The following is a 121,896-nucleotide window of genomic DNA, read 5'->3' as shown; positions in this document are numbered from 1 at the left end:
TATCATATTGTTCCTATTTATTTATATTCATATATATATAATATTGTGTAGATGTTTGTTATATATATGTTATTAATGTTTATAAATATATTTATCTCGTCTTGAGCAGTGTTTTACGCCATCGGTTGCCTGGAAGAGATCGCTAAGTAGCGATGAAGCCGCCTAATTGTATACAGCGTGTAAACTTGTTTTTTTATAATTTTTCATGTATTTTTATGTGGTGTACAATAAAAGTGTATTCATTCGTTAATTCGTCTTTCAATTTCATAGCTGTTTGCATCAAAAGTGGCCAGACCTAAGAATACTGTATAAGAACGTATAATTTCCCATCAACAGATGCGTGCGCCTTATCACAGTTGCAATGCTGTGGGTCTGATCTCGGTGCAACGCCAGTCGCGTATCAACCCTATGTCGCGAGAGACGCGCCGCGTAACCGTTTCGCGCGCTTTCGTGTTTTGTTCGATTGTTGTTTTACGATATTGACATAATATTTTGGAATTGTTGTGCCTGTGTGTAGAACTTTATTGTTGTGTTTGGATTGCGATTTCAATTCAGGTATGTTTGCTGTGTTCTTATTTCAAATGATGGTTTTTGTTACTTTGTGTTCTGTTTGTTGTTTTTATGTAAAAAGTTTGACAGTTTCCGTTGAGTATTTTTTGATAAACAAAACTATTTATTGTATAATTCAAAATAATCCATTAACAATTTATTGTTACTTTTTGGTTTGTTTATTTAAAAAGCTATGTTGCGTTTTTTGTATTCCTACTTTTCTCTCAATTTTGTCTTATTATGTAAATACTATTAACTTGAGATTAAACGAAAAGTTTGTGTTAGAAATTTTAAAAAATATGGTGTTTAAATAACAAATACAAATAAAATATAAAGAGATTTTATCTCAATGAATACGTTTTTTTGTAATTTTGTAATAACACGGTTTACATTAAAATGTAATAAAGAGGTTGTTTAAGGGTGTTACAATTAAAAAAAAAATCTTTTTATTAAGTTTAAGGTTTTTTTATACCCCGTGTCTAAGCTACACTTCTTTATAGATGTAGTGATTTTAATTGTTTATTTACTTAACTTCTATTTATATTTTTAGAAGTTTGACTTTGAAGTTTTTTTTTTTAAATTAGGTCTAACCTTGATCTGCAGGCTATTAATATCCCACAGTTGGGCATAGGCCTCCATTTTCGGAAGGAAAGGAATTTTAAGCTGTGAAACTCCACGCTGATGTAATTCCGTGGTGGGCTTTTGCTTTAATTGCGGATTGTCTCCCCTCTTTAAGACTGTAAGGCCCCTAAAATATAGGGGCCTTAAAGTAGGTACTAAGCAGCAGTAAGCGCTACATAAATTAATTTACCTACTAGGTAGCTTAGGTACGTCGCAAAACTCTTTCAATAGATCGGTATTCTTTTGTAATTATTAAAATGAAATCTTTATTGTACTCAAAAAAGTTAAACAAAATTAAGAAAATAAAAAAACATAGCTTAACAATTGAAGTCATAGTTAGCGGCCTTTTTTACTCATATATGTGTATATAACTCACACTCCTAAATAGTATATTTACACCAACATTAACATTTTATTACATATATAAAATGCTTAAAATTGATTAGAAGACACAAAATTACGAACTTAAAATAAATTTCATACCGTTGAATCCCTCCTGTAATAAAGTGTATTGTCGGTTTGAAAACCCCTTTTTTAATTAAGCAGCGGTACCTACACAAAAAAAAAACCTTCTTTAACCCTTCCAACTTAACGCTAACTTGGAAGAAGATTGGTGGTGGATGGTACCTAACTACCTAACTGGGTGTGTTACCAACCAGTATCGCAGTATAGGCAGTCATGCGCTAAATATATATCAAATAAAAAATCGTTGAACAATAATGAACCCGAAATACATCTCATATTAAATGTAAGTACAACTTTATCGTACTTGTCTTATTATAAAAAGAACTTAAACAAATATACATATAAACATACATCCAAAAAGAAAATCTCTTTTCATTTATCAATATATGTTTCAATTTGTTTTAACTTATTTTTTTTTATTTTAAAACATAAAAACGTATTGAATAGATTGTTATAACAAAAAGTTAGAAAAATTTAGTTTACGAGAAAAGGTTAACGGTTCTGCTTTTTACAATGTGTATTTGAAAATTAAGATATTAAAATGCGTACGTCTTTACTTAAAATTTGATATACCGCGTTACATATTTGCTTATTCACTAGCAAACGAACTAAAATAGACTCCCAATTCGGGAAGGAACACTTTTTAAAATTTAGCCCTTAACTGAAATCTTACCTGCTCGGCTAGCATGGGCAGGTGTCAATTATGTCCCCGGATGGCTGGAAAGGATAAAAATTTACCTTCTCCCACAGTTTTATCAACTCTCAAAGCACTGGCGCACAGTGAAAATAATATTCAAATAATGTAAGAGTCATAATAAATGGGAGTAAACTTCTCCTACTCCAGCTTCCCGTGCTTAAAGTGGACACGTTTATTACATCCCCGCACGGCCAGCATGGACAGGAGATAATTACATCCCGGGGGAAAGGTTTAAAAATTATCTTCTCCCACAGCCAACTCTCAGTGCACTGGCGCACAAGTGAAAATAATATCCAAATAATGTTTATTATTTAGTTTCCATGGTAACAAGGACAGGAAAAAAAATGTATAATGTTTTCTATCTCACTCTGTCCCATATATTTATGTGTTTCTTTACCTAGATAATATTCGGTTTCCTTGGTAACTTAAATAGGAAAAATAAGTTAATTAAACGAAAGCGACGTTGCATGTTTGCGCATCTCAGTTGCCGGGCATGCAACGTCGCAAAGCGAAAACGTAACGAGTTCATTCATCAGTAGATTTTACTCCTCACATTATTCTCATACCGGGCGCCTTATATATGAAAATCGATTCTTAAGGAGAACTCCAATAATTAATATGTAATAATAAACGGGGTTAAACTTCTTCTACTCCATATTTCCTTGCTTTAGCAGGTGGTCACGTTAATTATATCCCTTGTCAGGGGATACAATCGGGGGATATAATTTTTGTCTCCTGCCCATGCTAGCCCTGCTGGTGGTACGTGATGGTGTATTCTAAGATGGTAACGGTAACTTATTCTTCAAGGACACTTTTTGAAAACATGTTATTGATCGAAGCAAAAAACCGAGTTAAGATCATGTTTGCATACGCATAAGAAGCCACTAAGGTTTTCAAAAAAGCCATGCTTAATTTTATTATTAAACTAAAACCACAAAAAAGCCGCAGCCACATATTAAGTGACAACCAAGGTTGACGCTGGACTTGAAATTTAAAAAAAAAAACGGTCAAGTGTGTCTCAAGTCATGCGTAAGGTAGGGTTCTGTAGAAATAACACAGAAAAACTAATAGATTTAGTTACCTACTCAAAAGTTGGTTTTAAAATAATAAACTATACATTTTTATTTAATTACACATTAATTAAATTTGATATATCAATAAGACCACTTATGGTTATGGTGGTAAAACCACTTATTGGTTTTAATGTTTGGGTATCGACTCTTGTAATATTATAAAACTCCAATTATGCATTCAAAGACGAATGAATAATAAGTAGAATAGTAACAGAATAGATCTGTATTGCATATACAGAAAGAAAACAACGCTAACCAAACAAAAGGAAAGATATATATATTCGCAAAGGTGGCCTTATCGCTTACTTAATAGCATAAAGAGTAATGACTTATTGTTTTAAAAAGTGCATCTGTTATGTAACAAAAACTTAAATGCATGGATTTCTTAAAAACATTTTGCGTTTATTATATTGTTCCATGGAAATACATTTTGCTCAGACCAGGGATTTGATTATTTTGTTTGTGGTTTTAATATAAAGCACTGCTAGGCTCAAAAGAGCTACAACAATCGAGAGCAGAGCCTTTAAGCGATGGGCTGCTTAAGTTGGATTTACATATGAAATTAGTGGATTATAATCAGTTTAATGACATTAATTACACGTCTAAACCTCTGATTTCACATAACAGTTTCATGACATTCATTGCGTTAACAATTCCATCATCTTAATATATATAAATCTCCTGTCACGATGTTTGTCCGCGATGGACTCCTAAACTACTGAACCGATTTTAAATTAAATTGGCACACCATGAGCAGTCTGGTCCAACTTAAGAGATAGGATAGCTTAGATCTTTAATTATAGTCGCAATTTAATTTTATTGCAAATTATTTGTCTATAATTAATTGACAGTCACATGTTATATATATATATATATACTACTATACTCATTTAAGGCTTAGCGATACTGAATACTTTAAAAACAAAATCTAACGCAGACGAAGTCGCGGGCAACAGCTAGTAATATATATAAATCTCCTGTCACGATGTTGGTCCGCGATGGACTCCTAAACTACTTAACCGATTTTAAATTAAATTGGCACACCGTGAGCAGTCTGCTCCAACTTAAGAGATAGGATAGCTTAGATCTTTAATTATAGTCGCAATTTTATTTTTATGCAAATTATTTGTCTTTAATTAATTGACAGTCACATGTTATACATATATATACTACTATACTCATTTAAGGCTTAACGATACTGAATACTTTAAAAACGAAATCAAACGCAGACGAAGTCGCGGGCAACAGCTAGTGTACTATGAAATTAAAGTTGTAAATGTGAAAGTATTTATGAAACTAGCTTTTGCCTGCCGTTCTTCGCCCGGTTTTTATCGATTTTTTACAAATTCCGTGGAAACCGAAGGTAACAATTGGTATTTCGGAAAAAAAAAAAAAAAAAGCAAGGAAAAATTAACCAACAAAGAATATATACTATGAATAGATTTCATGAAGCTAATAATGTTATGCAACTAATTTCAAAATGTTAACTAACGTGAAGCTCACTTTACTGGAAAAGAATCGATGTTTGCTGGCCAATAGTTTTATTTCGAGCAAAACTATTTGATAATTGATTTTTGTGATAATAAATTCATGTAATTTATTATCTCGAAGTTTAGTCGAGCTATTCTTATCATTAATTTGTCCAAAATATACGCACTTTGAATTTTAGCTTAAATATAAAATTCAAATTGAAGTTCAAATAAAAATATGTCTCAATGAATGAAACAAAATAATGTATGTATTATTTATTATGTCTTTCAATTAACAAACAAAGGAGCCGGTAGTTATATGGAACTTAAAAATTAATCAATTTAAAATACAGAATTTAACAAAAGTAGACCTTAACTATGCAATGCCAGTTTATTATTTCAATCTGAGTGAAATTAAGAATTTTAAGTTATTTATGGTGTATACAAAGTCGTTTTTATGAATTTTCTTTATAGAGTCTATAATAAGAAATAATATAAATAATTAAGTGACAGCAGACTAAATACAATGGTAGAAGTAGCACACAAATCTTAAAACCAAACCAAAAAAGACAAAAAGTTAGTTAAAGTAGTAATAAACGACTTTTTTTTAACATAGCGTTTGCACTATGTTCTTTGTAGCAATATTTTTAGCAATATTTTTAGACCTGTCAATTAAAGATTTGTATTAATATCTTTCTAAACAGAGTGGTATTTACAACATTTATCATTTGGAGTTCAAAATAGACAAGAATTTTTAATTCGGGTCATCTAACTAACGTGGGTAAAACTCATTTGACTACGGAACCCTAAAAAAGACACTATCAAGTGAGTAGTTGCAACAAAAAGTAGATTTACTCTGAGATGAGAGCACGACAAAATATATTGCCGCCGCGTAACTAATCCTACATTAGAATTTCGACCTTATTTTAATAGTCATAAGGACTGATGAATATTGTTTGCATCCGCACAATAAAGTGGTTACGGTTTTTGTATAACAGGTTCGATACGTTTTCCTACGTAATTAGGGCAGGTGTTGGGTGTTTGAAGTTGATTTTTTCATTTCATCTCGGTTTTAGTCTCTCTGGAGTTTAGTTTAGTTCGTGGAAGACTGATAGTTTTTTTACGACCTATATGGTAGCCATTGCATAAGCTAGATGTTTCAGGCTCCATTCTTGATTGGGGTAGGTAATTTAAGGCTGCGCTTTTCGCGCAGTAAACAAACGAAACCTATTTTCACAGATTCTTAACAAAGCAAGCAAATAAAAAATAGAGTGCGAATATATATCTTAACTAACATAATCATTTCCGTTCCAAACTTCCGGTGCATACTTAGGAGATTAGAGAGTGAGTGAGTGCATTGCAAGCGTACTCTTTATGTAAAAATATATTTATAAAGGAAACAAAAATTGTATAATAGTATTGCTTTAATATATACCATAGTACCAATGGTTTATTCATTTAACAGTTTTTGGTCAAAACAACACGTGTTTCACTCTCGTTAGTAATAATGAAATAGCATGCATTCTCGCCACGCTTTCTCATGACAAAGAGCAACTGGCCATTGTGTTCATTATCTCCAAAAGTACATATAAGGTTGCCAAAATAACTAAATACTGAATCAAATTGTGTTTTGTAACAATTTTTGGTGCAAAACGACATGTGTCTCGATTTCAAAAACCAACTGGCCAGCGTAGCCTTAATAGATTTACTAAGCATAAGCAACTGAGTTCAAAAGTGTACGGGTTCGTTATGCGCTTGGATTACTCGGGGAATTTTACGAAAACCCCAACATTGAGCCAATTCAGAAAATATGTTTTCTAAATTGACTACCTCTGGATATTCCTGTGGGGAAGGTCAGTTGCGGCTAGCTAGTTATAGTTACGGAAAATTTAAAATACCTACCCCGAAGGACGGCAGAATTTTTACCCGGCCTCAGGTGAATAGTTCTACTTCTGTTTGCCAGACCGATTTAGGCTACGGTGGTCAGTCTCAAGAGAGAGTAATATATAAATATAAATATATATAATTTAGATATAATATATAGTAGTAGGGTGGCGCAAAAAAACAAACTATTTTTTTAGACTCACGTGAAAACTCTCCTTACGGTATATTTTTATAGACCAAAAAAATATAAGTTCCTGAAAGTTTCAATTAAAAATTCAAATTTTAAAAGGTAGCTCAGAATTTTGAAAAATTTGCAAGTGCGTTACTTCGGATTTTGTCGAGCGACCTTTTATTTAATATTCAAATAAAATTTTTTGAAGTTATCGACAAAAAAAAAATTGTTTAAATATACAGAACGCGGTACGATACATTTATGTTGCGGGCGATATTATAGTACACAAGTGTGTGAGCAAACACAGGTGCACTCTTTGTACCGTCACCGAAAGAATCTGCACCGTTACATGGTTGAAATACCATCAACACGTCCGTAGCGTTTTGCTTTGTCCTGTCTGATCCGCACCGCAAAGGCCTGGAATGCCCTCCCATCTTCCGTCTTCCCCGATACCTATAATCTGGGTACCTTCAAATCAAGAGTGAATAGGCATCTTCTAGGCAAGCGCGCTTCATCTTAGGCTGCATTATCACTTACCATCAGGTGTGATTGCAGTCAAGCACTTGTCTATATATTAAAAAAAAAAAAAAAGTCATAATCCGATGGTAGATCCGGCTTCACCTGCAAGAGATCAGGCGCAGGACTGACAGCTTAACGTGCTCTCTGAGGCACGGGGGGAATCACCACCAATTTCCAAAGTCCAGAGAGACACTAAAACTAGGTAGGCGTTTCAATCGAAATCAAAGAAATTTTTTTCCATTGCAGTGAGATAGTTAAAACTACATTTCGTAACTTAAAACTAAAGCTGTGCCGTCTATGGGTTTTAAAAACTATTATTATTATTATTATAGAGAATATTTAAGAGAATTTAGAGAATATTTAAGGTATGTAATGTACATAAATACAAATAATAATAATAATAATTTATTTGAAGCTTCACCCATAATCATTAGACATGAATAAATTTCTAATTATAAATATAACCTAAAATAAACTATTTAAAACTAAATAAAATCTAAAATGTCCTCGAAACCACCGCAGCGAGGCACAGTTCCTAAGATGCTGGCAGCATTGCCCCTTTGGATGGCCAAACTAATTCGTTGGCCAAGGTAACTGCCCGTTCTAGGATCACCGGTAGACTCGATAACCCTTTTCGATAATTCTTTGAAAAGGGCTCTTGCCTCCGGACCCCACGGTCCCAAAGTCTCTACTCCAAAAGGCACAAAAATGAAGCTGCTATCCAGGTTTTCATATTTACGCCTCTTCTCAATTTTTCCTAATTTGATTAAATAATTACGTCCAAAAAGTAAAAATGAAAATTTATCAAAATTAAAATTGGAATTAAAACAAAAGTAAGAGTAATAAAAATCGAAACATTTCTCAAAACTGTCCCTGCGGTATTGGGATTGCGACGTGTCTGTTGCAGAAACGAATGCAAAAAAAGAAATAAGATCCTAAGTGCTGCTAAAAACACGCATGCTGATAAAAGCACGTAAACTATTAATATAATTTACAGCGAAAAAGATATGTTATTTTTAACCAAATGTCTGACTATGGTTGTCCGCTCTGCAAGTTTCGCTTAAATTTTTTTCGACGAAGAAATTTCAAAGTTTAGAGGTCTAACTATAATTGGAAGTACCTACGTTTTTCTTGGTATTATATTTAAATTTTAGGATATAATGTATAATGTATACTACGACAATACACACATCGCCATCCAGCCCCAAAGTAAGCGTAGCTTGTGTTATGGGTACCAAGATAGCTGTTGAATATTTTTATGAATATAATACATAAATACTTTTAATATTCTCGTATATATAATTATGATATAAACACCCAGACACTGAAAAATATTCATGCTCATCACACAAACATTTTTCAGTTGTGGGAATCGAACCCACGGCCTTGGACTCAGAAAGCAGGGTCGCTGCAAACTGCGCCAATCGGCCGTCAAATTAATATTCTATAATAATTTATCTGCAAATTACCCGGTATCGTTCGTATTACTAATTTATACTGATATTTCTACTGAATATATGTGATAATCTCGATTACTCTTATTAAAAAGCAAGTGGCAACTTACTAATCATGTAAAAATCCTTAGCCCAAGCGTATCAGTTAAAAAAAAAGCTTATTTAAGCTATTATAAGCTATTTCACTCTTCTAGTACAGAGGAGGCCTTTGTGTTATCAAAACGTAAAGGAATTCCTTTGTACCAATAGGTAATTAGCGAATTATCCATAAAAATAACATCGTGACTATTTATAACAATCGTAAAATAACATTTTCAACGCTTATATAAAAATAAATAAATAAAAATAAACTCTATCTACTAATAGATAACATCTATTGTTCAATGATTTATTAAATAGCAATTTATTGCCTGTCGCCCAAAAAGCAAAGTGGGCTATACTTCAACGCTCCCTTCTACCAAAGTATCAGACCACTGGGTCAAAAACGAATATAGTGTGCGTCCATTATTGATTTATTCAGCTTCTGCCAGTCTAGGTATATCTGACAATACGACCACGTACGACTGCGCTGATAGTAACAGTGAAGTGAAGGTAGTGAAGGCATTTTAAACAATACAAATTAATCGACATCGATATGTAAGATAAGATGACACTTCCTATATAATAGTATATATAATAAGATAGTAAAACGTTTTGTATATAAAAAATATTTTTTGCTCGAATGCGACTCGTACTTTATACTGTTACATAATATGTCCTAGACCTATCGATACATTATTTAATAGTATGTATTAAATAATGTATCGACACATTTTTTAATAACCAAATAAGCTATAATTGACAAATAGTTTATAATGTAATATAGTTTTTTATACCTCCGTTTCTAGTAAGAGGCAATTTTAAACTGGTCCGGAAATGAAATAAATATACAGCACGTCTCCTAGACGTGTGCCTTGACGTCTTTTGCCTATCGATTTACCAATCGCCTACGCAAATCTGCAGAATGTATGCGTGGCCATATTAAGCAAAAAAATATGAGTATATTTGACGTAACCAATTCAGTTTGGACTACGGTGTATTGTCTGTTAAGGTGAGCGCACACTTCAAGTTTATTTTTCTCTAACGAGTGTGTCGTGAAGTTTCTATAAAATATACTACTTCCAGCAGTGTATGATGTGGTTGAGATCAGTGGCGTGCATAGAGGGTATGCAGATGATATAAAATGAAGAAATCTCCAGAACGAGTTAAAAAAAAATTGGTTGTCTGTAAAGTCGGCTTACTGACACTGCTGATGGAATGGTTGCATTTTTCAAAAGAAAATTTTAATTTTATTTGTTTGATAGATATTATCGTTGCTATAAACAATTGACATCATATTCACTTTTCACTGCACTTCATCCTTGCCGAAAACATGTAAATTTATTATTGTATAGAAGCTGTCCACGCGGACGCATCGCGCACTCAAGTAGGAGAGTGACAGATGTCGAACGCGGAGGCCGACTGTGCCTCTTTGTCGCTCGTTCCGCGCTCTCGCTTGCACTTTAAGCCTTGAATGGAACGCCTCAGAGCGAGGTAACGCCGCATACGTCATGTTTTTCGTGCGTGCAGCCGGCTCCATCGAATTATAAGACGTTGTCACGTCAAAACCTAAGGATAGGTTACATATATAACACGTACCGGACATTTTCTTCACTTTATATCATCTGCATACCCTGTGCATACCTTCTATGCACGCCACTGGTTTAGATGATGATGATGACGAACCAGGTTAAAAGTAAATGAAACAATCGGAAGTTTTACTCGCAGAAACATTTCATACGATGGAAAAACTAGGTGCGTCCGATGAGGCTTATAAAATTGCGTTCAGCGTACGAAGAATCGTTTATAAGGTGCGCTGTTTAAAGCGAAAGATAGCTGTTGGATGACGGCCGAGTGGCGCAGTGGGCAGCGACCCTGCTTTCTGAGTCCAAGGTCGTGGGTTCGATTCCCACAACTGGAAAATGTTTGTGTGATGAACATGAATGTTTTTCAGTGTCTGGGTGTTTATCTGTATATTATAAGTATTTATGTGTATTATATTCATTAAAAAATATTCATCAGCTATCTCAGTACTCATAACACAAGCTACGCTTACTTTGGGGCTAGATGGCGACGTGTGTATTGTCGTAGTATATTTATTTATTTATTTTATTTATGGAGGCAGTAGAACTATTACGATAGTCTCAAATAACTTCGAGAAGTTGGAACACAGAAGAACACAGCGTAAGTAGATCCTCCAGTAGGCAGATAAACGATATCAAACGTATCAGTCACTGGTGAATCCGAATATAAAACCAGGGATTTTGGAAAACCCTAAAAACACTTATGTCCAGTATCGGGTTTCTATTGGTTGTTGTAATGTTATTAAGTGAGTTTCTTTTAGGCTTCTTCTTGGTAGAAATTGTGTTTTAATGGATTAAAAGACAATTTCTAGAGTAGTTGGGATTTAATAATTCTGGCTTTTCCCCGGTCTAGCCTGGTGGGAGGTTTTGGCCGTGGCTTGTTGTTGTGTCTACCCTACCGCTAAGCGATTTAGTGTTCCGGTACGATGTCGGGTAGAAACCTATTAGGGGTATGACTACCACACTCCCTAACAGGTTAGCCCGCTACCATCTTAGAATGCATCATCACTTAGTACTAAGTGAGATTGCCGTCAAGGACTAATCTGTAGAGGAATAAAAAAAACAATAAAGCGTCACTACAACCACACTTGACATGTCAAAAATGCTTATAGAGGAGACCTACTTAAAAAAATAAAAATAGATTTTTTAATACAAAATTTATTTCTGACCTCCCTAGATGTACGCTCACGTTTACAAAGCAAAGAATATTCCAACAGACCTACCTCTGTTGGTAATTGGGTACATTATTGTTGTTGCAAAAGGTGTATCGAAAATTTATTGACATAACGAGGTCGCTAGTCGAGTACAGATGTATGAATAAAGTTTTATTTACTTATCCATATAATATCAAGGGTACATGGTACCCTAGTATCCCTACTACATAGCATTTGTAAACTTATTTATATGCTTTGTTAAAGTCTTCTTAAAGTACGTAGTGAATAAATATATTATAGTATCTTCCGGTAATCGTTAAAATAATATATAAAAGAAAAAATTAAAAGAACCGCTGAATTTCAATTTTTATTTTAGGCAGATTTAAAAAAAGGATACAGTTCGCCATTTTGTGGTGTCGGCCATCTTGGATTTTAAATTTGTCATCATATCATAGTCAAGGCCTTTTGTTGGATACCCATATAGAGGGAGGGAAAATATATGTCATACGCCAATTTGAGGTGACCTTGGACTGATTTTCATCAAACATAGTAAAGAAACCTCCCGATTTATACATGTTTAAAATTAAAAAAAAATCGGTTTATTCGTTCGGGAGCCACAGAACCTCAGTCGCACGCACGCAAGTACGTACGCACGCACGCACAGACGCACGTCTTCGTTTTGCGTCGGGGGTTAAAAAGAGCAGTTGCCAGCGTTTGTTAAGGTTTTTAAAAAATACCGTGGGAACCGTTGTTTTCCAGGGACAAAAGGTATCCCAAGTTGATTCGTCCGTCTTTCGAACTAACTCTATGCTAAAAATTAAGTTGAATGGTATGCAACCAATCAACTTTATTGACCCCTATAGACAGTGCGAGCGATGCGATGCGGTGACGATATCAATCAAAGTACCGGTCTTTCACACCAGCCAATAATTATGGAATATGTGTCTAATTTAACGAGCTGTTTCAAAACCGCCTTATTTACCGATATGTTTTCAGTTTTTGTCACTATTGTATAGAGTTAAAAACGTTTAGAATATTATCTAGACTGTAGATCGAATAGAATAAAACAGCGCGTTTAAAATACTGTAGAAAAGTTATTTTTTCACTACAAGTTAGCCCTTGACTGCTAAGTTTGTAAGTAAGTGGTAAGTAATGATGCAGACTAAGATATTACCGGGCTAACCTGTTAGGCAGTATGGCAGTCGTACCTTTTATCGGTTTCTACACGACATCGCACCGGAATACTAAATCTCTTAGCGGCACGTCTTTGTCGGTAGGGTGGTAACTAGCCCCACCCACCAGACCAGACCAGAGAAAATTCAGGAATTACCCACCTTGCCTCTGCCAGGAATCGACCCTGAAACCTACTTAAATTCACAGCGCTGACCGTTGCGCCAGGGAGGTCGTCAAAAGTTCTTGTGTATATTGCACAATATTTCACAAAAACAGCAGAGTCAATAATTAACATATTCGTCCCATATCCAGTTTCTATATCATATTATTATGCGATATTCTATTCTGTTCTATTAAAAACTTAAAACAAAAATTTTGACAAAACAACCGACTTTGTAATATGACTGCAAAGCAAGGAATAAATATTTTCTACAACATTTTCAAGGATGTGAAATGTAAAAATTACTAAATATAGATATGCTTTGCACACGATTCCCTTTTATAAAGTACCTAGTAAATTTCTACATTTTACTTGGCACATGAGAGTATGACATACCAAACAAAGCCAAATATGCTTTATTCAGGCGTAAAAAGAAACCCAGTCACTAAATCTCCATAAATAATCTGTTAAAAAAAATCACGTGATTATATTGCTCCGTTGCTGCGTGATCGAAGGACAACCCAACAAACACACTTGCATTTATAATATTAACAGTAATAATATTGTTTTTGAGTCGCACGGGTTTAATGTCTGCGAGTCAATGCACTTTACGACATTAGCATAAACAACATTTGCCAGAATGTAATAGGAATTCCTGTTTCGGCCTTAAAAATCTGTCACAGCTTCAAACTTGATTATTAACAAACCAACGAGGCGTTTTACTAAAATTGACTCATTGACTTCATTGTAAAGTCTTCTGAGGATGCTCGGGTTTCGGAGCGAAATGTGCGTAGAGGGTACATTGCCGAGGGTCTGTTTGGTGTGGAGTATACGGATTGAAGTAATTATAAATTACACCATACAGATTCTCCTGCTGTTCGCGGAGTATAACAAATTAAGCTTAATTTTCATAATATATCACCTTTTTTCTCTTTTACTTACATCATCATCATATCAATCCATTATCGGCCCACTACAGGGCACGGGTCTCCTCCCACAACGAGAAGGGGTCAAGGCCACCACGCTAGCCTAGTGCGGATTGGTGGACTCCACATACCTTTGTGAAAATTATGTAGAACTCTCAGGCATGCTGGTTTCCTCACGTTTCCCTTCACCGTTAAAGCAAGTGATATTTTAATTACTTAAAACGCACATAACTTAGAAAAGTTAGCGGTGCTGGGATTCGAACCCGGCCCCGACTATCACCATTTCACTTACATACTTATTGATAAGTTAGTCATTCACTATATCTAGAACTCCTAATTTGTAACTTCACCATAGAAATACTGTTATATATATATAATGTGTGCATGCGTTCTGTGTAGATTTTAAGAATTGATTGTAAACCTTTTATCACTTTTAAGTGAACAGTATGTTCTTTTCGAGAAATAACTTATATCTTTCAACCGAAAAAACGTCAATAACTAAGGGTGCGTTACACTTGAACTATACCCGTGATTCCGAGTGCTGAATATCAAATAGCTGACTCAGCGGCGGCAGTGTGAAACTGCTTAATTGCGCGGCGTCCAATTATACATTGCTCGCATGGAAACATTTTAATAACTGTTAATTTACAATTCCTGTATGACACTACGGAGTGGTAATTGAAAGAGATATGTGTGTTTGACGACCTCTGGCGCAGCGGTGTGCTGTGGTTTTACGTGGGATGTCCAGGGTACAAAGCCCGGCAGAGGCATCTTCTAATTTTTAATTTTTTAATATTCGTATTTATAAATAACTAGTTGCTAAGTTTTCTTACTCTCCGTCCTTTCAAATAACTCTATACGAAGAATCAAGTTAATGGTTGCTTAATTAGAGGGTGAAGGAAGGACAAACAAACATACAAACAGAAACACATTCGCATTTATAATCATCATCATCATCATTACATCAACCCATTACAGGCCCACTACAGAGCACGGGTCTCCTCCGACAATGACAGATAAGGCCGTAGTCCACCACGCTGGCCCACTGCGGATTGGTGGACTCCTCACACATTTGAGAATATTATGTAGAACTTTGCAGTATGCAGGTTTTCTTACGATGTTTTCCTTCACCTTTGAAGCAAGTGATATTTTAATTACTTAAAACGCACAAAACTCCCGAAAGTGAAGTCGAGCTCCTACCCAATGCGCTCTCACCGCATCGCATTTATAATATTAGTAAGTAAATAAGAATTTATGCTATAATTTGTATATGTGTTTTACCTACATATCAAATGAATGCACTTTTTAAATGCAGATTTCAATTTTTTTCTTCTATCTGCGTGGTGGTGCTAGTTTTGGTGAGGATGGTGAGTTCGCAATAAAATATATAATTATATATTAATCTTCTTGAACGAAATCTACAGAAAAATGAAGATATTATTTAATTTATCTGGATTTTTTTCTAAAGAGTAGCTAAGTATAAAAATAATTTAAAAAAAAAAGCAATAGGAAACAGCACAGCAGGTACTTACCCTAAATGTAACCGTTTAGTTATTTTTATCAAAAAGTGGTTGTTTTTACGTCATTTATATCTAAACCTTAATATTATGAAAAAAAAAATATATCGAAACGCATATTGAAAACCAAATCAATGTCAGTCGCGTGGTTTAGAAGTTAGCGGATAAACAGAAAGACGGAATGTGACATATTAATTTTTTTTTACTTGCAACTTTGTTGCACAATAAAAAATATAATGTACAAAACTGAATGCTAAGCTTTCTCGGCCAGTCAACCTTGGTTCATTCCAAGCACATTTCTAATAGTCGCGAAAATGAATTAAAATAAAGCATGAGAAATTTATATATTACAATATAATATTAATCGGTAATAGTAATATATAATACAAAAAATTGTTAATTACATAACCCCATACCTGGTAAGAAAAATTAAAAGAAATTAGTCGCCCTACTTATTCAATGAAAATATAATACTTTCAATTTAAAATTTAACAGGTGTTTTTTCTAAACATCTATTACTTACACCACCACTGTAACAAATTGCAGTGTTAACGGTCAAAAATTAGAAGTGGTGGGCAAAAATAAGGAATTTTCCCACTACATTGCTTAAGATGCTGAGTATAATAAATTAAATATACACTACGACTGTAAACACATCGCCATATATCACCAAAGTAAGCATAGCTTGTGATATGGGTACTAAGATTGCTCATGAGTATTTTTGAGGTGACAAAGTCTTATAATTCGATGGAGCCTCTCCTACTTGAGTGAGCGATGCGTCCGCGTGGACAGCTTCTATACAATAATACATTTACATGTTTTCGGCAAGGATGAAGTGCAGTGAAAAGTAAATATGGTGTTAATTGTTTATAGCAACGATAATATCTATCAAACAAATAAAATTAAAATTTTCTTTTGAAAAATGCAACCATTCCATCAGTATTTTCTTACGACGTTGTCACGTGCAAATATCGTCAGGAAGCCGACTTTACAGACAACCAATTTTTTATGAATATAATATACATAAATAATTATAATATACAGATAAACACCCAGACACTGAAAAACATTCATGTTACTAACACGAACATTCTCCAGTTGTGGGAATCTAACCCACGGCTTGGACTCAGAAAGCGGGGTAGCTGCCCACTGCGCTATTTGGCTGTCCAAATATCAGTATTCTTAAATACATGAAATTCTTCGCAATGATAAAAAGTTATTGTCTTCTTGACCATGCTTCTGACAAAATTTTTATCCAAACGATTTCTTTTATCCATGCGAAGCCTTCGCAAATAAAAAAGTTCGTTAGTCAATGATAAAAGATGTCGAATCTGAATCTGATATCGATAATAGATCGGTTAGTGAAAATCAGTCGTAATTAACTACAAAACATCCGAAAATTGTCGAAAAGCATCCGGTGCCGAGGCGTTTATGTGTAAAGTAGATTACTTTACATATGTACTATAAAAAAAATATTACATGCGATGTCGAATCCGCATCTGATACCGATAATGAATCGAATCGGTTAGTGTAAATCCGTAAATCAATCGTAAACCGGTGCGAATTAGCTACAAACATCCGAAATTTGCCGATAAGCATCCGTTACAAATAAATTGCCCATGCGTTTAAGTGTGAACTAGATTACTTTACTTCATTTCCAAAAAAAAAAAAATTACATGCGCTGCGAATCGCAATCTGATGCCGATAATGAATCGAATCGGTTAGTGTAAATCGATCGTAAACCGGTTCGAATTAGCTACAAAACATCCGAAATTCGCCGATAAGCATCCGTTACAAATAAATTGCCCATGCGTTTAAGTGTGAACTAGATTACTTACTTCATTTCCAAAAAAAAAAAAAATTACATGCGCTGCGAATCGCAATCTGATGCCGATAATGAATCGAATCGGTTTGTGTAAATCGATCGTAAACCGGTTCGAATTAGCTACAAAACATCCTAAATTTTCCGATAAGCATCCGTTACAAATAAATTGCCCATGCGTTTAAGTGTGAACTAGATTACTTTACTTCATTTCCAAAAAAAAAAAAAATTACATGCGCTGCGAATCGCAATCTGATGCCGATAATGAATCGAATCGGTTAGTGTAAATCGATCGTAAACCGGTTCGAATTAGCTACAAAACATCCGAAATTCGCCGATAAGCATCCGTTACAATTAATCGGCCGAGGTGCCAGAGTGTAAACTTTGTTAATAGATTTGTATATTGTGCCCAATGGGGCGACGCGATTTTATGAAGCTTCACGGTTTGGTGATTCTGTTCTCAAAATATTTATAAGAGGACGTAATTTTCTATGGTTACAACTCGTCGACTTTCTAATCAATCATAATAATATAACGGACCTACCATTATTAACCTACCGAATATTCCTACAGATGCAATATATTCCTAAGTTTTTACAAATCTTACCAATAATAATATTTTATTGTAACTACTATCTCACAATTATTCTATCTATATATAACAATGTTATGTAGGTTTGTGTACGCTTCATATACTAAAAAATTTCTGCACCGATCGAGCTGAAATTTTAGCATGATATATAATACGCATCAAGGATTGTTTTTATCTGTTTTTCTCAACCATTCAATCACAATTTTTTTTTATTTTTATAAAAGTGTATACGTTCATTCACTCAATATACCTAAATGCGAAAGTGTGTTTGATTTTTTCTCTGTCCTTTCTTTACGCACTAACCAAGCTTGCAATCAAATTGATTGGTGGTATAGAATAAGTGGAAAGGACAGAAAGTAACATAGGCTACTATTTATCCCAGGAAAACAGACGGTTTTCACGGGATTTGTAATTAAAAACGTAATTAACGCGAACGTAGAACCGCACCGCCACTAAAAATTCGCAAGTTTAAGTGGTACTTATAAGTGATACTTATACGTTCTATTAAAAATTTATGATAAATAATATGGCGATTACGTTTATAATACTAAACCAAGCAGCATCAAATAATGTTTGAGAATAACAAAGCGAGTGAATATAAATATCAAGTGTGCGAATGACGGTATTTTGTATATACACTCATGTTATCTTATACTACCCCATATTTTATACTTAGTATGTAGTCACGTAACCAGCGTGTTATAGAATATATATTGATCTTCTTAGGAAGTAGGAAGGTAATCAAACCCTGGAGTGTTTGTTGCAGCGCACCAATACACTGGAGAGGTCATATGTACGGATATACTAAAGAGTAAAAGATTCCAGTCAACAGGTAAGATTATAAACATAAGAAAACCTATTTACTGTCGGTTATACAGGTTTCCTCGTGATAATTTCCTTCACTGCTTAAGCAAGTGATATTTAATAAACCCGAAATGTTAGAGGCGCTTACATTATGAAAATTAAGCTTAATTTGCTATACTCCACGAAAAGCGGTAAAATCTGTGTGGTCTAATTTATAATTTCTTCAATCCTTATACTCCAAACCAAGCAGATCTTCGGCAATGTACCCTCTATGCACGTTTCACTCCGAAACCGGAACATCCTCAGAGGATGTTGACTTAACAATGAATAAGTTTTAAAATTCTTAATTTTCATAATATATGATCTATTTTGTGAAAGAGAAAGTGTGTGGGTATGTTCCGTGATAGGCTCCGAAACGGCTGGACCGATTTAAATGAAACTTTCAGGGAATCTTCGGATTGACCTGGCGAGTAAGTTTGGTGACGAACGGAGCACTCCTATTTTTGAACTGTCAAATACAGCTTTTATTCACTATGATGAATATTCTATTGTTGGGTGTACATGGGTGTAGATAATGATCTTTACCCGCTCGAGAAGAGAATAGAAGAGAATGAATACGGAGAGAAATAAATGATTTAATTTATGAGACTTAAATTAAAAATGTAATTATGTAAGTTTATTGTTTAAATAAAATAAAGCAAAATCTAGCCCGGCGAAGCGGGCTGGGTACACTAGTAGTGGTTATGAAAATTAAGAATTGTAACATTTATTTCCGCAAAGTACCGCCTGCTTCTATTCAATATTTAGAGGCGCTTGCCGGGGGCCGGAATGTCTTAGCCACTAGGCTATCACTACGTTTATTAATAAGGTACTAAAGATTTTTATAGCTCGTATTGGAGCACCTTATATGAATCCGATAAATAGATAGATAAATCCTCAATGAAGTGTTCTCAAAATTAGAGTGTTCTAGAGTGTTATAGAGTGAATAGCAAGTCAGAATACAGTTGTCACCACTGGATAGCTACTTGGCGGCAGAAATAAACATGGCGGTACTATACGAAAGAGTTCTGTCACTAATAACTCTATTGCTATTTGCTACTCGTGCAAGACTTCGCGAGGAACGCTCCAGATTTCATGCGTTCTCTGAGATTGTACACACACACATACAATCTTTCAAAATTCAAGTAGGCTTGCACTTTTGAAACGCCAAGTCTGTTTGTTTGTAGTGTACCGCCGAGAGAAGAAGCCGGCAAGAAATTCGCTCGCGAAATCCTTAACGACAGATTGCAAAACGATAGATAGACCCGCATATCGACCTTAAGCAATCCATAGCTATCGGGCACCTGTCACAAATTGCTCTCGCGATGAAATGTGTCGGTGTCTTTACCTACGGTTGTTTCCCACGGGGCGGGCAAATCGATTACCCGTTTAACTGTTGTCTCACTCGCTTCACGCTTAGCAGATCTCATTGTTAATTGTTGCTGAAGAATTTACTTACCTAAATGTTGTTAATCCTTTTATGGAGCTCGTGCTAAATCGTGGGACTTTATAGCAGGTGCAAGACAGCTTTTAGCTGGTTATGGCCGCTCGCTATAATATTATAAACAGGAAAGATTTTTTTTGTTTGTTCATTTATTTGAAACCAATAGGCTCCGAAAATATTGGGCCGATTTTAACCATTTCTTCGCCAAAAGAAAGCTAAACTATCACGAAGTAATATACGCTATAATTTGCTTTAAAAAAAAAGGAAATTCTTAAGAAAATAATGTGATATAATCTAACCCAAAGTAACAAAAATTTAGCTTATAAAATTCATTACTTGGGGTGCGCTGAGAAAACTATTGATGATTCGTAAAAATATGTAGGTCATGTTTAAAGTACTCATTGTCACCTATAAAAAATGGCCACATGGGAGTATATCTATCATCATCACCATCATCTTACCAACCCGTTACCGGTCCACTGCAGGGGACGGGTCTCATCCCACAGTGAGAAGGGGTTAAGGTCCACCACGCTGGCCCAGTGCGGATTGGTGGACTTCACACACCTTTGAGAACATTATCGAGAACTCTCAGGTATGCAGGTTTCCTCACGGTGTTTTCCTTCACCGTTGAAGTAAGTGATATGTTAATTGCTTAAAACGCACATAACTCAGAAAAGTTAGAGGTGCGTGCCGGAATTCGAACTCGGCCCCGCGAAAGTGATGCCCAAGTCCTACCCAATGGGCTATCACCGTTTCTAATGCATGTAAATATAATAAATTATATACTAACATAAAAAAAATGCCAAGGTACTCATAACAGGAATGTACCATATATAAATACATAAAACGGCGGACTGAGGGTAATATGAAGAAAAGTGTTTATATTCCAGGGAAAGATGCCACTGAAACTATTTGAGAAGATGCTTCTTGACATTTCTTAAAGCATTAAACGACAAAATATAAATATAACTCAGAAAACGTATGATTATTTTGACCACGTAATAATTTGGTTTAATACGTTAGAAGTAGGTATATGTAGATCAATTCAAGCTACCGTCGTTACAACGTTTTTTATAACCGATCATAAATTAAATCTACGGGAATAAAGCCTCTTTTACTTAGCTAAGCGAATCCGGTTTGCTTGCACCTGCCCTTGCGTCCCAAGACGACTTGTGAGGCTGTGTAGGTTAGATCTGTATTCGATTTTATCTAAACATGTTATAAAATATGGAGACTGGCCACATGGCTAATATATCTATGTAGGAGAATGGGACTTTTGGGTCCACTTTTTTTAATATTAAGAACTGACGGACGGAAGCAGATGGTTCACCTACCATGCACACTACGTGATAGTTATAGTATATTTATATATATATATAGTTATGTATACGTTATACCCATTATCTCGTCTATCGATATAGCAAAAGCATGAGTAACGGGTAGAGATAAATAACTCGTGCCGCGCATGCTAGCCCTACTCATTGTTAATGGAAACCCTGCGCTTATAAACCGAGTTCTGCTTCGCAAATGCCAGGACCTTCAAAGTTTTGCCCTGTCTCCCAACAAGAGGCGTAGGTTTAAAGTCTGTAATCAAACTGGCTAACGTGGCCTTCGTGAAATAATGAGGAAAGACGGTATTCACAAGTAAAACTACCGATGTCATTAATCCAAATTAGCAAACTAAATGCAAAGCAGAATGTAACTAAGTCGAAAATCCAGATAGATTAAGCTATATTGACATAGCTAAACATCTTCGTGAACAGTAAACACGGTCGATTTCATTTGATCCAAATTGGATTGCTTTCAGGCAATTATTTCTCGCAGCGTATAAAAAATATAGGTCAAGTGCGAGACTGGAGTATGCGCTAGGTGTTCTCCGTTATTTAGGGCTCACGGTATTCGAATCCCAACTAATATTATAAATACGAAAGTTTTTTTTTCGTTTTTTTTGTTTGTCCTTCGTTTTCCCCGTAACTACTATTTGGTACTTACTTCTATTAAAAATTAAAATTTACAGGCTTACCTAGTTCCTATCGTTCTACAATGTAGCAGTATGTTTTTCCCACAGCTGGTTTTATTCTTCTTATTAACACCTAAGGTAATCGTTGCAGATAGGCACCGAGGACAAACCTCTGTGGTGTTTTCGGTGCTTTTATACTAACCATTTTAATGTAATTGTTTTATTTGATAAATTAAAAAAAAAAAAACTAAACAAAGTCAAAGTCATGACGGCCTATTGGCGCAGTTTGCAGCGACCCTGCTTTCTGAGCCCAAGGCCATGGGTTCGTTTGCCACTACTGGAAAATGTTTGTGTGATGAGCATGAATGTTTTTCAGTGCTGGGTGTTTATATGTATATTCTAAGTATTTATGTATGTTATTCATAAAAAATATTCATCAGTCAACTTAGTACCCATTACACAAGAAACGCTTACTTTAGGGCTAGATGGCGATGTGTATTGTCGATATATATTTATTTATTATTTAAAGTCAAAGTCAAAAATATCTTTATTCAAGTAGGCGAGATAGGTGGCACTTTTGATGCGTACATTACATTAGAATTACACGGTAGTGAGACGATGGCGATAACCATATTCGAAACAATAAATCAACGTGAATTTTGGCATACAGTTACTTGACAGGACGGAGAGTAACAAGTGCTACTTTTTATCCCAAGAAAACAGGCGTTTTCCACGTTATTTGTAAAAAAACTTTGTAACTTTGCTGAGTTTCTTGCCGGCTCTTCTCAGTCGAATCTGCCTTCCGAACCGGTGGAAGAGTCACTCCAAACAGACTGACTTGACGTTTCAAAGGTGCTTATAAATTAGGCCTACTTAAAATAAATGAATTTTGAATTTTTTGAATTAGGCTGGTGACTTTTTTGCGCGTAGTTATTTTCCCCGGATAAAAGTATATGCCTAAGGTTATCGACCTCTATTTATCTATCTGATAGAAATGACCGCCTCGTTGGTTATAAGGTTAGCACATGAAGAGTTTTTGGTTTTGTTTCCCGGTTCAGGAGTTTTCTTATCAGGTCCATTGTACCATGTAGTGATAATGTTAAATCTTTAAAATAATTACTGTCCTTGCCGTCTTACATAAACTCAAAATGGCTCTTGTCGTTTTTGTTTTTTCAATCAAGCTGTCTTTGTTAAGGAAAAACATACAGATAATGTGTACGAGACTAATAATGAATCATTAGAAACCACTCCACTTTAGTAATGAGCAGGTGTTGAGGCCGTAGTCCACCAAGCTCGCCCAGTGCGGACTGGCAGACTTCACACACCTTGGAAAACATTATGGAGGACTCTGAGGTATGCGGGTTTCCTCACGATGCTTTCCTTCACCGTTAAAGCAAGTAATTTAATTGCTTAATACGCACATAGCTTAAAAAAGTTATAGGGTTATCACCGTTTCTCCTAGCTATAGAAAGACAGAAATAAAAATTTACCAACGCGTTAATTTTACTTTTTGCGTAGAGATCTCTAACGAAACGATGTAGGTCTTAAGAAAAGGCGCACATCTAAGGTTGCTCTGTGCTTCTTTACGACTAATAAGATTTTAGTGGAGCGTAAATGGCTTCTTATGGGTATTGAGTTTTTTTTTTAATAGGTTGTTTTATTTTGTTTTTGTTATGGGCCGGTTCTATAATGGTTCACACACGGTTTTCACGGATGTTACTTTTAAGTTGGCCCGTGACTATTTTTATTTTACTATACTAATAATTGTAGTATATATAATAAATGTAGCCATGCTTATTTCTTCTTCTGTTTTTTATGTTTATAGTAGAGCGCTTGACTGCCATCACACCTGATGGTAAGTTATGATGCTAAGGTGTCGGGCTTGCCTAGAAGATTCCTATTCACTCTTGATTTGAAGGTACTCATATTGTAGGTACTGGGGAAAATGGAAGCTGGAGGGCATTCCAGATCCTTGCGGTGCGAATCAGAAACGAAGATGCAAAGCGCTTCGTACGCGTCCGCGGTATATCAACCACGTAGGATGCAGATCCATACGGTGCCTCGCGGTTCGATGGTAAAAAGGTGAGGGGGGAACTAGATAAAACAGTTTTTGAGCATACTCTCCGAAATATATTTTATAGAATATCGAAAGGCAAACCTTGCGACGATGCTAAAAACTAAAAATTTCCGTCTGAAGGGCGTAGTGGCTTGTGTTATTAGAAGCATATGAGGCTTAACACCTACCGTTCCGTTTATGTTTTTATCCTTCAAAAAATATCGCTTCTTTATTCGCTTACAATTTAAATGATACAGTTACAAGTGTTGTAACTAAGTCTATTGACAACTTTACAAATTGTAGTGTAGCGGTCTCCACATTACAGAACTAGATGGCGCTACAAAAATCCTGCATCGCGCTAGCGAAGTGCTCACGAAGAATGCCTATATATATACAACTTCCAAAAATGAAAGTTTGGACCTCGGTCCCCGAGCACGATCACCCGCTCGAGCGTATCACCATATCTCCCGTACAGTACTTTACATAAAAATTCATCTACTTTGGGGCTAGATGGCGATTTGTTAATGGTCGTAGTATATTTTTTTTATATAAATACTTATAATATACACATACACTAAAGATATACATGTTCCTCACACAAGCTTTTCCAGTTAATCGAACTCACGGCCTTGCACTCAGAAAGCCGTGTCGCTGCGCCAATCGGCCGTCAGGACTAAAGACATGTCGACTCGGGCGACGCGACTTTAAAGATAGCTATACTGCAGTTTTAATGAATTTCTTAATTTTCTTGCATCTTTTTTACTCCTGGTAGCACGGTATTGTTGTGTAAAAACAAAATGGAACCTGCCGGTCTTTGTAATACAATTTGCATAGATACGTAAGCCTGGTTTGAAGAAAAACATTATGAATAAAACATACGGGCGCGTAAATTGACAGTAATGATTGTGAGGTCGCTTTTATGACAACATTAAATATTTACTCACTTGTGTTTCACTGGATCTGTTACCCAGCGAGGATTTTGGTCTTTAACTGTAGAAGCTTTCAGCCGCGATTTTTCTTTGCCACTTTTCATCTGTTAACTTATCTAAGGGTTTGCAAGTTCTTGCATAGTCAATCCATTGATACGACGATGCTTAGATGACCTCCCGCACAGTTTTGAGCGCTCTATCTTTAAATTCAATATTCAAAATTCATTTATTTCAAGTAGGCCTAAAATAAGCACTTTTGAAACGTCTAGTCTGTCTGTTTGTAGTGACTCTACCGCCGGTTCGGAAGGCAGATTCTACCGAGAAGAAGCCGGCAAGAAACTCAGCAGTTGCTCTTTTCCAACATCAACAATTTACATTTTACATTTTAACGTTCATTTTTCTATCTCGTGAGAGATGAAAGCGGAGCCGGATGCTTCCAAGCAACCTTGTCATTAAGAGTCGAGGTCCCAGATATGATCTCCGATGGGGGCAACTAATAAATTTATAATTCCTGAAATTTCGGCTTCGGTCGTGGCGAGTTACCACCCTACTTTACAACATTGGCATGGATTTACTGTTTCTTTAACGAATTGCTTAATTTTACTTTGCTCTTTGTTCTCCCTGTTACTTAGCACATGTTTTACATTGTTGTGTAAAAACAAAATGAAACCTGCCGGTCTTTGTAATACAATTTGCATAGATACGTAAGCCTGGTAAGAAAAACATTATGAATAAAACATACGGGCGTGTAAATTGACAGTGATGTTTTAAGTTTACTTTTATGGGGCAACAGGGGCAACATAATGTCATTGTATATTATGAAAATTAAGCCTAATTTGCTATACTCCGCGAAAAGCAGGAGAATCTGTATGGTGTTATTTATAACTTCTTCAATCCTTATACTCCACACCAAACAGATCTTCGGCCGAAACCGGAGCATGCTCAGGAGATGTTGACTTTACAATTATTCATTGTTAAGTCAACAATTATTCATTGTTAAATTGTTGCTCCGGTTATAGTAATAGTAAGTAAAAAGAAGTTAATAAAAAAATATACTACGACTATAGACACATCGCCATCTAACCCCAAAGCAAGCGTACCTTTGGGTACTAAGGTAACTGCTTAATATTTTTTTATAATGGATTTGTATAATTTGGCTCGACCTCGTGATCAGTATTTGAACATGCTCACCTCTAGTAACGAGGCGGTTTAGTGTGTATGTATATATGTAACATAATACTCGTTGAACTATTCCAGTGCAGCATTGAAGAAGCGGGAAACGGTGATGGCCTAGTAGTTAGGGCTTCAGTCTCCTTTTCAGGGTGAGGGGGAGTTCGATGTTCGATGTGTAAAAACAAAACTAATACAGCGAGGTTATTTTACATTTGATGAATAACTTAATGACGAGGTAGCTTGGTTGGTTGGAAGCAGCCAGCTTTGCTCTCATCTCCCGCTGATAGAGAAATGATTGTTAATGTTGATGTCGGAAAAGAGCAACTACTAAGTTTCTTGCCGGCTCTTGGTGCCGGTGGTAGAGTCACTACAAACAGACATACTTGGGTTTCAAAAGTGCTTATAAAGAAGCCTACTTACTTTTCGTAGTTACGTGCGTTTTTAATTTAAGGCATTTAATATATCACTTGTTTAACAGTGAAGGAATATATCGTGAGGAAACCTGCATGCCTGAGACTTCCCCATAACTTTCTCAACGGTTGTTAGGTCAAATTCGCACTTGGCCAGCCTGGTAAACTAGGGCCTTTTCCCTGGGAGGAGAACCGTGCCCTATAGTGGGTCGATAATGAGTGGATATTGATTAAATGCCTGGACACTTCTACACACTATTTCCTTATCACTTTTTCCATGGGAGAGGTGGCCTTTGCCCAATAGTGGGCTTTTTTTAAATGGCTTAGAAGATGCCTATTCACTCTTGATTGGAAGGAACCCAGATTATAGGTATCGGGGAAGACGGAAGATGGGAGGGCATTCCAGGCCTTTGCGGTGCGTATCAGAAAGGAAGAAGCAAAACGCTTCGTACGTGTTGATGGTATTTCAACAACGTAACGGTGTAGATACTTTCCGTGCCTCATAGTTTGATGCTGAGATGGTTAAACCAAATCGAATAGCTCCTGAGTACACTCTCCGAAAGGAGAGGATGCGTATAGGTAAAGAATGATGAGGATATAATAATACCTCTAATTAAGTATATTAAAACTTCTCAACGACATGAATATTCCACGTAATACAAATTACGTCACTGTTACGACTGCATTTTTGACATCTCATTAAAGTTATTGTTTGAGCCTAATTTAAGCGCATACATTTAAATACATTTAATGGAATATACATACATCATCTAGGAACAATTAAACTTAATATAGATGATCCGTGATTAGTATTCGTCTATTTTAAAATGCAAATTGAGTATTATGCTTCATTAATTTAATAAGGTTACTATTGTCAGTTATAATTATCTATTGATATAATATGCAGAGTTTAAGATACGTCATGTGAAAGTTGAATGACGTCTGTAGTAGCTCTTCACACATGTAACTGCTTTCTGAGTCCATGGCTGTGGGTTCGATTCCCACAGCTGGAAAATGTTTGCGAAGAACATGAATGAAAAAATAAATATTAATATTAATATACTACGTACGACACATCGCTATCTAGCAAAGTAAGCGTAGCTTGTCGGTACTGAGATAGATGTTGAATATTTTTATCAAAATAATACACATAAATACTTATAATAAACATATAAACACCCAGACACTGAGAAACATTCACGTTCATCACACAATCATTTTCCAGTGATCGCTACCCACTGCGCCAGTCGGCCGTCAATGCTTGGTTGGAATGGAATGGAATGGTTTTCAGTAACTGGGTATTTGTCTGTATATTATAAGTACGTATACTATTAAGTAGGTTAGCCCCTAATTTTGATCCCATGGTGATGATGCAGGGCTAACCTGTGTTTGACGGCCGACTGGCGCAGTGGGCAGCGACCCTGTTTTCTTAGTCCAAAGCCGTGGGTTCGATTCGAAAGTATTTGTGTGATGAACATGAAAGTTTTACAGGGGCTCGGCGTTTATCTGTATATTATAAGTATTTATATATGTTATTTATAATTATTCATCAGTCATCTAGTTGGTAAAACAAGCGTAACACTCGTATGGAAAGTATTTGTGTGATGATCATGAAAGTTTTACAGGGGCTGGGCGTTTATCTGTATATTATAAGTATTTATATATGTTATTTATAATTATTCATCAGTCATCTAGTTCGTAAAACAAGCGTAACACTCGTAACTAAACTTACTTTGGTGCTTAATGGCGATGGGTGCATTGTCGCAGTATATTTATTATTTATTTATTTATTAATTTATAAAGCTTTTTTAATAATTGTTACTAAAATTAAATTCAAAACTAATTTATTTAAGGTTTACTTTATACGCATTTTTGAAATTTCAAGTCTGGTTATTTGTTATCCATGGTTTGGAAAGCTGACTACTTAAAAGAAGCTGGCAAGAATTCAGCAGTTACTCTGTTTTAGAAGGATAATTGTGGTTTTATAAGAGCCTTAGTTTTTGATCTTACAAGTTAGTTAATTGCAATACCATCCGATGGTAAGTGATGATGCTGTTAGATTGTGAAGGGATAACCTGTTGTATATCAGTTAAATATAAGCTATACTCCTAATAGGTTTCAAGGCGATATCGTACCTTATCACTAAATCGATTAGTGGCAATAATTTCTTAAATTACCCCAGCTGGGGATCGAAACAGGGACCACCACGCATAAAGCCACAGTGATCACCATTGCGCCAGGGAGACAACTGTTAGTTGGAATGAATCAATAAATAAGTAAAACATGGTACATTAGTAAAGAACTGAGATTCTATATCTACTAATTTTAAAATATTATTGTATTCCCGATTTAAGTGAACTATGTATTATGTTTTTCTTGAGAAATAAATGTCTTTAAGCCGAAAAAAATTAAATCAATACGAGACACTTAAACGTACTTTAACAGCGGGCGTCGAACTTGTCAAAAAAAATGTTAATAACTATAGTGCAATGCTCCATGCAATTAACTCCCGTGTGTCGCCGCTCACGACACGCTATTTGCCTTCCCCGTTCTCGTATAACGTGTAAAGTGCTACACACGTACACAATTTACATTTCGTAATACGCTTTATAATATGTTTTAGGCGTATCGGTGCCGCGGGGAGCTTCGTTATGTTTCGTTATTATTGGGGTTACTAACTTCACCTTCGTTATGTTATGTAAGTATGAAATAAAGATCTACCAGAAATATTCTTAGAGTCTCGCGGCCCCCTATTTTATCTAGACCTTTACTAGAAGAAATTGAAAAAATAAAAAGCTGAAGCAAATCAAAAACAAGTTGAAAAGAGAATAAAGTTTTTGTATAATTGTTAAACTTCTCAAATAAAAAAACTTAATTCAAATTCAAAAATGTTTTATTCATGTACACCTTATCACAGGCACTTCTAAAGCGTTCATAGATTTAACACGTTACACTAATGTTAGTGAGAGTGATAACTGGATTCGTTAACTTAATACTAAAGCTAGTAGGGTTCCAAACGCGCCCTGATTTAAGAAGAGCCCACAACAAACTTAGCCAGGTTTCTTCAATTTCTTCTATTTCAACAGCTGCAGAAAATCTCGCAGAAAATTTATAAACTCTCTTAAAACATGTATGACGGCCATTATACTAAAAGCCAGACAGACATACAAAAAAAAAAATACCGTTTGGCTTCAGTATCGATTGAGAGAGTTCGGAAGATCTGACCTAAAAAAATCTCAAATCGGTCGTATTATAAGAGAAAACCCTGCAAACTATACTTTTGGAAGCATTCCGAAATATATGTATTTTTTATCGACACATTTTAGTCAGTCACGTCCGCCATATTATATTTATTGTGACGTCACATAGCCTCGAACAATAAATTAAACGGACACTAAAGAAAACCAATGACACTCGAATGATAAAAATCAGCACAATACGGGCTGTACAAAAATGTAACAGCTATACATTCAGACATACACTGATATTACCCTCCTGTAGTCAGGTAAACAGTATGTTGTAAAGGTAAACCATCGACAAATGTCATCTAAACGAATGAATGAATGAATAAATGATTGAATGAATGAATACAATTTTATTGTATACCACATAAACATACAGAAACATTTATAATAAGAATGGCGTAAAACATAGCGTAAGAATGGAGCTAGGTGTTGCATATAAATACGCCATTCTTATTATAAACTTTACATATTATGTATATTTGCATATATATATACATATATATACATAAATACTAATGTAAGTTTGTTTGTTACGCTTTCACGCAAAAACTACTTAACTGATCCTCATGAAATTTGTAAACATATTTTGGAAGTGTTAGAAGTAATATAGGATACTTTTTATCCCGACTTTAAGCTCGGTTCCTTTGGGAGAGGGGATGAAAGTGTTTGACGATTTTACACCATAACTCCGACAAATTATAACCGATTTAAATAATTACTTTTGTACTATTGAGGTTATAATATATGTTTAATTTTGCCCAAACTTTGTGTAGATCTGATGAATGTGGTTAGAGATAGAGGACAGAACTCATCAGCGGACAGCAGCAAACCACTCATTTAAGTCTTAGCGATACTGAATACTTTAAAAACAAAATCAAACGCAGACGAAGTCGCGGGCAACCGCTAGTATATAATAAAACTTACAATATAATATATAGATACTGATAATTAAAATACGATCATCAACATACACGACATCTGCATATACCATATAAAAAAAGGCTGTTTAAACAGTGGTAGGTAATCATTGTCTTACAAGGCTTCATATCCCAACCTCGCCCATGTTAGCGCGTTCCATTTTAGCATAGAAGTTAATCCTGTTTACAATTTCAAAAAAAAGCTTTACCCAATAAAAGCTCTATTTAAAGTATGGCATCTCAAAAACTTGTTGTACATAATTATTTTTGCATGTTGATCGTACACTACCATATAATCCGCGACTGAAGGTATGCATACAAAGAGAAGCACACAAACGGCCTTTTTATGGCAACGTTATTCTGTCCATACTACAAAACTAATATATTAATATGCGAAAACATCTTTTGTTTGTTTGGTTTTTAGCTATGTTTCATTTGGCGAGTATACCTGCCACTACATACCACGATATCCTAGTGATACGTCTACATTATTTAACTTTTTACGTATATCCACATGAGCACGTAACATTTCGCTTCACAGATCTTAACAAAATTTTGTATATTATATATATTTCTGCTTTCCGAGCCGGTGGAGAGTCACTACAGACAGACATACTCGTACTTACTTGACGTTTCAAAAGTGCTTATAAAGTAGGCCTTCATGAAATAAATGAATTTAGTTTTTTTTTTTTTTTAGGATATGGGAGATTTTGTTCTCAGAAAATCATTTCAGTGGTAAATAATTAATATTATTTAACTAACGTTAACGTAACTAACTTAACCAAATTAATTTTGGCAACAAAACTTAAATACCGAGTAATCAGTAATTCCTGTACTTAAAAAAAAACAACCGGAACAAACGCAAACGAAAGCTGGAATCATAGAATTTGTATATTTAAAAATAGTCGGATGAAGAAGGAAAAAAATTACCATTATACAACTTGCAATCAGTGCATAACTATAAATTTTAGTTATTGTAGACTTATGCTTTGTAGATCACGTATCCAGATGAGTCTATGATTCCATCGAACGATTCTAGTTGTCCAAGGTTGCTATAGAGTCCCCTTACATGATTGTACAAGAAAGGCAGCTGCCAGAAATATTGGCGACGGATAGTCAACCTTGCCACAATACCTAAATACGAATACGATATCTGACAAGATTGAATCGAATGTGACGAACTTATCTTTTGTTTTAAAGGCCGATTAGCGCAGTGGGCAGCGACCCTGCTCTCTGAGTCCTAGGCCGTGGTTTCGATTCCCACAACTAGAAAATGTTTGTGTGATGAACATGATAGTTTTTTATTGTCTGGGTGTTTATCTGTATATTATAAGTATTTATGTGTATTATGTTCATAAAAATATTTAACAGCTATCTTGGTACCCATAACAAGATACGGTTACTTTGGGGCTAGACGGTGATGTGTGTATTGTCATAGTATATTTATATTTATCTTGTCCGATGTTCGCATTTTGTTCTTCTTGCGGGCCAAACGGTAGTCTGCGGTTAACTTACCAGAGTAGGCACCCGTATCGCCATATTGGTAATTCCAAGATATATATTTCCAACGTCTTAAATTACCGAAACCTCTATGTTTAGACTAGTAATACGGACTATAAAATGTCGATCGGATTCCGCGAACCGGTTTAATAATTAGCTGGTAGTTCATTTATTACTATAATAAATATATAGCAATGCTAAAAAATACCTGTTTCCAATCAACTTCCAAAACGAGAAGGTTGATAAAACTAAGTGTATGTTTTTTGGAGATCATACTCCGTGTATTCTTCAAAGTTAAAAAAATCCGTCGAACCTTAACTGATTCCTATGAATCTCTTCCATTTAAAAGGATGTGCCATCTTTTTTTTTAGTACGCGACAAATAATTTCAGAGTTTCGAGCATCGTCGTAAGGTTGCCTGTCTTTCGGAGAGTCTGCTAAAGAACTGTTCTAGTTCCCCCTCACCTTTTAACCATCGAACCGCGAGGCACCGTGAGGATCTGCATCCCTACGTGGTTGATATACCGCGGACGCGTACGAAGCTCTTTGCATCTTCGTTTCTGATTCGCACCGGAAGGATCTGTAATGCCTTCCAGCTTCCATTTTCCCCAGTACCTACAATATGAGTACCTTCAAATCAAGAGTGAATAGGCATCTTCTAGGCAAGCGCGCTCCACCTTACGCTGCATCATCGCTTACCATCAGGTCAGCGGCGTGCATAGAGGGTATGCACAGGGTATGCAGTTGATATCCCTACTAATATTATACTCGTAAATGTCAATGTGAGTTTGTTTGTTACGCTTTCACGCAAAAGCTACTTAACCGATTCTCATGAAACTATGTACACATATTCTTGGAACTGTTAGAAGTAATATAGGATACTTTTTATCCCGACATTAAGCTCGGTTCCAAGAATATGTGTACATAGTTTCATGAGGATCGGTTAAGTAACTGTGATTGGAGATAGAGGACAGAACTCTTCAGCGGACAGCAGCAAACCCTTCATATAAGGATTAGCGATAGCGATGAATACTTTAAAGTTTTTTAGATCTACAAATAAATTTAATGCCACATCAAAAAACAAAATCAAACGCAGACGAAGTCGCGGGCAACAGCTAGTAAAATTAATAAAATCTCCAGTACGAGTTATAAAATACTTAAAAATAGGCATCGTAAGAGTTATAAAAAAGCCTACCTTTAAGTATTTATAACTCGTACTGGAGATTTTCTTCGTTTAATACAATCTGCGTACCCTGTGCATACCCTATATGCACGCCACTGCATCAGTTGTGCTTGCAGTCAAGCACTTGTCTAGAAACATAAAAAAAAATAAAAATTGGCACTTGCCTGCAATATTATATAGTGGAAAGTAAAGATGCAGTTTAAGATTATAGCGGGCTAACCTATTAGGCGTAAGGCAGTTTATTGAACCCTAATTGGTTTCTGCGCAGCATCGTACCGGAATGCATGTCTTGCAGTTAGGGGCTAACTTGTAGACGAATAAAAAAACACTCTCCATGCTGCTGGTTTAAAAATTAAACACGTAACTTCGGTGCTCCGTTGCTGCGTGAAAGGTGGACCAATAAATAAACTCACTTTCTCATTCATAATATTACAAGTTGGTGACTGCGTTCTTCAGCATTTACAACGTTATTTACAAATCCCGGGTGAACCGTTTGTTTTGCTAGGATGGAGTGACCTATGAGGTATAGGCTACTCCATCTTTTCAACTAATTCTATGTCAAAAATCAAGTGGATTTGTCGCTTAGTTAATGCGTGAAGGACAAACAAAAAAAAACACCGTCGCATTCATAATAATTATTAGCTAGGATGTTATTCGCAAGTAAAGATAACATATCTATTCTCCTCTTCTTTTTTTTCCTAATTCAAAGGTTGCCTGGCAGAGATCGCTATTAAGCGATAAGGCATATTGTATTCTACTTCTTTCTTTATGTTTCTGTTTTTATTATATTTTGTATATGTTAGTGTTTTGGTATACAAATAAAGAGTTTAATAATAATAATAACATAAAAATATAAGATCTCCTTTTAGAAGTTGATTTAAAAAAGTTCTAGTATTCAACGACAACTTGTTTTACGCCCGCAGTTTCTCCTGACTAAACGAGTATGGGACGCCATGTTTAACATTTTAACGATTGACAGCCCATAATAAGAATAATTGGCATGCAGACTTCGCTGTATCACCATCTAAGGTTAATTCCTCGGGAATCATAGACTGTTTAGGGTAGAACTTTTTTTAACTGTAGCATGCGCTTGACTGAAGTTTTCTTACTTAATATTAGAAACTGCGATCAGGAATATTGTCATCAACATCAACCCATTAACGGCACACTACAGAGCATGGGTCTCGTCTCTGAATAATAAGGGGTTAAGGCCATAGTCTACCACGCTGGCCAAGTGCGGATTGGTAGACTTCACACGCCCTTAAGAACGTTACGGAGAACTCTCAGGCGTGCAGGATTCCTGACGATGTTTTCCTTCACTGTTGAAGCAAGTGATTTTTAATTACTTAAAACGCACATAACTTACCTAAACCTTAAAGTCCTAAATATTATGCTATCAAAGTTTTTATACATTAACATAATTTAATAACAAAAACTTGAAACTTTTTTTTTAACTACCTACTTTATTGATTGGAGTACGCAAAGTATACAAAATGCTTTGAAGGTTATAAAAATAAATCCGCTTTATATCCCGGGTAAAAAGTATGCCATATGCATCTCGAAGATGATGTCCGACACAATGGCATTTTTTTAATTCTAGTAATATTATGTATTGTAAAAATTTGTACCACCAGCAGTCTATTCTGTCTTCTTTTTTGCTTATTCTAAGGTTGCCTGGCAGAAACGCTATGAAGCGATAAGGCCGCCTTTTGTAATCTACTTCTTTCTATATGTTTCTGTTTTTATTATATTTTGTATATGTTAATGTTATGGTAAGCAAATAAAGAGTTTAATAATATTCCTATCTTCTTTTGTTTTAACTGCTATCAGTTAATAGTTTATTGTATTACTGTTAAGTCTTAGAAATTGAACAGGTAAAGAGTCTTGAAAAAAAACAATCTGTAATAATGTGATTTGGTCCAATAAGAAACACTCAGTGACTGCTAGAAGGCGGTGAGGAAAAGGTCATATATCTACTACGTTCGTTCAATCTATAGCGAAAAAAATTGTAACCTTCCCTAATTTGATGTGCAGTTTCTAAAGAGGTTTGAGCAAATAAATAAAATAAATAAACTACGACAATATACACATCGCCACGATGCCCCAAAGTAAGTTTAGCTTGTGTTACGGGTACTAAGAAGACTGCTGTCTATATTTTTATGAATAATATGCATAAATACTTATTATATATAAATAAACACTAAGACACTGAAAAACCTTCATGTACATGACAAAACATGACACGAACCCACAACAATGGACTCAGCAAGTAGGGTCGCTGCCGACTGTGCCAATCTGCCGTCAAGAGTAGTTTAATCTTTACTAAAATACTTACATAATCTGCCTTATAGATAGAAGCCTTTATTAAGAACGATATAAGACGAAAAAATAAATAATGTGTTCGTGTAAGACTAAAAATTCCAATTTCAAATCAAAATATGGACTTAAATATCACAGCAAATATATAAGTGGAGTTAATCAATGCAGATACGAATAAACGATTCACTCATTCATTCAATAAAATAAAATTTAATGTCAGTAAAGCTGAACCAAAAATATAAATAATACAAAGAATAATTTATTTCGCAAATGATTATGTTGTATTTAAATTGCCGTATTTAAAGACACAAATTTGTTGCCAAGTAAATATGCCTTAAGGCTACATCTGTGGGAGATTGGACAGAGAGACCGGGGAAAAAAATAGTTCGGAATAACGGATGCATTAATAACGAGTGCATTCTGTCAGTAAAGAAAAAAAAAGTTTAAGTTTTCGCACAGTAAATTATCATGCACTGAGCAGAGTCATTTTTAGTCTGGGGATATATTTGTTTGTATTACTCGTGCGGGGAAAGTAGTATCTTGACGCTCGCTGTTGCGGTTGAAAAAAAACCGTTTGCCCATTTTAAAATTACGCGTGAGATTTTTCATAAATAAAACTGTTATTTGAGTGCGACAAGTTTATTTGTCGCACGTAAATTATTCTTGGCACACGCAAATTTAGATGAAATTGCTAAAATAAAAAAAAATAATAACAAAAAAAAACACAATCGACATATTAAAACTGAATTGAGGTTGACGCGTCTGACAGTTTAATTTAATAAATAAAATTGTAATTAAATTAAAATTAGTTTAAAAACTTTCTCCGCATGAGTAATACAAAATAGTATGTGCGACTAGTGCGACGTTGTCGCACTTGTTGCACAATATACTATTTTATTACTCATGCGGGATAAGTAGTATCTTAGTACTCGCTGTTGCGGCTGTTTGCCCATTTTAAAATGACGCGTGAGTTTTTTCGTAAATTAAACTGTTACTTGAGTGCGACAAGTTTACTTGGCGCACGCAAACTGTACTTAGCACACGCAAACTATCCTTGTCGCACGCAAAATGACGTTGACAACATCGCACGGGTTGCAGATACTATTTGACGTTTTCAAATTGTTCAAATGTGACATTTTATTTGAACGAAAGTTAAAATAATTAATTAATATTGAGCCGTTTAATTCTACGCATTGATTGTTCCAAATAAATTTATTATATTTTGTTAATTAATATTAATTAATTTGTATTTTTTGTTTGAAGTATATTTGTTTCTTTTTTTTAAACTTTTCATCCGTTTGTTGGGACTTGGGATTTTGTGCCCACATATATCTCCGCATTTGTAATAAAAAATAGTATCTGCAACCCGTGCGATGTTGTTTGTTGATGACAATATACTATTAATTCGTTATTTAAGTTGTTATTATTGTTTATAACATATAACAGTTTGGTTTGGTTTGTCTTTGCTCATCGTCATTATCAACCCTACTACAGTAGACGTAGTGCAAGATTTGCTCGCTCGCAATCGGGGAGTCATTTTCGAGTATCAAAACGATCAGAAGAACGTCAGAGTAAAATGAGTCTTATTCTTATTAATTTATTCTCAAATTTTCGCACGATTCTACAGCAAGGACTTGTGGCAGAAGGTTTGTTGCATAAAAGTGAAGTTGTAAAGAATTTACGATCTTAATCGGAGCGAAATTAGGTCCAATTTACTTCGATAAAAAAGACTCTTCGATTTCGAGCGTGCAAATCTTGTACTAAGGGTAGAGGTCGCAGGTCCCTTCTCAGAATGGTCTCATTCTGCTTCGGTCGGGCTTAAAAAATCATTTATAAAGAATTTGCGACCCTAAACAAAGTGCAATTAGGTCCAATTTACTTTGATAGTATAGTGTTTCGAAGCTCGAAAACGACATCGATTTCTAGCATGCAAATCTTGTACTAAGGGCACAGGTCACAGGTCTCTTCTAAGAATCTTCTCATTCTGGCCAGTCTACCACGCTGGCCAAGTGCGTCTTGGTGGACTTCATACACCTTTAGAATATTATAGAAAACTCTCAGGCATCCTCTCGATATTTTCCTTTACAGTTGTAGCAAGTGATATTCGCTTGCAGTGGCGTGCATTTCATACATGCACAGAAGCGCTGCATAACCTAAAATTTTCATCAAACTGGCAACAGAGGAGGATTTTGAAATGTTATGCCATTGTACTTTTTTATGCTTACCCGGGTCCAAAATCCTGTGCACGCCACTGTTCACTTGCTAAAACGCATGTAACTCCGAAAAATTAGAAGTGCGTGTTTTCGCTGTTGTATTGTATTATCCTACTCCTAATCGTTTCTATACCATAAGGCCGCCTTTCGTCTTCTATTTTTGTTACCTCTTTCTTTACATTGAAACTGATATTCCATGAGATTAAAAATATATAATATTACTAGCGGACCCCAGCGCCATCTGCCGGGCTTATTTGTGAATCTAAACCATCCAGGGTGCCACCCAAACGCATACCAAAAAAATCATTCAAATCGGTCCAGCCGTTTAGGAGGAGTTCAGTGACATACACACGCACAAAAGAAATATTCATATAAAGATTTATATATATCCACCTCCAGAAACTCTGCCTTCACTCTATCTATGCGAGCCTAGTATATGATTGTGGTAGTAGCACACGTTAGAAGATGAGGCGGGCTTGTCAAACATAAAATAATTAATCTTCAGACGCTTACGCTAACTCTAAATTCATTATACTAATGAAACTCAATAGCTACTAAATAAAATCCTTCTTTCCGAATAAAAAACGGTAATAAAATATTAATTATCACAACATTACCTTCTGCGTGAACAAATTAAGCAATTCCAGATCCTAACTACAATTTAATAAAGGTTATATTAATTTTAGACTTTATTAATTTTCTCGTTCGTATCTAGCATCAATTATTTTTAAATGACATTTTCTTGTAATTTATGTTGTCCAGAGATTTAAGTAAGCTGTGTTTACACCAAGCGCATAGCTCCGCGCATAGACTTAGTGCTACCGACAAAGTTACACGAGAATTTTTATAGTACACTGTTTTATAGAAGAAAGGAAAGTATAGGTGGGATTCTCGAATCAAACGTTCTCACCTATCCTAACCCTTATTCTTTTTTTCTTAAAATCAAAGTCTAGTGTAGACATGTCGCTATCATTTATATTTCTTGAAATTCCGGAAACATATCAACCCATCTATGCTGATGATGCTGATGATGAAATAATTCGGTAGGTCTTAGGTTCCAGTCATCACAGAGTGGTGTGATGCACGTTACTTTGGACCTGCCGAATTTTTTTGAAGCTTTAATCTTGACATGATCCGCATGTGATGTAAAATTACGTTTGCAAAGAGCAACTGCTGAGTTTTTTTGCCGGCTATGTCTCGGTAGAATTCTGCGTTCCAAACCGGTGATAGAGGGACTACTAACAGACAGATTTGACGTTTCCAAAATAATCATCATTCAAACTTTACACTCGCCGTGGTCCGGAAAGATGCAATGCTCGGCTTGGTGTGTTCACATCTCATTGCGCTATCAAATACTCAAGATTTAGTGAGATATTTAGATAAGGCATACAATTTATTCCCGGATTGTTTTTGAATAACAGGTTACGTTATCTAATGTAACATTTGGCCTTAACAACGTGATGTATCTTATCTAATAATGTCATTTAATTTGACGATCAACTAATAAATTCAATTAAAATAAAATTAACCAAACATACCGAAAGATTGAAATTAAGAAAAAGCCATGTTTTGTTTTTCTTGATGACTTCAATATCCATAGTTCTATCCATCTAGTTTTATTAACGTTATTATCGAAATGTAAGCTCACGCTCGTGTACAAGATAAATATATATAATGGGCCAAAACTCTTATTATCCCTATCCCTACTAATATTATGAAGGTCAATGTAAGTTTGTTTGTTACGATTATATTTAATCGGCGCAAACTCCACTATCCCTCGGTTATGTAAATTATACAATAAATTCAGTCAGTTGTCCATAAAAATATATCAAAATTTAAAAAGAAAATGCACTGTAACAATATAAATATTAGAAGCAAAAATAAACTCGTTGTGCAGTTTACTAGGCTACACAAAATTGCAAATTCATTCAAGGGCAATTGTATATTATTTTATAACAAATTACCAAATGAAATCTTTGAGTTGTCTCTCAATAAGTTCAAAGTTTATATAAAACGTAAGCTTACAGAAAAATCCTATTATAACATTAAGGATTATTTAAACGATAAAAAAGCTTGGGTGTGAATTGCTCTAGCTTCATAGCTTAATTTAAATTTACTGGAAGATGGTGATAACAAAAAAATAAATTTACCCGGCTAAGTTTGTTGTGGGCTCTTCTTAGACCAGGGCGCGTTTGGAACCCTCGTAGCTTTAGATTTAAGTTGGCGAACGAAGTTATCACCATCCCGTTACAATTATGTAAACAATTATGTATGAACGCTTCATAAGTGCCTGTGATAGGCCTACATGAATAAAGAAATTTTGAATTTGAATTTGAATTTGAATTCAGTCAATTGACATTAACTTTAACTCGCATAGCACTTTTCGTAAAATTATCATCAGTAAATTAACCAATCTATCATCCAGAGTTTAATAGTATCTTAATCACTGTTTATTTTTTATAATTAGTCTCTTTAGTATGTAGAGTAGTTAAACATAGTTCTAATTTTAATTTTAATTTTAATTTGAATCATAACTTCTTTTATAATAATAATTTACTTTTTTCTGTTTGTAACTGTTTCGGCTTTTGTTGTTGTTCTTTTTATTAGTTTTTATCGATTCTCTTTGAAAATTATTAGTACATAAGCGAAATTAGCATGTAGTGTTTACCTTTTTATGGTTTTGGATACTCTGTGTAATGTTTATATGATAAGTAATATTATTTTTATTTATGTAAAATCGCTGGCAGACCCATTAAATAAATAAACCCATACCATTCTACGCGATATCGCTTAGCGGCACGTCTTTATCGGTAGGGTGGTAACTAGCAACGGCCGAAGCTTGGAAGATTTCGGTTATTTCTAACCCGACAATATATATTATCGCTCAATCTCAATCCTCTTAGTTAATACGCAAGCACTAATATAATCTCTTAAGCCCGCCAACCCTCAACGCAGCAGTGTGATGGGACTAAGCTATAAATCCCGCCTATTTAAGCAAGGGGAGTCAAGCAGCAAAGCTAATGTTTTATATTTACACAAGCCATGCATTGATTAAATTAAGATACATATTTAAACAGCTGCTGAATTAGACTTTAGAAGTTCAGACAGGGTTTAGGTAGGGGGAACTAAAATAGAACCAGACAGTTATGTTGAGTGTTTTTATTTAGAACGTTCATACGTATGCATTTGTGGGTACAATAAATCGAGATAATTCTGCACACACACACAGTAGTAAAAGTCTAGTTATTTCAGTCGATATGCAGTTTATTTATACGTGTATATAACTCAACTGCAAGCTAGAACTGCAAGTTTAATGCAAAAAGCAGTTTGAATGCTACTGAATCTGTATTGAATGTGCTATACAGATTAACTGCATATCAACTGCAAGTCAACTGCAAAATTTAATTCTAATGTGTTGAATATTAAACTTGTAGCTAGAAATAGGTTTTATTAGTTTTAATTAAATAACGTTATATTTTACAGATTAAAACGCATATAACTTAGAAAAACTAGAGGTGCGTGCTGAAATTTGAACTCGGTCCCCTGAAAGTGAAGCCGGTGTCTTAACCACTAGACTATCCCTGAAATTTATTAATAAAAATCAAATCGTTCGTTGTTCTGAAATAAGTGTTACAAAATTTAGTAGGTACGTTAAAAACTGATTGTTAAAACACGTATCATTGTAATTATAGTTAAGTCAACATCCCCTTCACGTCGTTATGGCGGAGTAACTTAGAAATTTTCTTTTTTTTAAAGGTTGAATAATAAAAAAGGTCACATTAAAACCTTAAAACTCATAAAAACATTCATATTTTATTCAAAACAGACTTTCACAAGCTCAAAACTGAATTCATCCGACTTTCATGTGAAAACTAATTGAATAGCGACAAATTTAGATCGTAAACCACCCGGACACAGTATTAAATGCTTTACGGGAATGCGTCCAAAGGGATAACTAAAAGACCACGTGTTCTTAGCTCACTCGAAATAAAAAAAAAACATGAAAATACAACCTTATTTAACAACACAATACGGGCGTAATTCGAACGCAGTCGGCAAAGGAAATGCAATTTGCACCATATTGGTACAATTTATAAAGTAAGTTTTCCCGTGAAACCTCGGTGTCATTTGGATAAATTAAAAAAAATATATATTCCGCAGCACTGCAGGCAAATTTAGACCGAGGCCACTCGACTGGCGGGTGGACTGTGGAATTAAAACGGCAGTAAGTATATATATTCTTTATATATTTATTGTAAATGTATAATTTTTAATGCTAGACAAACTTATAATATCGGTAATAAAGTCTGTTTGATTTAATTTGATTTTTCTCCGCCGTTTTCCGCATGTTAGCATGCTTGTTATACTGCTACTCCTAGATCGTTCTAGAAGCCTCCCAGGTTGTCAAGGACTTTTGGGTATGTCGCTGGGAATTTGCGGATATATCTCGCAAGTCAGTTCGCCTCCATACATGTGACTGTCAGTGACACCTTTGGGTTTATACGCTGCGGTGGTTTTAATAATATGGATTTAAATTAATTATTTAAACGTGACGTTTCAAAGGTGCTTATATTAGGCCTAATTGAAAAACAAAGAATTTTGAATTTTTTAGAATTTCATTGCGTTTAACATGACGAAGGGGTTAGCCGTTTGATATGGGGTTTATATTTAAAGATTTTAAACGAAGATTTTCGTGGTTAATCGACTTTTCTTAAATATAGTTAAACGGGTACAGACCACGATAATATTATTGTGGTATGTATCCGTTGAACTATCGTATCGTAACATTTTCCTAAAATATCAATCAGATGATTTTAATACGCTTGCGTTGAAAGCAATGTTTGGGAAATGGTTTGGTGGGACGGGACGTAAAGTTACATCGTCGCCACAAAGGTTTTGATCACAGAAATATTCTGATTACCGTTTTGGATTCGCTTATTCAGTAGCCCCAACGTTAACGGGACGTCGAAAGCATGCAAAAAGTAAGGGCAGACGTTCGCACACCTTTTTGCCTTTTTCAGGCTGAATTTCCAGAATTAAAATAGACAGTGGTGTATTTTTGTCCATTTTTCGGTCACTTTGTTTTAGTTTGCCTTTGTCGTGATAATATTATTTCCAGCTTCGGATTTAAGGTTAATTATTTATACGTGGAAATTTTAAAGAGATATTTCATTAATTCTTTAGGGAGGTCCTACTGGTCTTTTGTTCGTATCTCGGCGTGGTTTGGCTTCATTGCATTTCGTCAAATGAGCTACGAGGGTTCTAAGAAGAAGCCCACAACAAATTTATCATAAGTTGTCTTTACCCTAACGGTAAAGTCGGGTTGAAACTGAATGAATGAATGAATATGTTTTTTATTGCACACCACAAAAAGTACATAGAACAAAAAGAAAAGTATAACAAAACAACGTATACAATTTAACGGCCTTATCGCTACATAGCGATTTCTTCCAGGCAACCAATGGCAAAGATAAAAAACAGTTACAGAAAATAGTTACAATAGTTACATATACCCATAAAATACATATTTCATCACTTAAATATATACATATAATATATAAAAAAAACAATATTTGTAACTAAAGACAAACTGATATGGGGTATGCTTTTTAAAACCCGTATCACGTTTAACTTGGCGATCTTGCGTTTATGACAAAGCCTGTCCATTTTGATACTCGTTCAATGCCATTGACGGGTTACGAGTAAGAAATTTTAATGTCATGTAGAATCTGCAACTTAGCATGAGATAATCGATTACTACTGTGCAAAAACTGAATATGGGTCTTGTATAACAATTTAGCCAGTTGCCATGACTTCATCATCGCTTGTGTTTTGAAGTCAAGGGTTAACTTTTAGTGGAATAAATAAAATTCCAACGTCCAAAAGTTCTCCGAGCTATGTACCTCTGTCTTCCTTTGTCACTTTAGCTACGCGTTTCTTTGGGCTATGTCGGTAATACTGGTACTTCTATGGAACTCCTAATTGCAGATTTGATTACGTAGAGAAACTCTGAGCATAGCTTTTTCCATCGTCCTCTGACTCTGGGCTTTTTTTTTAGAGGCCCGTATCGACTAAATTTCATAGCAATAACATAGGAATATTTGGCGATTCTACGGTCTCTAGGTCTTCAGGATTTGGGATGAAACTATTTCATTACCTTTCCCGAACGTTGCCCACCCGAGTTAGATTCGGTGGTTCAACTCTTTCTCGAAATTGAACCTGAATATCTGGAACGTGTATATTGCGTGTTAGAAACATATTATAGCATGATTCACGTACGTACGTACTGAATTTTTTTAACGCGTTGACTCATCTTCATGGGAACATGTAAATTTTAATTAGTTTATTCCGTTTATATATAGTTTTACGTAATGGTTTAATGGCTAGCGGGATAGATTAAGAATTATGACAAATAAAATTGAGTAGCAGTAGTAATGCAAATTCATATTCAAATTCAAAAATGTTTTATTCATATAGACCTTATCATTGGCAATTATGAAGCGTTCATTCATGTAACATGTTAAACACTAATGTTAGTGATGGTGATAACTGCATTCGATAACTTAAAACTAAGGCTAGGAGGGTTCCAAACGCGCCCTGGTCTAAGAAGAGCCCAATATAAACTAATACAGGTTTTTTTTTTGTTATCACCATCTAACAGTCGAGTTAATGTTTAGCTATAAAGTTAGAGTAATTCATTCCAAAGTTTTTTATCATACATGTAATCCTTAATATGATTTTTCTATGCTTTTTGTGACAGGTCGTCCGGGAAAGTACTAGCACCATGCGTATTTGGAGTTTCTTTCCGGCTCCTCTTCGTAGAATCTGAATATATCGGCGCGGTGGTAGAGTCTCTACAGATAGACATCATTAAAGTAAATGAATTTTGGATTTTGGATCAAACCATCATTATTCACTCAGTACCAGCCCACTATAGGGTACGGATCATATGGCCAGGGGTTAAAGCAGGGTCGCTGCCCGCTGCACCACTCGGCCGTCCAAATTAGTAAGGGGGTTCGTATAAAAAAAAACTTTATTTGTATACCTTATATAAATCTATATAAAAATAAAAATTAGACGGTGGCTTCATTATTTAATTGATATAATCACTGACTTTTCACTTTGAAAGACCGCTTTTAAGTAAAGACCTTTTTATTAAGCCTGAATGTGTACCATAATTCATTAGGCTATATATATATCATAGTTATTAAATTACGGACTCTGTATTTCTTTCTTCCTTTACCGATTATATCACACACATAAATTTTACTTATCTCAACTACTGTCATCGAATGGTTAAACCATAAAAAACTGTTTAAAAGATCGGCTTTTATAGTTATTTTTAACTTCGTCTCACGTTAATATAAATAAAAAGGTAGATAGTTGTGTCTACCTCATGTATAAGCTGATTAGATACTAGATGATACTGTTGTTAAATAACAACACAGGATTCCACTATATTTTCGCAACAAATCTAAAGCCATTCGTTTTTTTTAATTTGGAAATGTGTTCGTCTCGTTTTATGGGGTGACATTTTCATGAGGCTCTTCTCTAGTCTTGAGATTCTCATGTGGGTGTGCCAGTGGGAGTTAGGGTGGTTTTGGGTGTGGCAGTGAGTGTGGCTGTGGGTTTAGGTGCGTTGTAGGTGCGAGTGTTTTAGTTGGGGTGGCAGCGGGAGTGGGAGTTCAACCAACACCCAATGCCACTTCCACAACCACACCCACAGCCACTTTCACAATCACATCCACCGCCACACTCAGAGCTACACTCAGAGCCATACAAAGACCCACTCCGACAGCCACTCCCACTGCCACACCCACAACCACACCTTTAGCTACACCCACATCCACACCTAGAACTACTATTAATAACCAATCTTATCCAACATTTTCAGATTACATAAAATTTAGGAGTGTAAATCTTCGACGTTCAACATCGTGAGCATTCGTGAGTCTTCTAGTCTAGTCTAGAGAGTCTTTAATTTCGTTTACCCGTTCGGGCGCTACGATGCAAAAGACAGACAGCCGTCGTTTTTGCTCCAGGGATGAAAGTTATTCATATCGATATTTGATCAAATCAGGAATGAGGAGATCCGTAGAAGAACCGGAACACAGCTTGGAGAACCGATGGACCCAAAGGAGCTCGGATGGTGACCTCGCATCGAGAAACGCATTGTTGGTAAACTCATATGAGATATATAGATTACATAAAATGAGTCACAGGAAACCGCTGGTTATTTGTAACTCTCTACAAAATACCAATGTCCAGCAGTGGACTTCCATTGGTTGACGTGATGAAGACGATCCATATCTAACAGCGAATGTGCCCTGCCCATTGCCACTTCGCGACTCGCCTTGCTATATCGGTAGCTCTAGTTCTCCTACGGATCTCCTCATTTCTGATCTGATTACGTAGAGATACTAGAGATACTCCTAGCATAGCTCTCCCCATCACCCTCTGAGTGTCTCTAAGCTTTCTTATGAGGCCCATAGTTAGCGACCACGTGTCAGATCCGTAAGTCGTCACTGGCAACACGCACTGTTCGAAGATTTTAGTCTTCCGGCACTAAGGGATTTTGGACGAGTATGAATAGAGTATGTATGGAGTTTTCCGTGTATATGTCACTTGGGTTATATTGCGTACATGTTCGACACATGATTATTTTTAACTACGTCGCGAGATCACTTAGTCCACCCTTACAGCGGAAACGGTCCACGTGGTGCGATGGAGCCATTGCTGAAAACGAACTTACATTCAGGGGGCGTATTCTAAAAATAATACGCTACAGAATAATCTAAATGTACCGCCAGTCGGGTTAGTCACGCCGCGAGGCCGGCTCGCCGTGTCCCAAAGGTTCGTCGAGTCTTTTGTTAAAAAATATGATCGAAAGTGTGTATTAAATCTGTATGCTGACATTTTTTTACGAACGATCACAGAATACGGTGAGTTGCTCGTTAATTTACGTAGTTCTTTATTGCATTTTATTTACACTTGTACCTACGTAGGAAGATAAACGTTTTTGTTGGGTTATTATTCTATTTCAGTTGGTTTTTATTTTAGTTTTTGGGGCATGATTTGACATGAATACCTTATTGTTGCCAGGCGAATATAACACATTTGCTCTATAATCTGTAGTTATATATAATGAGAAATTCTGATGTAATCTGTATGCATACACTCGCAAAACCGCAAAGTAACGTGGTGAATTTGAACCCCATATTCGTCTCTTCATAGCTGTGAAAAACAAACTAGTCTTTTAAGGTTACTATTTTTATGTGATTCCGGTTAAGTACTTGTAAAACCATTAAAACTTATGTAATCTTTGCCTTATTATTCAGTGGATAGTATGTCTGATTATTAATTACGAGATCCAGGGTTTTGGTTAATAAACGTTAAAGCTCAACACGCGTTTCCAACGGCTTGGTGGGTCTAACCTCTAAATCCATCTTTTCTGTTAAGCTTTGTATCTATCTAAACCACTTTTTTTAAATATTATAAAGCAGAACAGTTTCTTTGGTTGAACGCACTAATCTCAGGAACTACTGATTCGAATTGTTTTTTTGCGCTGGATTGTCCATTTAACTACGGCAGCTATAGGTCGAATAATATAACGCTACAGCCTACAACTAATAAAAGCGGATTATAAATGAAAAATGTTGCAAGAACGGGAAAAAATATTCCTTTTCAGAGCGTCCGATGCGTAAACGGTTAAAGTTACGCCAAAATAATTGACCGAATAATTAATTCGCCGACGAAATTAAAATAAAATCTCTATTTATTTTAATATCGATTTTTGCCAATATTTTACGTCAGATTCTTCTTGAGGAACTCAGAACTTTATACGCATGCGTCTTGCACAATATTATAACATCAACACAACGCGATTGTCTCCGCTATGAACAAGTCTGTGCACGTACAATCATTAATAAAATTACGTGTAGTGTAGCCAGCATATATCAAATCTTGAGGAATAACACGTTATAACTCATCGACCTGAAATCCAGTTATTCACAAATTGTGCGGGAACCATGCATGTACCCGGGGTAAAAAGTAACCTATGTAAAAAGAATTAAGAACATACAGAAGTCGTGTATACAACTAATACTGATCAAAACATCAAAAACCACTCTACTTTAGTAGTGTTTCTCAAACAGGCGGCTAGTAACTTCATTCATTTAGCAGTTGACAGTAATTATTTTACCTCAAATATTCTAAACGTTTACTATAGCATCATGAAAATGGAATAAGTTTGTGAGCTAGCAACATTCCGCGGCTATGCAGTGAGACGTGCTCGGGGCGTTTTCTCTGTTTTTTGGACACAACAATGGCTGAATGAGGATTCTGTACGTTCTTATTTCTGTGCCTATATGTTGATCTGGGGTATTATCCATCTCCATTTCAAATTTCAGCAAAATCTGTTTAGTAGTTTTTGCAAAGAGTGACTAATATCCATACATACGACCGTAACAATAGGAAGATCTTCCTGCGAGCGGGTGATCGTGCTCGGGGACCGAAGTCCGAACATTCATTCATTTTTCGGAAGGACACTTGCCGATAACCACCTGAGGGGTTGCTACGGCGTCACTGGGGGAGTGGGGCGAGCGCGAAAGCTCGCCATGAGAAGAGCCCCAGGGCTCGACGACATTGGGGGGGTAAATTTCATCTTTGGAAGTTGTATATATAGTAAATTTTTGTGAACACTTCGCTAGCGCGATGCAGGATTTTGGTGGCGCCATCTAGTTCGGTAATGTGGAGACGTTTATTATATTTTACTTGCGCACTCTTTCAAAACATTTTTATAATATCCCACGGCTGCACAGACCTCGTCTCTAATGGTCTATCCGACATCCCGACCCTCTGATTGTTGCGGCTTCTTTTACTCACCCAACCATAGCGCTACTCTCAAGATGCCTAAACATATCCTTCACGACTCTGACGATCAGATTCCTACTGACAATGCTCCCTATCAGAACACACAATCAACCTCTGCACAGCGTCTTCGCCGGCGAAGACGAGGTCCCCGACTTCTAACGTCATCCGGACGTGGGCTCGCACAGCTTCTCGGAAGCGTGCGGACTAATCACCTTCCGTAACCCTTTCACTCCAAACGTCGCCTGAGCCGAGGTTCGGCTTCACATGAGGCGCTCTCAGGCTGACGATCTCTAATGGATAGAGTTTGAACTTTCTTAGTATTAATGCAGGTTCGCTAAGTTGACAACGCAATTTTCTCACTTCCGGGCTGGTACTGAGTATTTTTTTGCATAATATACCCAAAGTCTTTGGTCGAGGGTTTATCGTAAAACAACTTTAAATCATGAACGTATACGGAATTTATTGTTTGTTGCAGGATTTATTGTTACTAAGAATATTATAATTTTTAAACCGAGTTGCAATTTATGGACAGGCTCAGCTTTTAAGCCCCACAAAGCTCTGATAAGTTAAATATTTATGCAACGAAATATTTTTGCAACGATTTATTACATATTTAAAATATGCCGATTTATTACACACATATCCTTTATTGGTGTTTCGTAAAGGCTTTACTTTTTTAGATAACTGCTGAAATTAATTTGACAGCCGGTTCCGCTTAAATATTTTAGTTTTTTTTTAATCCCACGTGCACTGTTTGTTTGGAAAAATCTGTCTGTCTCTAGAGCATCAAGCTATCTTCCACGCATTATTTCTCCAAAAAATGATTTCACCGACAATGGTAGCTAATATTATATAAGTAATTTATAAATACGTATGATACTTTTTGAACTGACAACATAGGTAGCAAACAAACAAACAGACAAACTAATACACTTTCGCATTTATAATATTAGGATGGATTTAAGGCAATGATGACGAAGTTCCGTTTTAAATTTCAGTCAAATCTGCTCGGGGCGTTTTTTGGACACAATAACGACTGAATGAGGATTCTGTATGTTCTTATTTCTATGCCTATATGTTGATCCGGGGTATTATCTATCTCCACTTTAAATTTCAGTCAAATCTGTATAGTAGTCTTTCCAAAGAGTGACTAATATCTTCAAGCATTATAACATGATGACCAAGCCTGTGGTTGAATCTAAATACGTGGAAGTAATTATTAAAAAAGAAGGGGTTGTAACACGTCGATCGAAGTCTCTCTACATATCAGACCAAAAAAAAAATCAGAAATTATAAATTTCAAAACTACCTCCTGAGATCCTGGGACCTCAGAGTTTTAAGACTATACAAAGTACACCACTGCGCCGTAAGGTCAGCAAACAACAACAAACTTTATTCATTCAGGATATTAGTTAATTGCTTTTTCTTTTAAATACTTTGAACACATTACGGGCCGACTTAGAGAATAGTCTCCCGGCATTTCTCGTTTCGTTTTAATTTTGTTTCCCATTCTCTTCTATATTTATAAGATCGTTGAACTCAATAACTAACTGACTCTAATGCACGGCGTGAATATCTTAGTCATTAGGAGAAGAAATGTTTTTCCTATTTCTCAAAAATCCTTTTAGAGTTACAGGTTAATTTAGAATTTCGTGTGTGATTTTGCTTTAATCTATACATATAATAAAATTGTTGTGTCTGTTTGTAAAATTGAAATAACCGTTTTTTACTAAATGTATATGATTTTTTTTACAAATTTTGTCTGTCTGTATGTCTGTTTGTTCCGGCTAATCTCTGAAATGGCTGGACCGAATTCGACGGGACTTTTTTAATTGGTAACTGATGTAATAAGGACTATCTTAGGCTACGTTTTAGAAAAATTATTTTATATCATCGTGAGATTAAGAAAATTAAGGACACCTAAACAAAACTTAATTGGAATGGTTCACTATCTACTTAAAAACTGCACCCGATTGTTTTTTACTACAACTAATACTTTTAAAAAAAACAAACGCCGACGAGTCGCGGGCAACAGCTAGTACTATATAAATCTGGAAAGAAATATAATCTGGAGTGCATCTTAATCAGCCTACTAAAGTCCCACTGCTTAGCACAGCCCACCACCCTCGTAAGACAAAGGGTTTTTAAAGGGTACACCCGCCACGTTTTTTACACGCTTTATATTAGCTTCAATTGTATGTTTGTATGTTTGTAATCGACTTCTTTGGACCCTATTTCGACCCACTTTAAACGGTCAGATTTCGTTCAAACTTTGTACACATATCGAGGACCGATGACAATACACTAATTTAAGAAGATTATTCCAATTTTCAATATAAAAAATAAGATTTTTATTAGCTTTGTTGGTATGTTTGTAACCGACTCCTTTGGACTAGATTTTGACCCTCCTCTAACGGTCTGATTTCTATCAAACTTTAAAGATATATCGAGGACCGATGACAATATACTAATTAGTACCATTTTGTTATTTGTAAAATAGGATTTTTATTAATTTATATAATTTTCAGATATAGTCACTAAGGCAGGTATGATGTTCATTTTAATTTCCAACCATTATCTTTAACTTCTCTCTTTGATCTCTCTTCTTCTTCTTCTTCTTCCTCTGGGCTTGTCTCCGTACTTGGTCGGCCGGAACCTTCCGTTGTACGTAGTGCCACTGGTGCGGCTCCCCGCTGGGTCACTCCAGCCAGCCGAGCTCACTCCAGAAGCTTAGCAGGCCGCCCAGGTCGCCAAGTGAAACTTTGATCTCTCATGATCTCTTTGACGGTGAAAGGGTTACCGATTAATTTTGCTCTAATAAAAATAACAGATCAGGAAAAACTAAAAAAAAACGCTTTTATAGATGAACTAAACTAAAATATTAGTTTAGTTTTTTATACAAGCGTGTTTTTTTAGTCTGTTTGAACTATTTAATTTATTAACAGTAGTAGAGATTTTGTGAAGAGCTCTGCTCTTCGGGGAAGTACTACAGCCATGCTGATGTTTGCCGCTAATCAGCATTGTTCTGTTCCGGCTTAAAGGGTGTATTGACCTTTGAACTAGCTAACAAAAAATAGACCTTATAGATATTATACCAAAGTCTTTGTTGCTTTTATGATGATAGTTAGTTCAAAGCTCGATTATTGGTTGGACCAATTCAGATCTTGATCTTCTATATATACTCGTATAAAAGAGAAAGTGTGTGGGTATGTTCCGTATAGGCTCCGAAACCGCTGGACCGATTTCAATGAAACTTTCAGGGAATCTCCGGATTGACCTGGCGAGTAATCCTGTAAAGTTTGGTGACGATCGGAGCACTCCTATTTTTGAACTGTCAAACTGTCAAATACAGCTTTTATTTACGATGATGATATTCTATTGTTGGGTGTACATGGGTGTAGATAATGATCTTTACCCGCTCGAGAAGAGAATAGAAGAGAATGAATAAATGATTTAAAATATTATGAGACTTAAATTAAAAAAATTGTTGTTGTTAAATTAAAAATGTGTGTTGTCGCGGGTTTTCCGATATCGAAGCAGTTTTTTTACGAGATGAAAGAATCATATTTTAAGTGATATTTTTTCTGGATATAACTTTACACACTGTTAAATGTACGTACTCACTATTTTTATATTTCACAATAGTACCTAAAGATGTGTTGAGTAATATATCTTTTGAAAACGTTACAATAATAAAATTCGGTTCGGTTTTCGGAAATCTTTTAACAAAGTACTTCCCCAGCCTGCGTCCTTGCTGGGGACAATCCTCATCTCTGATAGCATAGAGTTTTAGAGCATAGACTAACCACACCGCTCCAATGCAGTTATATGGGTTTTTATTATCACAAGTTAGTGATAATACTTACTCTTGTACTGAAAATTATTTTTCAGCAAAACCCAAAAAGTCAAAATAATTTTTTTTTAACATGTATTTTGGTCGCGCATAAGGTGTGACTTTTTGATTTAAAATAAAATAGAAAAAAGTAAATCATTGTTTTTTAATTCGTTTTTCATTGATAATATTAGTCTCTATTATACATGTGCTCCGTATAAAGAGACAAAATATAGTCTGTGGGATAGACCGTATGCTACCGTATTCCTGAACGGATCTGAGTAAAAATATTTATGCTAGTCTCTGCGGATATGAATTTAAAATCATCAATTCAATATGGTTGAAGCGAGAGCATCGACGTTAGCGAATTATTTATAACATTATGAGTGGAATGAAATATCAGAATATATTTTATCAAAAATACAGTAGATTTTTATTAAAATGCTAATATCAAAGGAATAACTCGCTCCAGTTATTATGACTGTTGTATATAGAGCAAAAGAAATGTGTTACATACATTTATACAATCTTTTAATAGGGAAACACATGGTTATCATAAAACATCATCATGAGTATGTTTATCGCAATCATCTCACCACCACGTACTTTTCATGTAATGTACCCATCAAATATGCCACCTTCTTGAACAAAAATATTTTTGACTTTGACTTTGACTTTGACATCATCGATAGCCTACAAGCTACTGCTCTACTACTGCTGGACCAAATGCCTCTTCCAACGGAGGGTATGTTTGTAATCACGACGCTGGGCAGATGGGTTGATCGCAGTTGATGGATGAAGCAGCTAAGAGGACGCTGCTGTCCGTTCTGCTGGAATCAAAAACCTGTCTGCCCAATAAATAATAATAATAAATAAATAAATATACTACGACATTACACACATTGCCACCTAGCCCCAAAGTAAGCGTAGCTTTTTTTATGGGTACTAAGATAGCTGTTGAAAATATTTCTAGAATATAATACATAGAATTACATTTAATATACAGATAAACACGCAGACACGGAAAAACATTCATGTTCATCACACAAACATTTTCCAGTTGTGGGAATCGAACCCACGGCCACGACTCAGAAAGCAGGTTCGCTGCTCACTGCGCCAGTCGTACGTCAAAATGTAGTGATTCAAAAAATTCAAATTCAATATCACAACTTAGTTCAAACAGACCGGCGCGGACAGAATCCGACGGTACTCTTCTTTTCATACAGACCTCCGGCGCGCGTACGTTTGGAACTGGCCGGAGCGACCAAGCTTTGTTTCACATAGACCGGCTGGAGCGCGAAAGAGTACGCAAACGGAGCTGCTCGGCTTCTCGAGAGCGGAAGAGCTCGTCATCAGAAATCATTCGTAGCCGGCTCTTTTATTTTTTCACACTAACCGCGTAAGGTTTGCTCTCTGGCATTCTTAATAACAAAGAGGTGATATGTAAAAATAAAACCTTATTTCAACTATCCAACATTCTATTTTAATCGCTACCAAAATCTGCTCTCCGGTCCCAGCCGGTCTGTGTGAATGGACACTTATAAGCACTTTTGAAACGTCTAGTCAGTCTGTTTGTAGTGACTCTACCCCCGGTTCGAAAGGTATATTCTACCAAGAAGGGATTCTAAACGGGCAAGTAACTCAACAGATTGCTTTTTTTTTATTTTATAGACACAGGCTCCCATTGGGGAATACCTTAGACCCAGTAGTGGACTTTTAAAGTGTTTTTTTTTTTATTTTTATTAACAATAGGCCAGCGCTTGACGACAATCATGCCCGATAGAAAGCAATGATGAGGTCTAGGTTGCTTGCCTAGAAGAAGCCTATTCACTATAGCCTTGAAGGTACTCAAATTATACGTGGCAGGAAACACAGTCTATTGATGAACTTATATAACTAAACAAGAAAACAAAATTAAATTCTAATAGTGTTATGAATAAAACCAGTAAATTAATTATTGTGACAAAACATCAAATAATACGATATCCAATTAATTCCTTACAATTAATAGCTATCCCAAAATCAACAAATAATTATCAACCGAACCGGATTAGTTAATTAAACTAAAATTTCAATTAAATTATTGTCATTAAATAATTGTAAATATCATGGGATCGCGCGCAATATTATCGAAACATACTAATTAACGCATAGATCACTGCAGTTTATAGACGCCCACAAAATTAACATTTGTGCGACATTTTGTGTGGTCGCCTATCGCAAAAAGTATCGGGTTGCAGATCTGCGCCCCACTTATGCTGATCGCTTCGATGAAAAATGCGTTTTGAACACACACCTACCTAATCAGTATCAATATTTATATGATACTGTAGCCTGTATACTCTCTATCCTTTCAACTAACTCTAAATATATAAATGTACTATGACAATACAAACATCGCAATCTAGCCCCAAAGAAAGCGTAACTTGTGTTATGGCTACTGAGTTGACTGATGAATATTATTATGAATAATATAAATAATTCATTTTAATATACATATAAACACCCAGTCACTAAAAAGTAGAATGTTCATCACACAAACATTTTTGAGTTGTGGGAATCGAACCCACGGCCTTTGACTCAGAAAACTAAAATCAAGTTGATTTACTGCTTAGTTAAACAAAACAATAAAACTTATATAGTAATAAATGAACAAACAAAACACCTTTGCCATAATAATATTAGAAAGGATTCATTAAAAAATCGGTTTTGCATTTTCACGTCAATGTCTTCGAGTTTTGGTGCGAAATTGTCAGTCCAGCATCCAGGGAATTTGTCGACCTTCCTGGCGCTATATTGAGGGCTGTGGGAGAAGTAAGAGCTCCTGGGACCCAGACTCTGCATTGGCAATACGGGAATTATAAATTTTCTCTGATCTCGTTATGTTCTTAGCATTAGTCGTGTTTACAAACAGCGAGGAAGACGCGCTGCCAAGCGATTTACTAGTAGCGTTCTCGATTCCGGAGTTCCGAGAGAATTCCGAGAGAATGACAATAAATTCAAAGTACTTTTATTACTTGGTTTTAACTTAAAGACACGAAAATTCGATTTGCGCAACACTTATGTTGTTATACTTATTTATTTGCGAAATATTGCGATGAGCTGGTGACAACATGACCCTCTGGGCATATAACGGTTCCCCGGTACGCGGTGTATATCGTATTTCTAGTATTCGTTTCTCTGAGGTTAACCCCATCCTGAGTTCACGGTAAAGAGCGGTTTTAAACACAAAAATAAACCATAAGATCATGGGAAACCGTCTGCCATGTTGCCCACAGACCGCGATAATTAACTTAAGTACACAAATTAAAAAAAGCGGAGGCGTTAAAATAATATTAAAAAAACACATGGTGAGAGATGCGTTACAATAGAGTTGCTGGATGCGACATTCTACTTTTTTTTTTGTTTTTGAAATCTAAAATAAATGGAGTTTACAGAAATTTATGAAAATATCAATAGAAAGGTTTAATTATTTGTTTGGTTACATTCTATAGCTAATTCTTCATTTCAAATAATATAATCTCGGGGAACCCTATTGGTAAACTAGTCCAAAGATTTTGAAAATTAGCTTTAAAGTAATGTTTTAGGCACGGTGCTTTGTTTTATTGTATTTATGGAAATTCAGGAAACATGATTGCGTGAGAATTTTCCAGAAACTTTCAAAATCTCTCTCTCTCTTTTTGTGCCTCTCCACTACTGGAGGTTGGCCGTCAGCTTAGCGAACTTCTCGCGGTCTTGCGCCAAGCGAAACAATGTTTCCACGCTTACAATATTGGTCCATTCACGGATGTTGCGCAGCCATGACTTCTTCCTCCTTCCAACATGTTGTTTGCCCTCTACTTTGCCCATCATTATGAGCTGGAGTAGTTGGTAACGCTCATGTCTCAAAACGTGGCCCAGATATTTGACTTTACGCTTTTTAATGATAAGCAGTAACTCCCGGCTTCTGGCGACGCGTTTCAAAATCTATAAAATCAAATCTGCAATTGTGGACATCTCTCATCATCAGAGGTGGCCGGTACCCTGTAGTGGGCCAATAAAGGTTTTATAACGATGATGAGTATTAAAATGAGTCTTTGTTAAAAATCCTGTTATATTGAAGACCCCAGGTGTTAACCAGGGATTTCTTTACGTTGAATGATCAGTGGCTTGCACAGGGTATGAAGAGGATAAAAAATTAAGAAAATCTCCCGTACGAGTTAAAAAAAATATAGGGGTAGGCATTTTAAGAGATATGAAAAGCCTACCGTTAAGTTTTTATAACTCGTACTGGAGATTTTCTCCATTTTGTATTATCTGCATACCTGCTAGTGCATATCTATGCACGCCACTGGTGGTGATGACTATAATTTTGACAAAAGGAGTCGTTGCTGCAAAATTAATTCCATTTAAATGAATGTCAAACTGTCAATTAATGCGCCACATCTAGTGGAAGTACGTCCTGAGCACAATAGAAGCACATGGCTGAGGCATGTGCGCGACACGTTATTGTGTGCTATTCATAAAGCGTAGATAATGGACTTCAGATAAACTCAATTTGTTAATGGAAACATTACCCTTTCATTGTTACGCAATTAGTTTGCAGTTATCACCGCCCAGGCATAACATATTTTCTAAAGGGTAGTATTTAAACGAGTTCCTTTATGTGGTTGATATTCAATCAACACGCTCGGAGTGCCATGTGTGAGATTTTCTAGTTTCATTTACTTATTCGATCGCGTGAAGTTGAATACGATTTGTATGGAATCGAAAAAGCGCCATCTAGTGATAGTACGGTTTCAGCGTATTGCAAATAGATGGCAATGCTTAAAGTCAAAGTCAAAGTCAAAGACAAAAATATCTTTATTCATGTAGGCCCATTGATGGCACTTTTGATGCGTACATTACATAAGTACACGGTAGTGAGATGATGGTGATAACCATATTCGTTTACTTATAAACTAAAGCTACGAGGGTTCGAGGGGTGTTTTTTTTTTAGACTGCGCTATTACCGTTACTGATACGTACCGCTGAGATGTGGAACGCCCTCCCGGCAACTGTTTCCAACTTGAGCTCCTTCAAGGCAAGAGTGACTTTTTAGCAAACATAATTGTCGTAAACCGCTGGTCTATCGATAATGTAAAAAAATAAACATGAATGTGAATTAAAGATATCGTAAATATAATAATGATAGATTACAAGCTCTTTCAAAAATTCCTATAAAGAAAATGAAAGTTTATTTCGTTTGGTAGTGTGACCTTAATCTAACAGGACTTTTAAAATCGGTTTGCAATAAAAAGTATGATTCATATCCAAAAAGAGGAATCTGATACGCTGGTAGAAAACGATTCTGACAAATATTTTGACATTTAAAATCAATACTTTATTGAAACACCCATTAATTGGTTACGGCTGTTTGATAGTTTACCAATTAGAGGTTACGTGCGTAACCAATTAACTAATTAATGGATTACCAACTTGATAATCAAGCTTGAAATTTTAACTTAACATTCAATTATGTATTGTATAGAAGCAGGCGTTACTTTGCGGAAATCCATGATATATTATCAAAATTAAGCTTAATTTGATAATTCAATTATGTATTGTGAACATTTTATCTAAGCAAAATAAAGTGTCCCGAGAATAAAAATTAGACTCCAATAAGTTTATTAGTAGCTCAATCCTAATTACCTATGATAAATGCGAGTGTGTTTTTTTAGTTTGACTTTCTTCTCGTTCTAACTAAGCATCCAGGGCTTGATTTTTGGTACAGAGTTAGTTGAAAAGACTGTAACTAGGATATGTTACTTTTCATCCTTAAAAAAAACATGATATATTTAAAAATACGAAAGTTTCTGTAATTTTTAATTACAGAAACTTTCGTATTTTTACACGACAATTTGTCCTACATTCATGTCCTAACAAAAAAACTATCGCCCTGATTTTCAGAAAAGAGATAGTTGACGGAAAAGTCGGAGGTTAACATAAGCTCCTATTGGTTCTGTCTAATTCACCGCGGGTAATATATCTAATAATTGAAAAGACATAATAATATGGCAATTACAAATCTATATTAGAAACAAATATATAATATTGTAATATATTACAGAGCTGAATTATTTGAATACTATGTATTTGATAATATTCGCTGTATAGAAGCATAAAATTATTGTACAGAAATTGGTACAATCAAATGCGAAATTTATTTTTAGTTTATAGTTTATCAGTGGTTGTATTATAAAAGACCTTTTCTTCTTTACAGATAATGCCAATCGATACATGAGAAAGAACCTACAAATGTATAAAACGACGCACCATGAGACTCACATATGAGCCAATATGGCAACGGATTTACTGAGACTGCGCTCACCCGGGGATGATTCCGAATTCAAAAATAGAACGGTAACGCGCAGGAAACGATGGCCGGATGCGTGCATTTGGATCCTGCTGGCGGACATCTTGTTTGTCGGTTGTCATGGTTACCAGGAACAGAGGTTCGCGATGGAGCCGCAAGATCAGGTTTGTTGATTTATTTCAATATAATACCGCACCCTGGATCTTCGTACTACTTAAGGGCGCCATCTATTAAAAATAAACCGAAGTGCCATTTTTTTGTTACACTGGATAACGCCGTAAACTACCTCAAATTTCCAAGCTACTTTAATTTAACTCTTAGGTAATATTGTACCAAAACTTATATTTTTTATTAATTTTACTCAATATTTTATTTTTATCTGTAAGTCTTTCAAAATTGATTTTTCAGATCTACCAGGCGTCCCATGACGGCAAATCTTTTTTTATTAAAGCGTATGCGTCGTTCGTATTAAGTATTTTCTTTTATTCTAATTTGGAATTTAAACGGGAAGAATCACAACATGCGTCATAAAAAGTCATTAATATTGTGTGGAAAGTAAGAGACAGTAAAGTTAATTTCGTAATGTCTTACTTGGCATTTATTTTATAAAGAAATGTCAAATTATAAAAAAAACCTGTCAGTATAGTTTTCTTTCTTGATTATTAATTTTTCAAGTCCAAAAGTAACGTCTTTTGCGGAATTTCATGTTCATTATGAAAATTAGGCTTAATTTGCTATACTCCGCGAAAAGCAGGAGAATCTGTATGGTGTAATTTATAATTTCCTCCATCGTTATACTCCACACCAAACAGATCTTCGGCAATCTATCCTTTAGGCACGTTTCGCTCCGAAACCGTAGCATCCTCAGGATATGTTGACTTTACAATGAATAATTGTTAAAATATAATTAAAAGGGCCAGAGCACATCGAGTACGGTGGTGCAGAGCATTTTCTTTGCCTATAAGTTTCATTCCAGATTCAAATTTTTAAATATCGATCTCAAGGCACGAAAGGGTATTTCTTGAATCGATCTCAAAACATTGAGATCTGTATATTCTCATCACTAGTTACAACGCCCTGCCGTCTTTCGTATGTGCTGGTTTTAAAAACCGTAACACAAACACGTTTCAAAACGTGGAACAAATACGCGGCCTAAAGTTATACGTAGCAGCTACTTGCAAATTTTAGTTGTTTAAATAAAATGAAACAGCCAATATGATCAGTAATAACAGACTTAGATACTTTTTAGTTTATCCTAAAAATGTTAGTTAATTGCTAAGTAGGTGCTACATCTTCCTATAATAATATTTTGTTATTAGAGGAACTTAGACTTTTGTTCTCTCGAGAATATTTTACTGAATCGTGTTTGTGTTCAGCGAAAAATCATTTACTCAGAAATTTTATCAAAAATAACATATTTTTTGGACTGTAGAGAACTTTTTAGATTTAATAATAGTGTTGGGTATCTGACAATGCTCATTGTCAATGTTTATGTGTCTACTTACTATTATGAATGCCAAAGTGTATCTGTATGTCACTCAACTTTTTCAATATAGAACCCAACTGCGCACATAAACTCGTTTCGTTAACTCTGGTTCCGCAATCGTTGCATTATTCCATGTGCCCAGACATAAACTCGAAAGTGTCGTTATAAAAGTTAAGTTTTATGTTATTTTTAATGAGTGCGTTTATCAGCTACGTTGTATGGGTCCAATTGATGTGGGTCAGGGGTCATTAACCTATTTTTGCTTAATCCATCTCCATTACACTCAAAACACCTAGTTCATCAACATCGGCTTTATCGACATTTTACCAGCTCACTACAGGGTATGGGTAAGAATGAGAAGGATTAAGGCCATAGGATTGTCTACCAGTGGCGTGCACTTCATACATGCACAGAAGCACTGCATACCCTCAAATTGAAATATAGCTCGTCTAGGAGGAGGATTTTTGCCATTTTATGCATTTTTCCTGCTGTATGCATACACTGGGAAGAATCCCAGTGCACGCCACTGTTGTCTACCATGCTGCCTAAGAATGGATAGGAACTCTTAACACGTCTTTGAGAATATCCTGGAGAACTTTTAACCGTGCAGGTCTCCTCATGATTCATATTCCGATACGTAGATGCGTATTCGGCCGTGGTAGACGATTAAAGCCTAAAAAAATCCCATTCCGAGAGATAATAACTAGTAAATACCACGATAGTATTTTTGGATTTGTCGATATTTCGACCCAGTTGCATTGGTCACGATCCGTGGTGGTTGAGTCCCGCCGTGACCACGATCCATGCAACTGAGTCGAAATATCGACAAATCCAAAAATATTATCGTGGTATGTACCCGTTGAACTATATTTAAGAATGTTGATAAACCCCGACAATCATAGTTTAAAACCTTTGATAAAAACCAGGCTTGACATGCACTCCCTTAAACCCCTTGTGCCTACAAAAGAGAAAATCTGTGTTCAGAAGTGGGATTTAAATAAGCTGAGGTTGGTACGATGATGATTAATTTGAAATTACCATAAGTTTTGTGGGAAGCGATTTCGCGTCGCCTTGTAAAAAAAGCGTCGTAAAGTATTAGTTAGGTGAACCATAAATAATGGCACGTCCAGGTTATCTGATAAACATTCAGTATTTAGCATGAATATGTATGAGACGCCGGGATCTAGATAGCTGTTACAAATTATGATCTACGAATTCCGTTTTATTAATAAATTCAGCGACCTTGCTGGCCGGTTTAGTTTATAAACACTGATATTAATTAACGTGGGGTACAAGTTATGAACTTTATTGAACAACTATCAAAATTTTGGCGACCTCCTTGGCGGAACGGTGAGCGCTGTGAATTTAAGCAGGAGTTCCCTACCCGGATTCAATTTCAGGCAGAAAATTCTCTGGAGGGAATTTTCTCTGGAGAGTGGTTACTAGCCACAGCCAATGTCTCTAGCGAAAAAAGCGATTATGTGTTCCGGTGCGATGTCGATGTAGAAACCGATTAGGGGTATGACTAACAAATTAGCCCGCTACCATCTTAGCCTGCATCATCACCTACAGTCAGGTGAGATTGCAGTTAAGGTGTAAAGGAATAAAAAAAGGAAAGAATAAGCGGTATATTAAAAACGTGAAAGTTTGTTGATATAATTATATGGATGCTTGTTACTCAACCACGTCAAGACAGAAGGACAGATCTGGATTAAAATTGGCACAGAGATAGTTAATAGTTTTTAATAATAAAGCTACATTTTATCTCGAATAAAATAAAGGGTTCCTTCGGGATTTGTAAACAACCTTTATAAATGTGGACCAAGTATTGGGCAACAATTGGGCGCCTCGTTACAACCGGTAAGAAACTGCCTTTTGTCTAGACCAGTTTATCATCAAAATAAACTCCGTTATATCGGTGGAACATGAGCCTAACGATCGTGTTCCGAACCCAGTGTCATTACCGGATCTCAACGACAAGATCCGTGTGGTCACAGGTATTATTTCATAAATTTATTTACGTACAAGAATAACAGCTGTTTGAATTAAGCCTCGAACATATATTATGTTTTCTGTCAACAAAAAATCTTCTGGGCTTTGTGTCAGGCAAAATGTGCGCTACACTATGATTATAATTTTCAAGTTGTAACCCTTAAAAAAATCCCATAGTCGAGTAAGGCCCACCCCTCTAATAAACGTTCCAACTGGAGTTTTCTTCAACTCATAGTAAAATTATAGAAAAATCAACTCATAGTCTGATCGCATGTTAGCCGATAACAAAAACAAAGATATAAAGGGTCTTATGTGGTTAACTAACTAACAATTTCGCTACCGTTCATAAATTAGCACACTATTTAATAAGAAATGTCTTAGTTTGAATACATAATTATTTTGTTAATAATTTACATAGGTATTTGATCGACGTTATTTTTTATATGTAATATTTTAGTAGTTAACTACGTAGTGAAGTTTTATAATTTTCAATATAGTTGTCGTTTTAGCTTGGGGTTTACTGCCACATTATTTTAAATATCAGTTTTTAGGGTTTGTTATCCCTGGAAACGTCAACAATATTAAAGTAATACTGCTTTTGGTGATGGCAGTAACCCTGTTGTCCGGACTTCTTGCCATTCCATGAAGAGATCTTTAAAAGAGCATTTTATATACACAACGTAAAATTTAAATCACAGCGCCCTCATAGAGTTCCATTGTAATGGAATTGTGATTGACTATAAAAATAAACCGTCCAACAATCCGCACTGGGCCAGCCTGGTGGACTCCGCCCTAACCCCTTCTCATTTATTTTATTTGTTCACCACTACCCAGTTAGGAAAATAAAGGACGAATAGAGAAAAAGACAAAGACTAGAGTAGAATCCGAAAGGCGGCCTTATCGCTTAGAAGCGATCTCTGCCAGGCAACCTTAGGTTTAGGGCAACAAGAGACATTGTGTCTGATTGTGGCAGCCTCATTGTGGGACCCGTGCTCTGTAGTGGGCCGGTAATGGGTCGATGTGATGAAGATGATGAAAGAAATAAATAAAAACAACCTACTTTTTCAGCCTACTACTATTTTTTTTGTATTAAGATGGCATCTACAAAGCAAGCGCTACACAGTAGAGTGATAACTAGCCACGGTCGAAGGCTTCCACTAACACCAGAGAAATTATAAATTTACCCTGGAAATGCACCCGGGACTTCCTGATCTTACCACCATGCCATGAAGGTCGTAAAAAATAGAATATTTTTGCGATGCGGTAATAGCCTACATTAAGCCTAAGTTAGGCAGCTAGAATTTTTCGGATTTATGTGCGTTCTTGCGGTTTAAGTAATTTTATTGTTATTCACTTATATGAAAACTTAAAAGCTATTTATTATATATATTTTTAATGTTTTGTTATTTCTTGTTTTTGCTGTTAATTTGTGCAATAAAGCCTTTATCTATATTTTATATTACATGATTAGAGGTTTGCTAACATTGCAAGTTAGAAAGTGTTTAACAAAAAAAAAGAAAAATCTTAATTAAATATGCCAAAATAATTCTTTAATGGGCAGTGCAGCTATCCGTAAAAAGTATACATAAATATGAGGGTAGTGTGGTACCATTAAGAAAATCCCACTATCTTCTTCCTAATCGACCAAAAAGTGACGACCGATTGGCGCAGTGGGCAGCGACCCTGCTTTCTGGGTCAAAGGCCGTGGGTTGGATTCCAACAACTGGAAAATTTTTGTGTGATGAACAGGAATGTATAAGTATTTGTCTATATTGTTCATAAAAAAAAATCATCAATGATCACATAGCAACCATAACACAAGCTGCGCTTACTTTGGGACTAGATGGCGGTGTGTGTATTGTCGTAGTATATTTATTTATTTATTTAAAAAAAAACTCCCGTTCTTTATTCAAGTTATCTAATATCACTTGATTTAACGGTAAAGGAAAACATCGCGAGGATATCTGCATGCATGAGAGTTCTCCAATTCTCAAGGACGTTAGTTCTACCTGTCCGCAATGGGCCAGCGTGGTTAGACCGTTCTCATTCTGAGAGGAGAAACGTGCCCTGGGGGGTCGATGATGTGTTGATGATGATGATGATGATGATATCCGTCCTACGGCATTGTCATCGTCCTTAAAGATTTTAACCTTAAATTTTCGTGGTTAATCAACATTTCTTAAGCATAGATAAACGGGTACATACCACCATAATAGATAGTTGCATGGATCGTGGTCACGACGGGTCCATTCAACTGGGTCGAAATATCGACAAATTCAAAATATTATCGTGGTATGTGTGTGCACTTCATACAAGCACAAAAGCAGTGCATACCCTAAAATTTTTGAATAACTGAAAAAGGGGAAGGATGTATCAATTTGATGCCGTCTTCCTTCTTTATGCATACCCTGGTCAAAAACCCTGTGCACGCCACTGTATGTACCCGTTTATCTATGCTTAAGAAATTTCAACGTTCTTGTATCAAATGAATTGCGGCACCGAATGAAAATCCATCAGTCCGAACCCCTTGTTTAATACTCAATGTGTTAACATGGGTAAATGGAACATGTTAACACATTTTATATTTCCTGTCGCGTTGTATTAAATGTGGTTAACACAAAACTGGAAGAGAAAGCACACAAATTAATGCCATGCTTTTAGAAATAAGGTTATACACCTGCATTGACTTTTGAAGGTAGCGAGACATTTTAATTCAATATGAAAGCAATAAATTGTTTGTTTATTGACAGCCGATTAGCGCAGTGGGCAGCGAACCTGCTTTCTGAGTCCAAGGCCGTGGGTTCGATTCCCACAACTGGAAAATATTTGTGTGATGAGCATTAATGTTTTTCAGTGTCTGGGTGTTTATACGTATATTCTAAGTATTTATGTACGAGTATATTATTCATTAAAATATACATCAGACATCTTAGTACCCACAACATAAGCCATAACATAACATACGCTTACTTGTGTATTGTCGTAGGATATTTATTTGCTTATTATAATGAACGATTTTTCTTCCACAGAGTGCGATACTCGGCTCGCGGGTGACTCTCCCCTGCCGGGTGGAGAACAAGATAGGCAGCTTACAGTGGACCAAAGACGACTTCGGTCTGGGAACCCATCGCAACCTCAGCGGTTACGAGCGGTACTCCATGATCGGGAGCGACGAGGAAGGTGAGTTTATCTGTTCTTTTACCCGTTTTCACTTAGGCTATAGTAAATCGGATGCCTAATTATATAATATTTTTTATACTATGTTTTATTTTATTTGTGTAAGCTAGTTCAAGTATTAGAATGTTTTTTTTTTAATTATGCACAACCTGCGGTCTTTTTTCCTTTTATTTCCTTATCTGAGAGTGAGAGAGATTTTTGCGAGAAATCTTTTACATAATTTAAATATAAGCTAAAAATCTTTGTTTAATTTTTTTACAAGCGCGCCACCTATTATTTTACTTTACTACTTTACTACAAAAAGCTGTTATTAGTTTAAGCTGCTAGTATTTCTAAGTAGAGAAAATATTACCACTTCTTTATGTTAATTTTAATGTCTCATTAAGTGAAACTGTTTCTTTTGAGAATAAATGTCTTCAAACCTAATCCATGACCTATCTGTACGCAAAAAAGGTATGGTATAGGTACAAACCAACTAACGCAAATTCAATTTATTAAACTAAGTAAGTGGTGACAGAATTAAGAATGGAATAGTTTGAAAGAAAATTTCGTTTGAAGTTTTGTATCCCGATGTTTATTTACGAAGCACGTAATAAATTACAGCTGACAATTCCAATTTACTAAAAGGAAGTTTTTCATTTATTTCGCTTGGAATTAGGAAACCGAATTTCAAAGCAGTGGTCTCATATCCATGAAGGACTGACAAAAGAGGTTTTTGTGTTGAAATAACAAAATATACAATACTACTATTACAGTAATGAGTACTGTCAAATATGAGAAAGGGTTAAGACCGTAGTCAACCAAGATGGCACTGTGCGAATTGGTCGAGTTTTAACGACTTTGAGGACATTATGGAGTACTCTCAGGTGCGCAGGTTTCCTCGCGATGTTTTCCTTCACTGTTGAAGTAAGCGATATTATAATTGCTTAAAACGCACATAACTTAGAAATGTATGAGGTGCCTGATGGGATTCGAACTCGCCCTCCCGAAAGTGAAGTCAAAGTCCTACCCACTGAGCTATGATTGCTTTGAATTAACTCTTGTGTACTGAAACTTAATTATTTGTTCAGTAACAGCTGAGGATGGGAAAGCTTAATTGTCTGACCCCTTATTGGGAATATCCCAAATCTAAGCCAAAAATCATGTTGATTGGTTGCTTAGTTAGAGCGAAGCGAAGAGGAAGGACATACAAAAAAACACACCATCGCATTTATAATATTAGTAAGGAAGTAAGGATTAGATACTGACATCTCACTGACTATGTACTACGTAAAACATACGAATCAAACACACACGCGCACATACACACACACACACGAACGCACACACATACAAACTTGCAACACCCCGTTGTTCTCGCTAGGGGGTTAAAAATAGAAAAAAAGTTTGGACAATTAGACAAAAAAACGTGTAGTAATGTTTCTCAGAACGCTTTTTTGGGTTACTGCCGCGGCTAAATTTAAATAACGTATGTGACGTGGTACATTCATGTAGGTATTTAAAAATATTTGAAATAATTTCACTGTTTATATGCGGCCGTGACTTGAATACCACTCGACAACATTACTCGTCTATAATATTTAGAACAGCTTCTTTGAATACACCTAATGATTGTTTATAAGTTCGAGTCCAGATTATAATTTTTTCCCTCGTATTATTTTTTCATCGTCCTGATACATACAACGTGTAACAGAATTACGAAATAATATTGAACGATGCATACCTATATTTTATAAGGAATCACTCTCTGGAAATATTAATTTGAAGGAAGCATATATATTTTTCCATACATACGAATTCAATGCATTCTAAGTGTTTACTTATGACAATCCTATCGAATATAAAAGACCAACACGCGCGTAGTACCTACGCTACGCGACGCGTACCTAATAAAGTGACAGACGCCTCGTATAACTAACTCGTTTTGCTTAATAGGTATCCTAAAGCGCCTGTCGCGGTAGCGAGGTGACTGGATTGAAGAATCGTGCGTGACAAAATACTTAGTCATCATTAGTAAGTCAAAAAAAACAAAATTCTACTAGCAAGTTGAAATAGCAACAGACAGGCCATGCTTGTCGTAAGTGTGATGGCCGTTGGATCATGAAAGTTCTAGAGTGGGGACCACACACAGGGAAGCGTAGCGTGGGACGCCTTCCAACACTATGGGCCGACGACATAAAGAGAGTGACGGGGAGTGGATTGATGAGGAAGGCTCTGGATTGATGAAGAAGCTGAGCCTTCCTCATCCATCCATGACCGGGTCTGGTGGTACTTTTTGGAAAAGGTCTATGTTCAACAGTGGATGTCAGGCTGATGATGATGATGATGATTTAAAAAAAAAAATGTAATTGTAATTGTTATTAAAAGGTAACGAGTACATCTGTAGTAGAAGATATTTGGGTAAATTGCGTTGTACATTTTATTTTCACCCAGTAATACGGTCGCGGTCTGCTTTTGTCTATCAACGGCGCATAAACACGAGGTAGCCTGTGGGAACTTTTCCGGGAATCATGGCGGGGGATTAATCAAGTGTTAGGTAACGTGCGCTGATCAATGTGGATCTATGGAAGCCAGTCTATAAAACACTTCTACAACGTGTCAATTTAAACCGAAATAATACTTCACAGACTTTAGGGGTACATAATATACTGTCTCTGATAGTTATCTGTGGAACCAAAAACCTGATAATTTTTGAGCCCTAGTTTTACTAAAAGAAACCAGATACAGCCCTAAAATCACATGCAAAATTAAAAAGAAAGTGACTCCTGTCACTTTATTAGTTACGCATCGCGTAGCGTAGGTGCTATTCGCGTGTCGGTCTGTTATCTTCAATAGTTTTATTAACGATATAAGATAAGGAAATATTCCGTTTTTCTAAAAAGCTGAAGGGGCTACGCCAGTAGCTTGTGTACATCGGCGTTTTGATGACACATGCTTATTTCCTAACCCTCAAGTTATGATGTCAGCACATAAAACCATACTTCCCACATATCCATCCCAATCCTCATGACTCTTGACGTGGCTCATACGAAACTGAATATATTATTAGAAATATGCGCATGAGGTCATTGCCCCTAACATTTTGGCTTAGGAAGCTGTACGTAACGATTGTTTGGAACATCTGGTATTCGAAATGTGCGCTCAAGGTTATAGGAATTTCTTTTGGCACATAAACAATGGAATGAATTTGAATCGATTTCGAGAAGCAATTTACGAAAAGACATAGTAAAATATTTTATAATATAAAATTTTAATGTATAGAAATACATCGAGGTTTCTTTACTATTGATGAATTTTTTAATGACAAGGTTGCCTAGAAGCAAGCCCCGCCGCTTTTATCTCACACAAGATAGAACAAAGATTGTTAAATTGTAAAACGATGTTGGAAAAGAGCAACTGCTGAGTTTCTTGCCGGCTACTTATCGGTAGATTCTGCCATCCGAACAGGTGATAGAGTCACTACAAACAGACATACTTGACGTTTCGAACGTGCTTATATTAGGCCTACTTGAAATAATTTTTTTTTTTTTTTGCTTTCGCGCTCACCTCACTCCCCCGGTGACGCCGTAGCAACCCCTCAGGTGGTTATCGGCAAGTGTACATCCGAAAAATGATACGAGTTGGAAAAACTTAAGGGTAGGCTTTTAATAACTCCTACAAAGCCTGTCCTTGAGTTCTCTATAACTCGTCTGGACATTTATTTTAATTTTTTATTATCTACCCGCTTAGTGCATGCATACACTGTATGCACGCCACTGACTACTGCTGGCTAAATTCTGCCGTAAAACAGCATTAGCAGAGCGCAAAGAGCATGGTTCCCGGTATAATTTTTTTTTTTTTTATATCATACAAACACATAAAAAGTAAGCCAAAGAATACAGATAAAGTCTGCGATTTCCACACTAGAATTCCCTGTGTCGTGGAAATCACTAAAAGTTAGTAAAGTTATTACAGTCACATGAGGCTTAACATGACGTCACATGACTTGCGTGACGTCTTTCTGGCCTGCAAAGTGTTGCTCCGATTATAGGCAATGGTTTTAATCTTACCATCAGGTGGTACATCGTCTTGGTCCGTCTATTAACACTGTAAAAAAAAACATAATGTCTACCGCCTTTCATTAAACTATTCTTTATTAGATTCTATTTGTTATAAACAATTCTTAAATACAGTTCAACGGGTAAATACCACGATAACATTTTTGGATTTAGAATATTATCGTGGTATGTACCCGTTGAACTGTATTTAAGAAATGTGGATTTACCACGAAAATCTTAGTTTAAAATCTTACGTTATACACATCTTTACAAATGTGACAAATTTCAGACGACTCCAATAACTCTAGCGTCCCATTACAACAAATAACACACAAGGGATAATAAAATAAAACGCCTGTGAAAATGTTCAAACAGATCGGCTGTATAAGAAATTTTGCAAGATTTCTATTCTTTCATAACGCGATATTATAGTCATATTTTATGAAACAAAAGCTGTTCTGAACACGGCATTTGTCTGTTTTTTAAAAGGAACACTTAACATTGTAAAAAGCTCGCATTAGGTACGCGAATGCTGATCTTTATATATCCACGTCTGCAGTAAGTAGGGCTGGCAACAATAAGATATTATTTATATATATATATATACAGAGTTTTATTTTAATTACAGTAATTGTTTTACTTAATTTGTTCTTATCCATCTTCTTAAAGCATTTTTTCTGATTTCAGGACAGATATATAATATAGAATTTCTTAATTTTAAGAACAGTTTGTCTGTGCTTTACTTTCAGATTCGATTCTTATTACTATCATTGTCTGGTTTTTTTTCTGTTATAAATATCTCAGTACCAGCCCCTAGCAATTCAAATCGCGTTGTCTATGGTATAGGCACGGGCCTTGGAGAGCACGTTATAGTTATCACCACTTTTATGTGATAATAATCGTTAAGTCCCGCACAACCGAGTTTTGGATCTATGCTCTAAAACGCTCTCTCCTATTAGAGAGACTGCTCACCAGCAGGGCTAGCTCAGGCAGGAGACAAAAATTATATCCCCTGATTATATCCCCTGATTATATCCCCTGATTATATCCCCCGAGTATATCCCCTGCTTATATCCCCTGACAAGGGATATAATTAACGTGCCCACTTGCTAAATCACTAGAACATAGAATAGGAGAAGTTTACCCCCGTTTATTAATACACATATATATACACATATACACATATACACATATACGCCAGTGCTATGAGAGTTTATAAAGCCGTGGGAGACGATACATTTTTATCCTTTCCCCGGGAAGAAATTTGTCTCCTGCCCATGCTAGCCGTGCAGAGGGACATTATTAGGTTGCCGATGAGAGTGGAAAATATATAACCTAAGAAAAATGCAAGCATCAATGCAAAAAAAGTTTTTCCTAACCTTCGCTTTAACACGAGTTAACTTAGGAATTTTTATAACAATACATATTGCATTTCCATGCTGAACAGATCAGAATAGTCGATATTTTAATAAAAATGCTGCTTAGAATATATCATATTAATACATTATAGTTCAGAAAAAAAAACAAGATGTTGCTATGGAACTTAGTGCAAAAAAAGTTAGAGTTTACATCAATACAATAGTGTTATATAGTTTGGCTTAAAAAATTACATGAAGTAGAGCACAAAATTCTATTTTTATACACGATTGGCAACCCTTAAAGTACCTTTAGTACAAGTCTATTTATAGTTTAGCGAAAATGAATACAATATTCATTTTCTTCATATGTCGTCAACCGTTGCTAAAACTTAAACTTGGTATTACATTCAGGTACTTTCTAGGGTATTCTAATTGAACTTCTTTCTTGCAGCTTGAATCTTCTTTTTTTAATTTTATTACTCACTCGTAATTACGATTTCATGAGTTAAACTTGACTGAAAAAATACGTAAATAATGGCCTGAATATAATAATATGACATTTAAATAAGGCTGTATATATCCATAGCGTCGAGTCGCACAGCTAAAGTGGCAATAGGCGGGGCACAAAGCTCGGCGAACCGATAGACGATGGTGCCAGAATGGTCACCTCGCACTGGTAAACCCGGCAGCTCAAGACCGTGGTATTTGGAACTCCCTACAAAATACCAATCTCCAGCAGTGGACGGCCATTGGTTGACATGATGATGTCTATACTTAAAATTTTAACATCAGAATAATGAATTAAAATATATTTATTATTCTGAAATTTTAAGTAATATATATACTAATACATAGGGGACTCGTGAATGTTTTTCCTTTACCAGTATATGCTGATAATAGTAACGATATAATATAGTCACGATTACAGTAAATTTATTCATGACCAGAGTGACACTGACACTTTAAACCACGCACAGAGCGTCGAAAAAACTGGATTATCGACACTCACGAAAACCAACAAAGTTTTCGAGATCATAAACTCTTGCTAGGAGTACAGGTGTTTTACATTTTAACCTAGTTTCAACAGCAAATAATCGCAAATGTTTAGTGTCTACCTAAAACATACATTACGATAAAGTAGATTATGAGTTACCAAAAGGCTTTTAACGGAGTTTCGTTTGATTTGTATTTAAATTTATGAAGTAAATACAATTACCTAAACGCTCGTCCGGGAAGGCACTTACGTCACGCTTACTTCTGTCGCCAAGAAGCATTGCTGTGTTCTGGTTTGAAAGGCGTGGCTGCCGGTGCAAACAAAGGCACATGAGGCTTAACACTTACGCTTCAGATTAATGGACACAGGACGGCACCTTGCAGGACATGTTCCTTACATGCTCTGCAAGGTATTGTAAGAAAGCTTGGGTGTTAATTATTGCTCTAACCAGGTTGCTCTTCTAATAATTTTAAATGACATTGTGAGATGATGATAACAAAAAACAAAAAAACTGAAAAAGGCTTCTTCTTAGACCAGAAGCGTTTGGAACCCTCGTAGCTTTAGTTTTAAGTTTACGAATGTGGTTATCGCCATCATCTCACTACCGCGTAATTCTTATGTACGCATCAAAAGTGCCACCTATGGACCTACTTGAATAAAGATATCTTTGACTTTGACTTTGATTGCTTGGTATAAAGGCGACGGTTTTCAAAAAGAACTCGGTTTTTGTCAGGTCAATTGCTTGATCCGACAATGCAACAAAAAAACCTATCTCTATAATTATCTTCTATAGATACATACATATGTATAGAAGATATATAAAAAGGCTTACAGGTTTGACATTTTTTGGTTGTCAAACAAACCAGGGGGTAAAATTAAGGAAATTATGATACCCCAAAGGAACAGTTCAGAGTGGTACATTTACATTTATTTGTTATATTATGAAAAGTGAACAAATTTGAACAAAGTGTCGTGCAAGAACTAGTCAATTTAATATTGTAGAAATTCCTTCATATCTCATCTAGATCGTAATCGATTATTACTAACTTGTTATGCAAATATATCTATAATTATTACTATATAATATCTATGTTTCGCTAATTTATTTTGTAAAAGTGATCACACATAAAATATGTGCACCCATCCGCACGCAACGAATATAAAATTCACCTTCAATTAACCACATAATCCTCTGATTATTAATGTCCCACAGTTGGACAAATGTTTATTCGAAAAACAGGGATAAAGATTAAATGTTTCACAATGTTTTAATGCGGTTTTGATGCTACCATCCGTTCTATCTAATTTACATGCAAGTCTTGTAATACATAAAACGCTTAGACGAGTTTTTATTTTGTTGTCATATTATTTAAATTTTGAAATTTATTTTGTACGTTACGGTATGCTCTCTATTTTTGCTTCAATTTAAGTTTTGTTATTTTTGGTAAACTAGTTTTTTAACTAAATACTGATCAAAGGCGGTTATTCTCATAACGTTATTAAACTTCTAATACCTAAAGCTGTTGTCCGTTATTTAATGCGGGTGTATCAGCGATATTATTTATAAGTCTTACAAAAGACGCGATACTGGTGTCTTGGACTATTTTTTTATGTATATTTTTTTTAAAGCCCTATATTACCTTAACGGAAGTAGTATCCATTTTCCAATCAAATTCTACTCCTCCAGCCAATCCACTTTTCCGACCACAACCTCAATGTAAGATATGCTAGTTTTGTTTTATGAATATTCAAATAATGCGGTTGATATGTGTGAGATATGCGTTCAGCATTACGCCAATGTAATACCGGCTAGCTCTTGATCAGTAGCGCGGGTCAAACGGCAATCATGTGTTAAAATTAGTAACCTGACAGCTTAGAAACAAGACGCCGCTTGATTCTATACCACTTTATTTAATCGATATTAATAATAGATTGCCTTTTTTAATGATCGATAGGCCAGGGACAGTATTATATAGCAGGTATAACTCGCGTCAGTTAAACAGAACGCCCCATTTTATGTTGATTACTTTATAAAATATACTGTACCTGCTGTTTTGATAAAATAAAATTAATTGAATTGTCTTCAATGCGGTTACAGCAGATCAGAATACAGTTGTCATTACCCTTCCTCTACCCCCGGTATTGTACGAGACAACTAAGGTAATTTAACGGAAAACGATAAGCGCTTTCTGTGCTACTACTACCAACTATTGTGACCACCAATCTATCTACTACTACTAATCACTACGCTGTGATTATGGGCAAACTCTCGTTGGGAAGAGGTCTTTAGTCCAGCAATGCACTTTTATAGGCTATCGATGAAGTTAAATAAATAAATATAAATAAATAAATAATAGAATAAATAAATTCTTCTTCTAGTCTTTTGAAAATCTTCAAATCTATATTAAGAGCAGGTGTTGGGACTCAAATTCAAAGGCGTTTTAATAGTTTTATTTTAACTTTAAATCACTAGATTTTAATATTTTAATAAACGACTTAAGAGCAAGGACCTGACACCAAGCTACCATAGTCAAAAACTATATAAGGTGGGCATTGACTTTAACAGCAGGTACTTTGAAAATGAGTAAATGACGAATAAGCGCATGAAAATATTCAAATTTTTCAAAAATATTCTCTCACTCTGCTGTACCGCAGGTGATCGGTGTGACGGTTCAACTGTCGACCATCAGCGCTCCTTTTTTTGTTCGCAACCTATTTAATAATGCTAAATCGATAACATGTGTTATAAGTCCGAATTTACTTTATATGTGTGCAATGGATTGCTCATCTTCAGCTTATTGTTACCCCACTGTTGGCTTTTACATCGACGAAACGGGATGTAGAGCAAAACCCACAACCCTGCCCGAATGTTAGCAGGGGTTTACGTGGTAATTATCGGAACCAATGGCCTGACTTGCTTTCCGAGATACAGAATTGGGGGGAAAAGGGACTATGCGAATCCGAGCTAATAGATTTTGTCAGTAAACCAAATCCCAAGCACAACTGGGGGGGATATCTTGGAAAAAGAACTAACGTAGCTACATCTTGAAGCTACATAGATCTTTGGCATAGAACTCAGGCGGTGATAAAAATAGTGAAGCGGTTAGGACGTCGACTTCACTTTCGGAGGGCCGAGTTTACCAGGTCGAGGGTATCGGAGGTACGAGGCCTTCGGTTCGATTCCAGAATAGGGCCGAGAAGTGAAGTATGGGTGGTATGGGGTTTTTTTTAGAATATTCAGTGCTAGCCCGGAGCTTGGTTGTCAATACGATGTCCAAACCATATCTCGGAAAGCAATTTATGGCTTCGGTTTCTGTTATTTATCACTAATAGTTGGTGGTTTAACGATAATTCTCACACTTCTCGTCGTGAGAATTCTCGTTAAACCACCAACCTGCATGGGAGAAGGGTGGTGGGTTTGTACTCTGAAACCCTCCCAAGAAAGAGAAAGGCCTGTGCCCGGCAATGGGAGGTTAGTTGGAAAGGGAACAAACGTTACTTTCGAGATTTAAAAACCGAAACTCTGGTTAGTTAAAACAAGGTTAGAAATATATTACAAGGTATTCTTCGAATCGTAGCTATGAAAAAGAAACTGACAAGTAAACAGAAATAATTCTTTTACCCCGATACAAAATAAAACTAAATAGGTACATTAATAGCGTTGGAGGTTCTGAGAGCTATTTCTAATTAAGTAATTGGTTTCTTTATTCCCCAATAAAAGGGCGAGTCCGTTCAAAGGGATCATGCTCTTTCCATAATAAAGTAATATAAGTACTCACTTACCTACCGAAAATGAGATGGTATCGCCTCTAGAGTCCTGCAATGTTCAAGTTGCGGGATCCCGAATGATTTCCTTAGCCCCTCCAGGTTTTTCACTAATTCTAGTTTTGAACTTTTGAAAACTCAACTCTTATTCTTATATTTAGTTATGGTTCTGTATTTCCTGCTAGGGCTGATATTGTGGTACCTAAATATAACAAGACTATCCATTTCCACAGTAAAAACATTTAGAACTGTCAATTTAGGAAGTATTTCAAATCTAGAGGAATCTGTAATTTTTTTTGATATTTTATTTTTCATTTATAAATTCTTAATTAAAATCAGTTTGTTCTATTATATTATTTAAGAATCTGATAACAATCTTGTGAGTAAAATAATGAAACATTAAATCTGCACTACTTACTAAAACAACTAAAGCGTATTATAATGCGCCTGTTTAGTTTTTAAATTATTTTTTAAATCTTTATTGTCTTCCTCTTTGAACCAAAACTAGTACAAATTACATGTAAGCGAAAATGTTTATATATTGCCCTAGCACATGCAAACGCGAAATTCTGTTCACGCCTGATCAACAACTATCCCTCTAAGTCTACATCTCACTGCCTACAAACTACAGAATCTTGTTGTGCTTCATTTGATTAAAATGGCTTGTGTTTACTATGATTCCTTTGCGTTATTGCGTATTGATTTTTTTGCGTATATATATGGATCCTCTTCTCCAAATGAGGAATGTAAGTTAAGAACAGAAATAACAACTTTGAATATTAAATAACCTCGGTGTCAAGTCGAAGAAATAATGAAGTTAAAACTTAAAATATGTTTATTCTCATGCTCATGCTACTGCATCACTACGTGGTCGATATACCGCGGACGCGTACGAAGCGCTTCGCATCTTCGTTTCTGATCCGCACCCTAACCGCAGCTTCTATTTTCCCCAGTATCTACAATATGATTACCTTCAGCTCGAGAGTGAATAGGCATCTTCTAGGCAAGCGCCCTCCACCTCAGGCTGCATTATCGCTTTCCATCAGGTGTGATTGCAGTCAAGCGCTCGTCTATAAACATAAAAAAAAATATATAAATATATTATAGGTTGGGGAAAAACTCTTTTCGCATTATAGTATGTATGAACTTGAGATAAAATCTTTTTGGCTACACGACCAAAACTACTTGTCGCGGTTTTTTTATCAGAAGCCCCAAAATTTCTATAGCAATGGGATTATGTCCATACCTACAAGATGGCAAAAAGTTATGGAACAAAATGGTACCTACATACTCTAGTTAAATGTAAATAAACGATATTAAAAAAATATTCGAATTTTCTTAAGAAATGCGAATTTTCCCCAACCTAATATATATCTTTAGTCTTGTTTTTTTTTCATCTTTACCTTTTAAGTCTTCTCTTCCTACCCATAATTTACAGGTTACAGTGGTAGAAAATTCCTCCAGGTATTAGGTTTCGAAGCGGTGATAGCACAGCGGGTAGAAGCTCGACTTCACTATCGGGGAGCCGAGTTCAATCCTACCCCACCTATAAATTTTCTAAGTTAGGTGCGTTTTTAATTAAAATATCACTCGCTTCAACGGTGAAGGAAAACATCGCGAGGAGACCTTCATACCTTACAGTTCTAAATAATGTTCTCAAAGGTTTGTGGAGTCCACCAATCCGCACTGAGCCAGCGTTGTGGGCTACGGCCTTAACCCCTTCTCATTGTGGGAGGAGAACCGTACTGTGTAGTGGGCCGGTGATGGGTTGATATGATGATGACGATGATGATGATTAGGTTTCGCCTATATACATATTACTTTTTTTAAACTGTGCAATAAAGTATTAAAACAAACAAACAATAGTTTTTACTGTTTTCCTTGTGTTTTTCTTCCTTGTGCAATAAAGTTTTTCTATTCTATTCTATTCTAAGCACCCAGACACTAAAAAACAATCATGTTCGTTTCAATGCGACGTCGTACTGGAACTCTAAATCGCCTGCCGGGGAGAAAAATTATATTCCCCGATTATATCTCCTGACAGGGGATATAATTCGCGTGCACCTGTTAAAGAACGGGAACAGGGAATAGGAGAAGTTTACCCCTTTTTATTATCTGGATATTATTATTACTTGTGCGCCTTTGCTCTGAGAGATGATACATTTAGATACATTGTTATTCTTTCCCCGGGGAGATAATTGTCTGTCGTTGTGATATTCAGTTAATAGTATGTTTTTGTTACAGGCGATTATTCACTAGACATAAGAGATGTGACTTTAGAAGACGACGGCAGTTACCAGTGTCAAGTTAGCTCCGGCCTTAATGGTAAGATATCAACATAACCATTAAATAAAAAAATAAAAAAAAAGTTTATTTGGATAAATAAAATTACTGTAAACACTAATGGCTGGAGCCTTCTTTTAATAATAGTGTTACTACCCCTGTGTCACAAGACACCGCTCTTCCATAACAAGAAATAAAAATAAAAACGAGGGTAGGTATACAAACAAAAATATTTGTGATAATATTCAAAATAATAGACATGTTACACAGCAGAAGATAAATAAACTAAAAAATAAAAATTAAAGAAAAATTACATTACAATACATTTAAAGTGCAAAGTACTTCGCGTGCGTGTTTGTGAGTATGCGTGTGTACCATTAACATCATAATAATAAACTAAAAGTACTCGCAAGAAAAGCATTTAAAATTAAGTTCAGTTACAATTTGTGTAAAAGACCAAGAGAGCTACTGACAAACTGTAACTCAGTTTGGCTGTGTTTAAGAGTAAAGTATGAACAAATCTGGAAATAAAAAATAGCCCACCAACCCACATTGGAGCAGCGTGGTGGGTTTGAGACGAAGCCTTTGCCTAGCAGTGGTGGATAGACTGCAGATGATGATGACACCAAAAAAATATTCTTAGTCGGGACGGAATTTTCCTCCCGTCGAAAATCGTTGAGCCATTCCCCACAACATGCACGGACAAAAAGACTAACATACAGATAAAGGCATAAGAAAAGAAGTTTGACTTGCAACTTGCAAATCCGCCATTTTAAGATACAACCTTTTTAAATATTTTGCAACTTTAGGGCCAGTTTAAATGTCTACCCAATATCGGTCACGTGTAACGGTAATTAAATAGACAACGTTTTATATATCCAAAGTGATTGAGATCCGATCTACGAGCGACATATAATATGTGGAGCAAAAACACATGCTGATATTATTTAGTCATTGATTGCTTGCGTTCCAATTACGCACTCGGTGAAACAGTAATAGATAGATAAGATAATTTTATAGTAGTATAACAAATAAGAATATATATAAGCTTACAAACGAAGTTATTACTGACACTACAGTGCAAAAAAATATATATTTATATATTAAGTGTGCATCAAAATAATTGTGTATTATTTTTTATAAACTTTAAATTCGATAAAAAATTAAAAAAATCAAAGCGACCTAATACGACCTTAATCAAGGCCTTAATTATATCAATAAAGTCAAATAATTTATTGCTCTATATTAATTAGCCATAATACGTTAATCTTGACATTAATATACTAGCCGAAGAGCCAGTGCACAATTATAAGGACGGACTGTTTAAAATCTCAGAGTTTGTTGTGACAGAGCTCGTCCGCATCAAGTAGGTTTCTGGTGTTTTGCCGGTGTAATTACCGGCACATAGTACTAAACATCTAGGCCTACAGTCAATAGATACAGGGCGTCACTTTTGGACGTTTGTAGTGATGATCTGTTTATAGGCCATGGTTTTGCACATACCGAATAAAATTTAGGAAAATTAAATAAATAAAAAATACTACGACAATACATAAATCGCCATCTAGCCCCAAAGAAAGCGTAGCTTGTGTTATGAGTACTAAGATGACTGATGAATATTTTGATGAATAATATAAATAAATACTTATAATATACATATAAACACCCAGACACTGAAAACATTCATGCTCATCACACAAACATTTCGAACCATTAAACCCACGGCCTTGGACTCAGAAAGCAGGGTCGCTGACAACGGCGCCAATCGGTCGTAAAATAAATTTTTTCTTTGGTATTCACACTAGGTAAAGCCTGTCTGCTACTGTCAATTACTTGACTATATACATGATATTAAATACGTAATATATTTTCAAAATGTTAAACATTTTTTCATTTGTACTTTTTAACATAGATTATTCACTGAGAAACAATTGCAATGATAACGTGGGCCCCAGTGGGATCATAAATTCAAATTCAAATTCAAAATTTCTTTGTTCATGTAGGCCTATCACAGGCACTTATGAAGCGTTCATACATATTTGTTTACCTAATTGTAACGGGATGGTGATAACTTCGTTCGCCAACTTAAATCTAAAGCTACGACATATGAATGGTCCGTCAATTTTATTAATTAAAAAATCCTTGAACTGTGCCACTGTGTCTTTGGTGGTTAGCACACTTCAAGTGACTACAGATGTACATATATATCCTTGCGTAAAGAATAATTAGGGAATAACACCCATGCAGTTAAGCTCAAGTTATTTCTCAAATTTTCCCACCATCTCTTGGACTATGCAGGTATCTAACTTTATATGAACTCTTTTACCAGGAGAACCGGCTATAAGATCAAGGTATGCCCAGCTGACGGTGCTGGTGGCACCCGATCCCCCACGAATCCTGCAGGGGGCTTTTATAGATGCAATAGAAAAGCAGCCCGTGGATATCGAGTGCGTTTCGGAAGGGGGAAAACCTGCTGCTGAGGTAAGTTTAAACATACCCCTCATTGTTTATAGTAAACGGTGATAGTTAATGTCAGTCTGCTTTAAGCACCGTGTAATTTTTTTCGTCAACAGTGACCTTACTTTACATTTGTATAATATAGTAAGCAAAGAAAATGTATTGTGTATTAAAATATTCCTATCTCGAGTGCGAGCGGCGCGGTGCGGCGGTTTCATGCAGCAGTAAATAATATTCGAATATCGTTACTTAGTTTGATGAGCAGCTTCCAAATTTCTAAAATGACGATAAAGAAAATATCACTGTCCAAATTAAGTTTAGAAGTAGATTATCGGGAGCTAAATTATGTTTGTACCTTTTATAATATATTTATTGTCTACCGGCTTTTAATGCTGATTCATTTTGTTTTTAATCATTTGAAAGGATGATCGAAAGCTTTTGTGATGAAATGAAAACAGGTTAAGCCAGATTACCGGTTATGGCGGAAACATACTCACGACTTGAAACGTCATTTATTATTTACAATGCATTTATTATGCACCATTGTTCTCACTAGTCACTATTAAAAATGGGCAAATATGTTTAATTTGTGTGTCTTTCCTTCTTTAGTATTTATTTTTCGTTCTGACATTAATTCATGGCTCATATTGGGATTTCATTTTCTTATATTATATTATATTTACAATTTTGTCGGTTGGAATAAAATATATTTATAGGCTAGATCGCTTAGCAGCACGTCGTTGTCGGTAGGGTGGTAACTAGCCACTGCCGAATTTTGATCGTATCGCCTTTATTTTCATCGCGTCGCGTGTTATTAAAGTGTTTCCACCTTAAACAAGTATGGCCGTTATACGTTTTAACACGGCTCGTGTTTCCTAGATTTTGAAATTTTTTTTAATGCTCTTATAATCTTGATTGATGACGTTGGCAGTGGGTGGCTCTGAGTTTAGAACTATAAAAGCTGGAATAATGTTATTTTGAAATGCGGACGTAAGTACGTACGTAAATCCGGACTTACGTAGGTTGGCGATAATATATTTGCGATATATTAGATACATAACTAACTAGTTATGACCTACGGATTTACGTTTAGTTATTGCTAGATATAATCATATTTATCCTAAAGTTATGATTGTCTCACAACTGGACACAAGCCTCATCTCCCAACGCGATTGGGAACGACGGGATTCGAACTCGGACTCCCGAAAGTGAAGTCGAGCTCCTACCCACTGGGCTATAATAGCTCCTACTAAGTACATTTATAATAACCTTTTTCTATAGATAACCTGGGTGGACGGGAATCAAGTAGTCATAACGAAAAATGTAGAAAGCAGAGTGGAACTGTTACCAGATGAACAAAGATACAGAACTAGGTAAGAAACAAGTTATCTTTCATAATTGACTTGATTGAGGATTTTTTTATAACTCTTCCTTAAGTTTTTATAACTCAGAGGACTGGAGGTTTTTTTCATTTTATATCATCTGCATACCCTGTGCATACCCTCTATGCACGCCACTGATATTAAGTAATATATCTACATTTTGTATTATAATTGGCATGTCCCAAAACCACAAACCGATATATGCAACCACTATCGTGTCATAGTATAGATAATTACACAGATACGTCGTTACAGATCAGTTTTGCGGTTAATACCTAACAAGGATCACCACAATCAGACGATAACGTGTCAAGCGCAGAACACTGCTGACCGAGCTTATAGGATGGCAACAGTGCATATTGAGGTGAGATATTTTCATGATTTATTTTACCACTACGAGTTAGCCCTTGACAGCAGTCTCACCTGTTGGTAAGTGCTGCAGTCTAAGATGGTAGCGGGCTAACCTGGAGTATGGTTAGTTTAATTGAAATCATTGGTGACCTATACTTCTTCCTATGTCACTGGGCCTCAGAGTCACTCAGCGGGCGAAGGAGACAGCTTTGCTCGGAGTATCTCTGCGTGATCTGATCAGAAATGGGGAGATCCGTAGAAGAACCAGAGTTACCGACATAGCTCAACGAATCGCAAAGCTGAAGTGGCAATGGGTGGGGCACATAGCTCGCAAAAACGGATTGACGTTGGAGTCCCAAGGTGCTGGAATGGCGGTCCCGCACTGGTAAGCGCAGCGTTGATCGACCGCCAGCGAGGTGGACAGACGAATTATTCATTGTAAAGTCATCTTCTGAGGATGTTTCAAGTTTCGGAGCGAAACGTGCATACTTTGCCGAAGATCTGTTTCGTGTGGAGTATAAGGATTGAAGAAATTATAAATTACACCATACAGATTCTGCTGCTGTTCGCGGAGTACAGCAAATTAAGCTAAATTTTCACAATTATGATGATGAACTTCAGCTGACCGCACCTTGTAGTAGTAGAAGCTTTTTTGACAGAGCTCATCCTGGGAAGTACTACCGCCGTGCTATATCTGCGCCAAGCCGCATTGCTGTTATAATCTGAAGGACCCTGTTTGCTGGTGTAACACCTGAGGCATAACACCTACACCTCAGGGTAATGAACACATGGTGACTTTGTAGGACCTGTTCCGTCCATGCCTTGCTATTTATTCTGTCCGTCAGTTATTGATGTTTTAATAATTACGCGGTGACAACCAACATATCAATTGTTTTAATATTTAAAATATGAATGTAATAGTCTAGGAACAACATTCATAACCTTTAAAATATGTTCATGACAGGCTTTAGTAACATAAAAAAAGCAAAAAAATAAAACTGTAATTTGAGATATGAACTTCGCGAGTTTTTCCAGTAAAGCCTTATATTTTTAACATAATACTAACTCGAGAAAAGTAAACTTTCTAAGGACTGATAATTATGTGCATAATTTTTTAAAATATCTTGTTTAATTTCTTATAAAAACACTGCCATATTTTAAAGCTGACTAAGTGGAAACTTTTTCAGAAAATATATGTAGAATGTTTCTTTCAGGTTCATAACGAGTTCAAATCTTTTTTATCTGTAAAGTGCTAATATACCCCATTTCTATTTTTCTATTTTAAAATATAATCATTAATACCCCTAGTATTTATATAACTGAAAAACTGAACTAAGTTGCACTAATTGTATAATATAAACTACGTACGTACCCAGCCCGCTACGCCGGGCTAGATTTTGCTTAATTTTTTTTAAACAATAAACTTACATCATTAAATTTTGAATTTAAGTCTCATAATATATTAAATCATTTATTTCTCCACAGTTCAAAAATAGGAATGCTCCGATCGTCACCAAGATTTACAGGATTACTCGCCAGAACAATCCGGAGATTCCCTGAAAGTTTCATTGAAATCGGTCTAGCCGTTTCGGAGCCTATACGGAACATACCCACACACTTTCTCTTTTATATATATAGATAAAAGAAGAAGATAGATAGATAGATAGATATTTATAATAATATATGAGTTTTGTTTTGTTTTAAAAGTTGGTTTCCAAAATTTATATGGAATAAGATACGTTTTTGAGGATGCTTGAAGGTTATTCAACATCATTATATGACTCTGAGAACCTGAGAAAACATAGTAAAAGCGCGGGCGGACATGCGAGGCGGCGGTTCGGGGTATATTCAGTAGAGTTGTGCAAGCAGATAAAAGTTTGTAGAAATTTATAAGTGTACCCAAACGAAACTGCAAGTATTTCATATAACCAGCTCTTAACTACAAATTTTTAAAAAAGCCGATTACGATAAGATTTTACGGAAATATGGAGTCATCATTATCAAAATAACAGTCTACTGCTGGACTAAAGGGCTCTCCCAGCGGGAGGGTATGCAAATAATAACCACGCTGGGCAGACGGGTAGGTTCGCAATAGACGGTAGTAGTACCATAAGGGACCCTCCTGACCATTCTCTGTTACATTCTCTCAGTTGCCCCATACGACACCTGCGGGAAGAGAAGGTGGTCAATAAAAAAAAGCGTCTAGTTCATAATAGTTTTGTTCTCAGGTTAAATACGCACCTAAGATCAAGGTATCCATAAAGACAGCGACGGTGAACGATAAGATACCAGAAGGAAGCGAGGCCCGGATTCGATGCCTGGTCGATGCAAACCCCCTCGCCCAGATCTACAGATGGTACTTAAACGGCAATCCTGTGGTCGGGGACTATACTGATGAAATGGTAAGTTATTTTATCTAAATATTGTAATTTGTAGGACGTGCTGCTATTATGCCTTGCGAAGTGTTCAGGCGCTGGTTTTCCATGAACCGACGCGATAATTGACCGAAGACCTTGCAATCCATAAAGTCAAAGCCAAAGTCAAAAATGTATTTATTCAAGTAGGCCAATAGGTGGCACTTTTGATGCGTACATCACATGAGAAGTACGCGGTAGTGAGATGATGGTGATATCCATATTCATTAACTTAAAACTAAAGCTACGAGAGGGTTCTAAACGCGTCCTCGTCTAAAAAGAATACGCATACGTCAATAAGCATACGACAGTCAAGGTCACTAGACATGTTCAAACATGCTGTTAAAGCCCATTATCTTGAGCAATAAAGACGACAGTGTTTAACTCTTACTCATATTTTACTATGTATCGTATGTTATAGTATATATTAGTTTATTATTTTTTTAAGTATTGTATGAACTACTATATGACGCTACAGTCGCTATAAGACTGATGTGAAAGGCATATACTAATTTCGGCATCGACGGTAGGAGAGCCGTAGCTTAATTGGATAAAGCGCTCAGGCCGCGATTGCCAGAGAGTCGCAGGTTCAAATACTGTCAGTTCCGAAAATCTTTATATGCATTTTAAATTTATAAAATTGATAATTCCTCCAAGTGTAGGTAAAAACACTAATAAAAATTGTATTGTATGTGTCTAATCTGGATAAGTATTAGTGTTGATAAGTTTAGTAATTGTTCGTAAGTATGTATATAATAATAATACCATAACCAATCGGTTTCTCTTGGTTTTCCTAATCGCTACTAAGAGATAAGGCAGCCCTTTGTATCCTACTTTTTAAGTTTATTTTTGTCGTGGTCATTGTTTTTTTTTCTGTTTGTGGTGTACAAATAAAAAAAAAATAAGAAGTCCACAACAAACTTAGCCAGGTATTTTTTTTTATACTTAAACATGGTAAGCACTAAGCCAGCGAGGAAGTTATTATACTAGTTAATTTCATTGCATGTATATGGAATGAAGCTTGCAGTAACAACTTGTAACTTAACGTTTTGATTATACCGCGTCGGGAAATTACACTGCAGTTCCATTCTGTAGTTCTTTTATGACTTAATCAAAATCTTTTTAGCTTATCTATATATATATATTAAAGAGAAAGTGTGTGGGTATGTTCCGTATAGGTGTCGAAACGGCTGGACCGATTTCTATGAAACTTTCAGGGAATCTCCGGATTGTCCTGGCGAGTAATCCTGTAAAGTTTGGTGACGATCGGAGAACTCTTATTTTTTAACAGTCAAACTGTCAAATACAGCTTTTATTAAAAATTTAATGATGTAAGTTTATTATTTAAATAAAATAAAGCAAAATCTAGCCCAGCGAAGCGGGCTGGGTCCGCTAGTTCAATATAACCGTTAAAACCTACTTCAGTTATTGGCAGTAAAAGCGCAGGTTATACTGTAGTCATATCAAATAGTTTGAACGTGCACATTCGCCATTAATACACCCATTTCCTTGAAGCGGCGATAGCCCAGTGGGAAGGAGCTTGACTTCACTTTCAGGCGGCCGTGTTCAAATCCCAGTACACACCTTAACTTTTCTGAGTTATGTGCGTTTTAAGTAATTGAAATATCACTTGCTTTAACGGGGCAGGAAAAAATTGTGAGGAAACCTGCATTCCTTAGAGTTTTTGATAATGAATGAATACACTTTTATTGAAAACCAAAGAAAAAAAGTAGTTACAGAGATATAAATATATACCAACAGAGTATACCAACTACTTGACTGACTTAGTTGTGAACTAGAACATTTATGGAAATACATGCGTAATTCTAAACACTGTCAATTAAGATAAGTAACAAAGCTTAAACAATCTTGACATGTATTTAGATCGTAATATGGATACATAGGATTACTTTCCGGAATGATTAGTATGAAAATTAAGCCTAATTTGCTATAGTCCGCGAAAAGCGGGAGAATCTGTATGGTGTAATTTATAATTTCTTCAATCCTTATACTCCACACCAAACAGATCTTCGGCGATGAACCCTCTACGCACGTTTCGCTCCGAAACAGGAGCATCCTCAGGAGATGGTGACTTTACAATGAGATTATGTAATGTCAACATCTCCATGCAAACAGATTCTCCTGCTTTTTGCGGACCATAGCAAATTAAGCTTAATTTTCATAATTAAATCAAATACATAATATGTGTTGTGGTATTATTGTGTATATTAGTATCCGGAACATTAAGCTTATTAGAGTCAAAACTTTTTTATTGGCACGACTTAAACAATTATAATTAAGTATTACTTTAAAAGTTACTCCGTTAAAGTCTGATTGTGTGCTCTAAATTTAAAAAGGTGTACGGGAGCTATCGTGATACGCTCGACCGTAACAATAGGAAGATCTTCCTCCGAGCGGGTGATCATGCTCGGGGACCGAGGTCCGAACTTTCAATTTTGGAAGTTGTATATATAGGCATTCTTGGTGAACACTTCGCTAGCGCGATGTAGGATTTTAGTAGCGCCATCTAGTTATGTAATGTGGAGACCGCCACAAAGGTTTTGCTTTTTTTATTAAACTCATAACCCTACTTGCCTGCCGCGTCGTCGTAAGTTTGATGGCGTCGTACTTGAACGCTTAGCTGCTGGGTGGCACTTCTATGTTGGAATTATCTTTAATATCCCCACAATGTTAGAAGAGACGTTGACCTCAGTAGATACAAAATCTGCATCCCAAAATTTACAGAGAACACAACAGTGAAAAGTAATAAAATAAATCTTAAATCACTACTTGAAGCATAAAAATAATCATAATAATCATTAAAAACTCAAGAGTAAAGAAGATACAAAAACTACTTTCCCGTAAGAGAATACAGACGTTACGTTCTTGTTGTATTAACCAAGAGAAGCTTACCTTACCTGTCTTCAACGGTAAGGTAAGTGTTGTTAACTCGGTAAACTTTGTATCTAATACATTTTTTTCTTACAGATAATTTTCAACGTGTCCCGGAAACACAATAAAGCTGTAGTGAAGTGTGAGGTCAGCAATAGTGCAGGGATGAACGAGGCGTCTCTCACATTGAACGTTACATGTAAGTCAATATCTACATACAATATATTGTTTGAGGGAGCATTTCTATTCAATAGCCTACTTTAAGAGATTTTAATCATTTAAAAATAAGCTAAAAACCATTGTTTAATTTTGTTTATAAACGCGCTTCCTTTTATTTTATTTTACTACTAAAAGCTGTTATTAGTTTAAGCTGCTAGTTTTGTATCACACTAACTATGTAAAATATTATCAGTTCTTTATGTTACTTTTAATTTCTCATTAAGTAAAACTGTTTCTTTTGAGAAAAAATGTTTCTAAAAACAATAACGGTAATGTCCCTGTCCGATTTCAACCACGGTGGTTAATCTCCGGAGAGATTTTTTCACTTTTTTCATTTTTCACTCTTTTCTTTTTTGTAGTGCACAAGCGTGTGCGCAGACGCAGATGCACTCTCTATTCCCTCACTCTCATAATCAAATGGGACTCTCCAACAGACTGGAGAGAGACAACTTAACATGCTCTCCGAGGCACGGGGTTAGATCACCAATTTCCAAACTCCGGGCTGATACTAGGAACCTTATTGAACCCATAACCTCGTGATTGGCAGTCAAACGTACTCACCACTATACCAACAAGGCATTTATTAAGAATATTCTAATCCGATTAATTGTATTCATCGTGTACAATAGTTATTTTATAATTTTTCCTGTATTTTTATGTGGTGTATAATAAAAGTGTATTCATTCATTCATTCAATATTACTCTGCAACAGAAGTTAGTAAAAAGTTAAGTACATTTGACGCCTGAACTCATGTGAATTATTGAGGGAGATCGACACTGGTTTCGAACCAGCTGGGGGCTCTAGATTTTGGTGTATAGAAAAACCCAATACTATTCAATAGCTCGACCCGGGATTCCTAATGATATACAGACGAACATGCTAACTGGACCAAAGAGGCAGTCGATCCATATAAACAAGACTAAAGAACTGAAGAGTCTCAACAGAGTAAAATCGTGTTAAAACAAAATTCTTTCGTCAGATCCACCATCATTCCGGACCCGTCCTCACAATATCGAAGCAGAGGAGGACTCCAGCGTAACCTTGAGCTGTGACGTTGACGGTGAACCTCGGCCAGAGATACGATGGTTGTACCACGAACCAGGCCGAATCGGGGTAAGTGACTACCATACTATTCTAAAATCAAAAATAGAAATTATAGCTTCTTTATTCAAATAGGCCTTTCAGCGTTCGTATTTGTGTAAGAAAAAAAAAAGGTATAAAAAAACTTTATTTTATTCATCAAGTAGATGTTGATTTTTGTTTTAATAATATTATTACTTACTTGAAGGCTCTTAAAAATTATTTTCCAATTTTTATTAAAATGTTTTACTTACACTTTTATATTTAGGCACTCAGGCCGCGAATGCCGGAGAGTCACAAGTTCTAATCATAACAGTGAAAAGAAACTATATCGTTTAAAAGTATAAATTATCCTATTACTGTTTTTAGATCTTTGTAACGAGAAAAGTGTAGACAATTTTCGCAGAATTAAGAACATACAGAATCCGCATTCGGCTATTATAATATGCAGTGCAGAGCACGTGTTACTTCACACATGCGGAATGTTGGTAGCTCACAAACTTAACCATTTTCCTCATTTTATGGTAAACGTTTAGAACATAAGAGGTAAAATAATTACTGTTAAGTGCTAAATGACTGAAGTGACGCCTGTTCGGTAAACACAACTAAAGTGAAGTGGTTTTTGATGCTTCAATATTAGTCGTGTACACGATTTCTGTAGGTTTTTAATTCTGTGACAATTTTAAATACGTAAGACACATTTAAAATGCGTAGTTCATTATGAGGTACATATTTCATTATTTATTAAGTCAACATTTTTCCGTGAACGTGCAATACTTCCAGCAGGTCAAGGGGAAGGCGCCTAATCTGAAAGTCTACGTGGACCAGCGCACTGCTGGTCGCTACATCTGCAAAGCCACCGTGGAGGGATATCCGGAGATCGAGAGTGAGGCTACCATCTTTATCAAAGGTAATATTTTATTATTCCTTACATTCTTCATTATCACCTCATTAATAGGGCACAGGTCGCCTCCCAGACATAGATTATACTAATATAACTACTATACTATATATATATATGAAGCGGTGATGACGCCTGGAAAGGAGCTTGACTTCACTTTCGGGGGGCCGAGTTCAAATCCCAGCACGCAACTCTAACTTTTCTAACTTATGTGCGTTTTAAGTAATTGAAAATATCACTGGCTTCGATGGTCAAGGAAATCATCGTGAGGAAACCTGCATAACTGGGAGTTCTATAATGTCCTCAAAGGTATGTGGTCCACCAATCCGCCGCACAGGGCCAGCGTGGTGGACTACGGCCTTAACACTCTAACTGTGGATGGAGACCCGTGCCTTATGTTGATGATGAATATAATATATCATAAACTATCTCTACGCCAAGAACCATGTTAATCCGTTGCTCTGTGGCTGCGTTATTGACGGAAAAAACGTAAGCATAAAGTTAAGCGTATCCTCCCACAGGGAATGTGCATTTTTCCGTGCACTTACTAAAGTCACTCTCCGGCCCATAAACTACCGCTATGCAAAAATTCACATCTCTGTTGTTTCATTGCTCTGTTGCTGTGTTATTGATGTACAAACAAACACACTTTCGTATTTACATTTTACTATATATAATATATAGTAAAATGTACTAGGTATAGTATGTAGTATGGAGTATGGATTGATAGAATTGGTCGTATTTTCTACGCAAAAAGAGAAGGTTAACTTACCTGTCTTTAACAGTAAGGTAAGTGTTATTAAGTTGGTAAACTTTAGAACTAAAACAAAATCTTCATTATCACCCTATTAACGGGTTACTACAGGACACAGGTCTCTTTTCAGAATTTGAAAGATTTAGACCGTGGTCCAACCGGCTGGACCCGTCAAGATTGTTAAACTTCACATACTCTTTCATGATTAGAATGCAGTTTTCACCATCCCTTCTCTTCCGCGGTTGTCATATGAGCAACTAAGAAAATATCTTCATAAGGAAATATATAAATATATATTTTTAATAATTGACAGACGGAGTAGATGGCCGCTGAAGTCCTACCCACTAGAATATCCTCCTCCCTCCCTCCCTCCTCCCCACTATTATAAATGTGAATGTAAGTTGGTTTGTTACGCTCTCACGCGAAAACTACTGAACCGATCTTCATGCAACTTTTTATACATAGTCTTGAAGGTATTAGAAATAATATAGGATACTTTTTATCCCGACATTAAGCTCGGTTCCTTTGGGATAGGGGATGAAAGTGTTTAACGATTTTACACCATAACTCCGTCAATTATTATTTTTGTTATTTAGAGGTTATAATATATGTTTAATTTTGCCCAAACTGTGGTTGGAGATAGATGCCAGAACTAGAGATAGATAGATGCAGCGGACAGCAGCAAACCCCTCATTTTTTTAGAACTACAACTAAATTTAATGCCACATCAAAAAACAAAATCGCAGACGAAGTCGCGGGCAACAGCTAGTATTTTTATATGTTCCACTGGACCAATAGATTTGGCAGGTTAATTTATTTTTCGTTTTGATGATGGACATAGAATACTTTTTGCCCTGGAGAAGCTCTAACTTTCTTTTAACAGATTTAAAACAAAGCATTAGTAACGTTAATTCGTTGCTTCACAGACGTCAATAGTTTATTGATCTGCCTAAAGCTTTGTGGAGAATATACGGCTGGCTTGCTAAGTTAAGGCATATCTTTTACCATTGCTGTCTTTCATTATTACCTACGATTATCATCATAGTGTTCAAAGCTATTAGGTATTTATATGGTTGTGGAGGTCATGATCCGTATAAAACCTTGCTGGCCGGTATACTCGTATATTTTACAAAGCGACCGTTCGAGGATATCCGGAGATCGAAAGCGGGGCCACTATCTTTATCAAAGGTATTCCGAGCTAGGAAATACGGCTTGATATTACGTGGAGGAATTTTTATATTGAAAATTTTATACAAAGCAACAGTTTGCAAGAAATGTGAAGGCTTATCTGGTGCTATGTATCAGTACGTGTTAGAAATTGAAATACAAGCATATGTTATTGAGGTTTGAATAATAATTAACTTTCAAAATATAGTTAACTAGCTGTTATAAACTTCGTCTGTATTTATTACGGTTTTTTGACGTGACAACGTCTTATAAATTGGTTTGCCGGGTGACACTTCAAGAAACTGCGTTACGCTCCGCTCACGTTATGCGCTCACAATGAGAGCGAGTGAGAGGCACGCGCCCGCCTAAGAGCGAGAGAGACAGACATAAAAAGTGAAAGGCACGCGTCCCTTTGTAGTAAACGCTGTTTCATTGTACGCAAATGTATTGCAAGTTATTGTATGTATATTTGTATATAAATACGTATGTATGTGTAAAGGTAAAAATAAAATTTTGTTAATATGAAATTCAGTGCGAGATTCTTTGTATAAATTAATGTTTTAAATATAATTCTTTGTATAAATAAATGTTTTAAATTGTTACTATTATTTCATCCTTCTTCCTACTATACGAATGAATATTCACATTAAAATTATTTTACCACTCAAAGTCGTTGTCACGTAAAACTTTCGCCCGTATACCGACTTTACAGGCAACCAATTTTTTTTTTCTAATGTGAAACTGTTTGTTTCTCTGGGATGAAAAGTAGCCTATGTTTTCTCCGTCCTTTCAACTTACTGTATGCCAATATCAAGTGTATCTATTGGTTGTTAAGTTAGGGCGTGAAGGAAGGACAAACAAACAGACTTAAAGACTTTAAAATTTATAATTTTAGTAAGGATAAGGCTAGTAGAACTGGTTGAATTTAGTATTTCAATATCGATGAATTTCAATTGCTGGACATTAGAAATTTTGTAGAGGCAACTAAATTCCATGGTGTTTTCCTTCCGATCCGCATTGGAGTACCATGCAGGGTCTAAGCCCTTTTTTTCTGGGGTAGAGGAAGTGTGTGCCCAACAGTAGGAAAGTGTCCAGTAAGTCTCCCTGACTAAATTGGCGTCGCTTCTATCCAATAGCTTGACGTCGTCTATGCAGCTAGTGGGGGATATGAAAATGCTCCAGTACCAGACATGAGTTATCATATTAATACTTTAACATTACTTTTACAGTAAAAACTGCAGTAATTTAATTGAGGTTACCTTTAAAGTTATTTATATGCAATTGTTTTCTTTAACTATTTTTTACGTTATAAAAGAGTACTTGTTTATACTTTTCATTGCTATATTGTCATTGCCCAAGGAGAAGTTAATTCATATGAAACTGAGCCATAGGAAAGCAGCGCAGTGTTAATGTGTTACTAATAATAATATCGTTAAAACACAATTAGACTACAAAATTTTAGTAGATCCTAACTGTGCTGTATATTTAGTAGTGGTATGGGCTTATTAGTATTTACTGCCTAACCTCTAATAGATTAGCCCGCTATCATCTTCGACTGCATCATCACTACCCATCAGATGGAATTGCAGTCAAGGTCTAACTTGTAGTGGAATTAAATGAAAATGACGTCAGTCTTACTATTAACGAAACTTACCTGTTAGTTCGTAAACTAACTTACCTATCGTACTTACCTGATTTATGTTTCAAAAAACGAACGTTGGATTCTTAATTCATGTTTACGTTATGGTTCAGGTGCGCCAAAGATCCTGTCGAACAGGACTCAGATGGGCGCAGAAGGAGATCGCGTCACTGTTGAATGCGAAGCTCTGTCCGTACCAAGACCTGATGATATCCGATGGTTCTTCGAAGGGCGGGAAATCAGCGCTATACACGATCCGGTAAAGTATTAAATTACTATCATTTATGTAGCCTAGTAAACTACAACCTTATTTCAGTGTGTTATAGTCTATTATAGTCCATTATATTTTAAATTGGCATGCGATGGTATCTGATTTTTTCAAAAGCTTTTAGCGTTTCTGTTTCACAGGTAAGTATCTCAGAGACAGTAAATAATGTACGTCTAAAGCATGTAAAGTAATATTTCGGTTTCCATTTACACATTGTATAAGTAGGATGAATAGAGTTAAGCTGTAACATCATCCCATAATAATCTATTTAACACAAGGCGTTGGTCTTTTATAAAAATGAGCCCATATTGTTTTATGGCAGGAGCGCCGGTTATATGATCTATTACGGTTGATTCTTCAAATTGATTGGGTACCCACGCAAAGCCTCCTAAGGTTTCGCAAAGTTCAAGGACCGTCTATTAAGATACCATACGTCATGGGGGATTATTACTGTCGATAAAACTATTAACTGATTCTACTATGTACATTTAGATATATGTTATCTCCAAATACACAGAATTAGGAATATATAGAACCCTCATTCCGCCATTATTGCATGCAGTGCATTGTGAAAACGCCCTGCGCACGTCTAACTTCACACACGCGGAATGTTGCTATATCACAAATTTTTCCTATGCCATTTTATAAAATTTTGGAAGATTAGAGGTCAAATAATTACTGTCATCTGCTAAATGGAATGAAGTGACTAGCCGCCTGTTTGAGAAACTCTATTAAATTGGAGTAGTTTTTGTACACACGGATTCTGTATGTTCCCAATTCTGTGTGTAAATCTATCTTTTTTTTTGTGTAATCCAGCAGTGAGGCAGAGGAACTGTGGAACCCTTAGGATAAACAAGAAGTCATGAATAAAATTATGAATAATAATTATATTATCGTTTATCTAAACATCGGTGTATTATGTAAAGAGTATGTAAAGAGCTAATCTTAAGTTAAATTCCTGGAAGGAATTTCTGGAAGGAAACTACCCTCAGCAACATTGGAATTTCTACCGCAGAAGGTAGAGCAGCTAAATCTCTGTAACCAACAAATCTCAAACTTGAATAAATCATTACTACAATTATTTTTATAATTTACCTATACTTTAAAGTGGTGATAACCCAGTGGGTAGGACTTCAGGGTGTAGTGAAGTTTCACTTTCGAGGGGCAGAGTTCGAATCCCCGGACGCACCTCTAACTTAACCTCTAAGTTATGCGTGCTTAAAGCAATTGAAATATCACTTGCTTCAACGATTAAGGAAAACATCGTGAGACCTGCAGGCCTGAGAGTTTTCCATTATGTTCTCAAAGGTGTGCGGAGTCCACCAATCTGCATTGGGCCAGCGTGGTGGACTACGGCCTAAACCCTTTCTGAATGAGGAGACCTGTGCCCAGTGGTGGGCCGGTAATGGGTGGATATGACGATGATGATGACATATACTTCTATATCTATGGTCAATAGTAATAATAAAAATAGGACATATTTGTTTGTTTCATGCAGCGACCCTGCTTTCTGAGTCCAAGGCTGTGGGTTCGATTCCCACAACTGGAAAATGTTTGTGTGATGAACATTAATGTTTTTCAGTGTCTGATTGTTTAAGGCAAGGTCGCTGCCCACTGCGCTAATCCGCTCTCCGCACGTTTCGCTCCAAGACCGGAGCATCCTCAGGAGATGTCAAATTTACGATAAGCAACCTCTAAGTTCATAGTATAACTATTGGATAGAAGCAGGCGTTACTTTGCGGAAATCCATAATATATTATGAAAATTAAGCTTAATTTGCTATCCTCGGCGAACAGCAGGAAAATCTGTATGGTGTAATTTATAATTTCTTCAAGCCATATACTCCACACTAAACAGATGTTCGGCAATGACCCTCTACGGACATTTCGCTCCGAAACCGAAGCATCCTCAGGAGATGTTGACTTTTTTCAGTATAACTTGTAGTAGAATAAAAAGTCATTAAAACCGTGTTACGTCAATAAGTGAACGAAGGCTTAGGTAGGTTCAGTTTTAAACTGAGTAGGCGGAATGATAATGCTGTACATATACATAATCACTCCGTACTACTTTAACAACATTTTATTCTATTCTATTTTCTACCCTAAGGACTCTTAACTGTATTTTAACCCCTTATGAATATGTTGATTTTCATATTCATGAACTTTTGTTCAACAATTATTCTATTGATATTCAAAACTGTTAGGAATTTAAATTGTGATATTCTATCGTCCTACACTGCCTCGTTGGTTTAATTTTAATTTTAATTGAAATTTAATTTATTTTTTTAATTGAAATTTAATTTATTGTAATTTTTAATTGTAGATTTTAATTAATTATTGTTTTTTTTTCTCTTTATTTATTTATTTTTAAAATCGGTCTTATATTTATTTTGTGTTTATTTTTAAAATCTGTCTTATATGTATATTTATTTTGTGTTAAATTTTGTATATGGGTCCCCGACATGAAATAAAATGATTTTTTTTTTTTTTTTAATGGTTAGCTGCATTGCGGAACGCGATGTCCTAGGTTCTACTCTAGGTTCTAGTTGGGTTTTTTTTTTATTTATTAGTACCACCTTGAAGGTAGGAATTTGGTGATGTATAACCCCTTGCCTTGGCACGTCAAGCCGTGGGTCCAATTTTCATAATTGACATGTTCTCGTAATAATACTTATAACACTGCATATCTATTCGCCGCCGTATAGTACGCCGTTTATTTACCACTTACTGGTTTTTAATACTCCCGCAGGAATAAAAGGTATCCTAATACGGCGTTAGGATATCAAGACTTTGCATTAATACTATAAACATCATTATCATCATATCAACGAATTTACATCCACTGCAGGCTTTTATAGGTAGTTCTAAATACCGTAGTTCTAGACCCCTTTTATCAGTGTCTACCAGCTTCTTGCTGTATGTCATCAGTCCACCTCGTTAGGGGTCGACCAAAGCGTTTACAGTCCTCTATGTTAGTCGATTCGAAAAATGCCTCGGAGGCATTTTTTCCTGCGACTGTTCGACCACACTTGCTACAACAAAAAATAATGAACACAGACGAATTCGCGCCACTAAACCGGCTCTTCACTCTCCTCAATGCAAGAACATCAAACCAACCTCTCCATCTACTCCTGTCGATCAGTAGGATTTATAGTATCAGTAGAATTCAAATTCAATTCAACATTCAACATTCATTTATTTCAAGTAGGCCTAGTTCCAAAAGTCCTTATAACTTTTGAAACGTCAAGTCAGTCTGTTTGAAGCGACTCTACCACCGGTTCGGAAGGCAGATTCCACTGAGAAGAGCCGGCAAGAAACTCAGCAGATTGCTCTTTTCCAGCAACATTTTATAGTTTAACAATCTTTATAATTTTACTGTTTTATAAGAGAGCGGAGTGGCCTGTTTCCAAGCAGCCTTGTCGTTAAGGAATTCATCAATCGTGTAGTAGCCACGACTGTTTAAATGTGTTTAATAATATTAGTAGGATTTATTAATAAGGCTCTAATGGTATGTGTTTTCACAGGACTACGCTACGGTCGAAGAAAGTTTACCGGATGGAATCGTGAAGTCGAGTTTGGTGATACGCGCTAGTCAATCGAAACATTTCGGCTTGTACAACTGCAGTGTCACCAATGAGTACGGGAATGCGAATGCAGCTATAATTCTTAAACCTTTGAGTGAGTTCTCAGACTACTTCGTATTTGATAATTCTAATTAAAGCAGTTTATAAAGCACGTAACGTAATTAAGTTTTGATTAGGTGTGCTTACTTTTTCTAATCTCACGATGATATAAAATATTTTTTCTAAAATAAACGTAGAAGGAGTAACTTAGGTTACGTTTATTTTAGAAAAAAAAAATTATGGTAGCTTATGTAATAAGTTACTCCTTATTACATCAGCTACCTGCCAATAAAAGTCCCGTAAAAATCGGTCCAGCGATTTCAGAGATTAGCAGAAAAAAACAGACAGACAGCCGGACAAAAACAGTAAAAAAATTTATATTGGTGAATCTACCGTATATATATTCATATACATGTAGTAAAGAACGGACGAAAGACACTCCAATTTTATTATATGTATAGATTAGTAGAGCAGAGACAGAGACATAGAGAGGTGGCAGAGCTCGTCCGGAGAAGTGCTATCACCAAGTTTTTTTTACAGTCATAGTTGACTGACCGAGCAGAAAGCACTTTCGAGATTGATTTCTTAAATAAAAAGTAATTCTCTCTGTGTAATTTTCTGTCTGTTTGTGGAAGTTTTGCCGTTTGTGAAACCTGCAATACCAAACAGACAGCCATTTTTTAAATTTTTTTTTTTTTCGTATAGATGACACAAGCATTTTTATTAATTTGTATCATACAACATCAACCCTTTACCGACCCATTACAGAGCATGGGTCTCCTCACAGGTCGGGGTCAGGCCGCAGTCTACCAAGCTATTTTTAGTGCGGACTTCTAGACTTCACAAGACGTTGAGAACATTATGGAGAACTCTCAAGCGTGCAGGTTTCCTAACGATGTTTTCGCAAGCAAATGATATTTAAATTGGTGAAATTAAAAACTGAACTGTCTTCACGAAAGAAATGCCGAAGCCACTAGGCTATCGCCGCTTATATTTAACAATGCGTATATACAGCTAAAATTGGATTTTTGTTACAGAATCGCTGCCTCTTTTCATAATACTGATCGGGGTAACTTCAGGTATAATCGTCTTCTCGGGTTTTGTGATTCTTCTTGTGATGTGCCATAGAAGAAGGAGAAAGAAGACTCAGCAAATGAACGAGAAGCCAGATGTGACGGTTACGACTGGGGATATGTATAAAGAAAGCGATAGGAGTTCGAATATAAGCGACTTGAAGTTGCAGCTACCTCACAGCGACGGCAGTTATGATTTGGTAAGTCTCTAGTGAAGTAAGTCCTACTCTCTTACTCTACTACCTTTCTTGTTTCATTCTCTACTAACTCTCTTTGAGCGACGGCATTTGAGGTAGATTCTTTATTATTGTTTGTAAATTATTTATTTAAATTTACTTATATATATTATGTATGTTATATATATTATATATATTTATTTAAATGATCTATGTATCTGTATCGATATATTTAGTATTTATTTATATATATTCAACACTCTTAGCACTATCCCGTTCTCTTGCTGTAAATCCTTTCTACAAAGATTGCCTGTAAGAGATTGCTTGCAGCAATAAGGCCGTCTTTGCTTTTCTACATTGTTTACTGTATACTTCTTAAGTACTTCCTTAAATTTATTTCAATGTAACTTTCTTAAGCGATTATTTTCCTAACTGAAAAAGTTTCATTGAAATCGATTAATTCTTTACCTTTGTTACACCACCCTAGTCTACATATTGGATTACCTAGACACTGAATAGGTAGGTGCTGGCTCCCATAACGTGTTAAATAAATTTAAAATGAAAAACACTAACACTACACCAAACTAGTAAGAACTCTGTTGTTTAATATTATTGGTTACCTTACTTAACATTTTGGTAAAATCTGTTTTCCCAAGATGTACAAATGTAATATTGTAAGCTCAACTAATAACATATTATATATGTATTAGGTATGTTATAGTGTTAGTACACGTTAATACTATAATACCGCGTAATGATATGTCTAGTTCTGATATGCCGCAAATATATTACACGTTCTGGGAAACGATTACTTGAAATACAATATATTAACAATTTGTGTATGGAGCACAGTTAATTTACTCGTGGATTTGGAATATTATGTTGTGTATATTTGGTTGGCTACTTATATTAATTAAAAATAAATTAGCTTTTATATATTATTGTTCGCAAAAATACCTGGATTGATTTCATATTTTAAACTACGTTATATTTGAAGGTGAAGGTGATTTTATATATTTAATTTTATAATAATAATTCCGTTAATTTCCGTTATATTTTTAACTTACCTATCAACCAGGAATACACGAGCTCTGATCGCTCCGACTCCAAGAACCCCGCGGGTCTTCCCTTAGCTGGTCCCGTGCCGCTTCCCAGCATACGTCACGATGACCCCATGCTGCAGTTCCGATACAGCAATGACTATTCCGATCCTACTTATGCGGATACTTACTTCAAGGTAAAGTTGTTTTATAAAGTCGGTTATTTTATCTCAGATATTTTTTTTTGTACAGGCAAGCACGTTTTACAAAAAAGTTACATGAAAGTTTATGTTATAGTTAAATTATATCATATTGTATCACGCGTCAAGATACTTCTTTCCCCGCATGAGTAATACAAAATAGTATGTGCAACAAGTGCGACATCGATTACCCACTCAAGCGAGTGACCGCACTCGCTTCTCTCGTGCGTTCAACTTCGCTTTCGTGGGCAATCGACAACTTGTCGCACTAGTTGCACAATATACTATTGTTTAATGTTTTTTTCAAAATCCAAGTATTTCTGATACCTAGAACCCAGCCGCGTATGTGTACGACTACCCCCAGGGATATGCACCGCCTCCACATCTTAAAGTGCAATCGCCTTCGCAACTCGAAGTACCTCCTACGAGCAGGTAAGTGATTGACTCACGTATCCATAGTAGTTGAATAATTTATGCAAAAGTGTATTTGTTGATTTGTTGAAGAAGCTGTGTTACAACTTAAGAGAAGATATTATTGTGATAACAAACATTATGTAGACATTTTATCTGTTAGAATCATCATCATCATTTGACGGCCGATTGGCGCAGTGGGCAGCGACCCTGCTTTCTGACTCCAAGGCCGTGGGTTCGATTCCCACAACTGGACAATATTTGTGTGATGAACATGAATGTTTTCCAGTGTCTGGGTGTTTATCTATATGTTATAAGTATTTGTGTATATTATTCATATATATAAAAGAGAAAGTGTATGGGTATGTACCGAAACGGCTGGACCGATTTCAATGGAACTTTCAGGGATTCTCCGGATTGTCCTGGCGAGTAATCCTGTAAAGTTTGGTGACGATCGGAGCACTCCTATTTTTGAACTGTCAAACTGTCAAATACAGCTTTTATTTACTATGATGATATTCTGTTGTTGGGTGTACATGGGTGTAGATAATGATCTTCACCCGCTCGACAAGAGAATAGAAGAGAATGAATACGGAGAGAAATAAATGATTTAATATATTATGAGACTTAAATTAAAAATTATCATCAATTATCAACATCATTAGATGTAAGTTTATTGTTTAAATAAAATAAAGCAAAATCTAGCCCGGCGAAGCGGGCTTGGTACGCTAGTTATTCATAAAAATTATTCATCAGTTATCTTAGTACACATAACTCAAGCTTCGCTTACTTTGGGACTAGATGGCGATGTGTGTATTGTCGTAGTATATTTATTTATTTATATTTATCAACCCATTGCCAGCCAACTACAGGGCACGGGTCTCCTCCCGGATTGGTAGATTGGTAGTCCTCCACACACCTTTAATTTACTTTAAACAACTTTATTGCATAATAAAGGAAACACACACAGGAACACTTACCTTTGAGAACATTATAGAGAATTCTCAGGCATGCAGGTTTCCTCACGATGGTCTCCTTCACCGTTGAAGCAGTGATATTTTAATTACTTAAAAAAACGCACATAACTTAGAAAAGTAAGAGGTGCGTGCTGTGATTCGAACTCGGCCTACCGAAAGTGAAGTCGAGTTCCCACCCACTGGGCTATCACAGTTACTACCTACGATAATGTTAGAATATCCATAGTAGTTGAATTATTTATGCAAATGTGTGTTTGTTTTTTTGTTGATCAAGAAGCTGGTTTACAGCTCAAAAAAAGGTATTGTAATAACAAATACTTTAAAGACATTTCGTAGATAAAATTTTTAAGTTCTGTATACTTTAAGGACTGAATTGGGCTTTATATAATAACTCATTACGCTTCCTCTTATTGTTTTCTTCTTTTGCTTATGCAGATCACTCCAGGGTTCACTGACTCGCAGCATCGACACCGCGTCAACACTCCCGTTGTCAGCAGGCAATGGATCGCAAAACAATTCTCTGCAACGAACGAACAAACCTGACGAAACTGACGCTATTAATAATTTGGGCTTACCTGTCAGTGGGGAAGGTAAGTTGTATCAAATAAAAAAAAACCTAGTCCGCATGGAATTATTATGGGACATAATATTATTATTTTACAACGTGTAAATGAAAACCGAAATTACACTTTAACGGCTTTCGAGGTACATGATGTTCTGTCGCTGAGACTTATCTGTGAAACCGAGCAACTAATAGTTTTTACTGAAAGAAATCAGACACATCCCTTACATCACATGCAAAATTACGATCAGGTTAACCCTGACACTAGAATAGGTACTATGCGCGTGTCGATCTTTTATCTTCAATAGGGTTGTCATAAGCATACACTAAGAATGTTTTGAATTCATTTGCATGGGAAAATAAATATGCTTCTATTGATTTAATATTTTTACAGGGTAATTCCTTATGGAATATACTTATGAATCTTTCAAAATTATTTCGTTATTCTCATACACGTTGTGTTTTACTACAACATTGAAAGCATTAATAATCAGGGCTATAGTTAACTTTAAAAACAATTATAACAGAGTGTTTTTTTTTTAATGCTGTATTGAACTTGTATTGAGGTCCAAGCGTTGTTTTGCATTATTTGAAGCAAATAATTGTTAATTTCTAAATTATTAGTCATGTTGTTTTGTAAAATTACTTTTATTCTGTATTTAGCCCCGCAAGCACAAGGACAAGTCCCAGTATATGCCCAGACGGGCCCTAAAAACAACAGTGGCGTCGACTTACGATATGCCGCTACATATGGAAATCCATATCTTAGGAATAGTTCCATAGGTAAGCCATATTAAGCTTTCCATTATTATACAGGTATTATATGTTAAATATATACAAATTTGGAAGGTCGATTTCGATGATTCAGTGGTATAAAGTTTAGTGAAAATAACACCCTAGGCGGTCTCATTAAATACCTCCAGGCAAGACAAACTTCATCTCGTCGTTACGTTAGTTTCGTTATTTCAAACTTACCTTTAAAACTATGGACGAATACCAACCATATAATCTAATATCGACGGCCGATTGGTGCAGTGGGCAGCGACCCTGCTTTATGAGTCCAAAGCCGTTCGATTTCCACAACTGAAAAATGTTTACGTGATGAACTTGAATGTTTTCCAGTGTCTGGGTGTTTATCTGTATTTTATAAGTATTTATGTAAATAATTCATCAGTCAACTCATTGCACACAAGCTACGCTTACTTTGGGGCTACATGGCGATGTGTGTATTATACGTGGTATAAAAAATAATAATAATAATTTGAAATGTACATTCCTTAATCTATCAACTTTACCTCAGAATTTAAACTTACCTGAAGTTATTCTTACCTTAAATAATTTATTGTTACATAAAAACTTACCTCTTAGGCTACAACAACCAAGTGCACACGGCGAAACCTGCGTCCACTCCCGCGCCGCCACCTTATTCCGCGGTGCGCAACTCCGTTGCACTACCAGGTACATAGCGCCGAGAATAGAATACAATGGTAATATTATATTTCATGGTTAAGCACGGGTTAGATGAATTGGTAATCGAGCATGGATATTTTTGATTGACGGGTAGCATTATTAAGGCTCCAGAAACCTATTTTCTCTACTTCCTTAACTAAAACGGCATGTGTGTATTTTTGAGTAATAGTAAATAATCTTGTGACAATTATTGTAATCAGATTTAAGTTATTTCACTGGGATTGATGAAGCAAAGGCATTAGAAGCAGTTTTAATAATTAATATTCTTGGTCCCTGACTTTATTATGACAGTATTCTTAGCAGATTAATGTGATTAATTAGTAGTGATTAATTAAAAGCATGATAATATTAGAAACTTTAATATCTATTTAAACTGCCTAGAACCCCAAACTTTCGTTCTTTCTTGTTATATTTCTTTAGCCTTACAGGATTTGCTCACTCGCAATCGAGGAGTTGTTTTAAGCTAACCCTCTTCATAGAGTCACAAATCTATCGCATCTGTACTTCTGATTTTTGTTTTTCCAACCGTTCTGTCCGTGTTTGGAACCCTCCCAGCTTTAGTTTAACGAATGTAGTTGTCACCATCACCTAACATTAGTTGTAACATAGTATATGTATGAAGGCTTCATTAGTGCCTGTGATAAGGTCTACATGAATAAAACATTTTTTTATATTTTAAATTTAAATTTTTGTTTTCAATGTCTATTTTTATTTTTGACAGTTGGGAATTTACCATACAGGATATCAACGTTGGTAATTGTTAGGAGGAACAGTGAGTTATGTTTATTGAGTGGTAGCTCCGCTAGATTTTTTAAAAATAGTTTTTATGACATTCTGTAGCTATGCAGTGCAGCCATCTTGTTTTTTTTATTCATACCATATTATATGATGGGCCAAGCAGATTTCCCACTTGATTGTAACTCGAATCCCATTGCCTATAAACAGGGCAAAATTTGTAGAGTGTGCGAAGTACAATTCCTGCAAAGTGTTGCCCTTAGTTTATCAATCTCAGGCTTAGGTGTACAGTCTCATGTGCCTGTAGACCGGAAACCACGACCTTGAGACTGAAACATGGTTTCAAGGCCGCATGGCGTTATTAGTTCCCTGGACGGCTCTGTCACGAAAAGCTCTCCTAAAATGCTCTAGTAGATACTATTATTTAGTTAGAAGGATCAATTGGTCTGCCAGGATGTCTAATTGTGGACTAGTTTGATGTTGATTTTTAAGTCCTAAATTCAAGTCCAGGTAAGGATGAATAATGGTATTTAGTTTTTATGATATAATAAATTTGTGTTTTTGTGTTCTGGTGTTTCTTATTGCCCGTAAATTGCCAGTGCAAGTAGAACTGCGAACTACGTTCAACTTTTTTATTTTTAATTTAATTGTATTTTTACAGGTAATGGAACGCAGACTACGCAGGCGACGCACGTATAGCAAAAGTGTAAAAATATTATAAGGCTTGTGTAAAAAGTGGACTTTACTAGTTACAGTTGTAATTGTAATATATTATGTTCCTATATGCGACTGAAGTGTAAATACGAATGTTAGGCTACATGTACACACGTATAAAATATAAGGGCCGTCCTACACGGACACAGATATTTTATCAAAAGTATAAAATAAAGTTTTTTTTTTTGCCGGCTTTTGTTGGATTCGTAAGTATTTGATACAATAAATGAATAAACTGCATGAATGTGTATAAACACCGTTAATAGCAAAACGTTTAATAATATTAACTAAAGTAAAAATTGTTTTATTAAATATATTTTAATTTCTATTAGTTTTTTTTTTGTAGGTGTACCTATAGGATTGCTCAAAAGTAGTAGGGGCTTCAAGTCTAAAATAGTTTTTTTTTGTTGATTTACATTATAATAACTTGTGTTATAGTCAATTTAGCCCCTATATATAACATTTTGTACAGTAATTCCATACATTGTAGATTTAAAATAAAGTTATTGTACAGAAATTTTGGTGGACATAAAATTTAACTAAATTTATTAGACTTAAACTTTTCTAGCTTTTTACAATGTTATCTACAAATAGATTACCTAGCTTGATTACTCAATCTTCTTAAATCTTAAATTTGTATTCTGAACACAAGAAGTCTTGTTGATTTAGTTAACGTTTTGTGTTCAATAAAATTAGTATCTACCATAATATCTCAGACTGAATCTAAAATAATATTGATAATTTCTACGAATTTTAGTTAAAAAAAAACTTCGAAAAAATCGAAACTTAGAACGAAAATTAAACGTAATAATTAGATAGCGTAAATAATTTAGTGGAATCACTTAAATAGTAAACGAAAAAATATTCTGTGATAATTTAAATATATCAAAGAATCTTAAGTAAAATACCTTTTGACTAAACTGAGCTGTCCTTCTAGTACGCGATTAAATATTTTGAAAACTTTTCAGAACTGTTTTCGTATGTTAAAGTCATACGTCAAATCTACGTAGTGCTCTTCGTTTTAAAACCGTATATTCTGTACGCAACATCTGTTTTCGATTACAAAACTATTGCATTTTGTGCTGGGAGTACAGTTCCAATGATTCGCAGCCGAATCATTTTAGCTTTTTATCTGCTGAGTACGTAAAAATTCAATTCAGATATTTTGGGCCTTGTTGCTATGACAATCAAATCGTAACAGAGTTCTTCAACCAACATATGTGACGTAAAAGCAAAAAGCGCAGTTATGACGTCAAAGTTGAATCGATTTTGTGTCACTAGAAAGAATTATAGTAGGTTTAAAATAATTATTTTTTATTGTCTATATAATTAATAACATTATGTGTGTTACGATAAATTTATCATTTCTTTTATTCAAACCGTAGGTATTTTTATTTCCTGTACAGATATATTTTTAAAGCGACTTATTATTGTATAAAAAATATTTGCATGATAGTGTTTTCCGTTCTTTGCATGCGAATATTATTTGCCATTTTTTATTGTTCTCAAAATAAATAAATGTGACAATTTATTTGTGACTTTCTTTTATATGGATACTTTCCTTAACCTTAGATCGTGTAGACTACGCCTTAAAAGCCTTAAACAATTTCGAATTATGTGCAATTTATATTATGTGGATTTTCAAACAATATGTCTTCTTCAAACTGGAAAGAGTCTGGTTTTTTGTCGGACCTATTTACTCGCAGGAGAAAACGCGCCAAAGACTGGCCGTCTGTTTATGGTCAGATGGTCAGACCTGCGCCGACAAACGTATTAAAAACAGTCTGATTAACACGATATCGGATGTCGCTATCGGTTTGTTATGCACAACAGACTAAGTGCATTCACTTGATATACTTACTTACTTTGTTTATTTGTCCTTCCTTTACGCTTTGACTAAGCAACCGGTAAACTTGATTTTTGGCATAGATTTAGGTGAGTAACATAGGGACATAGGGCTGTGTATTTAAGTAGGAGGTCCAGGGTTCGATCCCCTTGCAGTGGAAATTTCGGAATTTATTATTTCTGAATACTCTCTGATCTGGTGGGAGGACGTGGCTAGTTACCACCCTACCGACAAAGACGTGCCGCTAAGCGATATAGTGTTTAAATGCGATGTCGTGTGGAAACCGATTTGGGGTTTGGCTACCATACCCCCTAACAGGTTAGCCCGTTACCAATTTAGACTGCATCATTACTTACAACCAGGTGAGTGGCTATTGAAAAGATATCGATCGTCTTTTGCTTCGGTACATACATTTTTATAGATTCCGTTTTAAACAAATCCAGCCATGTTTACACGTCACTTTAGACCGTTATGTACTTTAGATATTATTATTTTCTACGGCTAAGCGACTCAACTTTGACACGTAAATAGGTTAGGAAATCTAATACAATGAATCACAAACTTATTAACAGCAATCGCTACTTAGCTTTCGTGTTATCCGCTTTAATATCACTTTAAGAACCATTTTAAATAAAATTTTATCAAACGAAAACCATCCTTATTTGGATATGTTAAAGCACATATAAATCGCGTGTTATTTTTGTCCATCAAACGTGGCAGTCTCAGGGGACTTTGAATTCTATTGCTTTTGAAATATGGTTTGTTTTGGTATGTTAGCTTGTTTCTGGTGGTGATGCGACTGGAAACCAGTCGTTCTACATTTCTGAGGACATTCAGGCGACCGCAATGGGCTCCTGTGGTCAGAACGCCATATTTAAAACTGTAAAAAGGAATTCTGTCATTAAGTGTAATACACACTTATCGTAAAATTTGTTAAATAATCGTCGATAATTTAACAAATTAACCCAAATGCAACCATACCGGTTCATCAGTCATATTTAAAAAACAATATTTGATATTTACTAAGTGTATATGCTATGGGCCTCATAAGAAGGCTCAGAATCACTCAGTGGGCGATGTAGAGTATGCTACGAGTATTACGTACGAGTACTATCTCCACGTGATCAAATCAGAAATGAGGAGATCCGTAGGAGAACTAGAGTTACCGTTACAGCTCAGCGAGTCGAGAAGCTGAAGTGGCAATGGGCAGGGAACATAGCTCGGAGAACCGATGGACGTTGGGGTCTTAAGGTGCTGGAATGGTTACCCCGCACCGGTAAACGCAGCGTTGGTCGGCTCCTAACGCGGTGGACAGATGACATCAGGCGAGTCGCTAGACGTTGGATGCAAGCGGCCCAGGACCGTGGGTTGTGGAACTCCCTACAAAAGACCTATGTCCAGCAGTGGACGTCCATTGGTTGAAATGATGATGAATATGACTGCGTGTAACGTTAAGGAAGCAAGACTTCATGCTTTTTGTTTTAAATTAGCTTATTTTTCAAAACTATTGTTAAGAACGGCAGTTTTAGAAGTGCAAATTTTATCTTTTAACAAGGGATATTCGGAATCGATTACGCTTGCTGCCGTTGTTATACTAACGGTAGGTTCGAGTGTTAGTTTTCATGTAAACTGACATCACATCCAAATGAGCGTGAATTTGTCATTTTATATGAAGGACCAAACGTCAAAGCTTGACAACTTAATACAAATTTGACAGATTTAAAACAAAGTTGAGTTTATTAACTTTATAGTATGTAGTAGTAGAGACGACTCTGAATTTTAAGTAAGGTGCAGTAAAAGTGAAAAGTTAAACCTGACGAAATAACCTGGTAGTCTTAGGGCTATCAATTTATTATGAAAATTAAGGTCAATTTGTTATACTCCGCGAACAGCAGGAGAATCTGTATAGTAATATTCATTGTAAAGTCAACATCTCCTGAAGATGCTTCGGTTTCGGAGCGAAACGTGCGTAGAGGGTACATTGCCGAAGATCTGTTTGGTGTGGAGTATAAGGATTGAAGTAATATAAATTACACCATACAGATTCTCCTGCTGTTCGCGGAGTATAGCAAATTAAGCTTAATTTTCATAATATATTATGGATTTTCGCAAAGTAACGCCTGCTTCTATCCCTCCATCCTTCCTTGTAGTTTCTAAGGGTGCTTGACAAGTGCTTTGCCAATATTTTGGAAAAAGTTTAAATAATAAGAAAAGATAGAGTAACTCCACAACTTCAATTCTATAAGAATAATTAAATTAACTACAAATAATTAAACTAAGTTAGTACTATATTTGGGGATGGCTTTTGTGTAAATATTTTTTAATCTAACCCACATTACAATAATTTTATTCACGCCTGTGTGTATTGTGAACCAAGCTTTACAATGAGTGATTATCGATACATTGACATCCGAGCTAACGGCACACCTCAAGACGTGGTGTTATTAGGTGTGAATCCGATATTTCGTATAATTTACTAATAAATAATAATAACGTTTTAATGTCAGTAGCTGATCGAATATAATAGAAACGTTTTAAAACGATTACCTGCGTATGTATTACAATGTAGAAGAGAGAGTTGCTGGAAGATGAGTGGTTGTAACCACTCTATTCTGATCTGCTGCCACCCTCCACATCCCGCGGGTGTCGTACGAGGCGACTAAGAGTACGGGCAGCACCGTCCTCGTATATTATTAAAATTAAGCTTAATTTGCTATACTCCGCGAAAAGCAGGAATATGTGAGTTGTGTGAATTTGTATCCTTATACTCCACACCAAACAGATCTTCAGCAATATACCCTCTACCCCAGGTTTCGCTCCGAAACCGGAGCATCCTCAGGAGATGTTGACTTAGTAATCTTAACAATTATTCATTGTAAAGTCAACATCTCCTGGAAATGCTTCGGTTTCGGAGCGAAACGTGCGTAGAGGGTACATTTTACATTGCCGAAGATCTGTTAGGTGTGGAGTGTAAGGATGGAAGAAATTATTAATTACAACATACAGATTCTCCTGCTTTTCGCGGAGTAAACCAAATTAAGCATAATTTTCATAATATATCATGGATTTCCGCAAAGTAACGCCTGCTTCTATCAAACTGTCCACCGTGCTTATACTTCTATCTGTTGCGATTATTGATCCGTCTGCCCAGCGTGGTGATTATGGGCAAAAACAACATTGGGAGAGGCATTTATTCCAGCAGTGGACTGTTATAGCCTATTGACGATCGATGATGCTCCTAACATAACTGTCTCTTAACGATCTTCGCGGGACTTTCAGTTGTATGTGGAGGACTTAAGAAGGAGTATTCTTTGCTTCAGTTTACCGTGCTCAATAATTGTAACCTGGTTTTGACGGGACCTTGATAAGCAGGTGAGATTCGGAGATTAGATTGAGGAATTCTGAATTAGTACTCTTGGCTAATTTTTACCACAAACTGTTATTTATTTACATTACAATATACATACTGGTGTACGACTGTTTGCTATTTACTGGCCCGAGCGGTGTCTAGTTGGATAAGAAACCAGTCGTTTTTCCATATTTATTAATTTATATACGTATCAAGTCGTAAACGAAACGTAAATAAAATATATTATATATTTTAGTAGCCGTCCCGGCGAACTTCGTACCGCGGATCATTTTTTTTTGATGAATATTATATTTTAAAACTTATTATCCTTTTTCGGTCTATGAGGAAGCCAAAAAATCAAATATCATAAAATTTGGTCCAGCCGTTCTTGAGTTATAAATGGTGTCACAAACACAGCTTTCTTTGAAATATATAGTTATCGGCCATAGCCGGCCATATATAAAATATGACTTGAATGAATACACTTATTGTACACCAAAGAAAAAAAAGTAGTTACAGAGATATAAATACATAACAAGAGAGTACAATTTGGTGGCCTTATCGCTACATAGCGATTTCTTCCAGGCAACCAATGGCGTAAAAGGAAAAAACATAGAAAAGAGGTAGGTGGTGCAATAAATAATATTTAAAATTATACAAATATATAAATAAAATATATATAATATATATAACTATAATATAAATACAAATAAAATATATAACATAAATACCTATATAAATAGATAACATAACATCCTCAGTTTATATGAAATACATAGATAATTAAAATTACACACTTCAAATGATCCGCTTCAGCGATGTTCGGCTGATAGAGATAAATAATGATCCTTCACTAGTTTTGACTTGATACGTAAATAAAATATTTTTTTAAGAAACACGTTTTCCAAGTGCAGACAGTGAGTTGGATTTATGCAACTCACGTTTCGCAGCTTGGTTTTTAGTTGCAATAATATTGTTTTAGTTGCTCCTTTAAGAGCGTAGTTTACGGTGGACGTGACCATAGCGATTGCAGCTGGATATTTAGTTGTAGAAATGTTTACGAACTTGCCTCTAATTATACAATATTATACTGCGTGTTGAGTTGAATCTAAAACCAATATTGGATTATTTAGTTTAAATAATTGTAATTGCTTTATTATGTACTAGCTGTTGCCCGCGTTCTTCGTCCCCGTTTATTAAATGAAATGAAATGAAATGAAAATACACTTTATTGTACACCTAACAGAAATTAAATTATAAACAAAAACAACACAATAAAACACAGGTACAATGGGCCTGGTTTATTACGGGTTTTTACAAATTCCGTGGGAACCGATTGTTTTTCTGGGATAAAAAGTATTCTATATTACTCTCCTTCTTTTTAAATAACTCTATGCTAAAAATGAAGTTTATTGGCTGCTTATTTAGGGCGTGAAGAAAGGACAAAAAAACAATCTAAAAACACACACTTTTTTTTATTTATTTAATGGACAATCAACAGGTTACAACAACAACTCTTATAAAACAAAAATGAAGTTTATTGGCTGTTTATTTAGGGCGTGAAGAAAGGACAAAAAAACAATCTAAAAACACACACTTTTTTTATTTATTTAATGGACAATCAACAGGTTACAACAACAACTCTTATAAAACTAAAAAAAAAATGAAAAAAACATATAAATGTAATATGGACCACTTAAAGACTGTCACAACTTGCGAATACAAAACTATATTGTCAGTTAGAAGGAGAAAAAACGATTAAGAGAGACATATTTATAAGCTGAAAGATCCAACAGGCTTTGACAAAAATTTGACGAATCTAGCACCGCGAACAAAAACATACATTAAGAATTAATTAAAAAAACAAATACTTTAATTATATATATAATAATATTAGAAATGTTGACAATATATACTATAGAATAAAACTAGCTAAACTAACACAAAAAAGAGCAAAGGAAAAAAAATAACTATTTTAAACAGTACCACAGTATTGCGATAGGATGTGGTCCTTCAGTTTTTTTTTTATATATAGGAAGACTATCCCCTATTAGACATACAGCACTTTATTAATGCTGTTATACAAAGTATTGTAAGTATATAAGTATTGTTTATTTTATATTTATAATATAAAGTAGGTAAGGATTTCTTGTATTCTTATAAAGATGGCCGCTCTGATAGACTGCAGTTTATAATAAATTATGTTGGTAGCTCTGATTTTAAATGGACGGAGTGATGTGATGACGATATAAAATAAATCATTTTTATCCTTTACCGGCCCAGTACATGGCACGGGTCTCTTTTGAGAAGGCTCCCAGAACGCGGAGGTTTTAGGCCGTTGTCCACCAATCTGGCCAAGTGCGAATTGGTAAACTTCACACTCGTTTACGAACATTATAGACAATTCTCAGGCGTGCAAGATTCCTCGCGATGTTTTCCTTCACGTTAAAGCAAGTGAATGAATGAATGAATACACTTTCATTGTTCAACTCAATGGGTACTGACAGAATACCAGCGTTGTCGGTACATTAGTATCCGGAACATTAAGCTGAGTCAGAACCTTTTTATTGGCACGACACATCATAGACTTAAGCTACTAATAATTAAGTACAAAATTTTAACTTACTCCGTATGTAAGTCTGTTTGTGTTGTTCTGGTAAATAAACAAATTCTATTCTATTCTATTCTATTCTACACCACATAAACATGTAGTAAAATTATAAATAAAAATTATATTTTATTGCATGAATTAAAATCGCACATAACTCTGAAAAGTTACAGTGGATGCTGAATTTTCGAATTCACATTTATTAATATCGATTTACAGTTCGAGCAACCTACGGTCACGTCCCTTTGCTTTCCGAGCTTTAAAACGTGAGTTCGCACTAAATACGAGTCTTAGTGGTGGGACGTTGACTAGACTTAATGCACTAACGATCTGTCGATTTAAATAACATAATTATTTATCATTGCCTGCTGCCTATAAAGCGCCAAAAAAACAAAGAAACGAGCAAAACAACTCGTCCGTTTGTTTTTTTGCCGACAACCCAACGGCCTTTACACCTTCACATTGTAAGAGGAGTACCTTTTCATGTAGTGGACCGGTAGTTGGTCCTAAATATGATGATGATGAGTCCACTTTTCGTCCTGGAAAAGTGCCAAATTCCCGAGGGCATCTACACGTCTCACATGTGCAGCTGTATCTGATATGTTTTCGGGTGTCCAATGCTCGAATTTTAAATATCTTAGCGGTTCATGAAAGTACACAACATGTTTTTTTTTTTTCTTTACCCTACCTAAATTACAATACTTTTATGCTTGTGCCAAAGCTAGTCCAATTTACAAACAAATGGGACGCGTTAAAAAACAAATTAACTCAACCCACCAAAACTTTTCCAAACATCGTAACAACCACTTAAGTATTAATAACCATGTAATAGCCCCTTTTTTAACCCACGTCACGTTTACGACACGTCAATATTTTTGTATGCTTTATGACGTCATAACACTTGGATGTAACACGAAATTCGGTGTCGTAACTCCCGCGTAGAATGATACGGTACGGTATTAGCGTCGTAAAAGAACGGCCTTTCATACAAATATTTGTTGTTGCTATAGGCCTACGATATAAACATGAAGATTGTACAAGCGCTTGGTAAGAACAACCATAGACTGCAAACACACGAAGGAGGCAAACTACTGCAACTTAACCGAGATAAACTAGGGAAAGTTGTAGGTAGTGATCGGCAGAAAGTTCAAGTGGCAGGAAATGGTGTCATTCTGCGAGAAGGTGATACACCTTAAAGAGGCTGCGGGGCGGGAGAGGGAGTCAGCCGTAGAAGCTCCACCACTCCGCAGGAGGACGGGCGCAAAAGGCGGAAGTTTGATCACCTCATTTAGCCATCTAAAGACTACAGCTACACGCAATCGGAGTAAAGCGTTGAGGTGCCAATGTTGCATGCGACAACGATCCATTGGCACTTCACTTAAAACGCGGTGTTTTAGTGGGTATTCCAGCCGCCTCTCGGTTGGTGAGTCCTACATACCCGCAAATGGACTATGTAGATTACTATTTTATTTCCGGAAGGGATGCGTTAACGCATTTCCCAGCGAGAAAAAAAACGGACAGTTGTAAGTATGATAACAGGGCACTGCCAACTAAACAAACACCTTTCTATTTTAGGTATAACTTACAGTCCTCTGTGCAGAGCATGCGTAGAGACGGATGAAACACCAATACACGTAATGCTCCAATGCAATGGAGTGGCAGAACAACTAGCAGCACACCTTGGCTCCTCAGCAATACTTCAAGAAGCACTCGGCGATCTGGGCGGCCCGCTAAGCTTCTGGAGTGAGCTCGGCTATCGGCTGGCTGGAGTGATCGAGCGGCCACACATACAACGGACGGTTCAGGCCAACCAAGTAAGGAGAGAGGCCTAGGAAAAAAAAGAGGCCTACGATAAAGGATGACTTATGGCTAGGAAACTTGGTCTCTTAAAAAGGATCCGGGTTACTCAGCGTGCGACGAAAAGAGATATAAATAACAGTCAAATCCATTCGTGACTAAGCGACAAACAAACATACATATATATCCTCACAAACTTTCACGTTGGCATGTTAAACTACGGATCTCGAGTTAGTGAGTTCGAATCCTCGCGTTCGAATGCTCGTGCCAAATTGTATAAGCTATTGTGTATTTCAGGAAATTGGCGTTATCACGTAAAGTCGTCGGTCCCAGTTAGCCCACCAACCCGCATTGTATCAGTGTGGTGGGTCTATGCTCTAAACCGTAAATTCGACGAAAGACAAGGCCTGTGCCAGTGGAGCGTTAAACGGCTGCGAATGATATAAAATAAATTGGAAACAAAAATCTGTCATGTGATGGTGATGGAATTACCACACACTCATTCGCTGGAGACAACTCCAAGGAATGAACCATTCTCGAGCGCTAATAAGACCATTCAACAAAAGGGCCGCCTCTGAGGCATTAGCACTCAACAGAAAAAACCTATGCATACTAGTGCGAGCGCTTACGGGGCACTGTGGGCTTAATAGACACATGTTCAACCTAAAGTTGCAGGACACAGATCTATGTAGACTCTGTAAGGAGGCTGCGGAGACGCCGCTGCATTTGATCTGTTCCTGCCCCGCGCTGATGCATAAACGCAGCACTCTTTTGGGGAAACACATAATGCAACCAGAGGATGCTAAATTTCTTCCAGCAAGGAAAGTGCTGCTTTTCCTGAAGGCGACCAACGCTTGCTGGGAGATCTAGACAGCGGTGTCACAATAGATCGTAGCCGGTCGACGTGACACCAGGGACCAGACGAACCTGAGCCGCAAGCAGAAGAAGAAGAAGAAGATGGTGATAATGATAGTCAAAATGATATAGGATTTATCATAGCGTAGCAAATATAATAGTTCAATACTAATGTTTGCTCGGGCATTATCCTAAGCTATGGATCGTAGAATCTCAAAGAGGGTACTGGCAAGGATATTCAAACTTTGTCGACAAATAGAAAACATCACAAGCACTGAGAAATACAGGCCAATTAGCAACTTTCACTTATATTTATTAATTAGTATTTCGCGAGGAAGAGTAACAAACACCCACACATCTGTACATCCTCAAAACATTAACGTTTATAATATTAATAGTATTACTGGATGAGTTTTAATAAATTACTAGATAATTAAAATTGATAGTTTCAATGTGAAATAAAAACCTACGACTTTCAATATAGTGTATTCCACTACCTTACTACATTTGATACCCATATTGAGTGCTGTGAAAATAGAAACGTAATTCGCCGTTTCGTGGTGTCGGCCATTTTGAATTTGAAATTTATAATTGGTAATAGCATTCTATACCTAAGCCGTTCCATTTGATACCCTTATTGAGGGCGTTGTGAAAAAAAATGTAATTTGCCATTTTGTGATGGCGGCCATCTTGGATTTGAAATTTGTTAGTGTATAGCATTCTACAGCTAAGCCGTTTCATTTGATACCCATATTGGGAGAGTTGTGAAAAAATACTATGTAATCCGCCAAATTGTGGCGGTAGCCATCTTGGACCGATTTTCATCAAACAAAGCTAAGAAAACTCCCGACTAATTGACCTTTCAAACAAAATAAAACAAAATAAAAATCGGTTCCATTTCGGCGTTACGAAGCCACAGACACACACACATAAATACACTCATCAAACTTGTATCACCCTTAATTATGCACACTGCACATTTAATTTTTAAATGCAATGGAGGATTAGTGTCCTTTCTTAAATCTCCTTGGCACTGATGGATTCGGTTACTCGCACGCTATCGCAAAGACAAACATATCCAAACTTCAATATCATATCGCTCAAAGTTGTTATACTAATAGCACAGTTTATGAAGCTTACAGTAGAGCTAAACACTTACCACATAGATCCCTAAATTTGTCTCATGCTAAACCTTGACAGTCGAATCATCCTCATCATCATCACTTTAACCGATTGACAGCCCAATATCCTTATTTAATATTATAAATGCGAAAATGTGTTTGTTTGTTTTTTTGTACTTCCTTAACGCCCTAAACAAGCAACCATCAGCACAATAGAGTTAGTTGAAAAGGCAGAGAGTAACATTATTGTAGGAGAACGAACGGTTCCACGGGATTTTTAAAAAACCGTTATGAACGCAGAAATCTTAAGAACGCTGGCAACAGCTAGTAATTAATGAAATAATGAACAAACGTCTAATTTAATGTATGCCTGAACGAAATAATTAATGATTTAATGGGTCTATACTTTTATTGTACACCACAAACAAAATAACTCGGTGACCTTTATATTACATAGAATTAATAAATGAACGAATAGACTTTTATTGAACAACAAAGAAAGAGAAAAAAGTAGTTACAGAGATATAAATATAGAGCAAGAGAGTACAATTTGGTGGCCTTATCGCTACATAGCGATTTCTTCCAGGCAACCAATGTCGTAAAAGGAGGAAAGAAAAGAGGTTGGTGGCGCAATAAATAAGATTTTAACATTACACAAATATATAAATAAAATATACAACTATAATTTTATATACAAAGAAAGAAAAAAATACTATAATAACTAATATTTAATATGTTTGTACATAATGTATTTATTGATAATCTATGTTTACATATATATAAGCGTTCAAGCGAAGTGCCGATTTAGGTGTCTATTGCTCAGTACAGCAACAGTAAAGCAGAAATAGAAAAAAACGGGTTAAAAAAAGTTTATATCAGCAGTGTGTATCTGTTTGAGTATTTTTTCAGCTGTGCCTGTCTTCCTGAAACCTTAGTTTCATATTTGCAAACATGGAATTATAGTTGTTTCCAAATATCGAATGAATCTGGTTGAGAACGTATCATCTTATACTACCGTTTTTTTTTACTAACTTACTTACGCACAAACTCACTGTACTCTGAACATCTGATAGTTTTCCGGTTAACGTTTGAAATCCAATGCAATTTTTTCCTTCGTGCTTTCGTGCGTTTCTTGCTTTTTTTCTTTCATTCACAGTTTTAGCGAAGAAAAAACAAAGAAATTTGCCGCTACTGCTCGATAGCATTTATAACTTATTGCACTTTTTTTTTGGAAGTTGCTTTGTGCAACAATATTTGTAGCCCGACTGTATGATTCCTAAACTATGCAGGGGTTAGGTAAATCGATTCTTGGAAGTATGATTCAGACTGCGCTATACCTATTTGAACTAAAGACCGGCAAGTGATTGAATGAATGATCCATCGAGGACGTGGGAAATGAATACACTTTTTTTTAAATGTAAATATCAAGTTAACACAATGCATACAATTCATCAAATCTTCAATTCAAGCGGTGATAGCGAAGCATGGTGAAGCGATTTAGTGGGTGGGACTTCGACTTCACTTTTTGGGGCCGTGTTTGAATCCCAGGGAAACAACGCGGATATTTAATGAGGGTAATATATAATCCAATTCGTGATAAAATGCGTATCGGGTAAAGCCGCCAGCACTTTTAGTAGAACTGTATACTTTTGTAGAAAACATTAAAAAAACATTCCCATATGATCATCTTCATATATCATCACAATATTATCCCAATACCGGTCCACTACAGGGCACTCTGTAACACTCCTTTAGAACATTATGGAGAACTCTCAAGCATGAAGGTTTCCTCACGATGTTTTCTTTCACCGTTGAAGCAAGTGGCATTTTAATTGCATAAATCCGAACTCGGCCCCCCGAAAATGAAGTCGTAGTTCTACCCATTGGGCTATCACCGCTACACCTATGTAAATAAAGAAATTATAATTAGTGGTCTATAATATTATTGCGGCACGCCTTTGCATAAGTTTGGTGTAGCTAGCACACAACGGCAATATTAATTTGTCACACCGTTTTTAATTGGAATAGCTTTATGCAAAGCGGAGACAAGAATAAAAAGGAATTATTAAAAAAAAAAATGTGTATACATTTTGGTCTTGACGTTTGGCGACCCAAGGGCTAAGTCTAGCAATTCATAGGGGCAATAGCGTCAGCATTTTGGTTACCATGCCCATAAGTGAACAGTAAGACGGCTTATATTTTTTATAAATATTACTGTTAATTTGTAATTATTATTATGTATTTGCTAATTGGAGTTATATTTAACCTAAATAAAGTTATTTTTTAAATATTTGGTGACTTTTGCTTTTTAGAAATGCTTAGGAGATAACATCAAGTTAAAAGCTATAATGAATAGCTTGCTATGCAGTAATCATTTTTTTTTATGTAAAACTGCTTTGGGCAGGACTAGGGAGTAACTCAGATTATTTTCTGACGGAAGTAACGCTTACGACAGACGTCAGTGTAGTTCCTCTATTTAAAAATAATAATTTGGATTGGTCGTATGTATGTGTCATCCACACTCCACGCTTTTTGACTTATACGCCAGCTAGTGGCAAATATTATAATCAATTAGGATTATTAATTTCCAATATTTTCAAATGGATCAAAGTAAATACAAATTCAACAGTTTGTAATAAATAAACGACATGACATCTTCGAAATTATTATTATTGTTATTATTGTGTATACGGCCTAGCCTAAACATTTCTCACCCTGAAAGGAGACCATCCTTTCAGGGTGAGAAAGGTTTAGGCCGCTGGCTTAGTGCGGATTAGTGGGATTCACACGCCCATTAGGACATTATAGACAACTCTCAGTCGTGCAGGTTTGCCCACGACGTTTTCTTTTATAAATAACTTTAAAACAAATCGCGCATATCTCTCTGAATTCAGTGGTCTGTTCCACTAAAAGGCAAGCCAAAGCTTTAACCACTAAGCTATCACCGCTTCAGTTCATCTAATAACTATTGTAAATAAGGGATAATTCGATGAGCTCACAAATATAAGAGACTGACAAAGTTGTAGAAAGTTTTGAATCAAAAGTGATCCTAGTATATGGTAAATAGCATTAGTAGTGAGTACTTTGCATGTTATATTAAAGCAAAGTTTCTTCAAAGATTTCAAAGCCTCGACGAAGCGGTCCTTTAATCTACAAAGTTATTTGAGAGCATCTTTCGTGAGATTCAAAATTATATTTTCACGTCATGAAGGTACGTAAAATATTTATACAATAATTTTATCCATACCTTCTTTATTATACTCGTAAGTAGAGGTGTTTGTTTGTATGTTTATTTCACTGCTTATTTTAAGTATTGATTGATTTGGAAAAATCATTATCATTATCATTCCACAGGTCTCCTCTCAATATGACAAGTGCTCTTTATGAATTCTCAGTATGACAATTCTTAACGTTCGGGAGAGTGGGAGAGATTATGCTATCCCTCTGTAAACGTTGCTAGCTCTCGTACTATTAGGCCGTAGTCCACCACGTTGTCCACGCCTTTGAGAATATTGTGGAGAACTCTCAGGCATGCACTTTTCCTCACGATGTTTACTTTCACCGTTCATCATTCACCAAAACATTAAAATTTCAAGCAAGCAAGTATGTTATTATATATATAATTTCTTAGAAAATACATTATTCCGAAATGTTAGAGGTGCGTGCCTGGCATCGAACAAGCTCCCCAAAAGGGGAGGCAAGGGGGGAAAATAATGTTTTTTTTGGAACAATATCGTTTTGCATTAAATAATTAACTAATTGAATTTTTGAATTAAAACTTCTTTAGAATCGTTGTGATTTCAAACTCGATGAAACGAAAAAATAAGTCCATTGAGACACAAACACTTTAATATATAGGACAAAGTGAGTTAGAAAACATTGTACATTTTTTTACCTATTCTAGTGGAAACTAAATTTGTAATTCTTTTTTTTTATGAATGTAGTTGCAATGAATTGCTGAGGTGTCTTATGAATAAATAAATAAATAATAAACCTTACATTTATCCTAATAGTTCTGGTACTCTACATCCACAAGTGTGAACAAATTGCACCAAATTTTTTGTTTTTATCATAATGAGTTTTATTTACTTAAAAAAATATTTTTGAAATGTGTTTTTCGGTAAGAACTTTTTTATTGTTTATTGCATAATATCAACCATCCTGGTATGTTAATTGGAGTGACGCACGGACTCAATTTCCTTGTAAATAATTTATATTATGTATTTCATCATCCCTAAGTAAATTCATTTTGCATGTTAATTTATTAGCCCCTAATACTTTCAGAATTTTGTTATTATAACGTACGAATAGGGGCATTATTATATAATTTCATAATGAAAGCAGCAGTGTTTTCACAGTATTTCTAACGACCTCCTGGCAAAACGGTGAGCGCTGTGAATTTAAGTAGGAGGTTTGATTCTTGGGGCAATTTAGACATTTATAATTTCTAAACTATCTCTGGTCTGGTCTGGTGGGAGGCTTTGGCCGTGGCTAGTTACCACCCTACCGAATAAGACGTGCCGCTAAGCGATCAAGTGTTGCAGTGCGATATCGCGTAGAAACCGATTGAGGGCTATGACTACCATACTCCCTAACAGGTTAGCCCGCTACCATCTTAGACTGCATCATCACCAGGTGAGATTGCAGTTAAGGGCTTACTTGTAGTGGAATTAAAAAAAAAAGTCTGAAGAGGATAGTATAGACCGTATGTTGAAAAAGAGCAATCTGCTGAGTTTCTTGCCGACTCTTCTCGATGGAATCTGACTTCCGAACCGGTGATAGAGTCACTACAAACAGACTGACTTGACGTTTCAAAAGTGCTTTTAAACTGAGCCTACTTGAAATAAATGAATTTAGAAAAGAGCAACTGCTGAGTTTCTTGCCGGCTTCTGCTTGGTAGAATCTGCCTTCCGAACCGGTGGTAGAGTCACTTCAAACAGACAGACTTGACGTTTCAAATGTGCTTAGCCTACTTGAAATAAATGAATTTTGAATTTGAATTTCATATTTAAAGGTAAGAAGTCTTTTTTAAGAACATTCCACGACGTGGTACTGTCAGAGTACCACGTTGTGGTTCGATTAGTGTCTACGACATTCATCCGAAACCTAGAACGTTGAAATATATCTTAGTTGCCCCGTTGGTAATAAAACCAGACTATAGAAAGCCAATCTGACTCCCAAAGTAAAAACTAATTTATTTGTACATATTTCATCATAGTACTAGAGAGTTTTACGTGAAAATGTCGCGAGAAGTATTGGTTGCCGGTGTAATTATAGGCACATGAGGCTTAACAGCTACTAGCCAAAGCTATATCATATTATAACCTTTGCACGAATGCCTTTATAACAAAATGCACGTTCTACCTACTCGTAAACTATATTCCACCTTGCAACTTGGCCGCTGTCCAAGCGAGGCCTAATTGTGATAACCTGGGTAATAAACTTATATCATGATTATTGTGAAATAGTAGACGACTGGTACAACGTACATACACTGCTGACTGTGTGCAGGTAATCTTTATTACCGGATTTGTACTTGGCAATTGTCCAGAACCGTCAACACTTAGCTAATGTGATGATATAAGG

The 121,896-nt window shown here is 35.8% G+C and overlaps 1 protein-coding gene across 5 annotated transcripts; it reads left to right on the top strand.

Annotated features, from left to right (window-relative positions):
• The first annotated feature begins 413 nt into the window (after positions 1 to 413).
• LOC120634862 (irregular chiasm C-roughest protein-like) lies at positions 414 to 106,176 on the top strand. Of its 5 annotated transcripts, none has more exons than XM_039905700.1 (21): positions 414 to 555; positions 59,045 to 59,301; positions 65,645 to 65,795; positions 78,191 to 78,271; positions 80,559 to 80,710; positions 81,968 to 82,059; positions 82,324 to 82,432; positions 84,648 to 84,821; positions 87,822 to 87,924; positions 88,925 to 89,058; positions 89,812 to 89,935; positions 93,600 to 93,745; positions 97,278 to 97,431; positions 98,414 to 98,649; positions 99,704 to 99,862; positions 100,197 to 100,297; positions 101,689 to 101,843; positions 102,479 to 102,598; positions 103,184 to 103,273; positions 104,007 to 104,057; positions 104,682 to 106,176. In XM_039905700.1, the coding sequence occupies exons 2-21, from the start codon at positions 59,122 to 59,124 to the stop codon at positions 104,717 to 104,719; spliced, it is 2,550 nt and encodes an 849-aa protein (XP_039761634.1). In that variant the 5' UTR covers positions 414 to 555; positions 59,045 to 59,121; the 3' UTR covers positions 104,720 to 106,176. The 5 variants fall into 5 exon arrangements, with proteins under 5 accessions (XP_039761634.1, XP_039761632.1, XP_039761636.1 ...); XM_039905698.1 differs by having other exon boundaries at positions 89,809 to 89,935; XM_039905699.1 differs by lacking the exon at positions 414 to 555 and adding an exon at positions 46,926 to 47,041 and having other exon boundaries at positions 89,809 to 89,935.
• The last annotated feature ends 15,720 nt before the right edge of the window (positions 106,177 to 121,896 follow it).

This window comes from Pararge aegeria, chromosome 25 (genome assembly GCF_905163445.1).
Source record: "Pararge aegeria chromosome 25, ilParAegt1.1, whole genome shotgun sequence".
In the NCBI taxonomy this organism is placed as follows: Eukaryota; Metazoa; Arthropoda; class Insecta; order Lepidoptera; family Nymphalidae; genus Pararge; species Pararge aegeria.
The sequence above is the reverse complement of the archived record's forward strand: the minus strand, read 5'-3'. Positions and strand labels throughout refer to the sequence as shown.

What these genes read in the sequence shown, in the direction of transcription:
- LOC120634862 (XM_039905698.1), top strand. Translation starts at nt 59,122, where the DNA reads ATGGCAACGGATTTACTGAGACTGCGCTCACCCGGGGATGATTCCGAA. An exon ending in GGGGAAAACCTGCTGCTGAG is followed by an intron (nt 80,711 to 81,967) that starts GTAAGTTTAAAC and finishes CTTTTTCTATAG; the next exon opens with ATAACCTGGGTGGACGGGAA. An exon ending in TCTCACATTGAACGTTACAT is followed by an intron (nt 87,925 to 88,924) that starts GTAAGTCAATAT and finishes TTCTTTCGTCAG; the next exon opens with ATCCACCATCATTCCGGACC.